General features: G+C 44.5%; 1 protein-coding gene across 1 annotated transcript; it reads left to right on the top strand.

Annotated features, from left to right (window-relative positions):
- The first annotated feature begins 62663 nt into the window (after window positions 1-62663).
- LOC146823266 (C-C chemokine receptor type 8-like) lies at window positions 62664-137995 on the top strand. Its single transcript, XM_085606639.1, has 3 exons — window positions 62664-62792; window positions 129371-131249; window positions 136925-137995. The coding sequence occupies exons 1-2, from the start codon at window positions 62739-62741 to the stop codon at window positions 130451-130453; spliced, it is 1137 nt and encodes a 378-aa protein (XP_085462765.1). The 5' UTR covers window positions 62664-62738; the 3' UTR covers window positions 130454-131249; window positions 136925-137995.
- Window positions 137996-144179: the final 6184 nt, after the last annotated feature.

Here is a 144179-nt window from a genome sequence, read left to right as displayed (position 1 = left end):
ATCCATCACTGGATGGACCTTAACCATCTCAAACTCAACCCTGGCAAGACGGAATTGGTCTTGCCCGGGAAGAGTGAGTCCCTATGGGGCCACCACTTTTGGCCTTCTGAACTTGGAGCCCCTCCTAACCCCTCATCTGCTGTAAAGAGCTTGGGGGTGACCATTGACTCCGCCTTGTCTCTTAAAGGACAGGTTGGGGCAGTGGTCTCCTCCTGCTTCTTTCAACTGCGTAAAATTCGCAAGATTTCTCACCTACTACCTCATTCAGCACTTACCCAAGTCGTAATCGCTTTGGTTCTTTCACGCCTCGACTTCTCCAATTCTATTTACTTTGGTCTTCCCCTGTTCCTACTTCACCGTCTCCAACTGGTTCAGAATCAGGCTGCAAGATTAATTCTTAAAAAACCTAACTGGCACTCCGCGAAATCCTCCCTATTCGATCTTCATTGGCTCCCTATAGCCCAACGCACATCATTCAAGATTGGTTGTGTGATATTCAAAGCACTACACTGCAGGAGTCCTAAATTTATTAACGACATGATTTTCAAACACACACCGCGTCGCAATCTGCGCTCTGCCCACCTTCACCTCCTTACACTCCCCCGCTTTAAGCTCCAGCGACAAGGTGGACGCAGGTTCTCCTACCTCGCCCCTAAACTCTGGAACACCATACCTCTATCAATCAGGAGCTGTGACAATCTTTTGAGCTTCAGGAAAGCTCTTAAAACCTGGTTGTTCACTCAAGCATATGCTTATGCCCTCTCGCTGTCAACACTTCGCAAGCTTAGCGCCATGAAACCCCCCGGTGACCGTGCGCTCTACAAGTTTCTTATAACATAACATAACATAACATTAGATCAGACCTAGTCAGAACAACGTTAGATAGACAATGGGGACTGGGTAGGAAGCTGGAGGATTTTAAGAAGCTAGGAGCTGAGGCTCAACTCAAATTCCCTGCCTCTTTAAGGATCATATTCAAGAACAAAATGTATTACGTGAGATCCGTACAGGAGGCAGAGGAACTGCTTGCTAATATGCAGATGAGCAAGGACCAGTGAACTGGTCGGCGATATTTTTTGGGTTATCTTTGTACAATCTGTTCTAGCTTTTCTTCCAGTTTCCCCCGGCTCCCTTAATAGCTTTTCTTCAAAATATAAATATTCTCTTACGCAGCAAAATGAAGGGGAGTAGATAATGTTAACAAAAATATATATATATTTATATATATAAAAACAAAATAAATAAACAACAAACGCGAGTATAGGATTAGGTCTTTCTTTCCCTCTCTTTTCCCTTTTTTTTATCCCACACCTACTTGATTGAAATTAGGGTGGGTTAGGTTTAGTCAGGTTCTTTACTTTTCTCTCAGCATCTTCTTTTCTTTGTTTGCTTGGGGTGGGCACCTCCGGGATGCAACTATCTGGACTCCATTTGTCCGGATGATTGGGGGTAGGGTTCTCCATGGGTGGGGGGGAGGGGTGTTGGGTTACAGGGGTAGGGGGAAGGGGCAGCAGGGGAAACATTTAAAAAAATTCCTCATTCCCATGTTTTTTGACCTGTTCAACTTTACAGCTAACGAAAAGGGCGTTGGAAGTGGGTGGATCCGCTTGCGGGTGCTGATGTCTGCGCCTCAAGTCTTGACCCCGGTGGACAAGCGAAATCTAGAACCACCATGAGCTCTTTTCAGATTCTTTCCTGGAACGTCAATGGCCTGCGCACTAGACCAAGAAGAGATAAGATTGTACAATATCTACAGGACTCTTCAGCGCAGGTCATTGTCCTCCAGGAAACTCACTTACTAGAAGTAGAGATGACTTCTCTGTTAAAATGTCAAAGGTGGGTAGGCTCTTTTGTATGTACAAGTCAGTCAGCAAACATTAGTGGGGTTTCAATCATATTTAGCTAGGGCTCATATTTTATCCCAGATAAAAGACCCAAATTGCAGGTGGGTCATTGCTAAAGTTGTAATAATGGAGACCTCGTTAACTTTAATCGGATATTACGGTCCCAACCACGATGACCCCTCTAGTCTGAAATCTATTTTTTCACATTTACTTGACTTCCCGGAACCAATGGTCATGGCTGGTGACTTTAACATCGTTTTGAACCCTGCACTGGATAAATTCCCAACTAACAGAACTGTAGTATCTTCTAAATCTCGGGAGTACTTCCTTGGGGCAATGAGGCAGTTTACTTTATCAGACATCTGGAGAGACAGATCTGGACAGCAGTTAGGGGTGTCATATCGAAACTATAAATATCGGCACCAGTCAAGAATTGACTTTATTCTGGTCAGTTACTCATTGAGGAGCCAGGTTAAGCATATCTTATACCTGGCACCCCACCTCTCAGATCATTCTGGGATTCTCCTGGTTCTGAAATGCCCAGTTTCTAGTTCAATCAGGACTTGGTCCTTCAACCGAGCTATACTTTTGGACGAGGAGGAAGTCTCCTTTCTTTCACAAGAAGTGGGGTGGTTCTTGGAGGTGAACTCTGGCACAGCTCCAATAGCCTCCGTTTGGGATTCTCTAAAAGCTTTTTTGAGAGGCCAAATCACTAGTAGGTCTTGTTATAGGAATAAAAAGTATAAAGAAGAGATCATGGATATTGAAAACAGGCTGAAAGACGCAGAAGTAGACCTTTCAAGCCTAATATCCCCTGAAGTTCAGCAAGAAAAACAAGACAAGGTTAACAGATTAAAAGCCCAGCTCGAAAATATTTTGAACTTCAGGCTTACTCGAAGATGGGAAGCCAGTAAGATCTCCCACTTCGAGTACGGAGATGGAGCGGGCAAACTCCTTGCATGGAAGAGCAAATCTGACCGAGCGAGGAGCTATAATAAGGAAATTAAAAACAATAATGGCACTCTTGCTACTGATGAAGAAATCCGTGATGCCTTCCAGACCTTTTTCCAATCCATTTATCGGCAGGATGGTAGCGTAGAAAGCTACAGTGCACAGAGGTGGCTTGGAGGTATCTCTCTTCCGTCCCTCAAACTAGAACAGCAGCAACACATAGATAGGGCCTTTTCCTATGCCGAGGTAAAGGACGCCATCGCTGGCGGAAAGAATGGAAAGGCTGCAGGTCCGGATGGGCTTCCTGCCGAGATCTACAGAGCAATAAGCGACCAGGTCGTCCCTATTTTGACCAACCTTTTTAACCAGATATTGCAAGAAGGACTAAATCCGCCAGATTCATGGAACAATGCCACTATAGTTTTGATCCTGAAACCAGGAAAAGCGGCATCTAATTGTGGGTCTTATAGACCCATTTCTCTCCTGAACACCGACTATAACATTTTCACCTCAATATTGGCAGCAAGATTGGGTATAGTGGCGGGAGACATTCTGCATCCAGACCAGAAGGGCTTCGTTAAGGGCCGTCAGCTTTCGCATCTTACTTACAACCTAATTGGAGCGATTGATTTGGCCTCTTCATATTCTATCCCCTTGGCAGCTATGACCTTGGATGCCACCAAGGCCTTCGGCAAGGTGAATTGGATATACCTGTCGGAAGTCTTGAAAAAATGTAATCTGGGCGAGAAGTTTCGCTGTACAATAGTCTATCTACTGGAGACCAACGTCTAGACTTCTTGTAAATGGCAATATTACTGGCTCTTTTAACATATCCAGGGGGACTAGACAGGGCTTCCCACTCTCCTCTCTGCTTTTTGATTTATATATTAAGCCATTTGTTCAACGGCTCAGAGAGAACCCTAAAATCCAGTCTTTCAAGTACGGAGAGTGGGAGAGGAAGGTAGCCCTCTATGGCAACGATATTTTCATTTTTACAGCTAATCTAGACACAGCATTTCCAGCAGTTATTAGTCAGGCTCAGGAGTTTGGATTAGTTTCAGGCTACGAAATCAACGCCGCAAAGACGGAAGTTATGGTCTGGAATCAGGAGGTAAATCAATATCAGCACCAGATAAGCCCCAGAATGAGATATCTGGGGGTAAATATCCTGCAAGATATAACTAAGATAACTGAAACTAATTTGACCATGGTGACCAAAGAATGTGTGAAGTTAATGAAATCTTGGGCTTCGCTCCCTCTTTCTGTTATTGGCAGAGTCAACTTGGTCAAAATGTCAATACTCCCGAAAATCACCTTTTTAGGTCTCGCCTGGCGTAAGACTGTGCAGACATGCGAGATTTAATGTTTTGGTTAGATTTCTCTAGTGGGCTTTAAGCCCCGCCTCTCCTTTCCATAGGCTGGCGTCACCGTTTATGCTAAACGGTGGCCAGCCATTGGAAAGGAGCATCACGTGACGTACACTTTTCGCTTTTAGAGCCGTCCCAGTTGGACTGGCTGCCCCGACTTACTGCTGGCGTAAAAGGTTTTCTTATCTTTATGGGGCCAAACACATGGCCCCATAAAGATAAGAAACCAGTCATGCGAGTCAGTCCAACTGGGACGGCTCGCGAGCCAGTCCAACTGAGACGGCTCTAAAAGAGGAAAGAGAAAAACAACGTAATTGCGAGCACTTGTTTACCTGCTTGCCACTGCGTTCTATCGAGACCCCGGGATGGGGCTGCAGAGGTTCATGTCCCCCAGCTCCTAACTTCTTGGCGCAGCCCCCTCTCCCGCGGCCGCTTGGACACAAACAAAATGGCGGCTGTTGTTCCTCTCTCGGCTCCGCTTCGGGGAAGCAGCTTCGGCAGCAGCGCACAGGTTAGCAGCTTAGTTAACTCGGGACTTAGTTCGAGTTTTCTTCCTGTGCGTCTTGTTCTTACAGCTCACTGCCCTTGGATTCAGCATTTTGCTCTGTGATCTCTGGTTTCTTAGCAAGTCAGCCCCACCTCACCGCTAGAAAATGCCAGGAATGCTTCTCTTTCCACAGCTCTTCGCACTGCTTGCTTTCAGTAAATGAACCAGCTTGTTTCTTTACTGTCTGCAAATGCAAATTTTCCTGCCACTGGATCAACACTTTTAAAATGCACCTCCAAGTCATGTTTTCCACCTCAACAGCTGAACATCACACGTTTGTTGTTCTCAAAAGCTGTCCATGTTCTGCTAAAATGTAAGGGACGCTCGTATTAAATCCTTAATGATAATTTTGCCCTAGACCCTTCGAAATTGTGTCTTGGTGCTCAAAAGAGTTACGTAGGAACTGTTACGTTATTTTCAGTGGGTTGGATTCGTGTTCCACTCAAAGTTTTCATACCCATTTTGCAGGAGCCACTTGTCTGCCTTTGCATTCAAGAGCTATGAATTGTGATCCCTGCTGCCACACGCCGTGTGATCTTGGCCAAATCAAGCTATTTCCACGTACTTACGTTCCCATGTCAACATAAACAGCATACAAAGAAAACCTAAGCTTTTTTTATATATAATTTAGCGGCCACGCTTGCGTTGTTTGTTTTCACCCGACGTGTTCTCTAACATATATGTTCTTTCCTTCTTCCCGAATGCTTCCTCCGCCTTTATTTATTTATTTAATCTTCATACCCATTTTGCGACAGGAGCCACTTGTCTGCCTTTGCATTCAGGAGCTATGGATTGTGATCCCTGCTGCCACACGCCGTGTGATCTTGGCCAAATCAAGCTATTTCCACATGCTTCCGTTCCCATGTCAACATGAACAGCGTACAAAAATACACACAAAACCCCCAAGCTTTTTTTATATAAATAAATAACTGGACATTATTCCCCTATGCCCAGCCGATTTTATTGCTGTATATATATATATTTTATTTTTTACAATTTCTGGAGTTATATCACCACATGGGTGGTAGTAGGAGCTTGAATATATTAGTTGAGGAACGATAATCCTGTCACAGCCAATGCTTTATCTGTTTCCATGTTGTCGTTTTTTAATCGCACTGGAAGAAACATGACGGTGTACAATGGGGTAAGCGCATCCCTTGCTTCCTGTCACCAGGATATCCTGAGTAATAGCGTGAAAACGATACAGTGAAAATCCCTGCTCCTCGGAGTGCTCTGAGCCTCCCGGCGAGGAGCAGCTGCAAGAAGAGCTGGTCCCTTCGCTTCCAGCCTCAGGCCTTCCTGGAAGACGGTCAATAAACGCGTCGACCTACTTATAGTGCAGCTCGAAACCCCACTGAGAAGCCAAACATCGGAGCAGGGGCACCGTGTAAGCAGGCTCGTGCCCGTGGTATTGTTTATAAATCATGGAAGCTTGAAAAGCCCATGGAGACTCGGAGAGTCCAAACTCAGGAGCAGGGACACCTCTTGTAAGCAGTCTTATGTTCAAGGTTTGGAATCTGTCAGCAGCACTGATCCTATACTGCCTGGCTAGTTGCGCATAAAAGCTTTATGTGCCCATAATAGGGTGCCCACATTTTGAGCAAAGGCAGCAAAAAGGAGAAATTGCATTATCCAATTCAATATCTTTATTTCGATCTTAGAATGTCATAAAAGAAAACACAGTGAAATATAAAATAGATCATAATACAATACAATCTAACTATATAAACAGTAAAGGAAATGCATCTTTAGCTAAAATAATTATCCAGAACAGTGGAAACCTCTTCATTGCCTATATGGTACATCATCAAGGAGTCTCAATTAACAGTGAAGAAAAGTCTTGTACAGTGGACAAAATCTCATCTTTCCACGTAAATTCATCGAATATTCCACATAGCAGCTAAATATTTGCTAACAGCAAAAACAGTTAATGGGGATAGGTCAGGTTTTAATAATCGATATGCAGACAAATAATGCCTAAACCCCCAGTTTCTGCAAATGGGAATAATCCACTTTTTCCTAGGTTTCGAATAAAAAGGGCAAAAAAACATAACATGGATGTCGTTCTCCAACTCCACAGTACAGGCTGGACAATTTTTAGAAGTAGGTGGGTGCCATCTACTAGTAAGAGCTCTTATTGGTAAAGAATTCCTAAGGCCAATGGGGTTGATGTCATCCAAACCAGACTCCATTTTAAAATAATCTTTGATTGCTAAAAATGAACTGGACATTGTCCCCATTTTATCACTCAAAAGGGAAGCAGACAAGTTGCAATCATGGTACAATCTGATCAAATCTTTTCTAGAAATTTTTCTACAGCCCTCCTCCGGGTTTGTCCACATAGCCGAACAACCCAGCCTCTCAAATTCATCCTTGATATATTTTAGCCATGGAATTTTCCGTACAACAGAATATTGAAAAAGTTCCATAAATTCCTGTCTATAGGTGGAGAGTTCAGGAGTTACCCAAAAGTCGCCTCCAAAAAGTTAAGGGCTTTAAACCTAATTCCTCCTTAACAGATCTTAAACCCAAGTCAAGCCTAAGAGGAAGAAGGGGTGAACTAATAGGTAGGGCAGCCAAGTTCCTAAGAAACTTATTTTCCGTGGCAATGACTTCGGGGGCACAGTTGTGTCCCCGGAGTTCACCGCCATATATTATTGCCCCACGAGTCTGCATTTTGTAAATTTCGAGCGGCGCACCTACGGGTTTTGACATGGATTTATTCCATAGTTTAATAATAGCCCCCGCCTTTTGGGTTAATTTTAAGTTCGATTTGGTCTGGTGATTGGCCCAGGTCATATTTTCATTTAGGGTCAATCCCAAATACTTAAATGTGTGTACTCTCTCCAGGGCAACACCATGTATAACGGGATTTGGGCGAGTTGTCTTTGGAGGATTAAAGATCATAAATTTCGTTTTGGCCCTGTTTATTTCTAGCCCCCGGTCATAACAAAAAGAGACAAAGCCATCCAGTACTCGCTGGACGCCCATTGGCGTCTTAGCGAGTAACAGGGTGTCATCAGCAAATATAATAGCTGATATCCCAGTGCCACCCAATCTTGGAGCATCTCTATTGGGGACCGCATTCAAGTGGGAGATGAGGCCGTTTACATAGAGGCAGAACAGGGTTGGAGCCAGGACACAACCCTGCCTGACCCCCCTGTCCACGGAAAAACTAGATGTCAAATTGCCTTCACTCCCACATCTGACCCTTGCGAAATTTTGAGCGTGGAGACGTATTATGATATGCAAAAGGGGGGCAGGCATTCCTAACTCCCGTAGCACAGTCCAAAGTTTTCTGCGCGGGACCAGGTCGAAGGCCGCGCGCAGGTCTACAAAGACAGTGTATAGGGAGCCGCCCTCAACCTTGACTGTCTTCCAGAAGAGCATGCTCAGTCTAAAAATCTGGTCAGTGGTTGATACGCTCTTTCTGAACCCTGCCTGGTACTGACTCAAAATCTCAAATTCCTCCATCCAATCCAAGAGGCGGTTAAGAATCAGCCTCGCAAAACGTTTCTGTGCAACGTCTATTAGGCTGATTGGTCTGTAGTTGGCTGGGAGCAGAGGAGACCCCTTTTTAAAGATAGGGACTACCTCTGCTCCCAGCCAAGTAGCAGGGACCGCCATTCCCCCGGCAATTGCATTAAATATTGCTAAGAGATAAGGTGCCCAGACTCTAGGCTCGTGTTTGTAAAGATCGCCGGGGACCCTGTCCAGCCCTGGTGCTTTACCTGCAGGAAGCATGGATATAACTGCTTGGACCTCGCCCAGAGCAAAACTAACAGCTGCTAAGCCGGGAGAATCACTCAATAAAGGTTCATTCAATGGGACGTCCGAAGAGGGATAATCCCCCTTATACAGGGTACTAAAGTGATCTTCCCATACTTCTGCAGCGATATTTGGATTTACTGCTGGATCAGATTCACCTGAGCCAGTTGTCACGATTTTCCAGAAACTCCGCGCATCCCTACCCGCTAAGGCAGATGTTAACTTTGCCCAGTTTTCATTGCCCCACTCAAGCTTGGCATGGTGGATTAGCTGTCGATATGTTCATCTCCTGTGTTGGATAACATCCCTGTTTGCATTAGCTTTTAGTGCCTCCAACAATTCGCTCTTCGCCAATCTACATGCCCTGTTATACCATGGCTGCTTTCTGCGTGCCCTGTTCCCACGATGGGCCGGGGGATTTAGGATATCTATGAGGCTGGCGAATAATGCTTTATTAAGATCACTCAGCTTTTCGTGGAAATCTGGGAGAGATTGCTGATCAACAAGAGTTGCCACTTCAACCAGGACTGAGACTTGAGATAATTCCTCTGGGTTTCTAACCAATTTGTCCCATCTCACCCTACGTCTATTGTTGGACAAAATGGCCCTATTAGAAGCAACAGGTTGGGATGGCAATGGGTGTTCGCCGTTGCACAAGCCTGGCAAGGAGAAATCCAGTATCAAGGGGTTATGATCACTCTCTCCCCTGGGTAACACCTTGAAGTCCAGTACCCTATTCCACTCCTTGCACTGAGCAAAGATATAGTCTAATCGAGCCTCTCTCCCTGGCTTATTAAAAGTAGGCCTAGGCGGGTTGTCAGATATTGTTCTACCATTACACGCCCTGATCGAATGGGTCATTGTCAAGGATGTAATTTGAAGTGCCAAGGGAGCCCAGGACCTTACCATAGGACCAGGCACATGTGGGATTTTCCATAAGTCGTCCTCCTCCTGGTTTACAGCATCCATCAAGCCCTCAAGAGGTTCAAAATGTGAATTAAAATCTCCTCCGACCACAAACATAGTACCCTCAGGAATTTTAGTTAAAATAGTGGAAAGCACAGCAATAGTCCCTGATTCTGCAGAAAGACTCACGGGTCTAGAGTAGACATTGATCACAGCTAGTCTAGAACCAAACCTCCAATCCAGTAGGACACATTGGACATCATCAGATCCTGTATCAAGGACACTGGCACTGCAACCCAAATGTGTAGCAACCCAGATTGTTAGAGCCCCTGACGGTCGGCCCCTTCCTCCCCACCTTGCCGGGACTGCGAATGAAGCAAACCCCAAACGAAGTTGCTCTTCCCTTGCCCAGGTTTCCTGGAAGCAACATATGTCATGTAGGTCTATAAATGAGCCCCATACAGGACAAATAAGCTTATTAGAAAGACCAACTACATTCCAGGAAAGAATTTTGAGTAGAGCTGGGACATTGGGAGTAGCATTTGATTTAATGCAGAGATCCTCATGACTTAGGTTCGCCAATCTTATAGAGTTGCCAGTCTCAGGGGTCATAGGGAGGGACTGTAGCTGTGGGGGATACAGAGACCCATCAGCATCCCCACAGTTAGCATCCTCCCAAAACAGTCAATCGACCTCCTCGAGGCAGCTAAACCTATTGGTACAGGAGTAGTCGCTTAAAGTGGGCACATCGAAACAGGTACGTCTATACCTTCTGCCTTGAGGGCTAGAGCCCACCTTGGTCCATTCTTCGTCTATCCCTAAGTGGGTATGAGTATTTCGGTGGGGATAGAAAAAAGACAATGGGAGGGGTTGAATAGAAGTACCTCCCGTATTACCCACCCAATTACAGATATAAGAGACAATCTGTGGATTTCTGAAGTTCACCAAAATGCAATCACCCTTAATTTTCTTTGTAGTGTTTCCCAGCCAGGTGACCCTCCTGACCATCAAAACATCACCTCTCATATTTGGGGGCAAAGGCCTATTTATGTTCAGCCAGCTAATCACTTTGTTTTTTAGAGAGTCACCACTTTCTATGACAGAGTTTGTAAGCTCTGGCACACCGCCCAAAATTATTACATAGGGTGCTGCCTCGGGGGGAAGGTTCACTACATTTTTCCAGCTTAGACTGACCGCCTTTGGGGTGGTACGGCCGTCAGTCACATTGGAGGACTTCCCTAGTTTGGTCAAATTTAGTTTGGTCGACAAATTAGGATTCCTTACAGGGAAGGGTAATTGGTCCTGGGGGCACGGGGAAGTAACCGTAGTGGAAGGTGGCATATCAGACAAAGGCAATGAAATTCGCGCTGGGGTAGGTTGGGTTGCTAGTGTAGATATTGTCATACCAGCCGAAGTAACAGAAGTAGGCAGCTAGGGATCAGCCATGTTCTTTGAAGCCACACTTCTGATCATACCATTAGTTGTTACACAATTCACAATTACCCCTGTAGCCGATTCTAGTTCTGTCAATCTAGCATCGATGGTATCAAATCTCGCCATCAGGGGGGTGAAGAATCCTTTCATAACATTTATAAGAGCATTTAGTACACAATCCTCACCCCCTACAGGCCCCGTTCCCAGAGTTGAAGAAGAAGGGGGCTTTGTTTGCAGCGGGGTTTGTACAAGAGTAGATCTTTCATTAGAACCTACGATCGGCCGAGCCTCCCCGGCAAGTGATGCGCTTAATAAGCCAGCAGAAGGGTGATCTAATTTAGCTTTTTCCCCCCCCCCTTAATCTTCCTCTCTCCTTTCCTTTTGGGTACAGCACCCTCCCGAGGCCCTCGTAGACGAGACAACATAGGATCAGTCACGGAGTCGGGAGCCTCTTCCGTTGCAGGGGCCAATACACTCTCAAGAATAGGCTGTAGTGAATCTCTGCGCGAGGATGTGCTAGACCTAAGATCTTGCAGGACAGATTCGATGGTATGGTCAATACTGTCCATGAGAGCAGTGTGTGAGTCATTCAATTTATCAGGGGATCTAGCAGATGCAAGTAAGCCCAGTGAGGATCTTCTAGTGCTTACAATCCTGTCTGATAGGCGTCTTTCTAGCATATTTAATTCATTGTTAACGACGGAATTGGCCCTAATAAGAAAGCTATCCAAAGTACCCGCAAACAGAGGATGTCCTGGCATAGTTTTGCTTCGGGTGTCCCTTGATGTCATTGACATCATCCCCGAGCGGGATGCTGGGCCTGTCCAACAGGGGGGGCCCGGTCCGGTCTTGTCTGTGCTTGGACGGGCTTAAACGGGCCCGCCCTTTGCCCGGGCTTCGCCCCACTCGCGCGAGAGTGGGCGTGTCTTAAGTAGGCAGGAGGAGGGGTCAGGAAGAGTGTCCCAGGTGCAGCCAATGATGGTTGCGCAAAGCGCACTGGACCTCGCAGTCCCAACGAGGATTTTCCGATTTAAAATAACACTCCTTTCTGTAAGTTTGCCGGTCTGCTCCACGGAGGGAATCCCAGAGTGTCTGTAGATTAAAAAGATAACACCAAGCCTACGAGCGGCTCCCGCGAAGCGGGGGCCGCGAGGCGTTTTGTAGTTTCGAAGGAGGGGTCGGGAAGAGTATCCCAGGTGCAGCCAATGATGGTTGCGCAAAGCGCACTGGACCTCGCAGTCCCAACGAGGATTTTCCGATTTAAAATAACACTCCTTTCTGTAAGTTTGCCGGTCTGCTCCACGGAGGGAATCCCAGAGTGTCTGTAGATTAAAAAGATAACACCAAGCCTACGAGCTTTATCATAAATGAATAATAAAATGAGAAGTAGCAGTAATCCAAATCCTGCCGCTTTCAGCAAATTCTGTCTCTAAACGGATTTAAAATATTTGCCTTGTGTATATTAAAGAATGTTCATGTGTACAATTTACAATGTTCAAACATTTTCTACTCGCTTTGTCAGTGTTTAGTAATCATCGCTTATGTAGCCATCATCAGTGTGCTGTATCATGAGAACTATACCATAAGGTCGAAATGAACACAGGTATATTGTTTTTCTAATGCTTACCAGTGACTTCGTTAGTTACTAGTCTTACTTTAGAGAGATTATGCTGGCACTCAATGCACTCATCAGCAACAGAGATAGATATGCACACACCTGCATACGTACCCCCCCAAACACACACAAGGGAGTAGCCTGAAAATCATTCATTCTGCCATCCATACATCCATCCATTATGCATTTCATCCTTCCATCTATCCACACTTCCCCCATCCTTCCACGCTGTCATCCATCCACTCTACCATCCATCTATCTATCCATACATCCATCCACTCAGCCATCTGCGCCAATCCATTCCTTCTGCTACCCATTCACTCATCCTTTCACCCACTCATTCATTAATCCCTTTACTCTGGCATCCTTTCACATGTCCATCCACCTATCCATCCACCTATCCATCCATTCAATCATTCATCCACTCTGCCATCATCCATGCATCCACCCACCCAACCCCATCCATCCAATCATCCTTTCACCCACCAATCCATCTACACACTCATTCAACCACTGATTCATTGAACCGCCTACTCATTCATCCATCCTTCCTTACTTTCACCCTTCCCACCATTCAATATTCCTTTCATCATTCCCTTTTCTATTTACCCATCTTTTGTTCTGCCGTGCCCCTGCTTGCTCTTCTTTTGAGGCTGCATTCCTTTCTTGTGTTAATTATAAGCTGTGGTCTGCCGAGTCCTCTTTTATTATACAGTTAATTAAAACCATAACATGCAAGCATCATATTGGTACTTAATAAAATTAAGGATTAACAGTTGAATACACATTAGAAAATCTAACAATACGATATAAATGTCAATTCAAAAACCGCATTTCAGGTTGATGACAATATATCACAATTAGCCGTTTAGTCCAAAATGGAAGTGTGTAGTGCAGAAGGCAATAACAAAAATGTCCCAATGCTGGTTACAGATACCGATAGCTAACTTGGTGAATGCAATAATTGGGAAAAAGTCAAATGTGTGCACTGTCAGGTCAGCAGAGGTGCTCTTTGAAAATGTGAGGATTTCACCTGTGGGGTTCAGAAAAGGTTTATTTCACATAGTTCACTTCCAGCATAATTTCGTTGGTGTTAGGTGAAAAGGTCATGTTGGCAGTCAGGACGGAGAGAGAGATAACAAATAATAAGCACGTGAGTTAATTGTTTGATGGAAATCTGATGTTGTCCTTGTGTAACGCAACTGGTGCTCATGTAATGCGCTCTGATACCTTAGTGTTAAGTTCGCGCTATATAAATCCCCAAGGATAAATAAAAAACATTGCCATTTTGAATGTCAATAGCTCCAACAAGTAAAAGACCTATTGCAAAGTACAAAACATTGCCATTTACAATGCCAATAGCTCCAACTCCAACAAATGCGAGACCTATTGCATTTCCAATGCTTGTTTTTAATAGCATTCCTCTCCATTTTGAGAAATCACAAATTGATAAAATTCAGAGGGACATCAATTTGTTTATTTGGGGATACAGACTCTCCAGGATAGCTTGGAAAAAGTTAAGACGCAGGAGAGAGAAGGGAGGTCTTGCCTTGCTAGATATCCAGCTTTACGCCTGGGCCTTCCAACTCTCTCATGCATGTATGCTTCTGAAAATGCCGACTAATACTGGAGCAGGAGGGATGTTTTTAGCTATGCTTCAAGGGGCACATTTATCGGTGGATGGTTTAATGTTCAAATTTGGAGATCCGAAGTTTAAAAAAAAATCAGGCTTACGGTTTTGCAGGGCCTAGGTAAAACATGGGCAGAATTGAGGAGGTCAGTCTCTCTTGGATATTTTTCTAGCTTGGCTCCCCTATGGGATTCCCCCAGTGGCCCAGAATGTTTGAGGGACAGTTTGGCAACCCCTTTGAGAGAAGCCGGTCTGGCAGTTTGGGAGGACCTGATCCCAGATGGCACCATAGTTACATGGGAACAACTTAGGGAAAGGGTTGGGGTGGGTCTCTCCAAATCTAAATATCTCCAGCTGGTTAGTTGGGTCCAGTCACACTCACAAACTATTCATGGAAGCTTATTAAGTGGAGGTAACTATCTGGAACATCAGCTAATGACTAGACTGCAAGGGAAGAAGGAAGTCTCCTTTTGGTATTAGGCTATATTGGAGGAAGTAGATGGTGACTTTAAACTTGCCAAGGAACTGTGGGGAAGTTCTTTACCTGCTGAAGACTGTGACACATTGTGGCAGCGTTCGTTTACAATCTTATATGAAATAGTAAAACTGGCTTGGTTAAAAAGGAACCATCTGTTCACCATTTACAGGTCTTATTTTACTCCATTGAAAATTTCAAGAATCAATAAAGAATTGCCTATATGTTGTAAGAAATGAGGATTGGCTTTGACCTCCGATATCCATATGTTTAAAGAGTGTCCAGCTCTGGCCCTTTTCTGGGATAGTACTGAAAAATTATTGTCGGATAAATTGGGAAGCCTTGTTACTATTGACTTACCTTTGATCATTTTTGGCCTGAAGGATAACGTCAGCGGGCTTGCAAGATCATTACTTTTCTATGCCATTTTCCTAGCTAGGAGACACATTTGTATAAAATGGACAGACCCTACCCCGCCTTCCTTTTTAGACTGGCAGTCTTCTGTCTTGGCGGTTTCCAGGTTAGATCTAATGAGATCTGGCAGCAAAAAGAAAAAAACATTTTGGAACATATTGAAATCAAGATGGGACCTGGAGTTTTCAGTATAAGGGGCTCCCCCCCCCTTTTTTTTTTTTTTTTTTTGGGTCCTATGATTATGCTGCCTTAATATTCTATGGGCCATGTCTAATACTTTCAGTCTGGGACTGGAAGATCTAAGACGAAGGTCATCTAGCTCCTGGAGCTTGTTAATAGAGTTATCTCAGTTGGTGTCCTCACTAGCACACAAGCAAGTCTATGTACCGGTAGGCGGGTCTTTCCATTTCTAGATGCTTACGCCTCTCAGCTCGCTGAGTGTGGGTACGGACAACTTGAGTGTGCATTTGAAGTGAGCTTTGTAGCGAATGAGGAAAAAAAAAAATAATAATAATAATAATTCCTAAAACTGGCTGGTGCAATGTCTTGCACCAGATACAAGCCGCGACACCATGCTTTCAGAAATTGTCATCAATCAAACAGTTTACTCCAATTTGTCCTTTAAATTCTGTTTATTCCAATGTTTTAACATGGTTACCAAGTTTTACGCAGATGCTGCGTGCTTCCATGCTTTAGCTACTGCAAAAATGCCAATCCAGGCCTTAGTTTGCAGCCCGTCACAAAGCGCGTTATACCTGAGTACACCCTATGCATTTCGGGCTAAGCAAGCTCTTCCTCAGCGGTCTGTAATGTAAAGGAAGCCCATCCGGACTGCAGTGACAGCAGGCACACAGATGTGCGGTGCTCACACTGCTCACTTCTCACTAGTGGAGAAGTTACGGCATGACGTCATGCCAGGCGAGCCTTGTAGGGGAAGGGAAATCCTTTAAAGAGAGACATTTTCTCTCTGGATTTCCCTTCTATGTTTGAAACTCATGTGCAGCAACATTGTCGTGGTGTCACCAGGGCTTTAAGTGGAAGCTTTTAAAATATTCTGTACAAGCCATAGTTGCTGCTTAACTAACAACCATTGACAAAGCCAATAGTCCTAAATTGTTGTAGGTACGATGTTACTTGTATCATATATCTGTATGCAATGAAATAAATAGCAAAATACAAGTCGGGCGGCACACTCTGCTAAGCACAGATTTGTAGCTGGTGTTTTAAGCCATGCCCATAATTACGTTGGCCACGCCCCTTTGAGAGCCCCCCCTAGTTTTTTCATCCCACTTAAAACCCTGTCCATCAATAACCACAATCATCATCGCAACACAAAGAAAACTCAAACCTACGGAACATAAGGCCTATACCCACAAAAACCAATAACTGTCTGCTAGTGCCTGTGATCCCTCTGCATCATTGCTCTTCCTAACTTTTTGTTTAAAAAAATACCTTGTGCTTAAAAAATGAAAACAAGCCCCATATTTTACATTCCTTTCATATACCAATATTTGAACTAAAATTACCCATGCTTAGTTCACCCTCCGTGAAAAAAAAAAAGTGCTCGATCACCCACCAAACAATAAGCTCACCGTGCTCCGGTTTTTGTAATTCTGTTTTCACCATCGCTTACAACGTGACCTTGTTAGAAGAATGCCCTATGTGAACTGACTAAAATAAACCTAATACGAGACCCCAGGTGCAACCCATTATTTCACAGCGTGCCGTAAAATTCAAACTAACCACATGATCATCAAGAAAACGAAAAAAGGCCTGAAAAAAGCTTTCATCAAGCATTAACACATAGATTACACTGATTGCATTTTCTCCTGTATAAACAGAAAAGCATAACTGGTGTAACTGAACACAAATCAACAACTATTAAAACCAACACCGCAGGACTTAATTTGTCAAATATTAAGTGCCAGGGCTCTGACAAGGAGGTCACTGCAGCTTGCACCACCCATCGCCCCTGTCATCGCTGCCAAAATAATTACTAACCATCTCTCTCGCGTGTAAATGCAATTGTTCAGATTATTCTAGGTCCCCAAAGCAAGAGGAATGGCTGGGGAGGCAGGTATTAGTAATTTTTTTATGTATATTGTTTTCCTAAACAACTGTTAATCTGCTCATCTCTAAATTACATGAGCAGCACCACCTTGTGGCAGACTGCCCTACGTGTGGTGCTGACAATTAGGTCCCGGTGCCGAGCACCAGAAACCACTTAAGTGCCGGTGCCAAGCACCGGAAGCTCCGGCTCAAATTAAGCACTACAACACCGGCATGTGTATGCCCAAACAAAAAAATAATCAATATGTGATGAATGTTACTTCTGTGGATTATCGTTATGAACGTGGCTCCTTTCAATCCACATAATGTCACTGTGTTACCCAGTTGCCTCTGCATGTTCTTCTATTCTTATTGATACTTCTCTTGAGGGTGAAAATTATCGGGGTGGACAGTGCTTGCATATGCTATCATAACAGTGGTTGATGAAATGGTGTGCATTTCATCAACCACTGTTATGATAGCAAAGGCTTTAAAATGTCATTTTTCCCTAACACACAACATTTATATATGTGTAAATGAACCGTACTATTTTTTCAAAATAAATCAGCACTTAGAAAAGCACAAATGAAGCAAATGTTTTGTAATTCTGAAGAGTGATGGAAACAAACATTTTATTAGGATCAAAACAAATCAATAAACATCTTGAAGCACAAATTAAATATTCAGTGAAACCCAATTTCCACAAATTATGGTTTGTGCACGATGTACATTTATCAGTAAAACTGCTTGTGCAAATTTAGTGGTCTGTAACTGACAGCGCACTACCACACCATGCTTTAATAATATTTGTGTGCTTTTCTTGCCTTCTTTGCTTTGTTTTACACGTGAGAAAGTGTCACTCTAAGTGTCACACATTTGGTAGTAGAAGTCCCTCATAAGTACCTTGAAACTGTGGAAACATCACATACAAGCAATCTGTAAACATGGCATCTATGTGAAGCTTTCTCTGAAAATGAAGAAAGCACTCGCCTAGATCAGGTAAGGAAAGTTGTGTTTATCTCAGATTATTGCAGGTACTTCACCCAGTTCCATTGAAGGCCATTTGCAGTTTTACCACTTAGCTGGTCTTGAAATTAGCAGCAGTAGTTTATGTAATACAACATCCCAAAAAGGGGAAACAAGCACAGAGCCATACTGTCCTCTGTTCTGCAGCTTATTTCCAAAATGTTCCTGCCGCAACAAACACATTTCTCTCTTAAAAACTCTGCTGCTTCACGGAGTAAGGCCCATTCTATCTAAATCCTTGCATGGCCTTTCATGGCTTGATAATTCTTGAATAATGCAATGAAGCAGAAATCACTGCCTTGCATTACTCTGCCCCAGGTAGGCATTCAATGTGTGGGGCAAGGGGATTTCCATGCATCCACCCATGGACTTTGGAGCATTTCCAGATTTATCATTAGTTGTAGAACTGTGAATGTGTGAAAATGCTACCCCTTTCCTTCAGGTGAGGTGTAACAAGGAGATATATCTTTATTTCTCCACGTTTTGTCCGCTTTCTAAGCGTGCTGCATTCTGCAGCACACATATAATGAGGAAAATGCTTCTCAGGATTATTTTTGTGCAGGAAGGTGTCCCTTCCTGTACACACACAATCCTGCCTACAAAGCAGGCATCCTTCACCATTATGCAAGTGCTAGGCAGTCAAAAGTGCGCCAGCTATAGTAAAGGACAAGAATGGGCCGTATAATGTTCAATATGGCACATTACTGCCCTTTCCCTTTCACGCAGCGCAGAAAGGTGGCTTGTTGTGTTGCGCTGTGTGAAAGATTGATAAATCTGCCAGATAGTCTGGAGTATCCCAACCTTGGTATAGGTTCTGTACACTGCACAAGGGGAGTTGGCAAATACAAAAGAAAAGGTCTCATTTAAAGATCTTTCCTCCCTATTCTGTAATTAAGGCTTTTTTGCTAACTCACTTAACATGTGTTTAGCACTGGCAGAGAGTATCTCACCAATGCGCAGTCAGAGTTATTCCCTTATTTTTCACCTAATCCCATCCAAGAGTATGTTGTCCGTATTTCTGTATGTGTTATTATTGTGGTGTATTATAGTGTATGCATTATACATATAAGCGAAGCAGAGTGATGGAGGCCTGTGGATTCCAGTTTGGTAGTCCTGTTCCTGTGCACAGGATCGGGGTGATGTTGTTTTCCCAGACAGTGGAGTGTATCAGGAGGGAGGAGACCAAGACAGTGAAGTGAGGACAAAGCAGACAAGGTTCTTGCAGAAATTGGATTAGGTCCTTCCTGTAGCAGTGCCACTTGGTCGATGGAGGGGGCAAAGGAGGCTGCAGTCTGTTGTTCAAAGTGAGAGGGTCTTTTAGGTAAAACCATTCTTTTGTCTCTTTCCTGATTACGGTCTTCTGTCTGAGCATAGCCAGAAGCAACTAGTTCACACCTTTATTCTTGTGTTGTGGGTGCTCCAGGCTGGAGACTACCCTGCTATGAGCCACATCACTCACAGAAAGGTTGTGTCTGCAGAATTTCATAGAGAGGTACATGAAAAAAGAAGCCACTCCAAACGAGTTCTGCTGTCTGCGGAATTCAGAAGAAAGCACTGATTTTCTGTCGAGTAAAGTGCCACCATTTGGCCTCTGACTTGAGACCAGTAACTCAACTAAGACTGGCTCACAAACAACTCAGCAATTGCAGTCGAATTGAGAGCAGGCTGTATCACATATGAATTGGTAAACCAGAGGCAAACGTGTCTGTGTGTCTGCAGTACACTGCTGAACCCCCAATGTCAATGGGTGACCACAGGAGAGTTGCCACATGTACAATACAGAAAGACAGTAAAGGTTATGTGAAAGGCAATTGTGAGGAAAAAATAAAATGAAAATTGATAAAAGACAAACTGTGTTCGACTTCCAGGAATACATTCCATCAGCAAGTGAGAATGAACCACTACCTTGGGTCTCACAATGACTTCAGAGTTGCTCTTGAGATGTTGCCAGAGTAAATGTAGACAGACACCAGTGGCGTAACACTCGTCTCCACGCTCCGAGTGCCCCCCTCTGGCACCGTGCACAGGCGTCGGATCCCTTGCCTGAAAGCGCCTGACAGGGTAGGGGGGGCACAAGGTACTTTGCAGGGGGAGGGGGCCCTCAAGTTTTGTTCCGGAACTGACAGACATGTGGGGTTGTGCTCAGCTCACTGATAGCTGGGCTCCCTCCCTGAGATCAAAACAACTTGTAAAAACAAAATCCTAACGTACCAAGAGTTTGTGGTCAATCTGGGTGGTTTTTCGAGACCTCTACTTATAATAACATTTCTCACAAACATTTGGGTGTGCTGGTGGTAGACACAACCTTCACATGAAACAATACAGGTTTAAATGCAATTTGTCTTAAGATTGGGATTTGTTGGTTTACTGCAAACCACAAATGTGAAGTTCCGGAGCCCACGAGAGGAGGGCCTTGAAAGATGTGATTTTAAAGCCGAAGCAAACACCCTTTAAACGTGTGCTGTGGATTGGCCATAGGGGACCACGCAAAGCATTCACCGCTCCAATGATATGCATCAAGTGCAGTGACGGGCACTCATTAGTGAAGGGTCATCATGCTGAGAGCTAAGCCCAGTGGCAGGCACTGTCACAAATCACAATGCCTTTAGGGTAACATTCTAAATCTCTCAATCATATCTTGTTAACAGATTTTATAACTGGCCATGACTGAGAGCTCTGGAATTAAAGACCGAAGTCAATGTGACTTTCTCACAGTGCCTGTCAGTGGGCCAAACAGCTAAAATAAAATGATAAACGTATTTTTCCACCAGTGGCAGCTGGTGACATTTTAAAGTGGTGGGGCATAAATGCCTGTCTTGGATGCCATGAGGCGAGTGGACCTAATTCTTACAGTTCTGGCGGCCAAACAATGACCATAGCAACAGGAACAGGAACTCACTGAACTACCTTAACGGAAACAATAAGGGTCAAATATAAACATTTCTGAAAGTAACAAGCTGTCAATATTTGTACCTCGCGGACGAAAAGCAAATGACAAGACTTGATGTCATAGATCAACTAACAAGGGGAGCAAAAGAAAACAGATTCAAACGTTCAAGATGTTTTATGTAACAAAAAAGAGATCCTCAGGTAGAGACCTTAACTCCAGACGTCTGAAAGAGAGTTGAATATCATTGGGCAGCAGCCGCAGCACTAGCTCTTGGAAAAGCACAGAAACCTTCACTTTGACTTTTTTTTTTTAAAGAGTTTAATGAATGTATTGCAGAAATAAAAATAAATCGAAATTTCTGCAGTGTTTTGCCAAGTCCCGTTTACGAGGTAGTGTTGCACATTAATTATTTAACTAAATGCATTCAGCTCCCTCCTCATTCTTTTCTCTCCCACATCACGTCTTACTTCTATATTTTGCTGGTAAAAAAATAAATCAAACTCTTCGTTTTAAGCAGCTTAGCTAACAAATTAAGATTTTATCATCTTTACATAGTGATGCAGTTCATTTTACACAAGCTCACCCTGGCCTTTTTGCTACATAAAGCGCAGCCTCTTATACCGGAGATATCATCTTAATGATTCCATTTATAGAGTTATTCAGTTTACAAATTCAACAACTAAATGAGCTTAACCACCCCACGGGAAATCATACATACATATGGGAAACCTTTACGGCCATGCTTTCAAATTCCTACTCATCTGTAGTTCGACACTTCCTGCTCAACGATCCAACAGTCGCAGGGAAGGCCACGAGCGCACAAAGGTCCACCTTGAGAAGCCTTAAAAAAGCTATAAACAAATCACTAAGGACATTGAGGTTACGCCCGGGGGACAAGGACCTACACCAACAGCTCCGTAAGAGCAAGGCCGAACTTAGGAAACTTAAATGGGACATAAGAAAATCACAAGTAAACGAACTCTGGGCCAAACTCCATCATGATTCCAAAGGAAATAACAGTGTCCGATTTTGGGCAACAATAAATAAATTCCTACAACCGGCACATGACGGTTTAACAACACACATAACAGAAAACAACTGAACGTCCTTTTCAGAACGTCACTTCAATCAACAGGTATCTGGATTAAACATCAGCAAGGATGACCCACCTGCACCCCAATTTCAAACTGTGATGACTGGTGAGGTCGAGGCAATTGAATTTGTGCCGTCATGATCAGGGAACAAATATGCAAAGGGAGGAAAGAAGGAGCACCTGGGCCAAATGGGATTCCACCAGCTCTTTTTAAACTAGATCCAGAATACTGGTAAGAAACCCTAGCTCCTATCTTCAGCTCTGTTAGGCAGACTGGGTGTTTGCCCGCATCATGGAAGGGCTCCATCATTTCACCAATTTATAAAGCGGGCGACAAAACCCTACCAAAAACTACCGTTTAATTGCATTATTGGACGTAGAGGCAAAATACTTTGCGGGGAACCTACTTACTGAGCTACAAGAATGGGCAACAGAGCAAAATATAATTCCCCCTAGTCAAACAGGGTTCTGTAGAGAGACTGGAACAACAACCAACCTTTTAGCAATGTCATTACTCATCGATAAAGCAATTTTAACCAAACAAACTCTCCATTTTTGCTTTGTGGATTTTAAGGCGGCGTTCGACAATGTCAACCGAGCTAACCTCTGGAGGAAATTGGCTCTCTGGGGGGTGCCTCCATCCCTCCTGAATCTCCTAATAGAATTACACTCCAACGGGGGCGTGGTTTGGACGCCGAGAGAGATGGCGGCTCGGTGATTCTCTCTGCCCGTGCGAACATCGATTAAGGATAGAGGAACGGGTCTTGCCGCTCCAACACCACTACACGGCGTGGAGTCGTTGACCGGAATGTGAGGGGAGCATTCGAGGAGCAATCTGGAGGTTTTTTGATGCGGGGAAGCGGTTCTCCTGGCACTTCGAATGCTCCGCCCGATGGCTGCGGGGAGTGAGGCAGGCGAGGAGACCGCGTGACTGCCGGTGTGTTGGCGGTCGGATTGAAAGTCACCCGACGGAGTCTGAGGGAATCGGTGTTGACTGCTGGGAGATGCGGTGACAAGCCGGTACTTGGAGGGGATCGCGAATGAGCAGGTGTGGCTAGACAGCTTAGAACAGAGAGGAGTCATTGGCGCCTATCGCGCACACAAGATGGCGGCACACGCTCCCTAGACGGGGAACCTCCACTGTAATACAACGGCGCCTGAGGGATGAGCTGTGCTGAATGGGGACTCTGCTTCACTGGCGCGGTGGCTGATACCTGGGTCATGCTCTGGAAGGTATGGATGCCAGAAATAGAGCCGCGTCTTACTCTAATCAGTGCGGCTGACGCTACGCTTCACTCGTAATGGTGGCAATGTCGGTGTGAAGGCGAGAATGTGAAAAAGTCTGTTCTTACCCATGTATATCCAAGTTAGACTCGGCCGGGTCTGATATAACATTTGCAGCAGGGTCTGCCTTCCTGGATTGGTGATTTCGGAGCCTCTGTTTGGGGAAGTGGAGCTGCGAGTGAGTCCGGCTCTATGCTACGAGGTCTTAGACTTGCCAACCTGACACCCTGTGATATCACCTGAATCACCCTGCGCTTTAATACACGGTTATATCATGTGACTGCGCAGTCCAGCCTTGCACACATATGCTGTCTTCCACAATGTTGACGCACGCCTCTGACCTTATATGAAAGTGCGTGCTCCCTCACGGCGATCCACCAACCGCACAGGTAGCGGTCGGGAAAGGGCCAGGTAATGCGATTATACTACCACGTGTGGCGGATTTATTGGATCATTGTGCATCTAACTAAATTGGCTAATAGAAGACAACGGAGGGGCCGGCGATCGTAAGACACTCTATAAGAGACGGTTGGAACACAAGGAGGCAGTTGAGACCGGCCACGGAATCTGCGCGACTAGCAACCATGGCTGATAGTAAGGACTCAGTGAAAAGCATGAAGAGGCTCAAATCTGACCAGTCGAATCCAAGTTCACCCAGCAAGGGAGGGAAAAGCAATCTGGACCCGATGGAGCTGATACTTAATAAACTAGATGAAGTAAGGGAGCTGGCAAAAGCGACCAAAGAAGAGGTAGGGGCGATTAGGCAAGATAACCGCGAAACCAATGCAAAATTGATAGAAGCAGAATCGAGGATTAGCAGACTCGAGGACATGGAAGTCAAATCGTGTAATGCCATCAAGCGCCTATGCATAACCACGGATCAAACAACACGGAAACTGGCGGAGTTGGAGGACAGGAACAGACGGGGAAATCTACGTATTTTTGGTCTTCCGGAAGGATCGGAGGATCAGCATGGGAGCTGTGTGGCCTTTTTGGAGTCTTGGTTCACCCAGGCTACTAACATGTCCTTTCATCACCCACTGGAGTTTGATAGGGCCCATAGAGTGCCGGGCAGAATAAATAAGAATCAAAAAGGTCCTAGAGCTATTGTGTGTAAGCCACTACGCTACCAGCATGTAGAGCAAATTCTTGGCTTCATGCGGAAAAACAACCATATTCTGTGGAAATCGGTCAAAATCTACATCTCACAGGACTACAGTAAAGAGACGGTGGAAGTCAGGAAGGCGTTCTTGGCACTCCGACCGCTGCTAAAGAAAAGGGGCTTCCAATATGGGTTCGTGGGCCCAGCAAAATATCGGGTGATGATCCACGGATCTCCGCACCTTTTTTCAGATCCCCTGAAACTGAAACGTATGCTTGATGGGCCGGAAGACTTAGACATGGAAACAAGTAACTCCGAGGGTGCAGTTGCTCAGGCCTCGGCCTCAGGTTACAAGTGAACGATCCCTGTACACATATGCCATCCAAATTTCTATATGTGCTTCATTTACTCACTGTGGAGGGTTATTGATAGCACGACTCTCTGCTTCAAGGCACTTTCCAATGAGTGATCTGTTGGTTGAATGCAGTTGTTTCTGATACCTGGATACGTAGTATGTTTTCATTAATACCTATCAATAAGATGTGTGTCAGGTCCCTAGGCTCTGACTACTAATGGTCATGCTTCAAATATGGTGTTAAGAAGAGCACGTTGGTGGCTTAATGTTAGTTTGGTTACTGGCCCTAGACCAGCAGAAGAGGTCCCTGAAGGTTGATCTCTTGATGTAGGTTGTTTGATATTACAGTGGTTAGGAGCATACCTTATATCGACTGTGTTAGTTCCTCTGTTCCATGTTTTTTATTCTGCAATGGTCAAGCACGGGGAGGATGCGACGCAATCTCTTTCCAGTCACCATGCCTACTACGTACAGTTGGGGTGGGGAGGGTGGGGGGTTGAGGGTTTTTTGGTAAGGGGTGTGTGTTCAATGTTCTTTGCTTTTGTTTCTGCTTGCATAGTCTTCATCTCCTTAATGCTTGGGGGTGAGGGTGGTGTTGGGCTCTACTACTGCTCTAACTGTGCTTACCATGTGAAATATATAATTACCGATATGATGGCGCAACCTTTTGATGTCAAATAGCTCAATTAGTTCTCCGTTGGGAGTATGTAATATGGACAGATTGAAGATATTATCTCTTAACGTTAAAGGCCTGAACCAGCCTGTCAAGAGACAAAAGATTTTAGATTATGTAAAGAGAATGAGGGGTGACATTGTTTTACTTCAGGAGACGAAGCTTGAGGCTAAGCAGTTTTATCACCTGAGGAATAAATTTTATAATGAGGTTGTGGGCGCTGAGGCTGTGAACAAAAAGAATGGTGTTCTGATACTTGTTGCGAGGAAATCTAAGGTAGAGATCTTGTCCTCCGAAGCGAGTGTAGACGGAAGGTGGGTCACGGCCAAACTGAGTAGAGATAATACAGAGTTTTATGTTACTAACATATATGCTCCTAACACTAGTGAACTGAATTTTTGGAACGATCTGAATAAGCACCTTGAAACTATCCCGGATAATGCGGTACACGTCTTAGCTGGGGATTTCAATCTTCCAATGGATGCAACTTTAGATAGAGACTCACGCTGTCCCTTCAAATCAAATAAATCACATAAAGCTTTTCTCAATTTGTGTCAACGCTTCCACTTGGTGGATACATGGAGGCTCCAAAATCCCACTGGGAGAGATTATACTTTTTACTCCTCTCCACATGACTCGTATTCCCGAATTGATTATATCCTCATAACACAGAACGGCGTCCCTAGAATAGAGTCTACTACCATAGAACCCCGTGTAATGTCTGATCACTCTTGCATCTCCTTATCAATTGCTAATGTTAAACCCTCCTCTCGTCAGACGTCTTGGCGTCTGAATGATGAAATCCTAAATAGTGATAAGCACCGGTCCACAATACATGATGCGATCTCTTCTTACCTGCAGATTAATAAAGAGGGGGACACGTCCGATCTCATTAGGTGGGATGCCTTGAAAAGTACCATAAGGGGAGTGTGTATCAAAATCAGGTCAGCAATGAATAAAAATTATAATGCGAAGTTGGAGGCCTTGGAGACCGAAATTATGAACCTAGAGATTAGACACTTAAAGGATAGGGATGATATGTCTCTTTCTGCGTTGGGGAATAAGAAATATGAATATAATAAAATAGTTAGCGAGAGAGCGGGAGTCTGGCTTGATAAGTGTAGGAGGTTTAAGCTCTGTGAGTCTAATAAGGCAGGCAAGTGCCTAGCCTCGTACTTGAAGTTTAAGGTTCAGAAGAATTCTATTAGTGTCATTAAAGATGCATCAGGATCCTCGTATTCAGACCCAGACAAAATAACAGAGGTGTTCAGAGTATTCTATGAAGACCTTTATGCAAAGAATCGGGCGGGTGAGGAAACCAGGATTGAGGAGTACTTAGACGAGTGCGATCTTCCACAGCTTTCTGCTGAGGACCAGGTCAGTCTCAATGGTCCAATTAATGCTCTAGAGATAGAGACTGCAATTAAAAATTTAAAGATCGGGAAAGCAACAGGCCCAGATGGCTTTACGGCAAAATTTTATAAAACCTTTCCCTCCCTTTTAGTCGAACCCCTCCTACATCTATTTCAAGACATAAATAAATCTGGCGAGGTCAGAGGTACACTGGCAGAAGCAATAATTGCAGTACTTCCTAAGGATGGGAAAGATCCGTCGCTACCGAAAAATTATAGGCCAATTTCACTGATTAACATAGACTGCAAGCTTTTGGCTATGATACTTTTCGCTCGCCTCCAGAGGGTCCTTCCCCAGTTGATCCACCCATCTCAAGCAGGCTTCCTTAAAAACCGGCTGTCCAGTGACAATACAAGGATTTTGGCGCATGTCTTAGAAAAAGCGAAACTCCTAGGTACGCCCACGGCAGCAATAACACTAGATGCTGAAAAAGCATTTGATAAGGTTGATTGGTCCTACCTTAAAGCAGTCCTATGTAAATTCAACTTAGGGGAATCATTCACAAGACTGGTAATGTCCCTATATTGCTGTCCTTCGGCAAGAGTGAGGGCGGGTGGATCTTTCTCCTCCCCCTTTTGTTTAAAGCAAGGCACGCGGCAGGGATGTCCCCTGTCTCCTTCACTGTTCTTGTTGGCAATTGAGCCGTTCTTATATCATATAAGGAATGACCCCAAGATAGCTGGTATACCTTTTGGAGACTGCACTGTTAAATTAACGGCATATGCAGACGATGTACTTATTATGTCAGAAAGAGCGGATGAGGCCATACCTGCACTCATGACTGATATTGAGGAATTTTCCAGAGTCTCTGGGTATAAACTCAATAAAGACAAAACGGAGGTCAAACTCCTGAACAATGTTGGGGATAAAGGGATCATTGGGGACTCCGGTCTTACATGGCAGCCTCGGTGCTTTAAATATCTGGGGCTAGACTTTGATAAAGATTTGATCTCTACGCTGAGAGTAAATGAAGAATTGACCCTTAAAAAGATATCTACATTGCTGGAGGGTTGGTCTCCAAAGTTCCTCTCCTGGTGGGGTAGAGCGGAGACGCTCAAAATGATGTCAACTCCGTTGGTCAACTATCTGGCCAGCATGCTCCCTATGACGTTCTCGAATAATTTTATTACCAAGGTGGATCAGCTGTTTGGTAGTTTTCTGTGGCAGGGCAAGAAAGCCAGAGTCTCACTGAAGAAGCTGCAATTAGCAAAAGATAAAGGCGGCCTGGGTCTCCCCTCGTTCAGGAACTATCAGACAGCGTATCTTTGCAAACAGGGTGCTCAGTGGTTGATAAAATCCCCAGCTTATACACCACTATGGGTTAATATTGAGGAGTCGCTAGTAGATCACGCGCCTCTGGAAGCCCTTCTCACTATGGACCTGTCACATCTACCACACTCCAAATATATCATGCTAAATACTAGACGGGCTTTGCTCAGACTCGACCAAACACATAAAACAAAGTTGACATTCACTAGGTCATCGTTTATGTCCTTGTGGAGAAATTCCCATCTCAAATATAATAGTAGTGGACTATTCTGGGAGTCTTGGTCCAAGAAGGGCATTAACTTGGTGAAGGACCTGTATGCTGATAAGACTCTACTGCCGTTCTCGATCTTGCAACAGAGGTATGATCTTACCCCGATGGATTTTTATGATTTCTTGAAAATCAAAGCGATGCTAACCGCTCGTAATTTCTCTCCATATACACCATGGTTAATAATTCATCTCCCACGTCTTATGTACGCGGGCCACTTTGTTTCGAGGGTGTATAAACTATTATTGCCTTTACCCACGACAAAACACAAAATGGTGGAATCAAAATGGGAGGCTGAGCCAAATCTAACAGGCATAACTTTTGACTGGGATGTGATCCATAAGTTGGCCCTTACACACAAAGTCTCACCCATCCTATTCCAAACGAAATACATGCTACTCAACAGGGCATTCTGGACGCCGGACAAGCTTTTCAAATGTAAATTAAGGGAATCTCCTACGTGTTGGAACTGTCAATCAGGCTCTGGTGATCTTGCACACATGCTATTTAACTGTCCTTCGTTAGGGGATTACTGGGGGAAAATATTTGACTGCATTTATCACGTGTTCAAGATAAGGCCTGTACAGGACTTTGTATATGTCATTTTAGGGGCGCTGGACCCACAAATATCAACTGTTCAAGATCGTCAGCTTTTGGACTTAATGCTAACAATGGCATGTAAAGTGGTACTTTGCAAATGGAAAAATGCGAGTGAGGTGAGCTTCAAAATCTGGCAGGAGTGGTTATCTTTCCTGAGAGGTTCTAATAATCCGGCTCTACAAGCTTCTACTTGGAGCCCTTCCAATAGAAAGCTTTGGAAATCATTGGACGCATCCTCCTTTCATTATGAGCCACCTTGAGATATTATATTGCGGATTCGTCCCTTTGATCGGGGTTGTTGAGAGTACAGCCGTGATTACCCTCTTGAGCCCAGAGGCGCCGCACCCACACATTGAGCATTGTATATATATATATGTACCTGTATATTGATGATGTAAGCAGGAGTTGATTTACTTTATATTATTTGTTATTATTTTTTTTTTTTTGTTATTTGTAATTGTTTGACATTGACTGACTCGAACCTTTTTGTACGGGAGGGTTACTGTATTGTCATTGTTATTTCAATAAAAACGATTTGAAATAAAAAAAAAAGAATTACACTCCAACACGTGGATACAGGTCAAGCTCGGCAACGGCTCCCACCTGTCGAGGCGCATACAAACAACTAAAGGCCTCAAGTAGGGGTGCGCTCTCGCACCCTTTCTTTTTAACCTTTACATAGCAGACTTGACAACAGCCCTCACTGCCTGCAATGCGCACGCCCCTCGAATAGGAGGAAAAACCACTTCCAGCATGTCTTATGCGGACGATGTTGTTCTAACTAGCCACACCCAAGTAGGTCTACAACGGCTACTCAACACAGTGCATGGGTACGCTAATGAGAACTATCTAGAAGTTAATATTGACAAAACTAAAACTTTGACAATTAATGAAAAAAAACTGTCCCATGTTTGGTCGCTTGGAAAAAACGCAATTGCGAACTGCAATGTGTATAAGTACCTAGGTGTCATGATTAATAAGGGGGGCCAATTCGCGAACCAGCTTAAGGCCATCAAGAGGAAAGGAATGGCAATTGCGACAACACTAATGCAACTTAAAATAAAATTGACAGGACCAACATTTGCCCCACTTCTCCATGTTGCGCAAGCAAAAATTCCATCATCAGTTACATATGGCAGCAAGGTACTGAGAGGCAGGGACGCTTCATTGCTGGATTCCACCTTGACAAAAGCATACAGAGTAATGCTAAACCTCCCGCCATACACCACGCCAGCCCAGATTCGGCTCGAGTTTGGTCTAACAAAGCAACTCCTCACAAGGCGAGGCTTGTACATCAAGTGCTGGCAAAAAATTAAGAACTTTGCAGGGAATACATTGAACTACCAGCTCTGGCAGGAATCGTGCAGCACATCCGCCTCGCCGGCTAAAGCATACTTGGAGGAGTCACTGGCCGTCACTGGACTAGCCGACCTATGGGAAATCCCAACAATGCACTTGCACTTTAAGGACATCGTAAATAAGGTTATTAAGAAACTTTCTCTCACAGAAGATAAAGTCACCTTTGCACACAAGAGCCATGATGGATGACTCTGTGCAGCTACAAATCATTTGGGTCACAGGCATACTTTAAACTGGGGTACTCTAGGAAGTCTAAAGAAGCCTTTCTAAAACACAGGTTAGGAATCCTGCCAGCCATGCCTCATCTTCCACCATGGCTGGGAAAGAACTATGGGAACTTATGCCGGCTATGCAGAGTTGGAAATGAGGACATTGAACATATAATATGCTCCTGCATCAAGCTAAATGAGGAAAGGGTAGGCCTCCTAAAAACTAATTTTAATGAACAAGGCATACGTACCCAGAGACGAGCAGTACTCGCATGCAAGGGATCCACAACTAAATGGGAAGCTTGTCAAGTTCCTGCTTCAAGTAGTATCTAAGCAAAGGACCAGCGGCACTGTAACCAGCGTATAGACTCCAGAGGCTGCGAGCAAAATAAACCATAGACACTCTGCACTTGTACTCATGCATGTCTTGATAAATAAACAATTTAACAGAGCGGAAAGCCAATTAATCAAAATGTTTTATCAGAATGTATTTTTGTAATGGTTTTAATTAATCAAAAACAATACAAAATTGTACTTACAGTTTACAAATTCCACTTGTGAGGGTGCGTGCTCTTTTCATTATTGTGTTTCCTTTAATTTCCTACGAATGATGACTTGCGAGAGAGTGGGACAAGAAGATTGGAGGACTGCTAAAGTTACCCCAGCACATGTTGCCCGATTACTCGAGTCGCCTGATTGAAATAAAACATTCAGGAGTAAGTAAGACACAGCATCAAGGCACGCTAAAATAGGGTTTTTCTCACTGCATGAAAATGTCCATCCCTCTTGGCCAATTGCCTGTGCTCTCTGAAGCTGAAGAAGATGCAAGCGTGGGACAGCTATAAACTCGATTTTCTTTCAAACAAGAGCTGAACGTGTACTGTGCTAAGAACGTAACATTAGTAAAAGTATCAGCAATGTAAGCAAATAATGCTTAATTATGAGGTAGAAAACGGGGGCAATTGTGAATTTCGAGACTCTATCGGGCAGGCGAGTAAAGATTCCTTGGTTCGCACCGAGGACCTTACATGTGTCCGATGATGTGAATGTTGCCTTAAACTGAATTTATAATTTGTGTGGCAGGTCCTTTTATGATATTAAAACACTTGTTTGTCACAAGATGCCATGTTGAAAAACAAGTGCAGCAGCTACACACGACTGGCATCTTTCGTTGTGCACCACTTTCTGAGGGTACGAGATCCAGGGAGCAGGTCATCTGGGCGAAGGGCTCCGTTGTCTGTGATGTACGTATGAACCCTTCCTCGTCAAAATGTCTTATGTCCTTAGCAGCGCCCGCGTGTCCTGAGACGAACACATTTAGTATTAGCATACAGCTCGGTGACATCCTTAGAACATGTGGGGAGAGAAGGAGGTAAATGGAATTACCGAGGGACCCTGTCTGTTTCCAGGACACCGGAAGGCCGGTTCAACTGCTCACTGTTTTCCCGTCGGCGCTGATGATGTCCTTGTCAATGCCCGCCAGGAAGCGGGGTCCCCTCTGCAGAGGGCCCTAGCTGACCCTCCATTATCAGAGCCGGGACCAGCTGGTTCAAGTACCAGGGACACGTCTGGGGTTTATTACTAGCAGAACTCAGCTGCAGACACAAATGTTATTAAGATGAAATGAGAGCTTTGTTTCTCAGTTCAACAGACATTGTGTTTCCAATAAAAATTATGTAAAAAACAAGCTGTTGGGAAAAGATATGTATTTCTGGTTGATTCGTACACTCCCCGTGCCAGGAACCATTGCCCTGTTTTTCAATTACGGCTGGAAGATGCTTTGGTGCGCGGCAGCAAACAGGCCTGTTGGGGGTTGGTGTGACAACGGGCGGTTATGAATAACGGAAACGTACACTAGGACTGCAAGTACGGACCTGAAGTCTCGAGCGACCCCGGTCCCTTTATTTAAAGCCTTCTGGCCACGCCTGGTCAGAAGGTGATACATTGTGTGCATCAGGTTCCGGGTTGGGGTCTACATGGTGTAGAGCGGTCGACGACTAGACCGCTACAAGGCCCTCCCTCACGCCTCCCCCTTGACGCTCGGTTTATCTTGGTATGTAGGGGGTGGGGGTTGCAGTATGGCGTAAGAGGGGGTCAGGTGAGGCCTCGAGGCTGCACACACACCAGTCCATGAAGAACAGCCTCGCCAGAGCCCTCACATCTCATAACACTCAAGCGCCTTAATAGAAGTGCTTTAATCAGCGCCAAAATGGCCACACGCTTTGCACTTGAACTGCAGGAGCAGTGAGGGGTCGAGGCCGGCATGAGGGGGGTGTTCTCGCGGCTCCCGGGGGTGATGGGGGAGCGGGCGGGACTGTAATTAAAATAAAATAACTTACCTTCCCCCGGGTCTTGCGCGCCCGCCTCACCTCCTGCTGCTCCTGGGCTGGCCGGTCCCGGTCAGGAAGCAGGCATCCTTCCTTCCCTCCCCAAGCCAATCACAACGCTGCAATGGCAGCATTGTGATTGGTTTGGACGGCGCCCAGACAGGCACCTGAAGGTATGCCATTTTCTCTATGTAGGCTGCATGCAGCAGCCTACATAGACAAAAAAAGGGAGAGTGCGCAAACTGCGCATGACTGGTTTGGTCGGTCCCAGAGGGCTGACCAAACAGTCTGGGCCCTCAACAGTGGGCAAGCCACTCCGCTCCTGTCCTTGAGCACGACCGCCCACCCAACCGCCCCCAACCAGGCACTTCTGCTTTCTCGCTGTGCCAGAAACATAAAATGATAGTTTTGCCATTTTATGTTTCTGCTTCTCGCACTGCCAGAAAGCAGGGGGCGACGCTCCCACGCCCCAATGGAGGAGCCGCCACTGTATTCCACACTTCCTTGTCTTGATTACAGTCAGTGTGAATCCTCCTAGAGCCTCAGCCAACTCTCCTCTCCAAATCCTGATTCTGCTGTCATACTGCTGATGAGCAGCATGAGAGCAGCACCAGATTGGCTGCAGCAGGCTGCCTCAACGCTCCATCAGACACTGTGGGCCTGTGCCTGCTCTCCACCCAGCTGTCTAAGACGGCTAGGTGGAGAGGTTTATAGCTCGCATGTCAGGTTGGTCATTGTAAGACAGCCAGCCAAAGTGACGTGCTCACTTTAAACTGGAGTGAGCACCACTACTCCCCTGCTGCCAGTTCATTTTATTTTCACTTTTGCGGCACTGGCAGCAGGGGAGGGACACTCCTCTGCCTTTATTGGGAGGTGGGGGGCTGGGCCACTGCGGATGGAGTGGCAAGGCACACTATGCGCCCTTGACCAGACATGTTTACCAGCTATGAAAGGCACTGTCCCTTTGCAGATTGACTCCACAACCAGCTTTGCCTGGCAGTCTCCAACTTCCAAGCACTTCATGAAAATCCAAACCTTTCGGGGGAAATCCAAACACGCCCACTACAGTAGGCTGACCAGATTCTCAAAACAAAAAACGGGGACAGGTCATAGACATAGAAGTAGGACTACGGTTTGCAGTAACCATCGACATAAAAGTAGGACTATTTGACAGCTGTCATAGACATAGAAAAAGGACTACAATGACAGCTCCCTCCACAGACCGAGATGAAGCATTACAGACAACAGATCCGCGGTCTTGTATTGCAACCCTCTCCTTTACACAGCAGCATTAGTACTTTTTATTACATTTACACTTTTAAGGACTATAGCATATATTTGCCAAAAATCAATAAGACATCACAGACTAGCAAACGCCAGATTTACTAGCTTTATCAATGCTCGTTTCTATAGCTGCGCGTCAGCACCACGTAAAGTACAACTCACTAATGTTGCTTAGTTGCTCATGACAGAAAAGCATGGGAGGTAAACTGCGAATTCTAAATTGCCAAAGGACAGCCATGGACCAATGTAAAAAAAAACACTTCTCTCCAGGTATTACTGCCCTACGGTCTTAAGGGTCGCAAAGGCTGGCCGACCACACCGTCCTCCCATTTGCGTGGTCACTGCTGGGATGTCATGTTACCTTACTGGGGTATGTATAGTGCACTCTAGTCAAAAGGTCAAGTCATAGCTTTGATATGGAGAACACAGAGCATGCATCAATTGGTTAGGAATAAAACATGTAATGAGCAATGCATTAATCCGTGCACGGTATGCATAATGGCTACTGAAAAGTTTGTATGGCTATGAATACAAGCTACAGGACGAAGAAATATTGTTTTATCCAAAGTAGAAACTTTGGCTGGCACGATGACTTAGGTGGTGCTGCGTGTAAAATGTCTCTCTTCAAAGGATTTCCCTTCTTGCTACAGCGCTCACCTCAGTGACAACACATGCCGTAAACAGTGCAAAGAGAGCATGTGCGCGCATGCTCAACCGGAACAATGAAAAACAGGGACATTTTTGTGTTTAACGGGGACACTGTTTGAATACAGGGACATTTGAGTCACTTGGAGAAAAGTGTCGGGACACGGGGACACTTCTCCAAAAACGGGGACCGTCCTGGGAAAACGGGGACGTCTGGTCACCCTACACTACAGACACGCGCCTTTTAAAGAGGTGGAATTTGTCCAAGAGTCAGTCTCCTCGGGCCTGGGCCCCCCTGGGCTGAACACTGCGGAGGCTAACGGGATGACACGTCAGCAGAGTTCTGGTGCCACAGCAGCTCGAACCGCACCGCCCAACCTAATCCCGGCCTTCCTTCATCCTGAAAACCGGCCACTGTCCTGAAGCCGAAGCAGAGGTCACAGCCACGCTGCAACATCCCGTGCACTCCAGTCTACGCATAGCGCTTTGGGGTGCACATCTCATTCAGTGCATAAAGCACTTTACACACCCATCAAACTTTTTTTTTAATCGTGTCATTAGCCTTGTTTTTAACAAGGCTAATGACACGATTAAAAAAAAAAGTCGAGTTGTATGGGCTGACTATCACAGTGTTTCAGCTTGGAAATAACCAAGGCAACCTACCTCTGCTTGATCGAAATAAATGCTTGTTTTACAGCTATACTTTCACGTGGAAGGCACTGCATTCCTTTTTAAATCGTGTGCGCTTTTGCTGTAAATGCCACCGGTACCTTTCAAACTGCCTGCATGTATTTCTCCCTGACAGGAAACGTAACCCCGGAGTAATTAGTGTGCACGCCCCGCACTCTACTTTGGAGTCTGCGACAGAAATCAGGGGCTGCAGCAGCACGAAGACGTCGCAGGTGAAGCTGGAGATCATTTGTCGGCGTATCAGAGGTGGACCTGGTAGCATGGACAGGACTTTCTGCCTCTCTACCCTGTCGATTCATTTACGTTTTCCCTATAAATAAATGAAGTCGCTGGGCAGAAACTTGACAATGTGTTTTTTAAGTAACCTAAATCCTGCAGAATGCCTTTTCGTGTACGAGTCACTTATCTAATGGTGCCAAAGTGCCACGCTCCTCCATTTCGTTGATACACTGCTTGAGCAGCCAATGGCGTGCTTTTCTTTCATAAGTTGCAATGCCTGCCATAATATTCAATGTATGTGTATGTCTTCTGTAATGTGTGTCTATATTTATAACCTTGGTTGTCATACACTAAGGCCCCAGAGTAGTCTGCTTTGGCTGCCACGCTAGGTGTCTTATTGTGCGTGCGTGTGTGTGCGTGTGTGTTTACAAACCGCATTAGAAGCAATACCCTTAAAATGCTCTTCCATATACAGTTTTTGCAGCCATACACCAATAGTTAGCACTTTAAAAAAAGTTTGTTCTCAAAAATTACAATATGCCTGATCATCTATAAACAGCTAAGTCTGTTTTCCTATAAACTGAATCTGCCTTTCTATTAACAATACTTTTCCTGTATCAACTGTACTTTGACTTTTTATAAGCTGCATGGCCTGAAGTTTTCTAAAATATGCATTTCTATAAACTGCTTTCGTCAGTTTTGCAAGAAGTTTGCTTGGTGGACCTGCTTTGAACAGCCGTGCGGTGTTTGATTTTCTATTAACTGTTTTGGTCGCCAATGCACACATCCTACGTGCACAATCCTACGTGTCTTGTCTATAAAGCTCTTTGCAGCCGCGCACTAACCGCTCTCCTATAAACCCCTCAATACACAGCAGTTACAGGTGTGTCTTAAATTAATTTTAAACAAAATGCATTTAACAAAATGAGAAGCACATTGTGTGAGGAGCCAGAGGGACTTGAACCTCAATGTAACAGGGAGGAAGACATTTGACAAAAGTTGGACACCTGAAGACAGACAGCGAACAAGCAAATCAACAATGACCCTTATGACACGTGTCCTGTGTCTGTGACGCATCTGAGAGATCAGCAACATCACAGTTGGATGTGAAGAGAAATTCTTCAATTAGTGGAGGAAGTTATAACCCCTACATAGCCGTGTTCTCCAGTAGCAGAAAGGCCTCCAGTTGACGTACTTGGTCCACAGGGGTAATATCACAGAGGTAAGTCAGCAGGAGGTGTCTCCACTAATGCTCAAAACACAAATAGAGTATGTGTGCTGGAGGTTGAAGAAGCCTTGGTGCAAGACTGGTATCATGCAGTCTGGAATGTGGAACCCAAAGCCATATAGTTAATTGGCCACCCCACAAAATACCACTACCCGGTGCTTTTCTGCAGATACTGAATATCATTCATTGTTCCCCTAGAAGCTCCCACCCCAGGTGACAGAAAATGTAGAACCATTTACATTCACCCTCGAAGAACACATCGCCAAGAAAACCAAAACACCACAGTACCAGTGTTCCCTTCTGAAAAATTGCAAGCCTTTTTGATCCAGACACTGAAAACAGCAGCACAAGCACCGGTCCTCTACCACATGGATGGAGTTCAGATGATAGGCCTCCCAGACATTACTGCCTCCACCTTCCTCTTCCACTTACCCCACCAATCCTCAATCATCTATAGAACTAGCTGCCTCACACATAAGGCTACATGAAACAATACGCCCCTATCCATATCTGCCAAGAAAATAACCAGCTCAGGGGAACATTGACACACTAGGAGCAAGGGCACACCTGACTGCAGAAGACAAGCTCCATCAGCACCCAGGATCTGGAACAACATCCTGCTGTAATCAGACCTGCTCTCACACAACTGAAATTTGTTAAAAATTTAAGACAGATGTCGTCAAGGAAAATGTGTCCAGCCACAATATGAACTTACTTATTACCTGTCTTATTGTAAAGAACCTGGTTTGTACCCCTCAACCTATGATGGTTATTCATTGCTCTGTTGTTCCCCAGCTATGATTGACTGGTACAAGTTTGTTACATGCAATGAGTCATAGTATGTGTAGTGAAAAAATAGTATTAATGGTTGCTAATTCATTTAATAATTGAAATTTAAGGCACACAAAGATGTATTAATTTAACAGGCATAAAGTAATAACCAAATTCAAAGCCAATTAAGCTGATTTAGATATAGTATTTTGATAAAAGTTGTCAAATTATAGAACCGTATGAGACATGAGCAGAAGTACTTACAGTCATCAAGAGGAACCCAAACAAGAAACCCACAGGGCACTTGCTTACTGTGGTAATCAGCAGCACTCAGTGCACAGCCAAGAGAATAACATGTGCTTCCTGCAGTAAAGCGAACCATTTTGCCCAACTATGCCAGTCGACAGGGACATCAGAGAAAACACCATCCAAACCAAAAAGGCAGGCCAAGACCAGCTCAAAAGATTTTGAAGATTCAAGGTCCCCACTTAAAGCCTATGCATGGCAGTGGTTAGCCCGGGGCCCTGCTCTTGACACTAACAGCTGTCAGTGGCCTCTGTAGTTGCTGTCTTTATGGGCAGAGGTGTCCTTGGGTTGAAGACAGAACCTTGACTCAACGAGCAGAATGGGCAAAATCACCTTGTTGACCATAATTGACTGTCTGCCTACTGGGATGTATCTGTGAGCAAATTAAAGTTAGCATCTTTACAGGTGTGGTTCACAGGTGAGGAGAAGGGCTTCCCGTGAGTCAGTCCAGTGGCTCAAGAGGAGGGAGTGGGATTTGTTCTCCTGTGGCAAAATGGAATATCAAATTCATATTCACTTCTATCATTTCATAGAAAACGAAAAATAAATGAGGAACAAAAAGAGAAAAAAAGAAGAAATAAAAAAGAAAATGAAGAAAGTTGAAAGAAAAATGAAGAAAGGAAAAAAGAGGAGGAAAGAGAAAAAAAGGAAAGATGTGAGAAAAGCTATGAAAAACAATATGGAAATATAAGAAAGATATAGAAGGAGGAGGAAGACATGAGTGAAAATAATACAATCACAGTGATCAAATCTAATAGTATACAAGCATTATGAACCAGAAGGCTTTCTTCTCTGCATGGTCTTGTACTGATGCAAACAGTATATAAGTTTAAAGAGTATGTAGAAGTGTTTGATTTTAATGTATTTGTTTTACATTATTTACAGCACCTGGGGAAGAGGGTGTGTCCCTTGAAACACGAGTTGGCTTGCTGTACAATAGGATTTAAGGTGAATACAGAAATATTAGAAGAAATACAAATATTGTTAACTGATATTAAACAATTTAAGCAAAAGAATGAAACAGGATAATAATTGATTGTATATCCTGTTCTTATGGATTGGAATTAGCACTAAACCAGTGACGCTGGTTTGGAGGGAAAGGCGCTGGGATATAGCTCCTTAGCCCCATGATTTTTTGTTTTCCCACAATAGAACATGTTGTAGCATGCTGGGGGTTCTCTCGCAGGTCATGGGGGACATTTAAGAACATTTGCTCTCCAGGACTACCATGGTCTATGTATCGGTGACTGGACATAAAAATACCATTGAACACAGTGTTGCAGGGACTGCCTTAAAAGGGTGGCCCCTCAGACACCTTTCTTGCCAGCGTTATGTCTGCCTTCCAATGCCTCTAAGTGATCCTTATGGCACTTGAGAACTTATGGTCCTCACTACTACTGATTGTTTTACCTTCATTTGCTCCCTTTATAAATAGTATTTAATTTTCGTTTGATTTTCTTTTTACCTCTTTCACTGTTTGCATTTCCTTGTGCATTCATTCTCCTTTTTCCTGCACTTACTAATCTTACTTATTACATTTCCGGGGCTGCATCAGCTGCCTTGGTACTGGATTGCTCTGGGTTCTCTTCTAACTCACACCCTAGAGTAACATATTCAGAGCACTTTAAGTCTCTCTTTTTAACTTATGTCCCTTGGTCATACTTTTAAAAAAATGTGTCTTTCTTACATCCTGTTTTAATGCCCAGTTTTCACCGTCGCACCTTGGCATTTTCTTCTGTCTGTGATTTCCTGTGAAGATTTCCCAAGATCCACGCCTTTAGTATTTCGTCCCTCACCGTTGTTTGTTCTATGTGGTTTTGTCTCCCCCTATATAACGTGACTGGATTATGAAAGCTAGGAGGTCAATTGTTAGGCGAGCAAGATTTGCTCCTACGGTAAACACCCAAAATATCGATTCCAAAATATCGACTGCCCAGAATATCGAAGTTAAAATATAGAGTGGACAGAATATCGACTCATCAAAATATAGATAGGTCAGAATATCAAAATTGGGGTACAAAATATCGATTACCAAAATATAGACCTTAAAAATATCGAATACCATAATATCGACTTTTAAAATATAGATTACCATAATATCGAGAAAAAAAAATTTGTGTTATGTATGGTAGTATATGTGTTAAAATGATGTATTATTGTTGTAATGTATGTTTAATTTATTTAAACAAATGAATGTTATGTAATTTAATTATTGCGTAATTTAATTCCGTAGCGGGTTGTGGGTTTATAGGGGAATAGTGTGGGAAGTAATTTAAATATGGTTAATTAAATGTTAATTATATTTATATGTTTTGATAATTAATTAATTGATAATTAATTATTCATTGGTAATTTATTTTTATTAATTGGTAATTAATTTATATTAATTGATTAATTGATAATTATGTTAAATGTATTTGTTATTAATAGGAGCGGGTTGTGGGTTTGTAGGGGAATTGGGTGGGAAGTAAATTAATTGTAATAAAGTAAATAATTAATTTTTTATTTATGTGTATTGATAATTAATTGATAATTAATTAATAATTGGTAATACATTTGTATTAATGGGTAAATAATTTGTATGAATTGCTAAATAATTTTCATTATTTGCAAAAATATTTTTATTAATTGATTAATTGATAATAATGTGAATTGTATTTTTTATTATCGGGAGTGGGTTGTGGGTTTGTAGGGGAATTGGGTGGGAAGTAAATTAATTGTAATAAAGTAAATATTAATTTTTTTATTTATGTGTATTGATAATTGATAATTAATTTGTAATTGGTAATTCAGTCAGTCAATTATCTTTATTCGATTATTAAAAATCATAAAAGATCGAGCAAAAATACATAACAGCGTTTCATCAGATCACTAAATTTGCATACAATTATCACAAAAAGAAACATTAAATTTATACAATAAAACATACATAAATATTTTAAAAGGAATAAGAAGAAGGGTATGTTAAAAAAAAAAAAAAAAAAGAGGAAATTCATTTTTCAGAGATAAAGTGCCTGTGCCTTATTTGAAACTTATTTAAACGTGCTCCTGCCACTAGAAAACTAGCGACGGAGAAAGCTACTTTTATATTAGGAAGAAGTTGCAAAAACAACAGGGCTGGTTTTACCTGAATAAAGCCCTGAGTACGTAAAATAGGGAGCAAGTATCTTTTTCTAATCTCAGTATAATGACCGCAAAACATAATAAAATGCATCGTATCCTGAATTGAAAAACAATCGCAATCGCATGGTTCAGCGTCATCAGGTCTAGCCCAGGTTCCAAAATTACCCAATATAAAATGAATTAAGTCAAAACGAAATCTCGTTAAGAGAAAACGATGGTAAGGGTTTGTTACCCAAAGAAGGTATGGTTCCATTCCAGGAACAGAGGTAAGCAAATAATGTTTCCTTACCGTGGTTTTTTTTAGCTCTTGTGCTTCCCTTTCCAGGGCATATAGATTTATCAGAGTATTTTTAACTAATTTTAAATCTTCCTGAGTTATTTCATCTGGAGATGAGAAGAGCTCCGGACGGCCTGCTAAGCACAGCTGAGTTCTCACGTATCTTACCCATGGGATTTTAAGTGCTCTGTCCAGGGCTAAACAATCTTTTAAAATGATGTGATTTAATGTGAGCTCCTGGTTAAGCAAGGTTTTTAGCCAACCAATCACTGGGGCTAATTATTAGTAATTGGTAATACATTTTTATCAATTGATAATTAATATTTTTAAATGGTAATTAATTGTTATTAATTGGTAATTATTTTTAATTAACTTTTTATCAGTATTGATAATTAATGTCATCTTATATTTAATTTAAATCATTACTTTCCCTACTTTTGCACTCTCTGGAGTGGGAATAGTAATTTTTACCTCTACGCTATCCAACGCTTTCCCTACTGTTGCACTGTTTGGAGTTGGAATAGTAATTTTTACCCCTACGCTATCCAACGTTTTCCCTACTGTTGCACTCACTGGAGTGGGAATAGTAATTTTTACCCCTACGCTATCCAACGCTTTCCCTACTGTTGCACTCTCTGGAGTGGGAATAGTAATTTTTACCCCTACGCTATCCAACCCTTTCCCTGCTGTTGCACTCTCTGCAGTGGGAATAGTAATTGTTACCCTCCCGCTATCCAACACTTTCCCTACTGTTGCACTCTCTGGAGTGGGAATAGTAATTGTTACCCTCCCACTATCCAACGCTTTCCCTACTGTTGCACTCACTGGAGTGGGAATAGTAATTTTTACCCCTGCGCTATCCAACGCTTTCCCTAGTGTTGCACTCTCTGGAGTGGGAATAGTAATTGTTACCCTCCCGCTATCCAACGGTTTCCCTACTGTTGCACTCTCTGGAGTGGGAATAGTAATGTTTACCTCTACGCTATCCAACGCTTTCCCTACTGTTGCACTGTTTGGAGTGGGAATAGTAATTTTTACCCCTACGCTATCCAACACTTTCCCTACTGTTGCACTCACTGGAGTGGGAATAGTAATTTTTACGCTCTCAGTATCCAACAAAATCGCGATTTTTTATAATTACTAATATTATGTTTACATTTTAAGCTATTTTATATTATATTATGTATGTTTAATTTAATTGTTTTTATTATTTAATTAATTTTACATTATTTTTAATACATTTAAAAAATTCGATATTTTGGCTAACTATATTTTAACAGTCTATATTTTGGAATCGATATTTTAGTACTTACCTGTTTGTAGATAGGGAGTCGATATTCTGTCCCTCGATATTTTAGTGTCGATTTTTTGTATAGTCGATATTTTGTCCCTCGATATTTAGTCACTGAACCGCTCCTACTTAACCTTCATTACCCTTCCGCTAAAAAAACTTTAAAACCTCCTCCCTTTTCTCGGACAGTCTCTCTGCATCTGATCCTACATGGCTTTTCGCTTTACTGTACCCCACACAATTCGTGAATGGACTCATTTTTGGACATTCATTTTTGTTATAATACTAACTGCGTGTCTTTGAATAACGTCATCAGTTTGCCAGTTTGGTGCAGTTATCCTTTTTTATTTTAAGTTGAAATTAAGATTTTATTTATAAATATAAAACATCACAATATATTAAAATACAAGATAAAATCAAGTTAGATAAAATGATAAGGCAATAAATAATAAAAGAACAAAAAGGGCGAAAAGAAAAGGATGAGAATACATAACAATTGCATATATTTAATTTAACATAAACACATTTACTATTTTATATAAAAAAGCGTAGAGGTAGAAGTCAAATTTAAATTGCATGGTACTGGTATGAAATACAACAGTAAACATATTCTTGGGGGTTTAAGTACCTCTTCAAGTCAGGGGTTATGAAAGTATAATGTATTTGCAGATAAATCTAGGAAGCGCGCGAGAAAATCTCTTTTAATAGCAAGGGAAAGGAGGTGAACATATGCTCTATCTAATTTATGGTTCTAACAAAATCCATACCACCAAGCCCAGTAAGAAATAGTAGTAGCACCCTTCCATGCTGTGTTAATCTGTTGGAAAGCAACTGCATGAAGCAAATCTAATATATAAAAAATACTAGAGTGAGGGGCCAAGTCTTCAGAGGCGCTACCCAGAAAAATATTGATGAATGTAAAAGGGATTTGTGTATGAAAAATACCATTGATTTGTCACCAGACTTGTTTCCAAAATGCATGAGTATGGGAAGAATCAAATAACCTGTGCTTTAAATTTGCTGGAATTAAAAGTCCAACAAGGGGGAGAAAAGGTAGGATTTGTTTTGTGCAATGAAGCAGGATTAAACAGGAGTCTATTGTTAATAAAAAAGAATGTTTGGGTGGTATTAGCTCCTCTAGAAAATTTCCTTATTTTAGTCCAAATCCTGTTCCAAACATAAGTAAGGAAGGAAATTTGGAGATCCTCTTTCCAAGAAAGTTCCACCTCAGTTTTATTTCGAATAGCTGGAAAGGAGGTTAAATGTTTGTACAATTGAGACATGGAGGGGGAAGAGACAAAACCACAAGAGTATTAGGTGGTGAAGAGGAAGAAGTAGGAGTATGAGCAAAGTGGTTATAGGTTGATTGGACCAACTAAATTAAAGATGCATACTTAGATGCATAAGAGACAGTTTAAGAAAAACGTGCTTGAACAACTATAAAAGATATAGACGTATTACCTTGAAAAAGTTGATGAATCCAACGAATCCCTTTAACAAGCCAGTCCTTCCCAAAAATAATTTTATTATTAATTTAAAGATACTTGTTGTACTTGTATTGAGGATTGCAAAAATTGATCCTTATCAGAAAGATGAGCTATAAAAATAGGTGAAGCGTTTTACACGTGTTATCAAAAATAGGAAGGGAAAGTAACAAAGGTCTATGTGTAAAGGATAAACATTTTTGAAATGAGAATAGTTGGAGAAAATATTTATCAATAGTGGTCCAAAACGGTAAGGATGATTCTTCATCTTTTTGTAGTAACAAAGAGGATTGTTTAAGAGAAAATGGTGTGTGATAAGTTTGAAAGTCTGGAAAATTAACTCCCCCCAAATGTTTAGGGAGTTTGAGTTTATGAAGAGGCATGCAAGGTTTTTTGTTATTACATAAGAATCTGGATAAAATGGAGTAAAGTATCTTAAAATGAGAGTTGGAAATGTTTATATGAATATTAAAGATATAAAAAACTATTGTAGGAAGTAGCGTCATTTTTATCGTATCACTCGGCCCCACCAGAATCGAAACAGGGGATTCCATCTGGAGGTAGAAGACCTCAATGTTGTCTGTAATTCTTTTACATTTAATAGTATGGAGTCTTTGATAGAATGTTTAAACCAGAAACCCAGATATTTGATTTTATCTGAGTTCCAATGGAAGCCAGAAGAAATATCTGCAGGAAAACATAATTTATTCAACGGAAGTATTTCACATTTATCAACATTTAATTTGTAACCAGACACAGAGGCAAATAGAGTTACTTCAGATAGAAAAGCTGGTATGGACGTTGGGTCGTGAGAGAAAGAACAAAAAGTCATCAGCATAAATAGAGAGTTTTAATTGACTAACACCATATTGAAAACCTGCGATCTGAGAGTTCAAACAAATTTTAATCAAGAAGGGTTCAAGAGAAAGAATAAATAAAAGGGGAGATAGATGACAACCTTGTCTAACGGATGCCGAAATAAGACCATTAGCTAAGATGGAAGAGGCGGGGGAAGAGTGTGAGAAGTTGGCCTGATATATGCTGTCCACTAGTTATAGTGGGCACCTTGTATCAGTCCAAACAACCCCTTATTGGTTATAGGTTAAAGACAACCTTTATTGAAAGCTATTCTAGTGGTAGCTATGGAGAGCAGCCTTCAGGCTAAGTCTTGAAGGAATGTAAAGCAGCTTGTTTTACCAGTCTATAATCTCTTGAGTCACTAAATTAAAGATATCTAAACCAGGTATATATATATAAAATATATGTATTTATTACTAAACACACCCTCCTAGTCTCTTTATGAGACTAGAGGTAAAAACACATAAGTTACACTTCAATAATCACAGTAAAATAGCACAAATACACGTCAGGCCCTAGGGGCGAGCCAAATAATATACTAAAATAGTGGTAACAACGACTTAACTAGACACAAGGCCTAGAGCCTGTAGAATCACTGGGACCCCAAGGAACCACCCAAGGTAGTGACATAGGGGACCCACGGGGGCTGTATGCAGTGTGTGAACACAGCTGCGTGCTCCCGTTAGCTTCTATGTGGAAAGTCGCGGTGAGATTTTTTAAGATTAGGGACACTTAGAAATGAGTCAGGACCAAACCCTTTTGGACTTAGGAAGTTCTAGGGCTAGCACCCACAGGAGCACTGGAGTACTCGTTTTACCTCACCCAGGGAAGCCGGGTGCATAGGTGTCTTTTGGTGTTGGGTCGCGTCATCGATTTCAATGGGAGCTGGGGAAGAAGTGTTGCTGCCGTGAAGATGCGAAGTGTCCGAAGAGATCCAAGCCTGGATCGAAGATGAGAAGAACCTGAAAGCAGAGGGGACAGAGTCTGGGTCACTAGCCAGTGAACAGGAAGGCGATGGACAGATGCCCACTGATGTCGGGTGATTTCAGGTGAAAGAGGTGAAGCTTGACTCTTCAGCCACGAGGTCCAGTAGGAGTCGAGGACAACCAGGAGGTGGATTCAGCTGTCACAGAAAGGATGTCGAGTGCTGCAGCGTCGATGCCCGGATTGGACACAACAAGCCTTGGCAACAGCAACCCACGTAGAAACGAGAAAGATGCTTCGGTACAGACCAGCAAGGTCTGAGGGACTCACCACTTGGTTGGCAGTCAGGGCACCTCTGGAGCAACCAGGGAAGCCCAAGGAAATACAAAGTTACCCCCTCAGGGACCCACCATTCGATAGACCAGGGATCGCGAAGGGACCTCGAGACGAAACACAAAATGGCAGCCCATGGGTTACCCGGAATGACCAGGCCAACACTCTTCAGTGGATTCAGTGCTTGAGGTAGGGGCTACAAGTTAGCCCAAGCACGACTTCAAGAGACGTCGAGAAGTCAATGCGCTTGCAGAAATGCACTGTGATCAGGAGTTTCAGTTCCATGCTACTCACAAGGGCTGCGGGTCTCAGCTTTACTGGGCACTCGGGTCGGCCTCTGAGATGTCTGGAAATCCTCTTCCTGGGCTGCAAATACTTTGGAGTCCGGCAGGAGCTTCAATAATACAGACTGGCAAATTGTTTCTTTGGGGCCTGCCAAGCAGGGGAGTCACTCCTTGACCGTAAGGAAGATTTCTTCAGTCCTCTGGTCTTGAGCAGAGCGTCGAAGTTCCAGGATTTGGCTTCAGAGTTTCATCCAGGGTAATCTAAAGTCCTAAGGACTGGGGTCCCATACTTATACTAAGGTAGGGGGTTGGACATGCTCTGGGGACCCACCTATGGGAGGGTTTGGAAAGAGGGGTGGATACACCCATTTCCTTTGTCCAGATTTGCGCCAGAGCAGGGGCTGGCAGCCCCTGAACCGGTTTGAGCTGGACTATGCACAGGGACACCAAATGTGCCCCCAGTGCAGGACTTCAAAGCTCTCAGAGAGTGCACCCACCCAGCCCCAATACACATAAGCCTGTCTGGGAGGTGGTTGCACCTCCCTGTGACAGGAAACCTATTGTCCAGGCCTCCCCTGCCACAGTTTCGGTCAGCAGCAGGAGGCCAGACCCGTGCCTGTGGCTGCAGCATCCATTTTGTGATGCCAGGGCTCTATTAAGTTTCTACCGGGTATACCAGTGGTGTCATGTCTCTCTCTCCCTCTAGAAGGGTGGGATCATACTCCCACACCATTTACTGGTGTGGGGGTATGATGCCAAGGCGTTTGACACCAAACACGACATGTTTCCGTGCAGCCAGTCCAAAGAGATTCTGAAGGCTGCAGAGGGGCTCAGCTTATGCCTGGGAACCCCCTCACATATAACCAAGCACCCTGCCTTCAGGATTGATAAGGTCTGCCATAGGGGTGACTGATAGGTTTGTATGTGCATTATATGGTGAGATAGAGTGAACCTATATCTCAGTAAGGGGTGCATGCACCACCTTACCCAGGCTGCAGTAGCAGACCTGTGGTGTCATTTTGGGTGGTTTTCAAGGGCTGGCACAATACATGCTTCAGCCCCTGGTAGGCCTCTGGGGTACCTATGCTCTGGGTACATAGTATACCATATAATAGGGACTTATAAGGGCACCTCAGATCCAATCTGAACTGTACCTAAAGTACATGGAATCATTTTAGAAAGGAAGCAGGTAGGCTGGGGCCCTGAATAGCAGGGTTCCAGCCAGACTAAAGTCGAAAAACAGTGAGACACCAGCAAAAAGTTGGGGTAAACATGTGAAGCAGATCCTACTCTCCTACAAAGAGTATAATAGAGAGACCTAATTTATACAGGTATTACCAAAACCAAACCAGGATAAGGTAGCAAAGATAAAAGGCCATACCATAACCAAACCAGGATAAGGTAGCAAAGATAAAAGGCCACCCAACCCGATTGAAAGCCTTCTCAGCATCCAAAGAGATGACTGCTAAAGATTCCTTATAGGATTTGTGCTAGAAGTTGAATCTGACACTATGGGCCGCCCGGATTTTTCGCTTTTGGAGCAGTTAATTGTTGAGCTTTTACTGTGGAGGAGCCTCATAAGTTGGGAATCACCCACAGTGAACTCACAATGAAAGAGACTGCATGAGGATTTTACTGGTGTCCCCCTGGCTTGACCCGGCTGCTGCGCAGCCGCAGGAGGAAGGGGCACCGGGCTAGTTACATGCAGACACATGTGTACATGCATGTGCACACACGTGTGGGCTGTGCAGGGGAGATTCCTGGCGTGCGCAGCCCCAGAGCAGATACAAGGTGAATGGTGTGGCAGGACTTATGCAGAATTGGGTGGTGACATGGAATAGGCTTTATACACTGGGAAGAAACATGCCAGGGAAAGCCAGTGTGTTTTTTTTTTTTTTTTAAATAACAAATTTGATTTGGTCATTTTCCGATACATTGGGCATCGACCCCTCAATGGCACAATGAAGCAGTTGAACAATGTGTGCATCGATAACCATTTCTATGAAGAGAAACAAACCTTGCAGAACATGCAGGTAAAATAATAATCTAAACACTATGCAGACAGTGGACCAGTGTCTAAATAGAATACATGATTCAGCAGATTCACAGCATGCAACCCAGTGAAATAATAAAGCAGTCCATCGATATAACCCTGGGGGACACATGGTAAATAGCAGAGAGAGCAACTCAGGGGTCATCCTCAGGGACGGGGGGCAAGTCAATTCCACGGTAAGCTGCCCATCGCGCCCATACTTTGCGATGTTTCTGTGGCAAGCCCCTAGCCTCAAATACAGCCATCTCGGCACCCATAAGCCAGTGTGTTTTACTGTGTTTTTCACTTCATTATTCCCCTATGGGGATGTGGAGCCCATGGGCTAGATTAACTTTCCTAAGGCCTACAGATTCCAGACACTCACTAAAGTCCACTGTAACGGGTGTGAGCAGAAGTATTCTACAGAGTCCAAAGTCATATTTGTACTGCTTTTGGGTCATCCAGAAATGTCATATTTCTCTGAGTCAGCCATAACCAGGCCCTGGCTGGGGGCTGACCTCAGTAGACTGGATTAATGACCTTTCTTCCAAGAGCGAAGACCTCCTCTCCACGAAGAGAAGATGGGTGAGGCTACAGGCTCATCCATCAGCAGCTGTCACTGGGTGCCAGGTACGAGGCTGCACAAGGGAGAACACAGCTCTAGGGGGAAGGGACTTTCAGAGACCATGTGGCAGGAGACCCTGGATGACACCATCTTGAACCAACCCAGAGGCCTGGGCAGGAAGGAGGGAGCAGGGGCAGAGAAGAGACGTGTCTCTGTGTGATAGGGCAAACAGAGACTTCCTGCCAGCCCCCTCTCCAACCTCTTAAAATAACTTGCATAGGAAGATAAGCCCTCTCTGGGGTGTGGTCTGCTGAGGCAGAGGGTGCTGGAGCTTGGCGCAATGGGCAGTTGGAAGGAAGAACCCCCTGACTGTTCCAGGATCCTAAACAGCACCAGGAGAAGAGACCAGGACCAGTGCTCAGAAGTAGGGGCCTCTGCGCAGGGAGAAGAGAGGCCCAGGAGGAGAGCCAGGTGAAAGGCTGGCACAGGGAGCCAGTGAAGACAGCTCCCTGCTGAATCCCCCTTCCGTGTGACCAGGAGAGCGAAGGAAAGTGCTTCCAGTGGCTGGGGTGCGCCACCAGGAGCAAGATGATGGCAAGATCACCAAGATCAATTATTGAGTGTTATTTCTGCGCACCTGCAAATGGTGATTACTAGACCCCACCACCTTCCTTGAGTAAGCCTCAAACTGCTCTGCAACGCTACCCTCTGACAGTCAGGCGCTACAATTGGGTGTTTGGTTCCCAGTGAAGGACAAATGTAGTCATGTTATTCGTGCAGGCCTCACAGATGCTGCCACGTTTTCCAACAATTTGGATTTGCTAACTACATTAAAGAATGATCTAGTGTTGTCCGAAATATGTCTGCCTTTAATTAACCTATATTGTTACAGTCCAATCAATTGAGGTAGGAAAGATTCTAAACGAAGTGCCAAAAGTTTAGCAAAAATGTTGTCATCTAAATTAATTAAAGAAATGGGTTTGTAATTCTTACACAATGTATGATCTTTACCATCTTTGGGGAGAAGGCAAATCAAGGCATCTTGAAAAGAGCCACTGTATTTTTGGGAAGAAATAAAAAAGTGAAAGAGTTGATGTAATTTAGGAATACATTTTTTTGAGAAATTAGATTAAAATTAGATTGTAAAACTATCAGGTCCTGGGACCTTGCCATGTTTAATAATACGAATGGCAGTAAGAATATCGAGGTCTCGAATATCATCATCTAGCACTGAAAAATCTAAATTAGGAGACAAAGGTGGAGTGATATAGGATAAATATTGATGAATATCTTCTTGAATTACGGCGCATTCCAGAGTATAAAGAGATTTAAAAAACTGGGTACATTCGGAAAATATATAATAATTTTTATAAACCGTACAACTCTGACAGTATTACAGCATTTGAGAGGTCTTATTTGGCCCTGGGAGGCCGGACTCGTCTTTGTGTACTTCCTACACTGCGCCCTTTTGTACTTTTCTGGAGCGCAATTTGTTGTAGCAACTCCTCCTTATCGTAAGGATACTCGCCTTTAATTAGACTTATGAACGGAGGTTGGACTCGGCTTTCTGAACGTTCTACACTGTGCCCAGTGTACTTAAGTGGAGCGCAATTTCTGTGTAGCAATATTTCATTATCATTAGGCTACTCACTTAATTGAGCCCTGATGAAGTTCTCCGTGTGAACGAAACATGTTGGCTGAGTGGAAATGCTCCCATTCCATGAGAAATAATCAATTGAAAATAAAGACTATCTTGAAACCTAATACCAATTCTCTGGACTCCATTACCAGGCGCACGCCCAACCCTTGCTTAATTTAGAATAGAATCAATCTTGGTACTTTTTTTTCACTCTGAGATAATTAGCTAAATGTTTCCGCGCCTTATTTTGACCTCCATATTATTTAGCAGAAGTTTTGAGTGGAAACGAATTGCCATTTTCTGTGGATAATTGATTGAATTTAAATTTTGATTTGATATGTTTATCGAGACAAGTCTTAGAGTTTGTGTGGTAGTAAGACTGCTCTAATTGCTTAATTCGCGCAGGAAGTAACTTTAAATTATGAAGGAAAGTTTTTTTCTATGAGATACAAAGGAGATGATAAAATCCGCAGAGGCAGCCTTAAAAGTATTCCACATAATCTGTGGGGTCATGGACGGGTTCTCATTTTCAAGAAAAAACAGTAGTAATAAAAGCTTCGGATTTTTTAGTAAAATTGGATTTTAGAAGGAGGGAGTTATTGAATCTCCATCTTCTAGTACCTTGAGTAGGTGGGAAAAGATCCAGATCTAAAGTAACAGGAGCATGATCGGAAATTAGTATGTAACCAATATCTGAATGAGTAATATGTTGTGCAAGTGCTTTAGAGAGAAACAGATAGTCTAATCAAGATTGGGAAGAATGTACAGGGGAAAAGAAAGTATATTCTAAGACTGCAAGGTTACATAATCTACAAGCATCCACTAGTGATCATTGTTGAATAGTAGAAGTAAACTGAGAATGCATCTGGGAGGAAATAAATTTAGATTTTGAATTACAGTCAGTAATGGGGTCATAAGCCATATTACAATCACCACCAACTAATAAGTATTCATCTTGCAAGGACATCAATTTATATATTATTACGGGCCTAAAAAAAATGTCTGGGGCAGTAGGTGCATAAAGATTAAAAAGAGTCATAGGAATCTTGTTAACCAACAAAGAAACGGAGACCCATCTACACAGTTCATCAGCATCTTGCGTAAGAACCTGCAAATCAAGACGTTTATGACATAAAATGGCTACTCCATTATGTTTTCCTGTACCTGGAGAGGCACAAATATGACCAACTCATTGTCTTTTAAGTTTAGAAATGTCTTTGTTTAAAACATGAATTTCTTGTAATAAAGCTATATCACAATTCAAATTAGATAAATGAGCTAGTACCCTTTAGCATTTTATTGGAGAGCCTAAACCCTTAACATTCCAAGAAATAACTTATAAAGCCATTTATATCAATTAAAATAATATAAACAGTGGATGGTATACATCACAACAGTTGAGAATTAATAAAATTGTATAAGGAATAATAATTAACAAAGAACTTTCAGAACTATACCAGCAAAACTGATTAGCATAGAAAAATAAATAAGTAGTTATGAAAGAGGAAGAAATAGGAAATGAATACAAAGTTAAGTATGGAAAAGAAAAGGAATAGCAAGGGTGAAAAAGAGAAAAATATTTAGTGGAGAAAGAAAAGTATCACAAATAAGAGAGGAAAGGGAAGATACAAAAGGAGAAATATGTACAAGAAGGAAAAACACAAACTTAAGTTTCAGGAACAAACTAACCAACTACGGATAATATGAACGAGATGAGGGTGGTGAAGCCACATAAGGCAGATGATACAACTAACCAGGCAACCCATAGCAGATTGGGGAGGGAGGATACCATCCAACCTAGACCGGGAATCACAAAGATCATGCAAGAGAAAAACATGAAGGATAAATAACAAATAACGGCACCAAAAAACTAAAACATGCATTGACAACAAACCACTAGGAAACAGAGCATGTTAATCAACACAATTAAGTTAAACACTAGGGAACCATTGTAATGAAGCAGGATCTTCATAATTCGTGACTTTAAAAAGACATGGATGAAAGAGACCAGATCTGGAGCTGAGGCTTTGAAGTGCTGGTCTCATGTCCAAAAATGTCTTTCTTCTATCCGCTGTTTCTTTAACATAGTCTTGAGAAAAGAGTGTATCCTGGTCAAGAGATTTGTCCCTTCATTTTGGCTGCTTGCAGAACTTCCAATAAGTCAGTAAATTCCAAAAAATAGATAATGACACCTCTGGGTTTGGTTAAAGTTGTTGCCAAGTTTGGACAATGGCCCAGACGATGTGCTCTTTGAATGTTCAAAACAGGAGAGTTAGGAATACCAAGAATTTGTGGAAGGAATGATTTAAAAAATTAAATAGGATCAAAGCCCTCCAAACCTTCTGCCAAACCATATATGCGCAAATTGTTGTGCCATCTACGATTTTTAAGATTTTCCACTTGCTTTTTAAGTTGTGTAATTTGCAATTTCATAGAGTTTACCTGATTCACCACATCCTGAACAGAGTCCACACGTTGCTCAATATGCATAACCTTATGTTCCATATTAGACCACTTGTCATCTATGGCTTGAAGACGCTTGTTAGTTTCCTCCATATAAGGCCAAAGAGCACACATTTCTTCAAGAAGCAACTCCATGGCACCTGGCGAAGGAGATGTAAGGGGTGAGGGAGAGACCTTTTTGAGACATTTAGTAAGGAAAGCATAGAGGAAGTGGCCAATTTAGGAGTAAGTTTATTGGTGGAAAGCGGAATATTGGATGACGTTGCCGTCGCATCTATAGGGTGAGATATTGTGTTGCATTCAGTGTCCTCCATATCTGTTTGAAGGATAGCAAAAAAATTATGATCTGCCAGTTATGAGGACGCTGAAGAAGTACTGGAAACACGACGTGTAGATTTCATTCTACCCATAAAATTTCAGACAAGGACTTCATGCTGATGAAAGCACTGCAACAATAAAAAGTAATATAAGCAGAGATACTGTATACGAAGCAGGAGCCAGCAAAAAAATATTTAAGAAGATGTGGAAATTTCAAGAAAAACGATAAAGTCCATCAACATATTTCAAAATTGTGAGGCAGAAGTACAATCTAAGGACGACAAAAAGATGAGGATGTGATAAGAGAACAACACAAAAAATTACAGGCATTTAAAAATAATATGCCTCTCTTTACAAGGGAAAATCTTGAATGAAATAGAAAATTGCTGCTCAGCAAGGAAAGCAGACCCAGCAAAAATTGGGTTACATATCAGGAGCAGCACATTGAAACAAAATGGCGGGCGCGCGTCCTGTGAGGGAAACGTGCCAGCTGGAACAGAGTAGAAAAGACACTCACTGGAGCCGGGAAACAAGAAAAACTTCATCCGAAATCCTTCACACCTTGATGGACTCATTTTCCGTGTGGCCCGAGACTGTGAGGATGCCGACATAACGGTCGATCGACCGCGGAGCTCCCTCAGCAAGCGGTCATCTTATTCGGCGTCAAGCCACTCCCTCCTCATTCATCCTTTCTTATCTCAGTTTATTGCTCCCACATCTTCCATAATAAAGGTTGTACACATTGTTGATACTTCCACAGGCATGTATCTCTTTTTTGCTCTTCAACACGTCTCCCCTCACCTTCTTTCGTTCTCTGGTGGTTTTATCTTTCCCATTCACGGTTCGCTTGAAGCTGATCTATTATTCCTATCTATTCCTGCTTGTTGCTTGTACACTTTTTGCTCGCTAATGTGTTGCACTTGTGATAAAATGTATTCTTGGTATCTCATTGTCACTGTTGTGAACAAGTTACTCTCAAATTCATTAGATATTTTTAGTTTGTGACATCAAGTCAAATTTTGGTATTTCACACAAGTCTCTTATATGGCATCCAGGCTCCTGATGAAGTGCCAATAGCCTAAATACATGAAAATAAATGCCTGAACAAACATTCGTTGATCAAATGCCTCATACTAAGGGCCTCGTTTGTGGCATTTTGGCGTAGGGCAGCACAGCAAGGCAACTTGCTGTGCTGCCCTACGCCAAAGTGAAAGGGCAGGCATGCACCGTATTTAAGCAATATAGTGCATTCCTGTCCTTTCTGCCTGCGCTAGCACAGATTTGGCAGTCAAGCACCAATGTGGGCCCCCTTTGCACCATCGTGTAATGGTGCCTTCATTGCCAACAGGAGTTTCACAAGGAGATGATGGATGGAGTTTCAGCGCTCCGTCCATCATTTCCTTGTGTTTGCTTTGTTTGCCCTAAGTTGGCAGGATATGCCCAGATGTGGGTCCCTTGCTCACTTTGCCACTGGATTAAAGCTAGTCTGGCTGATGAAGGGTGTTACCCTGAAGCCGGTCCCAGGATGCTTGTTTCCATTCAAGGGAAGGCATGACTTGGCATTTCATGCTGGACTGTTCCCATGAGGCACAGGGGCAAGACTGATTTGCATATAGCTGGGTTTGTAATGGGGTGGCGATGTGAGCTAAAGAATGAAGATGGATTCAACCCAGATCTGTGACTGCGGGTGAGTGTCTGAAAAGTTTCAGCGCTCCGTCCATCATCTCTTTGTGTTTGCAATGTCTGATACATGACATTTGGATCGTAGCAAAGCATTAGACACTGCACACAAGGGCAAGAAAAGGGCTCAGCCTCCTTGTCCATATCCCCTTCCCTGATTGGTTGAGATAGACATCGGACGCCATTGTAGCCTGTGCCTGTCTTTGACTATCCCTCTGTCTTGAGCTCATAATTGCACTCCCAAATGCTCCCCACCTGCCGGAACTTGGATGCAAGTTGTTCGACAGTCCCCTGACTCATCAGCCAAAGAGCTGAGTATTTGTATATGGTTCATGGGTTTGGGGCCTGCATTGATTCCCGGCTATTTTCTATCGGGTATTGTGCAAATGGGGCTGGTGTCCTAGGACTAAAGCCCCACAGCATGGCATTTGGCCTCAGTGGAGCTGTTCATACAGCTAATGCGGCCAGAGTCCCGCCTATAATTTCCAAGCTGCTTCTGCACACTCTTCTCAGGCTTTTTGTCTGTTCTGGTCTGCCATCTTGGGGGTGTTTCAGTTTGGAATTCAAGTTGCGATCTAGTAGCTCAACTGCACCCACAGATAAAAACACGAGCGCAGGGCGTGCCAGTTTACCATTGCTTTTATTTAGAAGCCATCTATTTTTAAAACTGCATTTTATTGACTTCTGCCAGTAGACTTTCAGATTCTTTATATTTTATTTTACAATCATTATTTTAATGGTGTATTTCCTGAGTATCTTCCCATTTTATGGCAGTTCTTATAAAGGTTGCTGCTTTTCTCTGAATCTGCACTTTTATTTGTATATTTTAGTGCTGTATCCTTCTGCTCAGTCTTTCTGAGGGTAAATAGTCATATTATCCCAAGCCCTTCTACACGCGACTCTCAGGGTTTTTTGCCTGTTACGAGCTGCCATCTTAGGGGTGGACTCAGTTGGGAATTAACGTTGCTGGACGGTATTCATAGATAAAAAAAAGTGAATGCACTATTGGGGTGCCAAAGGCAAGCCCATCTGCTCCTATCCGCACCCAGATGATGCCAAATAGCAGAACCCCTGGCTATTTGAGATCAGTTAGTCTATAGTATTATTTCATATTCTCGCAAACAGATATTTTTTTTGAAACCGAGCAGCAATCATAAAGATTTTTGCTGCAGTGGCTTTCTCGGGCTATGTCAGGTCCATTTTCATGCATTAATTGCAGGTGGTCCTGTCTCTCCATCGCCTGAACCTTGGCTGATATTAGCAAATATAACTGGTCTTCATGCTTCCAGCTTCTTGTGCACACAGCTCCAGGACTCCCGACCCTCAATTAGATCAGAATTGAAAAATTAAGCAAATAAATGCCATTTACTTCAATGCCAGATCTTTACAAAACATAGCAGAGAGGTCTGGGATATCATTCATAACATAAAGCCAGATCTGTGTTTCATTACTGAAATCTGGTTGAACAATTCCACCAATCTGGAATTACCAATTAATGTGCCAGAAGGATATAACATAATTTAAAGTTGTGCAATTTTTTGTTATCGGTGACTTCAGTTTCAATTTGCCTGATAAATCAGACTCTGCTAACATTAAACTTCGGAACGACTTGGCGATTCTAAACTTGACACAAAAAAAGTCTGGTCCCGCGCATAGTGCTGGACAAACTTTAGACTTATTCTGTTTTCTAAAGTGTCCAATTACCCCTACAACATCCACTGCTAAGCTCAGATCTTGGAAGAATCTTAATAATAGCAACTTTGTGGAGAACTTTTGATTATCAGATCTGAGAGACACCTAATTTACTAGTATGGAATCTATCCAATTTCCAATCGGTCTGACCAAGGCCATAGAGGCGTGTGCTCCTCTGATAATTGGAAATTCCTCCTGATGCCTGGCTTCTGCCAAATGGTCCTCCCCCCATCTGAAAGTTTGCAAAAGAGAGTGCAAACAATTAGAGAGATCCTGACGTCTCACAAAAACAAAGGATGCAAGAGGCATCTTTAAAGGTGCGCTTAACTTTATCATAAACAGCTTAGGAAGGATCATCTTCAATATTTTGCTAAGTGACATGAAGGAAGTAGTAGTTCACCCAAGGAACTTTTTATAATTGTGAATAAGCTCCCCCCTGCTGCAGTCAACCAGTCAATCCTGACACTCCTGTTTCTCAAAAACAAACTGGTAGCATTATTTAATGACAAAATTACTAAAATCTACTCTGGATTCGCTCCCCAATCAAGCGCTTTACAGACGCTTGCTATGGGGAAGCATCACACCCTGCTTCCACAGCAAGCTGGGTTGTCCTGGACCCCATGTTAACTTCAATCTTAGAGGATGAAATGGCAGAGATCACATCTGGATTACCGCTAGACCCATGTCCGCATTTCATTTTCTAGTGCTTTCAATCTCCTGTAGCTCCTCACTACTGCTGATTACAGACTGGAAACACAATTTGGTGTTGCCATTGCTGCAGAAAGCTGGTTCAGATATGAGTAAGTATTTCCCTATTTTCCTTCTCACGTACCCTGCTAAGTTTCCCAAGAAGTCAATAAACACCCAGCTGACTCGATATCTGGAAAGGAACAACCTGCTGGATATTTCTAATTCGGGGTTCAGATAAACAACAGTATGAAAACAACTTTGCTGGCTGAGACGGATAACATCAGGCTCATGGTGGACTAGGGCAGGCCTGCCACCGTCACCCTCCTACATCTGCCTGCAGCTTTGATACTGTCTCCCATCATCTGCTTTTGGATTGTACCCTACCACTCCTAAGTGATATTGATCGTTCCTTGTCGGACACTTGCAGTCTATTCATCTCCCTCTATTTGGATCCAATCCAGTAGGAGTCAACTTTGGCGTCCCCCAGGGCTCTTTCCTGAGCTCAACACTCTCTAATGCCCAGAAGAGACCTTTGGCAGACATCGTCAGGCAAAGGGGCTCGATGTTAAGTCTTACAATTATTGCTAATTGTCTCAATAGCTGAAGACAGCAAAAAGATATAAGGCAATCAGGTATCTTGCCTAACAGCTGTGGCTTATTGAATTCAAGGCAACTGTTTGAAGCTTAATGGAGACAAGATGCAGTCAATCCTGTTTGGTAAGGTGAATCCTATCCGGAACAGCATTTGGTGGACGAGTACTCCCGGGATCTGCCCCAGTTCTCCAGTAATCAGCCAAGAACTTAGGCTTTCTGATTGATGACTCTCTTTCTGTGAAAGACCAGGTCAGTGCTGTCTCTGGGAGCTGCTTCCGCATTTTTCGATTACTGCGCAGGATTTTCAATTGGATCCTGATTCATCATCGTAAGACTATTACCCAGGCACTTATCACCAGTTAGCTTGGATACAGTATGCTTTACATGTCGATATGGCTATCTCTCCACACGTTTGCAAAGCATCCAGAACATGGCTGCTTGGAGGGTCTGCAAAGCCTCTGTGGATGCCAGCCTGAAACCCCTTCACTGGCTGCCTTGAGCCAGAGAGACTATTTTCAAATCTCTTTGCCATCTGTACCAGGCGGTTTACAAAACAGGCCCCCTTGCACTTAGGAACAAGTTCTTTCGATACAAAACCTCAAGAGCTCTGCTTATCCGGCCATAAGTGTAGTGAGGCATACTCTTAGAGCTAGAATGGTTGGCCGTTCATTAACTTAGGTGGCAGTCACACATTGGAATGCCCTTCCCACATTCTGGAAATCATTTAAAACATGCCTATTTCTTGTTTGGAGGGTTTTTAGGACTCACTTCTTTTCCTTTGGGGTCCTTTAGTTTCCTTTTTAGTCATAACTTAGTCTGGCACTAGGAATCCCTTTAGAGTTAGTGTGTGCTTTAGAAATCCTAGAAACATAAACATAATCTGGCAAATGTACCCCATGAATCCTGCTGCAGTTGTCACTTCACCCGCCCGATGTTTGAGCCAGATAGAAAAGAATAAAATAATACAATTATCAGAAAAGACATGAGCGAGAGAAAGCAGTGATAAAGGGAACAGAGCAAGGATGGGACTGAAAAGTAGAGAAGAAGTGAAGAACTGACAAGAGTAAGCAATAGTATAAAAAATCGAAAAAGGGTGAAATATATTATAATCAGCTAGTTAGAGGAAAAAGAAACGAGATACAGAATTGAGAAAAAACATGAATGGGAAAGGAAGAATGAAAATGGAGATCTCACAGAAAACAACACAAGAGTAAAGAAATTCAAGAAATGTAAGGAATATAAATGTGTCAATATACCAGCTGTAGTGATCCACGTGTAGCCTTCTGGTTTCTAATCCCAGTCAAAAAATGATTAGGTAAGTGCACCTACCGAAGAGATATTTTTGGGTTTCGTTCAGGCTTCTAGTGTTTATGTCATTGAGAACACCGAGGGGGTTAACATACACATTGCAGAAATGTGTTAGGAATGTAGACACAGATTCTAGTCACAGATATTAGAGAGTTAATCCATCCTATGCAGAGATTTCTGTGTGTAACTCTTTGGTCACAGGTTCTGAATCTTGTGAGTTAGAACATCCCATCAGGACACTTGCAGTGTTCAAAGTTATTTGATCCCAAATGTCTTCCTCCATTTTGAAAATGTTGACATGTCAACAATCAGTGCTTTAGAAATGAAATACAATGCTTTTAGAAATAGTTTACATTTGAAGCTATGCTAAATATTTCATATATGGTTACTTTTATTTGAAAGGCCAACACAGTACTGAATGACTCTTTGTTGTCCTGCCCGTGACTTTCCTAACACTGCCTGAGCCCACTTATGCCGCTCCTTTCTATCCTCTTCACCCACGTTTCATACCCAAGATCAAAATACTGATTTCACAGTTCGACCACTGCTAAGGGGTCAAATGAAACATCCAAACCAATTTTAGCATTAGGGAGCGTGACTGACTTCTTGCTTAATCTAGAATGGATGTAAAGCATCAATGCAGTTCAAAGTTAAAATCCCATAAACATCTAGCAAACTAGAGGACACTCTACCAGCCTATGCCCTGAAGAGTAGACCTTGTTACGTTTACATCGCTATGAAGATAACCTGGTCAATTTACTGATTGCAACCTAACACATATGTGTCTTGGTATGTGCACTAACAAAGAAAGAGCTAGATTTATTAACATTTTGCGGCACGGTTGTACCACTTTTGTGGCGCATTCATCACGCAAAATGCTAATAGATATTTACAAAGCCATGCAAGGGGCGATTTGTACTACCTTGAATGGCTTTCTAAAAAGAAAATGTAATGCAGCTGGTGCTGCATTGTGTTAGATTTCATTCTTGGAGGCCTTCCCATGTATCCACCCATGGATTTCATGCAATCCTAGATTTACAAAGGTTTGTATACCTGGGATTGCATGAAATCGATACACCTCCCAGAGGATGGCATGACAAGGAAAAAAACATGTTTTGCTCCTTGTTATTTCCTCTTTCAATGTGTGTTGCAATCTGCAACACATTTTGGGGCCGATTCCGATTCGGGTCGGAAGGGCACCGAACACGATCCAGCCGGAAAAACTACGAGCCGTACGCGTGTTTTCCGGCCGACTCGTATAGCTGTACGAACGAGCAAGTACGATGCGAGCTACATGAAATTCACCGACCGAGTCGTTTCCGGGTCCGAACCGCTCCGTACGTCTCGGTCGTAAGCTAACCGTGGCGTGCAATGGATGCGATTCACGACTGAGCCAGTACGATGCACGCGTTGGACAGCCTGTGCGAGCCGGAGTGTCCGGTTTGCAAATCATCCGGGTGGTTGCCTTTGGGGGTTCGTGTCGGACCCCCTGTCACCCGCAGCCCTACGACTCGGACACAGGGGGAGACCCATGGGTCTCCCCAACACAGGCATGTACGGTGAGGATGGCACCGACGCGTTCCCACTGTAGGGGACGCACTTGTCCGCAACGTACCCATTCAGTCAATGGGAGCCCATGTACATGTCGTACGACCGGCTCCCATTGACTTCTATGGGAGTCCGACCGGACCGAGTCCGGCAGCATACGGCCGCATCGTACTTGCTCGGTCGGACTGCAGGACTCCGGCTCGGTTGGAAAACACTCCGGATCCGGCTCGGATGAGTGCTTTCCGACCTGGATCGGAATTGGCCCCATAGAAAGAGCAAAAGTCCTCAAGAGATTGCTTTCGTGCAGGAAGGTATGCCTTCCTGCACTGTAACAATTTTCCTTGTAATGCAGGCGCCCTTGCATCATGGTGCAAGGGCGCCTGCATTGGTGCTAGGCTGTCTGAAGTGCTCCAGATATGGTGCATTTCTGCTCTCTCCCTTTCACGCAATGCATCACAGCAAGTTGCCTTGCTACACTGTATTGTGTGAAAGGTTGGAAAATATGCCCATAGTCTCTATACTCTTCTTCTCACCTGTCTCCGGCACTTGGATGCTTATGGGTTTTTGTGCTTTATTCATCACATGAAGATCGTTTTAAAGCTTGGTGTTAGCCCACCTCTAGCAAAACAGTCTCTGTTGTCTACACTGAAAGCTCCAGTTTCACTCCAGCAAGGCACGTTACTCTGCTGAACGATCCTGATCTCCCTGCTGTCATTCATGGTTGTCTTGAATGTTTACAGATGCCACTTCTAATATTGAGCACATGGAGAATTGGATTTATCTATCATTCCTGGTCCAGCTCATTCAGACAATACCTCCTGGCCTGTTATTTTCAGTACTCGACAAAGATTTGATGTATTTTTTGAGTTAAAAACTCGTTAGGATTGTAGGACTACTACCACAATTCTTCTGGTGTCTCTCTCTGATTCATTTCGCATTGCAGTTTGAAACTTCGACAACTTTCTAATGTGGACTGTTTTTTAATTGAATGTGGATTGTGACACTCGTAAAATGAGTGTCTTTAATAACATCATACCATCCCTTTCAGTCACGTGCACATAGTATTGTATATAGCACCAGCACTCAATGTATTCACCTTATCACTTTTCACTGCACCATCACCAGATAGGAGCACCTTTGTACAATAGTTGATATTACTTTATTTTGAGATGATAACTTGCCGCAATAAAAAAAATGCATTAAGTGTATAAATAATCCCTACTTGTAAGAAGGGTTCTTTAAGAAACTATTTCTGTGTAAGTGAAGGGCTACACTTCCCCTGTGAGGACCATTTGTGCCTTCAATTAATCAATCAATCAATACATTTGTAAAGCGCGCTACTCACCCGCGAGGGTCTCAAGGCGCTGGGGGACGGAGGGGGTGCTGCTACTGCTCGAAGAGCCAGGTCTTGAGTAGCCAGGTCCTTTAATTTGCACTGTAAGTGGCACATGATGCTTTCACGCTTGTGGCGTGACCACATCTTTTTTCATCTCAGGGAGCGACGCTCCCCTTATATATTTTCACACCTTTATTATTGTACATCCTCAAGTCTGAAGCAATGTGAAGAAGGAGCTTGAAGGGGGTCTGTGTATTTCAAACCTAGTCTTTCTCTGTGGCAGAAAAAATGCGGACTGAGGAAAGCATCGCTGAGCCAGATGTTTCTTCTGGTTTGAAACATGTAAGTATGTGTGGAAAGTATTTGTAACATGTTTCTGAGACTGCTGCTAACTTATTATTTAATGAACAATTGTTTCTTCAGAACAGCGCCTGCCAACACAGTCAAGAGGTTCTGTCTATGTGTGGCTTGTGGCTTGTGGCAGCTGCATCCTGATGTCTTGTAGCAATTCTTTAAATATACATAGATTGGGCTTGGCTTCACCCAGAGAAGTAATATGCTTTCATCTAATTATTTTAGCTATTTCGTGTATCCTTCAGCCTTCCAGCAACTGCTTCCATTTAAATGCATGAAAGGCTGTTTCACATCCAAAAGGTACACTCATCCACACAGTTTGCCAAATACAATTTTTAGTTCCTAGATGCAGTCTATACATAAAGCAACATTTTAGTTTATTTTTTTTCCCCATCACTGACAAAGTTAAAAGCGCAGTCTTTAAAGAACAGCATTTTTGCATACAACACATGCAAACCACATGGCACATTAGAGTCAGAAAGACCTATTGGCTTTGTTGGTGCGTGTTTTATTGGTGGCATGTGACATCGGAGTTTTTACAGCGAGAAATTGAATTTAAAAAACGTTCGCATACTCGCATCTTCTGCTTGTCAGTCACATTATGAAGGCTTGGGCGTTACCGGTGGCGCGCCGCATCATGGAGGCGCAGTCAGCCTGCACCCTTGCGTGGTTGTCAGGCGTAGGCGCGCGCCATTCCAGGGCAATCTCATCACATTTGCATGTGCCTTTATCCGCGGCTCAAACCTTTAAATACAGCCAGGGGCTTGTAAGTAAGTCCCAGTGTGCGCCGGGAAGGGTTACTGTGTGAGGCTTGCATATTTTCTACTGTAAGGCAAGTGTCGATTGTTGTATATTAACAGTACAAGTGCACGGTACATTCTTCGAAATATAATACCATTTTGACGCGCCTAACAGAATGTGAAGAGGCTCGAGGAATAATCTGCAAAGATATTTGCCCAAAAAGTGTCCAAAATAATTTTTAAGTGAATGGGGAATGAACATGGAAGAGTTTGCATGTGGTGACGCTCAAACAGTATAGTGCTTGTTTTCCACCGCTGCGTTATTGTTTAACAAATGAACCCACGTTTATTCTCGACGCTTACATGACAAACAAAAGATTGCTCAAGTTATACCAGAAACCTTATACACTATCGATTAGGTTGGACTTTAGGATCAAAGATATTTGATGCTGGACCAAATGCATGTTCTCACTGGATACCTGGCCGCCTCTGTGCATCCTTGTCCATGCCACAGAAATCCGCAGCTGGTAATGAACCCTTTTCATTCGGGGTTGGACGTCTTGCTTAGCTTCGTCCTACCTGCCTCTTTTCTCCCTAAAACGGCACAGCTTCTCTTGTTAGTTTCTCCACTCTCCGTGTCAAGAGTGCACATGTCTTGTTTATGTTTTTGTGTAAGAAACATTTTCACCTTAATGCTTTCTTAATATGGAGGCCCTTCTTACGTTTTGTCGAATTTCTTCTCTCAGGTTTGTAAATTGTTTGGGATTATTTGGTTCTATGTATTTTTTTACTAGAGTTATCGATTGTTTAGTTTACAAGTGGTTTACGTATGTTTTGTAAAAGTAAAATAAGTTAGGTGAAGATCTTTCCAGTGTGTTGAATGCATGGATGAGTAGGCTGAAGGACCTTTCAGTTTCAGGTCTGGACTTAGAGACAGGCTACTGTTTTTTCCCCCCAAAATATATTCTAAGGCCCATGTTTTTTTTTTTTAACGCAGCGGAACGCACAAGCCGTGCTGCGCTGCGTGAAAGGGAAATGGCTGGGATGCACCATATTTAACATTAGAAGGAGCATTCCAGTCATTTCCTAGCGCCGGCGCAGTTTTGGCTGCCAGCACTAACGCAGGCCCCCTTGCACCATGGCACAAGGGTGCCTATTTTCTAGACATTTTCCTCCTTCTACGTGTGCTGCAGAATGCAGCACACGTAGGAAGGAGAAAAACACAAAGAGAAATAAAGATATTTCTCCCCGTTATGTCTCACCTTGAGAGGTGTAGCATTTTGATGTATTCCCAAGTCTACCACTTATGGTAAATCTAGGAATGCTCAACACTAATAGATACAAAGGGGTTCCAGGGGAACTAGTTTAAGGACTATACCACCTTCAATCCCCAAAAGACACAGAACTACACTAACGGAAGGTTTAAAGTCCAATAATAAAGGACAAAAGGCCGCGTGATGCTGCAAAAAACTGTGTAGAATTTCTTCAAATAGTTAGTACATCACTGAGCTAGAAGATTAAGAGTCCATCAGCCCACCCTGGTTGGCGGAGCTTCGTCATTTGAGACTCTTAGGGATCAATGTCTAGGCCCACTGATTCGAGCCAGCCGGCCCCAGTTTGTGTGCCCTAGTCAAAGATACCAGGATTGACAAATCTCCTGCCACAGTGTGCAGTATAACTTTTGAAGACTCGAAAGAAATGCAGTGCTCTAACGTGAAAGGTGTTTAAAAATGATTGCGTGGTCAAAAAATATGTGTATTCAAAATTGACCAGGTGTCATATCTAAAACCAAAATAGTCATCACAACTCTGACTATTCCCTGTCTTGGTCTCGTGGGGTCAACATGTTTCAGCCATCAGGGTCAACTGACCCGGCTTTCTTCAGGACCTAATTACGATGATATTAAAACCTACTGCAGGATTTATTCAGTGAAAAAAAGTGTAAAAGAAAACTGTGTGAAAACAGTGTAACAGACAGTGTGAAGAAACAAAGATTCTCATAGAGGATTTATGATATTCATCATAAAAAATAATTGTGTGGCTAGAGCCACCCTACCAGACTAGCAAGGTTTTTGCTTAGATACTTTTACTTAATCTTCTTTCCTGAAAGGAATAATGAGAATTAGCCTGTTAAAAATATTCCATACACAGGACAATGACAGCATTCGCGACCTACGTCCTACAGTGCCTATTTATGCACTATACTCATTATAAATAACCCAAAGCGTGGTTTGCAGATCAATAAAGTTTTTGACAAAAGAACTTGAATTGCACTCACCCAGCTTTCTGTGGGAGGAAGGCCTCACCTCACCCGGCTGACTGCTCGGTGAAGGAGGCACCGCTCTGTTGAAATGTAAGGATAAAAAAGAACAAGTTGCACAAGGATACTTGTACCCTAGAAGTCCCTACCGAACATTCAACATCTAAAACCTATATGCTCTTGACTTTAGAAAACATCCCCATCATACGTTGCAGACCAGATGTACCAGGCCAATTGATAACTAAGTTTGAGCTCCACAACGGATAATATTACATATCCCTGGTTACTCCGGATGGGGGGCTTTAGATCACGAGTGGTATATATCTGGATTCAAATATGGGTGCCCCGCCTCAATGGACTCCACCGATACCCTTTCAAGATCCTACAAACACTGTCAACATGGGTCGATATCCTGGTCGCAATATGGAAATTTTAATGATACTTCTTATCGTAAAGACATTCTATAGGTAGAAGCAGACCCTATTAAACTGAATCAGCACTTATATCATGACTTGCTGGCTGACCGGCATTACTCTTACTCTCACCTTCCGACCAACACGGACTCATTTGTTTGAGACGAGCTTCTACTCATGAGGCTGGTAGTCGAAAGCATTGATTGAGCAAGTGACAAAATTAAATTGTTAACACGAGGGTCCCTTTCGAATGGCCCCCTTTAGTGTCTCTTGACCTTTTTCACACCTATTATGTAAATAAAGGCGGCAGCCTCCTACCCCTTTACTTGAGCTGGCCTGAGTGGAATAAACATGTTTGCCCCCTGTTCTTCATGGATCGTCTTTTCTGACCATTTCTAATATGTGAATAAGACGTTAGCTAATTGTCATTCCACCGGGCATGACCTTCCTTTTTTACGATGGCCAAGGCATGGCAAGTCTGAGGAATGGTTGCACAGCGTGGGCACATTGGTGTTGATTGTGAGGAATGTTGTGCCATTGGCACATGTTTTCATGTTTAGTCTCGTCTTGGGCTTGGTGCGGACGCATAGGTGTGCACCAATAGGGCAGATTGTTTGGTGTGCCCTGTGCCCTTAGAGGTACGCTATCGGCGCGTTAACACTGTGGTCTGCGCATGTGCGTAGAAAGTGATATTGTCTTCCACGTCCTTGCGAGGTCTGAAATGGGGATGTGACCGCGCATGCGCTCAGTGATTTACGTTTCTACTTTCGCGCATGCGTGGCTAATCGGGCAATTGGGTAGATAGTTTGGTGTACCCTGGGCCCTTTGAGGAATGCTATTGGCGCGTTGACACTGTGGACTGCGCATGTGCGCAGCAAGTGATGTTGTCTTCCGCGTCCTTGCGAGGTCTGAAATGGAGTTGACTGCGCACACGCTTAGGGATTAACGTTTCTACTTTTGTACATGCGTGTCTAAGAATAGGCGCCCGGAACGTAGTCACACACACCTGCTGTAAGAACGTCCCACCCTTAATCCGACCAATTAGAGCGGGTATTTTAGGATCTCCTTCCTGCCTGCCGTCACCTCCCAGACTGCTCGCAGTCAAGCTCGAGGAATCGACGGACAGGTAAGGAAGGGGACATCGAGGCTCTTCGCTAATACTAATACTAGTTTTTTAGGTCAACCTTTTGATTAACAGTTGGATATTAGGAGAACTAATTTGAAGATCTTTGAGCGAATTTTTGAAGCAATGGGATTCTGGTTGTGCGCGGAAGCGGGTTGGCTTAATTTGGCAGAGACATCTCATGTAGTGTTTGAAATGGGTTGTCTTCTTTTAGTAACATCAGAAATTGCATATGGAGATGGGATAAGTTATCAATTGGCCTGGTACATCTGGTCTGCAACGTATGATGGGGATGTTTTCTAAAGTCAAGAGCATATAGGTTTTAGATGTTGAATGTTCTGTAGTGACTTCTAGGGTACAAGTATCCTTGTGCAACTTGTTCTTTTTTATCCTTACATTTCAACAGAGCGGTGCCTCCTTCACCGAGCAGTCAGCCGGGTGAGGTGAGGCCTTCCTCCCACAGAAAGCTGGGTGAGTGCAATTCAAGTTCTTTTGTCAAAAACTTTATTGATCTGTAAACCACGCTGTGGGTTATTTATAATGAGTATAGTGCATAAATAGGCACTGTAGGACGTAGGTCGCGAATGCTGTCATTGTCCTGTGTATGGAATATTTTTAACAGGCTGATTCTCATTATTCCTTTCAGGAAAGAAGATTAAGTAAAAGTATCTAAGCAAAAACCTTGCTAGTCTGGTAGGGTGGCTCTAGCCACACAATTATTTTTTATGATGAATATCATAAATCCTCTATGAGAATCTTTGTTTCTTCACACTGTCTGTTACACTGTTTTCACACAGTTTTCTTTTACACTTTTTTTCACTGAATAAATCCTGCAGTTGCTTTTAATATCATCGTAATTAGGTCCTGAAGAAAGCCGGGTCAGTTGACCCTGATGGCTGAAACATGTTGACCCCACGAGACCAAGACAGGGAATAGTCAGAGTTGTGATGACTATTTTGGTTTTAGATATGACACCTGGTCAATTTTGAATAAACATATTTTTTGACCACGTAATCATTTTTAAACACCTTTCACGTTAGAGCACTGCATTTCTTTCGAGTCTTCAAAAGTTATACTGCACTCTGTGGCAGGAGATTTGTCAATCCTGGTATCTTTGACTAGGGCACACAAACTGGGGCCGGCTGGCTCGAATCAGTGGGCCTAGACATTGATCCCTAAGAGTCTCAAATGACGAAGCTCCGCCAACCAGGGTGGGCTGATGGACTCTTAATCTTCTAGCTCAGTGATGTACTAACTATTTGAAGAAATTCTACACAGTTTTTTGCAGCATCACGCGGCCTTTTGTCCTTTATTATTGGACTTTAAACCTTCCGTTAGTGTAGTTCTAAATCTAGGAATGCACCAAAATCCATGGGTGGATGTGTGCGCACTCCCAAACTCCACCCATGGAACGCCTCCCTGTGGCAAAGTAACGCAAGGCAGCAATTTATCCAGCCAAGCAGGACCATACAAGGTGGCCTTGCGTGGCTTGATAAATCTGGCCCTAAATATACAAACATGGAGGGGGTTTTGGTAAGCTGGCTCAATTTATTGGTCTGTTTATCATTCACATTTTACTTCCACACACAACTTCAGACAACATGGAGCAATGGGCCTGTAAACTTTACTTCTTAGCTCCTTCCACTGAGTGACTGTGCACATTGTTCGCTTCCACCTAAAAATAGTTCCTTTCCCTTCAGTATCAAAGGTGGGTCAAACTGTGCTTTTTCATTTTATGCATTTTTTATAATAACTTTAAATACTGTCTATTTATGTTGCCTGTACTTGGGTTCCCAGTTAGATGGCGATTTATTTTCAGTCTCTTTTTTAAAGTTGCTGTATTAAAGTATTTAATTGATACTGTAACATTGTAGCTGTCTGCAAGTGTAGGGCTTGGTTTGGTGGTGATTTACTTTTGTCTCCTTGACAAATTATATTAAAATGCATGGCAAATCTGTAAGACTTGGTATTTGATGTACATCACTAGTAAAGCGGTCGCTTGAGTGAATATTATTTAATTTAGAAATGTTTACTACAAGCATATGGGAGCCACTCTTAGGTGGCTGCATTATTGTTTTACATTTTATTTTGTGACATGCTGCCATTAAAAAAATAATAATCTTAGCACTAGTGACTGTCAGAGATATTGCCGATGCTTGTTAAAGTTGTAGTTATAAAGTGAGACTTTAGCTGTCCACAATTTGAGTGCTTGGTTGGGTAGGGAATAATTCCCCTCACCTTGACAAATATTAGTACAATACATGGTACAGTTAAAGACTTGTTATTTAAAATACACCATTAGTAAAAGAGCCACATCAGTGAATGTTTAAAATGTGAATGCTTCTATTGCAAGCATATGGCAGCCACATTTAGTTGGTTGTAGGTTTGATTTTTTCTTATTTTTCTGGCATACTCTCTGAATAAATAAAATAGCACAACACCTTGTCAAGGCCATACCTATTGGCTTTGTCAATGCTTGTTTCTTTTGAGTTTAGTGGTCTGCTGTAAATTATTTGATTTCTCAATTGGCATGACAACCCAAGAATGTAGCTATTGTAGGAGAGTAGGATCTGCTTCACATGTTTACCCCCACTTTTTGCTGGTGTTTCACTGTTTTTCGACTTTAGTCTGGCTGGGACCCTGCTATTCAGGGCCCCCAGCCAAGCTGCTTCCTCTCTAAATTGATTGCATGTACTTTAGGTACACCACAGATTGGATCCTGAGGTACCCTTGTGAGTCCCTAGTATATGGTACACTATGTACCCAGAGCATAGGTACCCCAGAGGCCTACCAGGGACTGAAGCATGTATTGTGCCACCCCTGAAAAGCCACCCAAAATGACACCACAGGTCTGCTACTGCTGCCTGGGGAAGAAGGTGCATGCACCCCTTACCGAGATATAGGTTCACTATACCTCACCTATCACTGCACATACAAACCTATCAGTCACTCCTATGGCAGGCCTTAACAATCCTGAAGGCAGAGTGCTTGGTGATATGTGGGAGGGTGCCCAGGCATGAGCTGAGCCCCTCTGCAGCTTTCGGAATCTCTTCTCCGGGGTTGTCAGTGGTGCAGCCTGACCATATACTCTTAAGTGCATTATAACCTAACGGTAAATGCTAACTTTGGACTGGCTGCACGGAAACATGTCGTGTTTGGTGTCAAACACCTTGGAATCATACCCCCACACCAGTAATTGGTGTGGGAGTATGATCCCAACCTGCTAGAGGGAGAGACATGGCAGCCCTGGCATCACAAAATGGATGCTGCAGCCACAGACACTGGTCTGGCTTCCTGCTTCTGACTGAAACTCCAGCAGAGGAGGCCTGGACAATAGGTTTCCTGTCACAGGGAGGTGTAACCACCTCCCAGACAGGCTTATGTGTATTGGGGCTGGGTGGGAGCACTCTCTGAGTGCTTTGAAGTCCTGCACTGGGGGCACATTTGGTGTCCCTGTGCATAGTCCAGCTCAAACCGGTTCAGGGGCTTCCAGCCCCTGCTCTGGCGCGAAGCTGGTCAAAGGAAATGGGTGTAGCCACCCCTTTTTCCAAACCCTCCCATAGGTGGGTCCCCAGAGCTAGTCCAACCCCTTCCTTAGGTATAAGTAAGGAACCTCTGTAACCAGAACTTCGACGCTCTCCTCAAGACTAGAGGACTGAAGAAATCTCCCTTGGGGTCAAGGAATGACTCCCCTGCTTGGCAGGAACCAACAAAGCAATTTGCCGGTCTGCTTTTCCAAAGTTCCCGCCGGACTCCAAAGTATTTGCAGCCCAGGAAGAGGATTTCCAGACATCTCAGAGGCCAACCCGAGTCCCCAGCAGAGCTCAGACCCGCAGCCCTCGTGAGTAGCATGGAACCGGAACTCCTGGTCACCATGCACTTTTGCAAGTGCATTGACTTCTCGACGTCTCCTGAAATTGTGCTTGGGCTGACTTGTAGCCCCCTCCTCAAGAAAATAATCCACTGAAGATTGTTGGCCTAGTCACCCCGAGTGACCCGTGGGCCGCCATTTTGTGTTTCATCTTGAGGTCCCTTTGCGATCCCTGGTCTGTCAACTGTTGGGTCCCTGAGGGGATAACTTTGAATTTCCTTGTGCTTCCCTGGTTGCTCCAGACGTGCCCTGACTCCCTACCAAGTGATGAGTCCCACAGACCTTGCTGGTCTGCACCGAAGCATCTTTCTCGTTCCTGTGTGGGTTGCTTGTTGTGTCCAATCTGGGCACCGACACTCCAGCACGCGACATCCTTCATGGGACAGTTGGAATCCAGCTCCTGGTTGTCCTCGACACCTCCTGGTCCTCGTCAAGATTCACCTTCTTCACCTGAAATCACCTGACATCTGTGGGCATCTGCCTATCGTCTTCCTGGTCACTGGCTAGTGACCCAGACTCTGTCCCCTCTGCTTTTAGGTTCTTCTCACCTTCGATCCAGGCTTGGACACTTCGCATCTTCCCGGCAGCAGCACTTCTTCGCCAGCTTCCATTGAAATCAACGACGCGACCTGACACCATTTGACACCTATGCACCCGGCTTCCCTTGGTGAGGTAACACGAGTAATCCGGTGCTCCCATGGGTGTTGACCCTCGAACTTCCTAAGTCCCAAAGGGTTTGGTCCTGACTCAACTCTAAGTGTCCCTAATCTTTAAATTCTAACCGCGGCTTTCCCCATAGAATCTAACGGGAGCCCGCGGCTGTGTTCTCACACTGCAGACGGCCCCTGTGGGTCCCCTGTGTCACTACCTTGGGTGGTTCCTTGGGGTCCCAGCGATTCTACAGGCTCTAGGTCTTGTGTCTAGTTAAGTCGTGGTTCTTATACCACTATTTTAGTATATGGGTTGGCTCGCCCCTAGGGCCTGACGTGTATTTCTGCTTATTATTGTCCTATTTGAAGTGTATCTTATGTGTTTTGACCTGTAGCCTCATAAAGAGTCTAGGAGGGTGTGTTTAGAAATAAATACATATATTTTATGTATATACCTGATGTGGTTGTCTTTCATTTTAACACTCAATAGATTATAGACTGGTAAAACAAGCTGCTTTACATTCCTTCAAGACTTAGCCTGAAGTCTGCTCTCCATAGCTACCACTAGGATAGCTTTCAATAAAGGTTGTCTTTAACCTATAACCAATAAGGGGTTGTTTGAACTGGTACAGGGTGCCCACTATAACTAGTGGACAGCATATACCAGGCAAAACTTCTCACATTGGAGTGCAGCGTGTGGGATTCCAGCTTGCTGTTGTTTTACCAGATAATCTCAATTGAGTGACTGACTGAAAACCACTAAAGGTACCCTAAGTACATATAATACAAGCTTTAGAATAACAGTAAGTTCTACTGAACTTAGAGTTGTGTGTTAAGGGCTTAGCATACCCTTTCTACAACTCAAGAGAGTTTAGTAGGCCACACTAGAGTAGGTAGTGCAATACACCACACCCCACTAATAATGTCTTCAAGGCCAGGAACCAGTGGGTCCCTGCCAGAAGCCAATGGGCTTCTAGTTTCCAAGTATAATAATCTCCCATTCATGGAACTGAGAGCATTATGTACAGCTAGGAAACTGAGGACAGGCAAAAGTCCAACCACCCAGCATCTCATAGAGGTAGTCAGGCTGGATGATCTCTGCCTACCCCTTCAGATCATATAGCTCTGCTGAGTGGGTGGGACAGCACATGAGGAAGGGCCTAGGGGTGAAACTCCCCATGACCTGACCTCTGATGTTGGCCAGGCAGATGACAATGATCTGGATCTGGAAAATCCAATTCCCCTAGAAGGTGATGGAGAGGGCCACAATGGGCCCCTCTTTGTTCCGCCTGGAAGAGTTGGTAGTGGGCCTAGCAGGTCAAGATCTCCCTCAGTGGAGTCTAACCATTCTGGCTCATCCATAGGGACCTCTGTTTCCTCTCATAGGAGGGAAACCTCTCAGGAGAGGAGGGAGAGACTGCTTAAGTATGAGGAAGCTCAGCTGGAAATCAGAAAGAGGCAGGTAGCCCTAGATAAGGAGGCCCTAGAGCTCTACAGAGCTAGGAAAAGTTGGGACTAGAGTCCCATGGTGGCAGCAACATCCCTAGAGATAGGGAGAGGACTTATGACCATAGAAACCTGAATAAGATTGTCCCTCCCTACCAGAGTGGGGATGACATCCACAAATGGATAACTGCACTGGGAAGGGCCTGTACAGTTTAAAGGGTCCCCCAGGAGCAGTGGGCAGCAATCGTATGGCTCTCCTTTGCAGACAAAGGTAGAGATAAGCTCCTCACAGTTAGAGAGGAGGAGGCAGATGATTACAACAGTCTGAAGAGTGCCTTGATTGATGGGTTTGGCCTAACCACTGAGCAATACAGGTTAAAGTTCAGGGATACCCAAAAGGCACTGAATCAAGACTGGGTAGACTTTGTAGATTGTGCCACTAAGGCTCTGGAAGGTTGGTTACTTGGCAGCAAAGTGCATGACTTTCAAGGATTGTACAATTTGATTATGAGGAAGCAGATCCTTAATAATTGTCAGAATCAGCTGTTGCACCAGTTCCTGGTGGACTCAGATCTGACCTCTCCCCAAGAAATGGGAAAGAAGGCAAACAAGTGGGTCAGACCAGGGTGAGTCAGAAGGTACAGAACCAAGGTGGTGAACCCAAGAAGCAAGATCCTGAAAACTCTGACAAGGGTGGGGAGAACGTTAAAGACCAGAAGTGTTCACAAGGCCGCCAAAAATCATCTTCAGGTGGGGATTCACAGTCTAACAAGGGGAAAGGTCAAAAGAAACCATGGTGCAAAATCTGTAAGCAGAAAACTCACTGGACCAGTGACTGCACCAAGTCCAAAGAATCTACTCCAGCCACCATTGCCCCTAAGGCAACTGTTCCCCCTAGTACAGCTACAATTGGTGGTGGTAATGTTCAGAATAAGGGTGTAGTAGGGTTGACCCTGGGTTCTGAGATGGACTCTGGCCTAGTCAGAGTTCCAACTAAGGCTGTTCTAGTCTGTGATGGCGGCATGGATATGTCCTCCTTTGTGAGTCCCAGTACTCTGGGCAAATACCTACAACAGCCTTTAATAAATGGAAAAGAGGCTTTGGCATTCAGGGACACAGGAGCAAGTGTCACAATGGTGACAAAAGATCTTGTGGATCCTGGGCAGAATATACTTGGTGAAATGTACCAAGTGACCAACGCTAGCAACGTCAGAACAGACCATTCTCTGGCAGTTGTTAACATCTCCTGGGGAGGGGTAACTGGCCTTAAGAAGGTTGCGGTATGTGCAGACCTACCAGTACAGTGCTTGCTTGGCAATGATCTAGAAACTTCAGCTTGAGCTGAAGTGGAGCTCAGGACACATGCAGAAATGTTAGGGATCCCTGCTCATTTCTTTGCTGTGACTAGGTCACAGGCTAAAATGTCTAACACTGGACAGGCCCAGGAATCTGGAATAATGGACCAGGTGCCTCCCAAGAGGAGGAGCAGTAGGGTTAATGCAGCGCCTTCCCACCTGACTCAGAATGCAGATCAGTCTCCCCAGGGAGATGATCTTCAGCCTGAAGAAGGACCTGTCCCAGAGGAGCTTGAACCTGACCAGGTTGAGTTCTTGGGGACAGGGGGCCCTTCCAGGTCTGATCTAAGCTAGGAGCAGAAAACCTGCCCATCTCTTTAACCCCTCAGAAAGCAAGCTGCTGATGAGGCTGCTGGGAATGCTAGTGGCACCATTAAAAGTTATTGGGATGATGGACTCCTTTACTCAGAGATTAGAGACCCCAAGCCCGGTGCATCCAGGAGGTTGGTTATACCTCTGAAGTTTAGGGGCTTCCTATTGACATTAGCCCATGATATTCTCCTAGCAGGACAGCTGGGCCAGAACAAGACTTGGGACAGAATTGTCCCTCACTTTCACTGGCCCCACATGTCTGAAGACACTAAGGAGCTTTGCCGCTACTGTGTGACCTGCTAAGCCAGTGGCAAGGCAGGTGGAACCACAAAGGTTCCCTTTGAGAGTGTTGGGATTGACATTGTTGGTCCCATGGATCCTCAGACAGCATCTGGACACAGGTTTATACTGGTGGTGGTGGACCATGCCACCAGGTACCCAGAAGCCATTCCCCCAAGGACCACTACAGCACCTGCGGTGGCAAAAGCTCTCTTGGGTGTATTCTCAAGAGTAGGCTTTCCTATGGAGGTAGTATCTGACAGGGATGCACACTTCATGTCTATTTACTTGACTGCTATGTGGAAGGAGTGTGGAGTGAACTACAAGTTCACCACACCCTATCACCCACAATGTAATGGTTTAGTTGAAAGAATCAACAAAACCTTAAAGGGCATGATTAAAGGTCTCCCAGAGAAGCTTAGGCGCAGATGGGACATCCTTTTGCCCTACCTTTTGTTTGCCTACAGGGAGGTGCCACAAAAGGAGGTTGGTTACAGCCCTTTTGAACTTTTGTTTGACCATCCTGTTAGGGGTCCTTTGTGTCTGGTGAAGGAGGGATGGGAGTTACTTCTCAAACCCCCTAAACAGGACATAGTGGACTGTGTACTTGGTCTCCGCTCCAGGATGGCTGAGTATATGAAAAAGGCAACCAAAAACCTTGAGGCTAGCCAGGAATTACAAAAGGCCTGGCATGACCAAAAGACTGTACTGACTGTTTATCAGCCAGGACAGAAAGTGTGGGTGTTGGAGCCTGTGGCCCCAGCAGCCCTCCAGGACAAATGGAGTGGCCCCCATACAATTGTTGAACAGAAAAGGGAAGTCACCTACTTGGTAGACCTAGGAACCCCTAGGAGTCCCCACAGGGTACTTCATGTCAACAAACTTAAACCATATGTTGACAGGGCAGACGTGGGCTTGCTCATGGCTACTGATGAAGGACAGGAGGAAGAGAGTGACCCACTCCCTGACCTGCTTTCTCAGAACCCTGATGATGGGTCAGTTGATGGTGTAGCCTTGGCAGGCAGCCTCACGGCCCAGCTGCAAACAGACTGCAGAAAACTTCTCAGCCAGTTCAGACATATGTTTTCTCTGACTCCAAGTCAGACTACCTGGTGCACTCATGAAGCGGACACTGGGGACAGTCTGCATGTGAAGAATAAGATCTACAGGCAACCTGTCCATGTCAGGAACTGTATAAGGACAGAAGTCCAAAAGATGTTGGATTTGGGAGTTATTGAACCCTCAGATAGCCCTTGGGCTAGTCCAGTAGTCCTGGTACCTAAACCGCACACCAAAGATGGCAAGAGAGAGATGAGGTTTTGTGTGGATTACAGGGGTCTCAATGCAGTCACTAGGACTGATGCCCATCCCATCCCCAGGGCAGATGAGCTGGTAGATACTTTGGTCTCAGCCAAGTTTCTAAGCACATTTGACCTGACAGCTGGCTACTGGCAGATCAGACTAGCTGATGATGCAAAGCCAACGACAGAATGTTCTACCCCTAGTGGGCACTATCAGTTTGTGGTAATGCCCTTTGGTTTGAAGAATGCACCTGCCACTTTCCAAAGGTTGGTGAATCAAGTCCTTACAGGCCTGGAAGACTATAGTGCAGCATATCTGAATGATATTGCCTTCTTTAGCTCTACCTGGGAGGATCACCTGGTCCACCTGAGGAATGTTTTGGAGGCCCTGCAAAAAGCAGGCCTAACTATCAAGGCTACTAAGTGCCAGATAGGGCAGAGTCAGGTTGTGTACCTGGGCCACTTTGTAGGTGGAGGCCAGGTTCAACCATTGCAGAGCAAAATCCTGACCATAATGGACTGGGTTGCTCCCACTACCCAGACTCAGGTGAGAGCCTTCTTAGGCCTGACTGGGTACTATAAAAGATTTGTCAAGGGGTATGGATCAATAGTGACACGTCTGAATGACTGAACCTCTAAGAAAATGCACAAAAAGGTTCAGTGGACAGTTAGCTGTCAAAAGGCATTTGATAACCTGAAGCAGGCCATGTGCACTGCTCTCATTCTGCAAAGTCCTGACTACTCCAAAAAGTTCATTGTCCAAACGGATGGGCTCTACTGTCACAGTTGAATGATGAAGGTCAGGATCAACCAGTAGCTTTCATAAGCAGAAGGTTGACCCCCAGAGAGAAACGTTGGTCAGCCATTGAGAGGGAGGCCTTTGCTGTGGTTTGGGCTCTGAAGAAGTTGAGGCCATATTTGTTTGGTACTCACTTCATTGTTCAGACAGACCATAAGCCCCTCGTATGGCTAAAACAAATGAAGGGTGAAAACCCCAAACTTCTCAGGTGGTCCATTTCCCTACAGGGGATGGACTATACAGTGGAACATAGACCTGGGAGTAACCATGCCAATGCAGATGGACTCTCCAGATATTTCCACTTAGAACATGAAGACTCAACTGGTCAAGGTTAGTTTAATGTCCCTGCATTTGGGGGGTTGTGTAGGAGAGTGGGATCTGCTTCACATGTTTACCGCCACTTTTTGCTGGTGTTTCACTGTTTTTCGACTTTAGTCTGGCTAGGACCCTGCTATTCAGGGCCCCAGCCTAGCTGCTTCCTCTCTAAATTGATTGCATGTACTTTAGGTACACCACAGTTGGATCCTGAGGTACCCTTGTGAGTCCCTAGTATATGGTACACTATGTACCCAGGGCATAGGTACCCCAGAGGCCTACCAGGGGCTGAAGCATGTATTGTGCCACCCAAAATGACACCACGGGTCTCCTACTGGTGCCTGGGTAAGGTGGTGCATGCACCCCTTACGGAGGTATAGGTTCACAATACCTGACCTATCACTGCACATACAAACCTATCAGTCACTCCTATGGCAGGCCTTAACAATCCTGAAGGCAGAGTGCTTGGTTATATGTGAGAGGGTACCCAGGCATGAACTGAGCCCCTCTGCAGCTTTCGGAATCTCTTCTCCGGAGTTGTCAGTGGTGCAGCCTGACCATATACTCTTAAGTGCATTATAACCCAACGGTAAATGCTAACTTTGGAATGGCTGCACGGACACATGTCGTGTTTGGTGTCAAACACCTTCGAATCATACCCCCACACCAGTAACTGGTGTGGGAGTATGATCCCACCCTTCTAGAGGGAGAGACATAGCAGCACTGGTATACCAGGTAGAAACTTAACAGAGCCCTGGCATCACAAAATGGATGCTGCAGCCACAGACACGGGTCTGGCCTCCTGCTGCTGACCAAAACTCTATATATTAAAGGGGGTAACCCAGTTAATCCAACCGCATCTGGGTAAACAGATATACAAAAAATCGTAATGCGTTGGAATGAATCAATACTTGTTTACAACAAGAAGGACACCATAAATTATTCCTTCAAGACAAAGTACTTACTCTTTGAATTAATCATAAATCAATATCATTGTCAGAACACAGCTATAGACAAAAAATCTTTTTATGTATCAATATGCACACAGAGTGTCAATAGATCATATATTCAATTATACATACAAATATGACAAACAAAAAAGACAAATCAGGCAAATCAAAATAAACAAAATACAAATGAACAAGGAAAATATCCTGTATTCCTTATTCCCCTATTAGTAACTATGGATGCTTACTCCTTTTTAATATGAGTATTCCATTATTTAAGATAGCCCCACTCAATAGTACTCAGAGGAAAATACACTTGTATGCCTCTAAACAATTTTTTAGTACTTTGTATACCAATTATACAAATTATTTTATTTTATAGAGGGCTTCTTGAGTTCAAATAGTCGACGCGTTTCAGCCCGGCTTGCTTTTGGGCCTCATCAGGACTAGGGTATATAAGGATATCTCTCCCTAAGGACACCTGCAATACAAATATCTAATTTTACTTACAATATATAACATATTTACAGTTATTTACATATATATACACTTCATATGTACAAAATAACTAATCGCACAGAAACACAGTTGTCCACCTGTGTATTTAGCAGAAACTCCCCTCTTGGAGTGGCAGTCCACAATGAAATAAATGAATGCACCGAAGCATCTTTCTCGTTTCTGGGTGGGTTGCTGTTGCCAAGGCTTGTTGTGTCCAATCCAGGGACCAACACTGCAGCACTCGACGTCCTTTGTGGGACAGTCCGAATCCAGCTCCTGGTCATCCTCGACGCCTCCTGGTCCTCGTGACTGAAGAGTCAAGCTTCACCTTTCTTCAGCTGAAATCACCCGACATCGGTGGGCATCTGCCTATCGCCTTCCTGGTCACTGGCTAGTGACCCAGACTCTGTCTCCTCTGCTTTCAGGTTCTTTTCATCTTCAATCCAGGCTTGGATTTCTTCAGACACTTCGCATCTTCCCGGCAGCAGCACTTCTTCGCCAGCTCCCATTGAAATCGACAACGCGACCCGACACCATTTGACACCTATGCACCCGGCTTCCTTGGGTGAGGTAACACGAGTACTCCAGTGCTCCCGTGGGTGTTGACCCTAGAATTTCCTAAGTCCCAAAGGGTTTGGTCCTGACTCAACTCTAAGTGTCCCTAATCTTTAAAAACTCTAACCGCGACTTTCCCCATAGAAGCTAACAGGAGCTCTCGGCTGTGTTCTCACACTGCACACGGCCCCTCCCATAGGTGGGTCCCCAGAGCTAGTCCAACCCCTTCCTTAGGTATAAGTAAGGAACCTCTGTAACCAGAACTTCGACGCTCTCCTCAAGACTAGAGGACTGAAGAAATCTCCCTTGGGGTCAAGGAGTGACTCCCCTGCTTGGCAGGCACCAACAAAGCAATTTGCCGGTCTGCATTTCCAAAGTTCCCGCCGGACTCCAAAGTATTTGCAGCCCAGGAAGAGGATTTCCAGACATCTCAGAGGCCAACCCGAGTCCCCAGCAGAGCTGAGACCCGCAGCCCTCGTGAGTAGCATGGAACCGGAACTCCTGGTCACCATGCACTTTTGCAAGTGCATTGACTTCTCGACGTCTCCTGAAATTGTGCTTGGGCTGACTTGTAGCCCCCTCCTCAAGAACAGAATCCACTGAAGATTGTTGGCCTAGTCACCCCGAGTGACCCGTGGGCCGCCATTTTGTGTTTCATCTTGAGGTCCCTTTGCGATCCCTGGTCTGTCAACTGGTGGGTCCCTGAGGGGTTAACTTTGAATTTCTTTGTGCTTCCCTGGATGCTCCAGACATGCCCTGACTCCCTACCAAGTGGTGAGTCCCACAGACCTTGCTGGTCTGCACCAAAGCATCTTTCTCGTTTCTGTGTGGGTTGCTGTTGCCAAGGCTTGTTGTGTCCAATCTGGGCACCGACACTGCAGTACTCGACATCCTTCATGGGACAGCTGAAATCCAGCTCCTGGTTGTCCTCGACACCGCCTGGTCCTCGTGGCTGAAGAGTCAAGATTCACGTTCTTCACCTGAAATCACCTGACATCTGTGGGCATCTGCCTATCGTCTTCCTGGTCACTGGCTAGTGACCCAGACTCTGTCCCCTCTGCTTTCAGATTCTTCTCACCTTCGATCCAGGCTTGGACACTTCATATCTTCCCGGCAGCAACACTTCTTCGCCAGCTCCCATTGAAATAAACGACGCGACCTGACACCATTTGACACCTATGCACCCGGCTTCCCTTGGTGAGGTAACACAAGTAATCCGGTGCTCCCATGGGTGTTAACCCTTGAACTTCCTAAGTCCCAAAGGGTTTGGTCCTGACTCAACTCTAAGTGTCCCTAATCTTTAAAAATCTAACCGCGGCTTTCCCCATAGAATCTAACGGGAGCCCGCGGCTGTGTTCTCACACTGCAGACGGCCCCTGTGGGTCCCCTGGGTCACTACCTTGGGTGGTTTCTTGGGGTCCCAGTGATTCTACAGGCTCTAGGCCTTGTGTCTAGTTAAGTTGTGGTTCTTATACCACTATTTTAGTATATGGTTTGGCTCGCCCCTAGGGCCTGATGTGTATTTGTACTCATTATTGTCCTATTTGAAGTGTAACTTATGTGTTTTGACCTCTAGCCTCATAAAGAGTCTAGGAGGGTGTGTTTAGAAATAAATACATATATTTTATATATATACCTGGTGTGGTTGTCTTTCATTTAGACACTCAAGAGATTATAGACTGGTAAAACAAGCTGCTTTACATTCCTTCAAGACTTAGCCTGAAGTCTGCTCTCCATAGCTACCACTAGGATAGCTTTCAATAAAGGTTGTCTTTAACCTATAACCAATAAGGGGTTGTTTGGACTGGTACAGGGTGCCCACTATAACTATTGGACAGCATATACCAGGCCAACTTCTCACAGCTATGATGCATTATTGTGGATGTGACTGTGTGGTATTTATGTGCTGGTTTTATCAGAGTGGTTACAAGATGTATGTTGGAGAGGTGAAGGATGGTGGTACTGAGTTGGCAGCATTTTACCGGCTACCTTGACTCTCTGAGTTACACTAGATATAAGTGTAACTGGAACAATAGAGTGTAGTGTTAATGTTAGGTGGAAATTTGAATATGAAATGAAAGCCATTTATGAGATAATGGATTTTTGTTATAGATAAGGACTATTTAAAATGTACTGATTGGATGGTGTGTATTTGAATCATGTGGCACGTGCATTCTAGTAATGAACTATTTCTCAGTTTCGAGGAGCCTCAGTGAATATGTGTTGGGCAAGTTTCCGATTTTTACTTGGTTATGGGTAGTGTTTTAAAGTCCCTCTAGTAGACAAGTGTTTAATTATATGATTTAGTGTTCTTAAATTGTAGGCAAGAAAATGATGGATTTCAGGCTGGGGTATCACTGCAAGGTGCAATTGGAGCAAGGTGGTATTGATTTCAGTTATAAATCGACAAGTTCCTGGGAAAACACATGCGACTGACTGAAATAGATGTTTTCTGAACCTAGAATATTTGACTACTGGCAAAAGCCATCTGTACTACACTCATCTCTTTAAGATTTTCCTAATAGCAGATTTTGATATTTAGGTAAGCACCTGATGATGAACTGTTTCTGATGATACAACATTGGTGTAGGTCTCACATATTTCATAGCTGTAGCATCAATGGATACGTCTCAGTTTAGTCCTTAAACTGCCTTTACATTAGTAGGATTAAGACTATCACTAAGGGTATGGGCAAAAAAATTGACCTATAAAGGGGAAGGGGTCTTAAGTTCTTTGGCATGGGATGTGTTCACGATAGTAGAAAAAGGTGTTCACATACTTGATAATTATAAATAGTAGGTTAAAGCAGTGATATAGGGGTTTCATGTGTAGCGTTGGATAAAAGAATAAGATGAGACCTTTAATGAGCTGAAATTAAGTAATTCGAGTGCTGAGTAACCAGAGCTCCTAATATAGGGAATTAAATATTTCCTTGCCTTTGTTCTTGGCTTCATATCAATCATTAGGTTGTGTCCTGCTCCTCTTTTTTCATGTTGTTCTACCTCTTTTTGCATCTTTTGACATGTGTTGGCTTCCGTTGATTTATGATCAGACATTTCGATGAGTTGCTACTTGATTTTATGTGCTATGCTGCTCTTATTGCCGGATGTGCTCCTTAAGTCATTCTCATATCCATTCAGGTTAATTATTTGCACTTATTTTGCAGTAATTGTCTGGCTCCTCTTTCACATAAACTTTGCAGATGGTAATGAGGAGTAGCCCTAGATCAATAACCACAATTCTCCTGTTAATTGCCCAAGGAGCCCCACCATCTATTCGGTGCCTTTCTTGCATCAGCTGTCCAAATTTTTCTTGATTTTACCCATGTTACAAAGGGTGCACTCCCCATGTTAATGATTTATTTACTTACCGGTAATCTTCATTACCCTGATACGTAGTCCTCCTCTTCTCAATCCTAACAGTATGAGGTGATCCTGCCTATGTCAGGAAGTTTTTTAAATTATTACTTGTGGAAGGCTTAAGATAGTATATTTTCTATGTTTATTACCCCCTCTATACATACTCCTCCCACCCTCCACTCGACCTGCAATTTTCCTAAAACTCTAATGGAAGTGGACAGGATGTCGGTCCTGTTCCACTCCTGATCGCATGAGTGTGCGGGGAAGCAAGGCAGGACTATAGGAGTCCGAGCAGGACAGAAGAGCGCTTCGTGTTCTAGTCGACTTGTGCGGGTCGTCCGTCATGCCCATCCATTCACTTACCTGATTTCCTTTCAGGTTGGACGGGTGCTCTCTGCATTCCCTCGTCGAGCTCCACTCCTAGTTTCTTTATTACTCGTCCAGTGTCGCAGGATCCTTCACTCTGCTCTGGGCAGGATTCCCAGTGTTCCACGTTGGGCTCAGCTTCCTGATTCCCTGTTGCTCATCCAGTGCCGCGGGGACCTTCACACTGCTCGGGTGAGGCTTTTCGGCATTCCCTTGCTGGGATCCACATTCTGCATAACAGCTTCTCATTTGACGCAACAGGTGCTTTCACAATGACTCCTGAAAGATAAAAATAGAAACAGACAAACAATTCACAAAGAATCCACACACTTAATGCTGTATCATTTAAATTGACTTGAAATATATTATTTGATGAACTTACCTGATGTATGCCTCCATGTTGTATGGATATTCTGCTTCCTTGCTACACTGCTTGATGGTTGTAAGAAAAGTATAAATATAAATTAGTCTTCTGAGTATTTAGGGGCTGATTTTTTCATTGTATCTTAGCCCTGCACATGTTTGGGTATATTTATTTTTATTTTTACTTAACCATATCCATTTTTGAAAGAATATATTTTTTGTTTTTTTCCTGGTTTTAAAATGGATATGAATAAGTTGGGCTTTAATTGGGTTTCACGTGATTTCAACTCTTAGATTTTTCTTGCCATATACATCCATAATTATACTGAACTGTTGAACTAAGTAGAATATACCTAATGATTTAATCTTCCTAATAGATGATACAACCGATTCTGCTCTCTAATATCTTATATACTTAAGTGGAAGAGGGACCTTACACAGGTGGTTATATCTAGGAGAATCACACTAACTGTTTGAAGCATTATCATCAAAATACATGCACATGGTATTACTAATCACTTTATCTTCACTACATGAACCACATAAAGACCACTCAATGAGAATATCCATACCTTAAGTGCATTGGTGGCGTGTCTCCCTTTTTCTTTCTTTGTGTTGTTTCCCCTCGTCCCCGATTTCCACTGTGTTGGCTTTGACGCTGTTAGGCTTGCACTATTGGGTGTGGGAAGTTGGGACCTTGCTCTGGATCTTGCATCTTGCCCCTGCGGAAATGACAGGTGAGAATTACAGAATGCAAAGCCCACGTTTACTTTCCACATGGGAGAGATGGAAGAATGCCAGATCACATTAGTGGACGTGGCTCCCATGATAGGGAATCTGCAGAAAGAAATTCTTAGGGTAGACACCTTACATGAGTGTTCCCTTCCTGCTGCCTCCACTGACACTAATACAGGGGCCTGTGGTAATCTGTTCTCTTCTGTTCCCTCCTTTTCAAGTGATGGTCATCCAGTGTTTCACATAACCACTCCTTACACTGTACCCATATTTTTTGGGAGACCCTCCAATTTGGTTACTTTTATAAATCAGTGCCAATTGCATTCATGTGTAAGGCCTTCTGCTTATTCACTGAACAAGCTAAAGTAATGTTTGTATTGTCCTTTCTAGGAGTAATGGCTGCCATTTGATCTATCCCATTAGTGCAGCAAAATTACCCCTTATTATGCAACTATGCAGAAGTCAAAGAAGAATTACGTAGATTGTTCAACATGCATTCATTTATGCAATCCATAGGCATCAAACTCTTAAACTTAAAAGAAGCTTCTTAACATTTGATGACTTACATCTCCAACTTTAATAGGTTAATGGTCAGATGCCAAATGAGTGCTATTTTTTTATAAAGGGCTCAAAAATGAACTAAAGACATATTGGCACAAGTAGTGGATCCCCCAGTTTCGTGTAATGTTCTGATTGACCTACTAGTCAAATCAGATCATCAGTTACATGAGAGGAGATGAGAGAAAGGGCTTCTTGAACCCAAATTTGAAATGTATAAAGACAAGAAGGCAGAATCTGAAAAATGTACAGAAGAACCTGAGCTTATACAAATAGTGATGAAGAGAGACAGCATCTCAGGGATAAGAAGTTGTGCATATATTGTGGTAAACAAGGACACTTCTTATGTGACTGCCCTAAAAGGCGTAACGATTCTGCAAACTGAAGAGCCCGAAGTCCTTGGGTAGATCAGGATTAATAGTCTCCCAACTCCTGGCTCGGAATCATGTTTTGTCCTATCTCCATCATTTCCTGGTAAGAGCGCAATTGTTATGGGGAGATCATTCCATAGACGTGCAGATAATGATTGACACTGGTTCACTAGGAACATTTTATTGGCATACAAATAATTCAACTCCCTGTGGTACCTAAAACGGTGGTAGAGAAAGTAAAAACTATTGACGAGAGTAACATAAAATTCAGTCCTGCTACTCATGCTACCTCCGAACTGGAACTCATTATACTTGATCAACATAGAGAAACAGTTCAGTTTGATCAATCTCATTTACTCACAATAATTCCAAGCGATTTTAGGCATTCCTTGGGAAAAACAACATAATCCGAACATTGATTGGAGAAACCGTACTTTGTCTTTATCTTCCGAGTTTTGCAAGATCCGTTGCAATAAGGAACCAGTAACACAAAAAGGTATAGCTGTCCTTGTGAAGTCCAATGTACCTGATTTGCCTACCTGTTATCAAGATTTGTCTGAGGTGTTTGAAAAGGAAAAAGCTTCTGTATTACCGCCACACCAACCTTATGACTGTGTCTTGATCTGGTCACTGGAGCACAAATTGCGCGTTGTTGAATTTATGCCCTAACTGAATAAAATATATCTATAATGGGAGAAAATATCTGGATGAGATGCTCAGGATAGGGTTTTCTATCCTTCACGTTCCACTGCTTCTTCTCCTCTCTTCTTTATTCTAAAACAGGAGGAAGGTCTCAGGTGCTGCATTGATTACTGTCCTCTAAATGACATAACCATACAGGTACCCTCGTCCACTTATGGAATCGTTTCTTGATCAGGCCAAGATCTTTACCAAATTGGATTTAGAGGGAGTATATCATTTAATGAGGGCTGTGTTGGAACGCTTGAGAGAGAATCACCTATATGTGAAGTTGGATAAGTGTGAGTTTTTTGGGTTTTGTTCTATCTTCTGAGGGGATAATAATGGATCCACAAAAGATAATGCCCATCATGCGTTGGCCTTCCCTTATTACTATAAAAGGAGTACAGAGCTTCCTGGGCTTTGCCAACTTTTATAGGCACTTTATTGATAATTTTGCAGCCCTGGCATTTCCCATTACTAATAATGATTCACAAATATCAAATGCAAAGCCCAAGTTGCAGCTCGACAAATCTGAATCGAAGCACAACCCATCTCTGCCAGGAACTAGAGACTGCCTTAGTAGAATGACATTGAATCTAAAGGGGTACAACCATTCTTGCAATTCATAAGCCTGGGAAAAAACCAATCTGCTAATGGTCTGGAAAGTAGCTTTATTACCTTTGGTGGCTGCCCCATAATACACAAAAAGAGAAAACGACAAACTAAATTCTTTTTTCCGATCCAGATATATCGTCAACACTCTCGTCACATCAAGAGATGGCGGAATGTATGAATCTGATTCAGAAAACACAAGAAAAACAATTCGCTGAGACAAGTGAAAGTGAGGTTGTATTTTAGGGCCAAACTTAGGGTCAAGTTTCAGAATGACATGATCAGGAAAAAATCTCAAACAAGGAAAAGAGATTACTAGCAATCCCAGCTCCCCTGTCCTTTTGGCCAAAGTAATCACAACCAAAAAAGCATTCTTAGCCGAAAGAAAGGCCAAATCAGATTGCTCCATCGGTTCAAAGGCAAACTGCTGTAATCCCTTAAGGACAATTAGACAAATCCCAAGATGGAACTAGATTCTTAACCACTGGACATTTCAAACGAAAACTCTGCACTAACCTGACCACTACTAGAAGAGAAACTTTAGAATACTCTTCCCTCACCTTAAGAGCTTTAATTGCCACCCACTGAGCCACTAAAGTCACAGGAGAAAGACCTTTCAGGAAGCCTTCCCTCCGGAATCTACAGAAGCTGCAATGAATCCTTCGGAAACACACCATTTATAGAAAGAATACCAATTTTCGTATAGGATTGCAAAGTAGAAGGTCCTCTAGAAGATTGGAAGTCTAAAGCCACTGCACCTGACCAGCCCATCCCCTGCAAATCTAATCATTTAAGAACCAATCCATCAACTTTATGCACATGATCTGCGACACTGAAATTTGAGAGGATTGAAGAGGAAGCGGATGAATTGAAAGCTGTAGAAACTATGCTTATTAGAATGGAGAGCCAAGGCCTCCAAGGCCAAAAAGGTACAATCAGAATCATTGTGCTTCTCTCCTCCTTATTCTTCCAAAGCACCTTAGGGAGTAGGGGAACTGGAGGGAAGGTATACAGGATACCCCGGAGCCAAGGAACAGAAAGAGCATCTATTTCCCAGGCCTGAGGACATGGGAGCTCTGAGCAGAACATTGGCAGAATTGCTTTGAGGGGAAATGCAAGCATGTCTATTCATGGATCCCCAAGGAGCCTACGTATCCGACTGAACTCCAGACCTGACAGATGGTAAGACACTGTGGAAGGAAGTTCTTGGCTCAGTTGTTCTGTCTAAAAATGTGATTGACCCTGTATGTACACAGCTCGCATGTCCAGAAAATGGGACTCTGACCATGTAAAAATTAACTCTGCCACTTGATTCTGATCTCAACACTGCCCTGGCAATTTAGATAACACCTTGTGATGAAATTGTCCATCCTCACCAGGAAATCTTTCCCTTCCAGATGAGAAGCAAATGCAAGTGGAGCCTTCCAAGCTGCTGAAAGCTCCCTCCAATTGAAAGAATAGAAACTATCCTCCCATGACCATGGACCACTTGCCTCCATCTCCTCCAGAGCCACACTCCAGCTCCAAAGACTGGCAACTGTAGTCACAATGAGTGGAACTGGGTACTGAAGGGGAACTCAAACAGACAGGTTATTTTCCAACAACCACCAACCCAATTTCAGTGTGATCTCCGGAGTCACTGGCATTAGGAACTCGTAATCTCCTGACCCTGGTGACAACAAAGACAGTACATGAGACACCACTGATTTTAGATTAAATCAGGCCCAAGAAACAATTGCTGTAGTGGCTGCTAACAAACGCCAGACCCTAAACCAAGTTTGTGCTGTTGCGGACTGCAGAGTCAGCAGGAGAGAGATGCTCTGGGGAATGGATGCTATCCTCGTTGTGGACAGAAACACACTTTACTAGTAAGTCCCTAGTAAAGTGCACTAGGTGTGCCCAGGGCCTGTAAACTAAATGCTACTAATTGTCATTTATCACTAATGGGCCCGCAGCACTGATTGGGCCACCCACATGAATAGCCCTGCAAACTTGTATCTTAACTGCCACTGCAGTATCTGTGTGTTCAGTTTTAAACTGCCATTTTGACCTGGCAAGGGCACCCACTTCCCAGGCCCGAACCTTCCCTTTTACTACATGTAAGTCACACCTAAAGTAGGCCCAAGGTAGCCCCATGGGCAGGGTGCAGTGTATTTAAAAGGTAGGACATGTGCTGTTGTGTTTTACATGTCCTAATAGTGAAACACTGGTACGTTTGTTTTTCACTATTGCAAAGACTATCTCTCCTACAGGGTCCTACAGGGTAACATGAGAATTGCCTTGAAATATTTTTTAAGTGTAATCCCCCATTGGGAGCAGATAGATATTTGGAGTTTGGAGTCTCTGAACTTGGTCAAGTTGATTTTTAAATTGTGTGTTTGAAAATGCCACTTTTAGAAAGTGGGCAGTTTCTTGCTTAACCACTCTGTGCTTCTGCCTGTCTGTAGAATCAATTTCTGGACTGGCTGACAGTTGGGCTCTTGTGCATTCACTCTAGACCATCACACAAAGGCAGCTGAGGTGTGTCTTGCATATACCGATGGTTCATCACCAGGCTGATGGGCCTTCCTGGCTAGAAAGGTGGGAGGAGTTGTCACTGACACTTGAATAGGGCTGTGTCTGTCCTCGCACAAAGCTGTCTCCATCCCCCTGTAGCGTGACTGTTGCCAGGTCTGGGGTAGGCAGGGCCTTGTGCGCTACAAAGAGTTTCCTGTGAAGATTGCCTACTTCAAAGGCAGAAAGGGATATAAGCATTGGACCTCTGACACCCCAAAAACAGAACACTTTCGGATTAAAGGACATTTTGCCAGGAAGAAGGGCTGGATGCTGCAGAAGGGACTGACACTCTGTCTGTTGTTTTGTTGTGCTGGTTTGCTGCTTGCTGCTTCTGTCCTGGGAGTGAAAGGACTGTACTTTGCTTTCTACATCCTGCTTCCAAGGTTCTTCAAGAGCATGTGCATGCTTGCCTCCTGTTAAGCAGTCTCAGGGCCATCAAAGCCTTTACCTACCAGTGCCTTGGCTCATCTGCTGAGATCCCTGACTTGCCAATTGGTGCCAAATCCAGTTCCTGGCCCTTGGAAGTAGAATCTGGTGAACTAAGAAGAAAATCTACGCATTGGCTCTCAGCAGCTGTTTTGCTGATGCAGCACCACCGCGCGGCTGACAAATCGATGCATCACCACTGTGCAGCTGAAGAAGTGACATGGTGCCTGCTGTGCGGCTGAAAACCAGGCACATGTCACTGACGTCCGTGGCACCTGCTCCAACTCTGATACAGGCCACTGCTTTGCAGCTGAAGAATCAATGCATCACCTGCTTTGCAGCTGTGAGATCGACGCAGTGCCTGCTTCGCTGCATCGACACAGTGAGTTTGGATTTTCGACGCATCGTACCATGGCTCTGTCTCTTCATCGATGTTGCCCAGCAGTAAAGCATCGAGGATGCGTGTCCAGAGATCAACACATCATATCCCCTTCCAGTAAGGAACCAACTCATCACCTCTCCTGACAGTAAGGAACCATGGCATCACCTCCCCTGCGTAGCAGTAAGGAACCGATGCATTACCTCCCCTGACAGTAGGGAACCGACACATCACCTCCCCTGGGTGTAAGGAACAGACCCATTTCTTTGCTTTTCTTCCGCCTCACCTCCCCTGCGCCTGTTTTGTCTTCGTAGTTTGACGTATCCGAGGTACTCTGTGCTAAAAGAAACATATCCATAGACTTCTATGGTTTGAACTTATCTAATCTTTGAAAAGTGATATCTTGACTTCTGTATGTGTCCAAGTGCTTTACACATTGCCTCTGAGATTATCCTGACTGCTCGTGCCAGGCTACCAAGGGGTTGAGCAGGGGTTATCTTAGCTGTGTAACTCCCTTACCCTGACTAGAGTGAAGGTCCCTATGTAGACTGGGTGCAAACCACTGCCAACTAGAGACCCCCTTTCTAACACTCAGTAATTCTTTCTTTAAAAAAAAAAGATTTTTAAAACAAACATATATTGAGGACAGCGCCTAACAGTACTTGCCCTCAATAACATCTCTGTGAAGCTTACATCAATCAACTTTTGCCAGGCTGACGAGCTCACAGTCCTGAAGGTCTTGGCCCCTTGCCTAAGCTCCACCTCCTGAAGGTATGGGTGCAAAGTTAGCCCCTGGTCACTTCCAGTTGTACCACTCCTGCACCAGAGGCTTTACGTCAGTCAGGTACTGGAGCCACGCCACTTCAGCTTTTCACAACTAATTACAGGGTAAGCTGGGTTCAGAAAGCCTCTCTGACCCCACCTCACCCTGTGACAAATTGTGAAAGGAAGGGTGGTGTTAAACACTGCAGGTGTCAGGCTGGGCGTTGGGTCTGTGCAGTTATCAATTTTGATAACACACTGTGCAACTTCCTGTTCTCAGCTTCCTGCACTGCACTTAAAGCATTGCATTAGTCTAGGATGGTAAACGCTTTAGAGCAGAGCCCAATACAGATCTCAGCGAGGCATCTGAGCTCCCTGTCCTGTGTTCCTGCAATGGAAGTTGATTGAACAAGAGCCCACATATAAAAAAATAGAAGTGCAGTTATTTATTTTACAAGAGAAGTGAGCTTGCAGACCATATTGGCGTGTTCTTGGTCCAAGATCAATATGCAAGCCCGGGGTCAGCCTTTATTTTATAGTTTAAAGGACTTAAGGCATAGGATAAAACACGTCACAGAATAAATGCACAATGATGTCCCCCTTTAGAATGATTTTGAAATAAAGGCTGCGTATAATATTTGTTTTTATTCTGTTCTTCTTTCAAGAGGGATGACCACTAAAACATGTCACAAAAGCACACACAGCTCCATGCGTCTTCTCTCTGTTTATTAAAACGAATGAAGTTAAACTGTGCCATCATTACCAAACCAGTTCTAACCAGTCAAGCAATGGCATGCCTTGCGACAAGGCCTAACCTCTCTCTTTACAAAGAGTGCAGCCTGCACATACATGTATTGCATTATCCCACTCTGATCATGTTTTCACATGGCTCTTTACTTCCTTGGGCATGACTAACATTTTTATCTGAATAGAGAGCAGTATTTGGTTTAGAAGACTAAAGCCCATATTTAAGAAGCTGTCAGCCTGCAACTGGACTTTAATTAGAAAAGGTTTGTCTTGGGAGAGAACTTTTAGCCTAGCGCAGCATTTGTAGAAAATAGAAAAAAATGTGCTACATTGTGGTGCATGTGGTGGTAAGTGGTGCACATTGGCACTCAAGGGAGAAAAACGAGAAAGGAGGATGAGAAAGATAGGAAAACATGGAAAGAAGGAGAAAGCAGTGACGAAAACGAACCAGCAATAGTGAGATAGGCGTTTCACTGGGGAGAGAGTTCCCCAACCCAAGTCCTCTTGTCTAATATCCGCACACTTAGGGAAGCAAGACTTGCTTGGAAAACCAGGAATTTTCTCAAATATTTTATGAGTTTCCATTATACATTCCTGTGATAAATACTGTTATTTGGTTTTAAGTACTTTTATTGAGCAAATTATACTAGAATGCACCATACGTTTTTTTTTCTCGGTGGAGAACACTCCTCAGGACAGACGTGCCCGCTCGCTAATGGAAAATGTATTGTTTTGTTTTAAATTCCACCACTTTCAAAGTTTACTAGTGGCCACTGATTGGCTGTTCCTGTGAGAAGAGATGGCCATGAGTTTCTGTGGTGTCAATCATTGAACATTTCATAAGACTGTTGATGTAATGGAGAGAGTCGTGTCCTGCGTCTGCCCTGCAACCCAAGGAGTACACCAGGACACAGGAAGGGATCATCGCTTCCTTTATTTACCTTCTTCGTTGACGTGCTCGCAGGCACGTCTTGCTCCTTCCCCTATCTCCTCATTCTGCCTCATCCCCCTTCCCTGACCGGACTTGGTGTCCGGTGGCTGGCCCCTTCCTTCACCTTTGTGCAGGCTCATAGTGCCCTCTGCAGCTCGCTCCGACATCCCCCTTTTGTGGAAATGAAAAGAAAGAAAAGAAAAAGAGAGAGAGGAAAAACAAGAAAGTAAGAAAGAAAGAAAGAAAGAAAGAAAGAAAGAAAGAAAGAAAGAAAGAAAGAAAGAAAAAGGCAGGACACGAGACATGAAGAAACACTGTCATTGCTGACGTACTCTCATCGTCCTTGTTTGCTTTGTCCCTAGTGGTGGTGACTTGCTGCCTCCATCGCTGTAGTTCCTCAATAAGTCTCGGTGGCTTTCTGCTCACTCTCTTTGAACAGGAAATTTCTGTTCCCTCTTTCAGTATCTCTTCAACCCGGTCTCGTCTCTCACTGCTGTGTGGTATCCCTTCTATGCCGTCCACAGCTTTCTTTCTGATTGATGTTGCATTGCTCTTTAGCACTGCCTCTCCATCTTCCGCATCTGATGTACTGAGTCCCTGGAAGTTTGAGCTGTTTTTGGTGATACAGTAGGGGCCTGCTACAGCTGTTATCGTGGGCCCCTTGAAGTTTGTTATTGATAGAGGATCGCTTGAGAAGGGGCTGTACAATTTCCTTCAGCTTAGATGCTGTGGCATGTCGCCATGCGACTGCGTATTGTTTCATTTTCCCCTTTGCCTCTTGATCTCGTTCAGCGATACTTCTGTGTGCAGGTGGCACTTTCGCCTCCAGCTGGGGCAATCTCGTCCTGCTTGCTCTCCCCAATACCAGTTCTGCTGGATATCATCCCGTGGAACTGTGTGGGGTGTTTCGGTAGTCTTGCAATATTTGGCACAGTGCTTGGCCCACTGAGATCTGCGCTAGTTTGGAATGTTGGACAGCCTTCTTGATGTTTCCCATTTATTTTTTAACTGTACCATTAGCTTTTGTCCACAGAGGCATTATTTTCTTGTGATGTATTCCCAGGTACACCATGAATCTGCAAATGGTGGCCCATTGTCTGTCTTCAATGTTTGTGGAGAGCCCCACGCAAATACGTCATCTAGTATCAGCAAAGTCACTGTGGCTGATGTTGATGACACGTGTCGTACTATGGGGAACCTGGAGTATTCAGCAATGACTACTAGCAAGTAGTTTCCAGTGGCCCATAGAAGTCAGCTGCCAATGTCGCCCACATCGCCCTGGGAGGTCGGACACATGTAGTTGTTCTGGTTTTGACAGCCTTGCCATTATTTGTCATAGATTACAGTTCATTATTGTGTCTTTCAACAGTTGACCCGGGAACCATAATTTTTCCTTTAGCATCTTTTTGGTTGCCACTATGCCCGTGTGGTACTCATGTGCCAGATTCACCGTCTGCCATCGTAGTGTTTTTGATATTATTATTCTTGTTCCTCGAAGTAGAACACCTCTTTTGGTTTCCGACAGCTTCCCTTGTATTTGTTTGAACACTAACATTGCCTCCCTTCTTACTCCTTCGCCCATTGGGCTGCTGTTGTTTACATGTCTCCACTCTGTTGTCGTGCTGTTGTTTTGGCTGCTTGTAATGTGGCATCACCTGTTGTCTCTTGCTCCAGTTCCTCAATTGTTATTGGAGCAGGGGTGTTTTGTCTTAATACGAAGTTTAGGTACTTCTCTGCCATGGACGCGATCTCTGGTGCCCATGGTAGGGGATGCTGTGACTTGTAGTTAGCTGGGTTGTGCTCCTTTCCTGGTGTGCTCCTTTCCTGGTTTATGCACTATCTTGAAGTCAAAGTCCATGAGGCGTATCCCCCACCTCTCAATGCATGGCAGAATTGTTGCGTTGGGGTTTCCGTTTATTGTTACCAGTGCCTGGTGGTCAGTCACAGTGATGAATGGTTTCCCATATATGAACATGTGGTAGTGCTCACATGCTCGCACTACTGCTAAACTTTCCTTCTCTGGTTGCGAGTATGCCCTTTCTATGTCGGATAGGCTCTTGCTTGCATATGCGATAATATGCCTGGGTGAGTCTCTTTCTGGCGTGTGTTGTGCCAGATTGGCTCCTACCCCCACCAGTCTGGTGTCAACAGAGTGCTCGGTGCATAGCAAAGGGTTTCAGTAGGCAAGGCCATCCACTGCTGTGACTGAATGTCAGATGGCTTCAAACACTCTGTCAAATTCAGTGATCCAGAGAAATTGCTGGGCCTGCTTTGTTAGTTCCTGAAGTGGGGTGCTCACTGTGGCAAAGTCCTTGATTTAGCGAGTGCAGTAGCTCGCCAGCCCAAGAAATTACCTCACATTTGCTTCATCCTCTGGTGGTCTTGCTTTTTTCAGCATTTCCACATTGCTAGGATCTGGTCTCATTCCTTTCTTTGAAAATATGTGTCCAAGGAATACTAGTTCTCCCTTCCCCAGCTCACATTTATCCTAGTTTAGGGTCAGGCCGGTGTGTTCCAGCTGGCTGCAGACTTCTCGGAGGGCCTAGTCGTGCTCCTCATCTGAGCGTCCAAATACCAGGATATAATTGCTGTAATTTAGGCTGCTTTTCACAGCCTTCTCACCTGTCTCACTATCTCTTGGAAGATTTTCGCTGCAGATGATATTCCGAAACTGAATCACTTGTAGCGCGAAAGACCCATGTGAGTGAAGAATGTTGTAATTTATTGTGATTGCAGCTCATGCTCCAGTTGATGGTATCCTTTGCAGAGGTCTAGCTTTAAGAATCTACATGCTCCAGTGAGACAGCTGATCATGTCATTTAAATAAGCCCTGGGTGTCTTTCCCTCTCAATTGGTGTGTTTGTGATGCGCATGGTGATTCAGATGCAAATATTTGATGCTTTCTTTTTAGGTACTGCTACTATCACAGATACCCATGGAGTAGGTCCATCTGCCGGCTCTATGATGTCTTGCACCAGTAAGCTATTTATCTCTTCTTCTACTTGTGGTTGGAGGTGTACAGGCACTCTTATGGGATGCTGACTCACTGGATTGACTGCTTCATTGATGTGCAGTGTTATTTGCGTGTCTTTCAGTTTCCCTAATGCTTGTAGTATTGCCGGGTCTTCTCTCAGAATGTTGTGTTGCTCTGACATGTGCTATGTCATGGTTAGGAGACCAATCACTTGTGCGGTGACGTTGGTTAGTAGACACGGTGCTGGGATGTCTCTGCGTAGGACATGCACTTCTTTTATCAACCTTTATTTGTATGTTAGTGTCTCTACGAACTTCCCCATGTTTACCACTGGTTTCCTTGAGCCCCATGTGAAGACATATTCCAACAACAAGAGAGAGAGGGTTTTTTAAGACACTCTTAATCCCCCTAGAATAAATTTATATAAACAACAAAAGAGCACATCTAGAAAACAGAAGAAAAAGAGCCTGCAGCAGAAAATCACTTAAAATTGTAAAAAGAACCCTCAAACTAGGTTGGTGAGTGAGCGTTCTTTTTACAAATTTAAGTGATTTTCTGCTGCAGTCTCTATTTCTTCGTATTTCTAGATGCGCTCTTTTGTTCCCCATGTGAAGACATCAAGAGTGGATAGTGATATTGGCAGCTTGTGTCTCGTCTTTTCATATTCTGACACGCACATGATGTTGCACATGGCACCACTGTCTAGTACGAAGCTTGTGGTGTGGTTGCCTACCTCAATAACCACCGTCGCTGTTTTCTTTATCTGTTGTTTGTCTATTAGTTGGATGTGCTCAGGGATGCAACCCTGTGTTGGTGTGTCTGACATTAGATACAGTCGTTCTGTGACCTCATGTGCATTTGCTCCATCCGAGTCAGATCACGGACTGTGGTTTTGTGTGTCCATGTGCCGTGCGTATCAGTCTGTCGTTGTTTGTTATTTTGCTGGTCTTCCTCACTACGTTTTGAATTGCCTGCTCATGCAGGCACTCGCAAAGTGATGTTCCCTGTGGCATTTCCAGCACATGTGACCCATGGCAGGACAAGCACCAACATGTGGGAATTCAAGCCCACAACAATAGCATGTCTGTCTTGTTTCTGCTTCCAGGCTGGCAGTGTTTTGTCACGTCTTCTGGCATTCCCAGCCACGCGATTAGCTTGTTCCACTGTATGCACTCTCATTTTCCATTTGTCTGCCATGTGCTGTTGCTCTGGCCTCTGCATGGGCCAGTGGCAGTATTTTCTCCTGTGTATGAAATTATTTTAGTATTTGGGTGCGAAAGTCGACGGACTAATAGCCTTCGATGATGCGCAGTAGTACTGCAGTATGTGACCAGTTTGCGTAGTCTTGTCGTGAAGTCGTCAAGAGACTGCTGTGGCAATTGACATGTTGTGTTGAATATATATCTCTTGAAGTCTACATTTCTCTGAGGGCCAAATTTGTTAGTGAGACACTTTATCACGCCTTTATATGTTGATATTTGTTCTGTAGGGAATGTTACAATTAGGTCTTCACCCTCATCGCCCACGAGGTTTAAAAACAGGTCTATGTTTGTTGGTTTGTGTTTTCTTTGCATGTGGCACGCATGTAGCGTTCAAATCATCTGATCCATCTCTCCCAGCAAATGCCTTTCGTCGAGAGTCCGAGAGGTAAAAGTTAGTGGTCTGCGGAAGATTGAATTTACGGTGGTGCTTTCATTTCCCTCCTCCGTCATGGTGGTGGTTGCGCAGGTCTGCCTCTCCGTATAATTCTTGCCTTTATTCATTTGGTCACTTTTTTTCTTTTATCTATCTCTTTTGTTTTTCTTTTTTTTGCCCTTTTTTGTGCTTCTCACTCTATTGCCTGACTTCAAGTTGGCGGCTGAGGTCTCGCAAGAGTGAGACTCACTGATTCTTATGTTGCCTAACTCCAAGATGTCCACCTGTGCTTCTGCCCATGCTGTTGGCTGGCCCACCTGACTCTAAGATGGTCACCGAGGTCTCACGAGATTTCAGTTTGACATGTTCACGGGAGGCTCAGGGCTTTCTGTTTACTCGGCCGGCAGCTGCGGTCACAACAGTGTGCACCAATTGTTGGTGGGCGATTGCGGGGTCTTCTTACCGCCTTCTTCACGTGGTGCGACCGCGGTGGGCTCCCGACATATCCTTTCTCTTCCTCTTTTCTGGCCGGAGGACCAGGGTGGGCGCCTGGCTCTGTAATTCTTCCTGCAACCGAGGTGGGCTCCCGACATGGTGTGTTTTTTTAAGTGAGCGGAACATGGTGGGCTCCTGGCACTGTTTCTTTCTTCTGTCACGGGGAACACGGGCACACGCGTCTGGTGGCGATTTGCTAATCCCACCTTCGTGACGCCAGATGTCATGTCCTGCGTCTGCCCTGGACCTCAATGAGTACAACAGGAAATAGATAGGGATCAAGTGCTTCCTTTAATTATTTTCTTTGTTGCCGTGCTTGCAGGCACATCCTGCTCCTTCCTCTTTCTCAATCAATCAATGAATCAATCATACCACTTGTATAGCGCGCTACTCACCCGGAAGGGTCTCAAGGCGCTTGGGGTAAGGGGTCCGCTACTGCTCGAACAGCCAGGTCTTGAGTTGTCTCCTGAAGGCGAGGTGGTCCTGGGTCAGCCAAAGGTGGATGGGGAGGGAGTTCCATGTCTTGGCCGCCAGGTAGGAGAAGGATCTGCCTCCGGCGGTGGCTCTTCGGATGCGTGGTATGGCGGCGAGGGCGAGGCTAGTAGACCGTAGCTGGCGGGTGGGCGTGTAGAAGGTCAGGCGGTCGTTGAGGTACTTGGGGCCCAGGTCGTGGAGAGACTTGTGTGCGTGGGTGAGGAGCCTGAACGTGATCCTCTTGTTGACGGGGAGCCAGTGCAGGTCCCTCAGGTGGCCGGAGATGTGGCTGCGTCGGGGGATGTCCAGGATGAGTCGGGCAGAGGCGTTCTGGATGCTTTGGAGTCTTTGCTGTAGCTTGGCTGTGGTTCCGGCGTAGAGGGTGTTTCCGTAGTCCAGTCGGCTGGTTACGAGGGCCTGGGTGACCGTCTTCCTGGTTTCGGTCGGGATCCATCGGAAGATCTTGCGAAGCATGCGAAGGGTGTGAAAGCATGATGAAGAGACGGCGTTGACTTGTCTGGTCATCAAGAGGGAGAAGTCCAGGATGAAGCCCAGGTTGCGTGCGTGGTCTGTTGGCTTGGGGGCGGTGCCAAGGGCTGGGGGAGACCAGGAGTCGTCCCAGGCGGAGGGTGATGGTCCCAGGATGAGGACTTCCGTCTTGTCTGAGTTCAGTTTCAGGCGGCTGTTCTTCATCCACTCGGCGACGTCTTTCATCCCTTCGTGTAGGCTGGTTCTGGCGGTGTCGGGGTCTCTGGTGAGGGAGAGGATCAGCTGGGTGTCGTCGGCGTAGGAGATGATGTTGAGGTTGTGTTGGCGTGCGATGGCAGCAAGAGGTCTCATGTAGACGTTGAAGAGGGTGGGGCTGAGTGATGATCCTTGCGGGACGCCGCAGATGACTTCGGTGGCCTCGGATCGAAACGGGGGGAGGCGGACTCTCTGTGTTCTTCCGGCGAGGAACGAGATGATCCACTCCAGTGCCTTCTCTTGGATGCCGGTGTTGCTGAGGCGTTGGACTAGGGTGCGGTGGCAGACAGTATCGAACGCTGCGGAGAGGTCCAGGAGGATGAGTGCCGCTGTTTCCCCGTTGTCAAGCAGGGCTCGGATGTCGTCGGTGGCTGCGATGAGGGCGGTCTCGGTGCTGTTGTTGGCTCTGAAACCGGACTGCGAGGGGTCGAGGGATCCGTTCGTCTCGAGGAAGGCGGCAAGCTGTCTGTTGGCGATCTTCTCAATGACTTTGGCAGGAAAAGGGAGGAGCGAGATGGGTCGGAAGTTCTTGAGGTCGGTGGGGTCCGCTGTTGGTTTCTTCAGTAGGGCGCTGAGCTCAGCATGCTTCCAGCTCTCCGGGAAGGTGGCAGTGTTGAAGGAGGTGTTGATGACGTCCCGGAGTTGGGGTGCGATGGTGGAGTCAGCCTTGTTGAAGACGTGGTGGGGGCAGGGGTCGGTTGGAGATCCGGAGTGGATGGTGTTCATCGTGCGGGCTGTGTCTTCGGTGGTCACCGTGGTCCAGGTGCGGAGGGTGGCAGTGGGGTGCGTTGGTTCGACGGTTGGGTGCGTGGATGGTGTGCCGAAACTGTTGTGGATGTCGGAAATCTTGCGGTGGAAGAACAAGGCGAGGGAGTCGCAGAGATCTTGTGAAGGGGTGATGTCGTTGTTGCCGGTGCTGGGGTTGGAGAACTCCTTGACGATGCTGAAGAGTTCCTTGCTGTCGTGGGTGTTGTTGTCCAGTCGCTCCTTCAGTGATTTCTTATTGGTGGTGCGGATGAGCTGGTGGTGCTTGCGGGTGGCGTGTTTGAGGGCGGTCATGTTGTCAGTGGTCTGGTCGAGGAGCCAGGCTTTCTCAAGGGTGCGGCAGGTCTTCTTGGAGTCCTTGAGTTCGTCGGTGAACCAGGGGGCCTTCTTGCTTCTGGGTCTGCTGGGAGGGTTCTTCAGTGGTGCGAGGTCGTCGGCGCAGGTGGTCAGCCACTGTGTGAAGTTGCGGGCTGCTTCGTTGGGGTCCGTTGTGCTGGCAGGTGGGTTCTGGCTGAGGGAGGGGGTGAGCTGGTCGGCGGTGATCTTGCTCCAGCTCCTGTGAGGAACCTGTTGCGGGTGGTGGTGGGTTGTGTTTTTTCTGAAGCTGAAGTGGACGCAGCTGTGGTCGGTCCAGTGGAGTCCGGTGGAGTGGCTGAAGGTGATGTGCTTGCTGGATGAGAAGACGGGATCAAGCGTGTGGCCGGCGTAGTGGGTGGGGGTGTTGACCAGTTGCTTGAGTCCGAGGTTGGCGAGGTTGTCCAGCAGGGCGACGGTGTTGCAGTCCTTGTTCTCCAGGTGGAAGTTGAGGTCCCCTAGGAGGATGTAGTCGGCGGAGGGGAGGGCGTGTGGGCTGATGAAGTCCATGATGTCTTCGCTGAATTGTGTGCGTGGTCCCGGGGGTCTGTAGATGAGGGTGCCTCTGAGGGTCGTCTTTGGGTCGGTGTGAATCTGGAAGTTGAGGTGCTCGGCGGCGGCGAAGGTGTCGTTGGAGTCAGTCGTGATGCGGATGGTGTTCTTGTGGACAATGGCGATGCCTCCTCCGGTCTGGTTGACGCGGTCCCTCCTGATGATCTTGTACCCGTCCGGGATGGCGATGGCGATGTCGGGGGCTGAGGAGGCGTTCATCCATGTTTCCGTGAGGAAGGCGATGTCTGGTGATGTTGTGTCGAGGAGGTTCCAGAGTTCCACGGCGTGTCTGTGGACGGAGCGGGTGTTGAGCAGGATGCACTTGAGGTCGCTGCTGGAGCTTGGCTTGGCGGGCGCGGTGCAGGTTCGGAGGCAGGTGAACTTGCAGGTGCTGCAGGTGAAGAGTCCGTGAACGCGTTTCGGGGCGGCCCGGCAGCAGGTGGGGTTCCGGCCGGCATTGAGTGCGTTGAGGGCAGCGGCGTCGTAGGTCTGTCGGGTCGTCTTGCATCGGTGGGGGCCAGGGGTCCTGGCACTGGGCGCGGTCCAGGCACGGACGGGCGCAGACGGGCTTGCCTTTGGTGCGCCTTCGGCGCACAATCGGCGCGCCCGCTGCTCGTGACCGCTGCGCGTCCGTGCGGTCGCCATTTAAGGCTAAGTGGGAGGGAGGAGCAGCTGGGAGGCGGGAGCGGGGAGGACACAGAACAAAAGGGGGCGAGGCTGCGTGAACGGCGGCGGGAAGCGGGGAGCGGGGTGGGCAAGGCACAGGGGGAAAACAACCACGTACTGCCCCGTCCCCCTTCCCTGACCGGAAGTGGTGTCTGGTGGTGGGCCCCCCTTCACCTCTGTGCAGGGTCCTAGTGCCCTCTGCACTTCACTTCGACAGAGAGAAGATCATCACTGAGGCCTGGCTGTCATATTTAGCTTGAACCATCGCTTTGCAATTATTATAGATGTTCACAGTGACAATGGAATGGTTAGTTTTTTCCAAAGCAAAAACCATTTGGCATTTTTCAGCCTTCCTATAGTCAAAGACGGGTTACTCTGAGAGATTCTTCCAATCAATATGATTCAATAAACTGCTCAAATCATCAGTAGATGCAAATTCCTTATAGCAGTAAAAGATATTTGCTAAATTTTAGGCTATTCATTAGTAATTTTAAAGGTGGCAGAATGAAAATGACGTGTTTTTCAGGGGCCTCTGTAAGTAACACAAGGATGTGCGCCACCTTTTTGCTAAATACCAAGTTTCTTTTAGACAAGGACAAATAATGTAGACATGTTCGATGAACGTTAATGAGAAATGTTAAAAGAATAATTGCCATTGTTGAGAAGGCATAGTAAACATCTTGATATCTTGGCTGTTCCTTATATTTTCAATACCCCAGGATTTTACGAATATTGAAAATCAGCAGCATTAATTGTGTCGCTCAACTACTGAAAATAAAGCTCAATGTGAGTTGTTCTTTGGAAAATAAAATCCATAAAACAAAAAATATGCATAAAGAAATGATTTTCAATCAACAAAACCATATATGATCAACAGAATTTATAAGCAGAATTCCAAGCAATAAATCCTATCCAGGCTAAATTAAACCACAGCATCTGTGAAGGAGAATAAGGAGGGACAAGGTATATTTCGTTTTTTTAATAGGGACTTATCCATGTCTTTATTAAAATTATGATTTTCTACACAAAACAGGGAGAAGTCTACATTTCACTTTAAGTCATAGAGATTAAGCTTCTTCAAGTTAAACAGATGACAAGAACATACACAGTAGTGCTCTCGATAGGTCTAAAATGAATATTTTAAAAGTGCCTTGAGGGTGTCTTGTAAGCTGCCATACAACATAAAGGCTTTAAAAGCTTTTGCAATGTTGGTGGTGTGTGCTCTGAACTCACCTAAATCTTCATCAGAAATTTGAAGGACTGAGTGCCTTCACAGGCCTGGGTTGATCCTTGAACCAATCAAAATGGAGTTCTGAATGAGATCAACAACATAGAGGAGGCTCTAAGAAATCTCTTCTCATAACTCTGAAAGCATTGGACAACACACATTGTTGGGTTATTCGGAAAAGCTGGGGTATTAAATGACAGATGAAAGAGCTTAAGTATGCTTGCTGATGTGAAGGATCTAGCCATAATCTCTAAAGTGGACAAAATAAAGGTTTTGTTATATCACCATATAGAGTAGGGCATAAGAGGACAAGAAGACACGATACGTGGAGAAAGTTGGAAGTGGGAAAATGGATAATAGGGAAACACATCACCAGAACTACAACTTATAGAGTCATACATGGATCCCATTCAGAGATGGGATATTTCCCATAGGTGCACTTCCATGTTACTAGTGGCAGACAGCATGTAGGCACTTACAAGAAATGGGGCTAGTTGTCTGGCAACATCTGTTGTTTTTACTCTCTTGACACTCACAATTATTTGCTCCCTCATCTTTATTGTTTTCTCCCTATTTATTTTTCTCGGTTTCTATGTGTTTCTTTAACACAATCCAATGGTCCAGCACCCAAAATGCAACAAGTATTAAACATTTGTTATGACATAAGTAATTGTCGACAGATTATCTTCCATAAAAAAACATGGACTTTCAGCAGAGTTGTTTTTTTTTCTTTGTTTTGATCCTTTATTCAGAAATTTTCTTTCAACATGTTAAAACAGACCATAGCCAACGCGTTTCATCCTCGCGGACTTCTTCAGGGCTATAAACAATACATATATATTCATAAAATTAATATACATTATTTACAAAAGATTTTCTTTTTATAATACACTTTATACAATATAGGCAATCATTACAACTTGTTTTATAAAAATAAGCAAACCATGTTGTTTCAAGTTTCTTAATTCTTTCTATTAAAACAATAAATCAACAATTCTTTTAACATGAGAAAATAAGGCAAAAGGCCTCAAATTTCATTCCTTCCTTTTACCCATTTCTAGTTCATCTTATATAGGATCATAATCACTCTGCTGAATTCAAAGTTAAAAAAAAGGAACAATTTTATACTATATTCCTAGGACATATCATTTATTTACATTTCCGTATATGCTTTACATGAATATTTGTAGTCATACTGGAGCATCACAAAACCTTTAACTAATAATATGATAGTATCAATTCCATATCGCTTACCATTAATTAGTGACTTTGTTTTTCTGTGGTCTGTGCTCTACCGTTAAGATTGCAGTATTCTTTTCTTTGCGATCTATTTTTTGTGTACTCTTACGATATCTATCAAAGAAATCATATTATTTTTTGTAGTGCGAAACACATATAGGGTTTGAGAGACATATTAGCCAAGATTAATGTTAAAAAACGGGGATTTACGCTTTTTTTTGCATTGAAAATTGGGGTAAGATTCACTTATCCCTACCTGATGGAGTGATATGGCGATTAGATGATTCAGTTTCTTTTGTTTTCCCAGTTCGTTAGGTTAATCAATATCAGCCATCCCTCAATCAGTAGGTATCTATCTATTGAAATAAACAACATTTAGTGTGTGCCTACCCCTGTCCATGGACATCACAGACTAGTATACATATGTCTCTTTTTTGTATTAAAACACATAATGGTTAGAGAGGTTTTTTCTTATCTCATACACGCAACCTGTATATCATTTCCTCAAATAGATTGATTATTTATCTAAAACGAGATAAATTTGGGTTTCAGTCCCATGTCTTTATATGAGTATAACTTAGGCATACTCATAATGGGGCTACCAGCTTAAAATAAGGCTATAAGGTTATACAGTGTATCTTCTTCATATTAATAGGTTCAATCTAGTACCTGCAAAATCCGGTGCAAATACAACCCTCATTATTAAATAGGCATTTGTCCTCAATTTTATATCATACATATATTGGGGCTGCTAGATTAGGCAGTCTACCTGCTGTCCTATTAGCCCCCCACTAATCTCAAACAATTTCATTATATGAATCCATAGACTTACTTGTCCGTTTCTGTTTGCCGGCATAATCGCGTGGCGTCAGTGTAGCGAATTGCAGTTTGATCGTCAAGTTATAATACCCCGCTAAATTGGGATTCGAAACACCTGTGCAAATTACGACGCCTCACCCATTGTTTATTCCTAACCTTGGTCGCCATCTTTGAATAGTTATTTAATCATACGGTCTTAAAGTTTTTACTCGAATTTATGTATATAATCGTTTTAATTGTTCGTATTACGAACTCTGACATTGTATTTCGATTACGCATATTAACAGCGCCTTTTTAATTTTCCATGGTAAGACATGTAATCATAATCGTATTGAGACGCCTCACCCATTGTTTATTGTCGCCATCTTTGAATGGTTTGTTAGTCATAAGTTGCATAACCTTTACATCTATTGATTACAAAAAGGGTCTTAACGTTTTTCCTCAAATTTATTTATATAATCATTTTAGTTGTTCGTATTACCAACCCAGACGTTGTATTTCAATTACGAAAACGTACCGCCATCTTGAAATGGGGGAGATTTTAATATATTTTAGTATGTGTAAGAACTTCTCCTTTTACAGTTGCACATGCATATACGCTATATATTCTTATTCACATGATTATGCATATTATCAACGTTATTTAGTTTACCCAGTCATGTAGTATATTATAATATGCTTTATAAAAAGCGTACCGCCATTTTGGAACGGGAAGGTTTTGATATATGTAATATCTTCTCGTTTCGTAAACGCACATGTATAAGTGCTATATATTGTTATTACGCATATTATCAGCGCTTTTTGTTTTACCATGATAAGTTATATATTATTTCCTAATTAGTTAATTTGCAAAACTTTGATATGGGGAACCTCCATTTGATAATTCCACATCGACATTTTATAGTTGAAGATTTATGTTTATATGGAAAGCTCACCGCCATTTTGGATTGGGGAGTTTTTAGTATATATAAAATCTCCTCATTTTATTAATGCACATGCATAAGTGCTACACATTTATCTTTTTTTATATTATTGAGTTCTCCAGCTTTTTCTAATAATGGGTGAGTTTTGTTAGTTTGATTTCTAATCTTTTCAGGGTAGACACCGCTATTTTTGATTAAGAGGGTTTAATTTATTTCGGATTTTAGCATTTACTCAAAAAGCACATATATTAGTACAATATGTGTAATATGCTCCCTTTATGACTAATATTTAATTCTCCCTTTCTCATTTTATCTAATCGTGTAATATGCACTTATATCTCTTTAAGGGAGATTCAGTATTTGTGATCAATCTTTTATCATTACATTTTCATTTCTGCCATCTTTGATTAGTAATCTTTTTAAATCGTTTGTGTAAATATCATAAATGGTTTTATTATATACAGTAGTCTAATGTGGAAATATGGATTTTTCTGGTCAGTTATGTCCCCTATCTTGGACCCCAACGGTTCTATGTGCATGTTACAAGTACATGTATGTTCCCTCCAGTTCCAGTTATGAAGACGCAAATACATGTGCGTCCACCGTTAACATGTCCTCTGTTGATCCGCCATGAATGGGCCGGATATTCCATTCCTAAGTACGAAAGGCCACCGCCTTTATATGGTTCACTTATGCCATTTTACAGTCCAGGCAAGTAGGCCCTGATTCTGTCATCAAACTCTTCTTGCCTTCTGCCTCTGAAAGCTCCAGTCTGAGCCTGCATCTGTGACCATGAACTTTGTCTCATTCTCTGCGCGGCTCACGAAGCCTGACATCAGCCTGCTGCCTGCCAAAAACTGTATTTCACCTTCGAAGTTATCTGCTCCGATCCCTGCCCAATGCATTCCTGTCTAGTAGTTTAAGTAAACATTCTGCCAGCTACCGAGCAAAGGCCCGGCTTCTCTGTCTTCATGCAAGTAATTCATAGCCCTGTTACTATGGAAGATTCCGCCCTCGCATCTAGTGTAGACACTTAGGCGCTTGTACACGCACTAACAGTCAGTATAGTCAGTATAGAATAAGATTCTACTCGAAGAAACCTCTCTTTTGGATAACTTAGTTCTTTAAACATAGGATGTTAGATATGATTTGGGATTAGGTTGACTTGACCCTCCAGACTTCTGTCGCCACATGTAGAGCTAAATGTCAAGTCCCCCTCACCCCCTAGTTGCACGTCAATCACACGTCATACTGCTGCGCGCGCATCTATGCCAAGTATAATCTTATAGATCCACCTATATATGACATCATAACCAATTATGTTCCTTTTTACTCCTCATTACACCCATTTTCGGTTACGCATGTGAATCGTCACCTTCCTTATCAATTGTTACGCCTCCCGCATCTATTTCATTGTAATGTATGTTCTATAAAAGTCATTTCTTGTCAATAATGTATGTACTTCACTTCCTGAACCTTCGTGGTGATGGAACCTGGAGCAACCGATTATAATCGACCACTGGAATAAAGCCCATTCCGAACCTCTAATACCACGGATTCTGCCTCTTATTTACTGAGCTATTTTATTATGTTTCTGTATCAAATTAAGTCCCGGTAATTTAATTATTTACCACATGAATGGCGCCCGAACAGGGACACTTTTTCATCTCACGCGCCGGCGGTGCGTTGCAGGCCCGGTCTCCTGCCACAGCTGGACGGACAATAACGCGTACCAGCAGGATTTCCTGTATCTCCCTCCGGTCAAGCGGGGGCGACTGAGGCTGCGATCAACACCCAGACGAGGCGGTGAGAAGTGCGAAGTATCCCGACCAGAGCCTAGCTAAGAGAGCAAGATCCGAGGTATATAGAGGCCCACCAGTTTCCGAAGTCCCAAGTCGAGTCCAGTGTCCGAAGTGTTCGAGTCGAGTCCAGTCCGGTTCAAGTTCAGTCGAGTTTCTGAGGCCTTCCGTTTCCGAGCTACCCGGTGAGTACCATTGCTGGGGAGGCGTTCTGGCGTGCACATAAGTTGTGCCGGTCCAGACGGGTTTGGGTACACAAATCCGGTCTGCACTGTTTTAGCAGTGTATCTGTACTGTTTAGCAGTATATCTAGTATATCAAGTATATAAATTCAGAATAATTCAGTTCAAGTCGAGTATCATGTTTAATGATTAAGTGTTCCTTAGATCATCATCATTATTGTTGCTCAGTTAAATGTTAAATGTTAAATGTTTTAATAACGTCCTGCATATTGTGGTATGAATGACTATTCATTATTGTGTTTATTGTATTAAGTTTGTTCAAAATCCAGTATCAGATCAGTTCTCATTAAGTTTGTTCAAAATCAAGTATTAGATCAGTTTTCAATATGCCACTCTTTTCGAAACTAAGACAGATCACAACTAGAAAAGGGGTACTCGAAGAAGCTGTTCCCATTCCTCCTAGGGACACTCCAGGGTACTTCATGTATCATAAACATGGCCTAGACGCCATATTATTTCTTGATCTATGGGTAGACTATACTAAGGAATTACCAGAAAGTCAGAGGTGGCCCGCAGCGGGGACCTGGGATGCAGAGTGCATCGTGAAAGTAGAGGAAGAATTATGGAAAAAGAAAGCCAGACAATCACAGAAAGACGCCATTGAATTATGGCGTAAAGAATCGTATAGACGTACAGAAAAAGCACGTAGACAGGAAGAGAAGAGTAAAGAGAATTCCAATGAAGTCCGAGAAAATCTATTAATTAAAGAAGGTGCACGAGTGAAATCAGAACAAGTAGACAGACAAAGAAATGCCCTTATGAATGGTATGTATCCCCTTCTGGCTGAAGGATTACCTAAAGCTACTCCAGGGATACCAAAAGACTTGCCAACCCCATTATTTCCAATAAAGGTACATCCTAAGGGGCATCCTAGAACCGCAGAAGATGTTTTTCTTTCCTCATATTTAGATGACACAGCTCCCGAGTATGCTAATCCCGCCCCACATAGACCGCCTGCCAGGGAGGTTCAACGCCAAGATCCAGTACCCGTATCGTTACAGCAACAAGTTCTGACACAAGTTCCGGCAAGCACATCTGTTTCTGCATCTGTTCCTACAGCTACTTCTATAGCTGTATCCACGCCTATAGTTGCTGTATCACGTTCAACGAATCCTTTCACACCCGATACCCCAGATGGGGCTACCGGAGGTGCTACCAATATTTTTTCTACGCCACCTAGAATAAATAAACTTACTTTTCAAGAGTCAGCACATTCACGTACCCCCAAACTCATAAATGCCCGTACGCTTAAGGAACTTCTTATAGATTGTAGATATGACCCTGTGCCCGGAAGAGAGGACGAAATGACCCTAGCATCATTACGTATCAGACGAGCCGCAGTGTATTTAGGGAAATTACCAGGAATGACTGCACATCTAGATAATATATATCATTTTGTCCAAACTGGGCGAGATTCTGAATGTATTAACAGAGCTATGGAATACCAGAAAGTGGAAATACAGGGGGAACTGTTGCGTTTCCTCATAAATTGTGTGATCAGAAATCAAGACCGACCGGGGGTAGACCCGGAAGCAATGCAGATTCTTACCAGATGGAGCCAGAATATATCAGAAGGGAGACATGATAAGCAAAACTGTATAATAGCCATGTGCCGAAAGATCCGTAAAGAAATAGAACGCCTACACGAAGAAAGATTAACGGTAGACCAGTTCGGACAAAGCGAGGAAGAAGCATCAGGACTGCCCACAGGACAGTCAGAAACTATAGCCTATGTAGGTAAAAGAAGATCTTGTAATAGTACTAGATGTCTTACTGATCCGATACGTCCGATGTGTCTAGAAAATAACAGGAAATTTCAAACACCAATAATAAATATAAGGTCTAACGAGCATTCATTCCAAGCAGCAGATAAATTACTCCGAGAACGAAGGGGTTATCATTTTCTCGATTCTATGGATGAACAAGAATTAGCCAGGTCAGCTGTCCATTGGGTTGACAGTCCCGGGAAGTATAGTGATGACACAGTAGCACACACATTTTTGAATCTCACCCCAGATGAACAGCGTTTAGCTGGGATTTATATGATTCAACAACTTCTTATACTATATAAAAGCCAACATTCAGATCCTGGTCCCTTACCTGATATATTGACCGAATTACTCACGAATAGATGGAGAGGTTCAGGTACTAAGCTAATTAAGGAAATACTAGAATCAAGAAAGCAGTACATTCTTTTTATATGCCCAGAACATGTCTCACTGCCCATCAAGGAAAGAACCATGTATTACATGGACAGACAGAATCCCTTACGAGAAGTGCACCCAATAAAGGGCGAGGACAATCAGTTTAAACGTGTATATGTATATACGCCCATATCGAAAATAGAATTGTTGGAAATGAAGAAAGTGGTACCAGTCATGACAAAGACCCAGCGGGTTTCCACCGAGAAATTAAAGACATGTTACTCATGGGAGAGTATACCTATCCCGACATTATGACAATATTAAAGGTATTGATGCCTGCTGGCATTTATGAAAAACTCAAGGAAAAAGAGTGGGAGGTAGGAGACCAAAAGATAGATTGGACAGCACTAGAAACAGAAGAAAAGGCCCGAGGTCCAGGTTCAGGGCTTGGGGACAAAACTAAAGCACTACCAGGTCTACTAGTACAGGTACTGCCACGTTTATTAACCACGAAAAAGGAAGACTGGGGTGCAATTTCAGCCTGTAAACAGAAGCAAGATGAAGACACTAGTGATTTCTATGCACGATTTGAAAAATGTTTTGGTATAAATAGTGGTATAAAAGCAAGTAGCGAATCATACCCACATCTGTTTGTGACAAAATTAGTTGAAAATTCCTTGCCCCAAGTGAAAAATAGAGTATTAAAATTCGAGAGTACCTGGCAAGGTAACACTCCATCACAAATGTTACAAATGTTACAGTATCATCACAATAGAATTAGAGAGGAACAAGATCATGAACAAAGACGCATGAAAGACACGAAAATGAAAATGCTAGTCTCACAGACAGTTCCAGCTGAAGGACATAAAAAGGGTACGACACATTCTGGCGATTTAGCGGGACCTGTAAAAGGGACATGCAACTATTGTAAACAACTAGGTCATCATGTACACGATTGCCCAGTCCTGAAGCGTAATATCGCCACGGGTATTACAAAGGAAAGACCACGACCACTTAGACAGGATCAGAATGAACAAGGAGCTTTGCAGCATGCACAGTCCATGTCAGCTCCACCACAGACTATACAGTTTGTGCCAGCTGCACCAGCACTGCCTGTTGCTGCCACGCAAACCACGACACGACAACTGTACCAGACCGCACAGTATGACTATCCTGATTATCAACGAGATGCATGAACCAGCCTAGAGAGGGAAGTTGACTTACCCCTTATCGAGATCCCTGTAGATCAAGAAGGACCTTATGTACATAGTGAATTATTAGGCCAAGACAGGAAATTTTTACTCGATACAGGGGCAAGTCGAACAACTATAAAACGTAGTGAAGTTCCAGGGGCACCCCTCTCAGGCTCACAGAATATTTCCCTTGGTTTTTCAGGAAAACCTATTGTTAATGAAGTGTCACAGCCTCTTCCACTTACGATAGGACCTTTGACCCGAACTACAGATTTATTGCTTACTAAATCATGTCCAGAAAACCTGTTAGGAATAAAAACACTGAAAGCTCTAGGAGCTATAATATGTTGTTCTCCGGAAGGAGTAAGATTGTTTTTACGTGATTTTAAAGGTCATTATGTGTCTAGAGACATGGATCCCCGATTGCAGACTTTACCTACACATCTATGGGCACAAGGCCCTACTGATGTTGGTTGCATGAATATTACACCATATCGAGTTACACTAAAGGCAGGAGTGGTACTACCACGAATGCGACAATACAAGTTACCACCAGATGCTGTAGTGGCTTTACTACAAATCTTTGACGAGCTCATTGCCCAAGGAGTGGTTGTAGAAACGGACTCCAATGTATGTAACTCACCGATAATTCCGATTCTCAAACGAACAGATCCGAAGGCCCCGCCAGTATATCGATTAATTATTGATCTGCGCGAATTAAACAAGTGTATTGTGCCACAATTCCCTGTGGTCCCCGATATCTCATCATTACTGACAGCTATTGATTCCGAAGCCACATTCTTTACTGTAATTGATCTCAAAAATGCCTTTTTCAGCGTCCCAATAGATCCGAAAAGCCAATATTTGTTCGGATTTAGTTTAAATGGACGTAGCTTTAAATTCTCACGCGCACCTCAAGGATTTACAGAAAGCCCCAGCATCTATAGCCAAGCACTGAAACGAGAACTCGACAGTATCCACATGCCAGTTAACACTGCCTTGCTTCAATATGTCGATGATCTGCTGATCACCGCCCGAAGCGAACCCGAATGTGAAAAAGCATCACTGACAGTTTTACAATTTCTAGCCGAAAAAGGGCACAAGGTGTCCCCTTCTAAGCTGCAATTCTGTGTCCAGCGAGTTATTTACCTTGGTCACTCGCTGTCCAAGGAGGGAAGGCAGCTTACACCCGACCGCATTCAGTTAATAGCTAACATGCCAATACCCAAGACGCAAAAGGAGGTGCGGGCTTTCATAGGCCTCACTTCATATTGTAGGCAGTGGATCCCTCAGTATGCATTTCTGGCAAAACCACTCATTCAGTTGACAACACAGGAGGCAGCCACATCGACTGTTCTCCCTTGGACTCAGGAACATACACAAGCTTTTGAAAGCTTAAAGAAAGCTTTATGTCAAGCACCTGTTTTAGCAACACCATGTTACAGTAAACAGTTTACACTCTTTATTACAGAACGCGAAGGTACTGCCTTGTCAGTACTCACACAGGAACAAGCAGGAGCACACAAACCATGTGCTTATTTTTCTAGTACATTAGATCCCGTAGCTCAGGCTCTGCCTGCGTGCCTGAAATCAGTGGCAGCGACAGCTTTAGCAATCAGACAAAGCGATGCCATAGTGTTAGGACATCCATTGACAGTACAAGTACCACACGCAGTGGAGGTTCTTGTGAATCGAACGCAAACACAACATTTGACTATAGCAAGACTTACAGGGTACGGACTAACACTGTTTCAGCCACATATAGAAATCAGACGTTGTAACACATTGAATCCTGCCACACTTTTACCTGTAAATGGAACAGACCCACTAGCCCATGACTGTATTGAAGTTATTACAATCACGACGAAACCCAGACAAGATTTAACCGATGTCCCAATGTCAGACCCAGACCTGACGTTGTATGTAGATGGTTCATGTATGAGAAAAGGTACAGGAGAACTAGTGGCCGCTTACGCAGTCACCACAGACACTGAAATTATTGAAACCAAGTGTATAAATACCTTGTCCGCTCAAGCAGCAGAGCTCGTCGCTCTGACACAAGCCTGTATTCAAGCCGCAAATAAAAAAGTCAACATATACACTGATTCACGTTATGCATTCGGAGTCGTACATGACTTCGGCGTGCTGTGGCGAGAGAGAGGTTATTTAACTTCTCACGGTGCCCACATTCAGCACGGACCCCTCATTCATGCCTTATTAGATGCAATACATTTACCCACTGCAATATCGATTATGAAATGTAAAGCTCATACGAAAATTACTGATATCATTTCTCAAGGCAATGATCTAGCTGACAGAACAGCTAAACAGACAGCTCAAACTCAAAAATCCGACATGACAAAGACAATAGTTCCGACGCTCACACATTGTATGACGGTTAAAGATCCTACTCTTGACGTAATTGATATACAGACACATGCTACACCAGAAGAAATAAAGAAATGGACGGAATTAGGAGGGATCCAAACGGATCAAGGATGGTTGATGAAGGAAAAGTCTGTGTGGTTCCTTCCTGATTCAATGGTCCAAGTCATTATTAACACTATCCATAGTCCAGCGCATCTAGGAGAGAAAGCTATGCTAGACAGCATTCAACATATTTGGTTCAACAAGCATTTACGAGCAGCAGCGAAACAAAAAGTTCGTACCTGCATGATCTGTTGCCAGTTCAACCCAGGAAAAAGCGTTCCCGTAGAACAGGGTGGATTTCATCCTCCTGATCACCCTTTTGAAGTCCTCCAGATGGATTATATCCAGATGGAACGATGTAGAGGATTCAAATATGTTCTCGTAGTTGTGTGTGCTCTTTCCCGTTGGACGGAGGCATACCCGGTTTCAGATTACACTGCCCCGACTACTGCCAAACAGTTGGTTCGAGAATTCTTCCCACGATACGGCTTACCACGTGTTGTTCACTCAGATAACGGCCAGCCGTTCTCATCCGAATTAATGAAACACGTTTCACTTTTGTTAGGCTATCAGTGGAAATTCCACTGTGTCCGACACCCCGAAGCAGCAGGTCTCGTAGAAAGACATAATCAGACTCTGAAAATAAGATTATCCAAAATATGCAGAGAGAAAGGTGTCGACTGGGTAGTAGCATTACCAGTTGCACTCTTTTACACAAGAATGGTAGCACACTCTCGAACAGGGCTATCCCCGTATGAAGTGATCTTCGGCAGACCACCAAATATGTGGGGGACGCCTATACCACGCAAAATAACTGATATTGACTGTAATATGCTGACAGATTACTTGGCTTCCTTGATGTCTGCACTACAATCTTGTCGTTCACAGGTAGCTGCAGCTTTTCCTGACAACACTGAGGTGAAACCCCATGACGTGGTTCCGGGGGACCTGGTCCTCGTGAGGAACTTTGACCGCAAAACTCAGCTGGAACCTAGGTGGAGGTCACCTCAGCTGGTGTTGCTCACCACAAGAACAGCCGTGAAAATCGAAGGCAGAAAGGGATGGATTCATTCAAGTCATATCAAGAAATTTCATGGACTAAAATCAGATGTGAATACCTCACCTTGTGTGTCTTCGCCCATTGACTCAAAACTTCCTTTTGTGGAAAAAAGTGACTCTGAACACTATAAACTAAAGCTTAGGCCCAATCAGTCGAGCAATTTGATTGTTTAAGTCCTCTCCAAGGTGAAGCGGTTGAATTGTCTCTGACATGTATCCCTTGGACCTGAATAGAGAATACACCCGAAAAATGTTGAAACGACAGGCGTACTGTAAATCACTGCGTAGTCATTGCATAGTGACGTTATTAATTTTGTTTTTCTCAAGTCTTTTAACCCCTTCGATGCTGCGCAGATTCCGCCGCTGTGCTGGCGGAATCTTGCGCGGGCGTGGTCATGACGGAATGGTTCCGTCATGAGCACAGCTCAACCGTGGGTCATGACGGAACCATTCCGTCATGAGCACCGAAGGGGTTAATAATCACTGCAAGTATATTGTTGCACATATATTATCCTATTTCTAGACATGTTTACAATGTTACTGATGAACATTCTTTTAGTGAATTACCTCCGCTTGAATTGTCATACAGATTTGCGCTGCGCAATAACACTTTTATTAGTATGTTACATCATTCCCATCAGGTTAGCAATGCTACAAATTGTTGGATATGTGGCCGACTCCCTCCCTATCAGAATTATAAAGGAATTCTACCTCTTTTTCCATACCCGTTCACACACAACGGCTCCTGTGGAGCATGGTTTAGTTTAATTAATTCCCAAGATTCGAACTCTGCAGTTTATCAAGACAATAGGGTATGGGGAAATCTGAACTTAGTTTTACTTAAGGTCTGCCACCCCAACAAGGAGGGACTTCCCAAAAGAACAGGAACTGATCTAGAAAATGAAGTATATGGATTAGGTAATTTTACGCTTAATCTTATGATCCTAAATGTCGAATCCGAAGCTACTCCAATTTTGCCCGCTATGTCAATATTTCCAGTAAAAGGTGAATTATGTGTAAGAAAGAATGGTTCCATACATATGGGCCATAGTAGATGCACCACTGTAGTAGAATTTAGTGATCAAGGCAAGTCTACATTTAGAGCTTCCCGCCATTCCTATTTCATATGTGGTCAGACGGCATATGTACGTTTGCCTCTAGATTGGGATGGTACCTGCTACATTGGATTCCTTTTGCCACCTGTTTTCCTAGCTCCTCCTGATTATCACAGAAATATTAATTTAGTATATAATAGAGAAAGGAGAGATCTCCCAATAGTCGATTACACTGAAACGGCATGGGAAAAATACACAGATTTCAATAAAGGTCTCTTTCCCTATATAGGTACTGTTACTAATAGTAAGCTGATACGTAGATTAACTAGAACCCTTGAAGCAGTAGTGAACGAAACTATTTCCGCCTTAGGCAATTTAACAGAAGAGCAGTCTGCTATGCGGATTGTTGTGCTTCAAAATCGTCTTGTCCTTGACGTCATCCTGGCCGATAGGGGCGGAGCTTGTAGGGTCATCGGATCAAGCTGTTGCATATTCATACCAGAAAATTCGCCATCTGTATATAAGGCCATAACCCGCCTTCATAAGATTGTAAGCCAGATACACCAGAATCCAGGCACCTGGACTTGGTCCGGTTGGTTTTGGAGCGTGTTATCAGCCTGGGGATGGAGAGTCCTATCCTTCCTAGGTATTGGCTTTCTCATATTATTCAGTTGCTGCTTATGCCTGCAATGTGGACCAGCGATTTGTGGTCTGTGTGCCACATCGTGCATTCCACATCAAGATTTTCATTCAAGATCCCGGAAGAAGAAAGAAGAACAAATGATGCTATATGAACAGATCAATGGATTAATGAAGATTGATATCTCTTGACGGGCAAGTAGGGGACAAGGAGGGAATGTGGAAATATGGATTTTTCTGGTCAGTTATGTCCCCTATCTTGGACCCCAACGGTTCTATGTGCATGTTACAAGTACATGTATGTTCCCTCCAGTTCCAGTTATGAAGACGCAAATACATGTGCGTCCACCGTTAACATGTCCTCTGTTGATCCGCCATGAATGGGCCGGATATTCCATTCCTAAGTACGAAAGGCCACCGCCTTTATATGGTTCACTTATGCCATTTTACAGTCCAGGCAAGTAGGCCCTGATTCTGTCATCAAACTCTTCTTGCCTTCTGCCTCTGAAAGCTCCAGTCTGAGCCTGCATCTGTGACCATGAACTTTGTCTCATTCTCTGCGCGGCTCACGAAGCCTGACATCAGCCTGCTGCCTGCCAAAAACTGTATTTCACCTTCGAAGTTATCTGCTCCGATCCCTGCCCAATGCATTCCTGTCTAGTAGTTTAAGTAAACATTCTGCCAGCTACCGAGCAAAGGCCCGGCTTCTCTGTCTTCATGCAAGTAATTCATAGCCCTGTTACTATGGAAGATTCCGCCCTCGCATCTAGTGTAGACACTTAGGCGCTTGTACACGCACTAACAGTCAGTATAGTCAGTATAGAATAAGATTCTACTCGAAGAAACCTCTCTTTTGGATAACTTAGTTCTTTAAACATAGGATGTTAGATATGATTTGGGATTAGGTTGACTTGACCCTCCAGACTTCTGTCGCCACATGTAGAGCTAAATGTCAAGTCCCCCTCACCCCCTAGTTGCACGTCAATCACACGTCATACTGCTGCGCGCGCATCTATGCCAAGTATAATCTTATAGATCCACCTATATATGACATCATAACCAATTATGTTCCTTTTTACTCCTCATTACACCCATTTTCGGTTACGCATGTGAATCGTCACCTTCCTTATCAATTGTTACGCCTCCCGCATCTATTTCATTGTAATGTATGTTCTATAAAAGTCATTTCTTGTCAATAATGTATGTACTTCACTTCCTGAACCTTCGTGGTGATGGAACCTGGAGCAACCGATTATATTCGACCACTGGAATAAAGCCCATTCCGAACCTCTAATACTACGGATTCTGCCTCTTATTTACTGAGCTATTTTATTATGTTTCTGTATCAAATTAAGTCCCGGTAATTTAATTATTTACCACACTAATTGTCACAGTTCCTTATGGTATTATATTAGCACGACATCATACAGTAAGTCTATGCACTTATCGATGTTATGATGTTAGTAACATCCAATCTGCATATTGTACAAGGCGTTCAGGAAGGGCGTTCCGGATATTACCTAAATGATGCTTTTATTTACATTACACGCCACATGGAGAGTGACCGTATTTGTTTTATTCCAATCCTCTCCCAGGAGTAGCGCTATACCCCAGGTAGTTCTTAGCAATCTGTTTAGGGGAAATCATTGAGGTTCTAGGGGGCCAGTTTTTATTCATAACATACCCCTTATTTATTTATCAGTCATCACATAAATTCAAAGGATGGAACTGTCCATCTGTGGTCATTCTAGAGCATACAGATTCACAAAAAATGATAAAGTTCATCATTTGTGTTTAGACCCAAAGCTACTGATCTTAAGCGGCAAATCCAACCAGCCTCCGCTTTTCTTAGGATCATTTCTCTATTCCCACCTCTCTCTGGTATTTGTATATGTTCCAATGCATGAAACCATATATCTGTTTTCAATGGGTGACATTTGTGGATGTGTATGGCTACTGGATAGCGTTCATCTTTGTTTTTTATAGCCCTTATATGTTCTTGGATCCTAATTTTCAAACTTCTGATACTACTGCCTATATATATTTTGTTACAGGCACATCCAAGGACATAAATTGTGTAAGTTGAATTTTATGGAAGATAATCTGTCGACAATTACTTATGTCATAACAAATGTTTAATACTTGTTGCATTTTGGGTGCTGGACCATTGGATTGTGTTATGGTTATTTGAAGCGTGGAGCTTCAGGAGATTTAGAGGTTTTGGATCTCCGGTCACTAGCACCATACCTTTATATAATTCTACTAGGGATAGGTGCGGTTGTGCTTTGCCCCAAATCCTCTCTTTTTGCTTAAATCTATGTGTTTCTTTGATCTGTGACATACTTGTGTCCAGCATTGTGACTTTTAGATGTCAGTTATATTTCCTCTACCAGGTTCCCTCTCTACCGGTGCTGCAGTGACATTCCATCCTTGTTTGATACCCGAGCAGTGCTCCTGGTATGCTCAGGGACTAGTTACAACTTATCTCATGCTTGTACCAGGTAGGTCCAAGTAGGTACCCTCAGTGTATGTTTTCTGTTTCCCTCTGGCATGGTCCCTTCAGTGATGTGTGTATTGCGAACCATATATGGATACCTTGTCAGCTCTCACTTGTGATCCAAGGCCTTATGCTGTGTGTAAGTCTGTATATTGCATGAGCCATGCAGGAGACAAACTCTCCTTTCTCCTAACCCAATTTCCTATTAAGACTGGATCCTTTTTAAAGACATCTATTACCTTAATAGAGGGATACAAGAAGCACTAAGGCGTAGAAGGATAAATTGGCCTTGATCTCCCCTCAACAGAGCTCAGAGGTCATGCCAAGTTGCTAGATCAAAAGTAATGGAGTCTGAGGCCAATCCTCTGTAGGCTTTGGCACATGCTATAACCAAGATACCGGAAGACCTTGAAGCCACTCAACAAGAGCATTCCTTTTGATTTGAAAGATTAAATCAGGTGATTAATTCCTCCAATTATCTTTTGAATGTTAAGAACTACTATAAATATTCCCTAGTTGTAGGTAAGTGGGTGGATACTGTCTGGAATTCCGGTAACTAATAGGGTCAGGACCCAAGTCTGTGATTGGCACTTTCCCCTCAAGTGGCTACACCCAAGAACCACTGATGTAAACAGCTTAGTATAGGTATAGAGGGAGAATGTAGTGCTCAAAGAAATTTTCAATTAACGTTTCCTGTAGTGACATAATCCAAAACACATTCTACGGTTTTTGTGTTTATTTATTTTGGGGCACTTCATTCTCCCTCTATACCTCTACTATAAATATTCCCTAAACAATACCCACTATGCCTTGAATGCTGGAGTAAATAATTCCATGTCGGGTCTTCCTCTCATGTCACTTTCAACCACGCTGATTCTGGCTCCTCTGGATCACATTATTTTTAACCCTTAACAAAACAGTGTGATCAGATTTTCCAGAGAAGCCGCAACAGTTTTTCTCCTACCAAGCCAAGTTTGCATTATGCTATCATATCTAAGCAAGGGTGCCTCATCTTGGGCTACTCGCTTAATATTAAATCACAGTACTTGAATTTTTTATTATATTATCTTTGTGCAAAGATTTACAACAATCTTCGGGAAGAAGCAGACGTGATCCAAAGCCCATAATGCAGAACTTACCCTTCGGCAAGTTGGTCTTGTACCTTGTCTTCGGTGAGTTGGTCTCGTACTACAGTTGCTTATAGCATTTGGTTTCAGAAGTATTTTGGATGGATAAATGTGCTGCATTTTAATAAGGCCTTTTGGAAGACCTGTAGGAAGCGCTTTTTTTCGCTCATTAATCGGCCAACCACTCCACAGCAATAACTGATCTCACCTTACAAATAGAGATCCACCAAAACCCATCAGCAACAAGAATGGAGGTGGGATCCACAGAAGCTCAAACAGATTAATCTGTAAAGGAAGCTGTGAAAAATCCATTGAATCTTCAGCATGGAAGAAAAGAGTCAATGAAGAAAAGTAGGTGTGTGCTATATTACAGCAAAACTAGTCACTTTTTCAGATACTACCCCAGTTTGGTGGGAAACTCCATGGCTTGACTCCTTGGACGAGTTCCTGTTTCACACCGAGATTCACTCTTAACAGAAACAAATTTAGTAAGGAACTATTCTGGCTCTCATTTATGGTAGCGCTTCTTCATGTTTTATGCATATGAAGGGACTGGTTCACATATTATGTTTTGTAGTACATTTAGTAGTGCTGCAATAGTACTACTCACATATTGCAAAATGCAATTTAAAACCTATATGCGGCGGACTCCACCTCCACAGAACTCCTAACTTTTCTGTGCAGAGATCTCCATCATGACTGCAGAAATCTCTACTCACACACACATATTTTTCTGTAGTTGATGAGAGAGGCATAGGGGGAAGTGGATCAAAATCGGGGACTACCTAAAAATACATGGGTGGGGTTTAGGGAGGAGTGAGGAGGAGGGTTGTAGGGAGACTAAGGAGATGTTTACGGAGTGACATACGCCTACCACAAAAAAGTAAGGCTATTTCTATTCACAAACGGTACTTTTAACACTAGTACAGCCACAACTGTCCCTAACATCATAAATGTACTCCAGCAAAGTAATGCAGTAAGTCCAGCACCACACATGGCCAACCACTGATAAAGCAACAACCTCCCACAGAAAATAGTAGAGGTGGGATCTTATAATAGCACCCCTTAGGAAATAATGTTAAAATAAAATACTTTTGGGGATTTAAAAAAATATATATATACCTTGAATTTAATTATAATAAAGTATATATAAATAAAGACAAAATATTTTTTATAGAATATTTTAATGTAAAAATAAACGTAACTTAAAAAAAAGTAAATTAATGACTAATTTGTATTAACTATTAATACATAATAAATAAATATAAGCATTTTACTTTAGGTTGAAAAATGTAATTTATTTCACTATATATTAAAACTAATTAAATATGCAGATTAAAATTAGGCTAAAAGTGCTGAAGACTTCTTATTTTCTTCACATTTAAAATGAGTATATAATATTATTTCACATCAATATTTAACATAAAAATATAGGTGATATTTTTTATTAAAGGTCAATATTTTTTAAAAACGTTTTCACATACTTTACATTATGGAGATTTCTGCCTCAGTGGTGGAGAACTTTGTCTATGTCTAAAAAGTTAATGCTTGCAACTTTACACTCAAAGTTTGTCTCCACCCCATTTCAAGGGGTATAGATATGTTCATCTACACATACAGTAAATTTACACTAGGAAATGGTGAATAGCCCAAAATAATGTCACAAGGTGTAAAAGTAAAGTTGCATGTGTAGATTTATCAATGTCTAAATTAGCCTTTGGTGTTTATTGAGAGCATCACAGATGGTCATCTCTGTCGCACGAAGAGCAGGTTGGGCTGCACGGACAGTCGTCACTGTAGCACGAAGATCTTACTGGATGGACGGTGCTGGAGCTTTGCATTGGCATTTACCGTGGGCTGTTAACTCTGTAGTACAAATTGCAGATCTCATATTGCGGGTCGTTGTCAGGCCTTTTTGAAGACATATGCTCAGTAAGCAACCTCCAACTATGAGTTGCCCTAGACACCCTAGTTTTAACAGTCTTGGTTTGCCTGAGATAAGGGTGACTGCTTCTGTAGCCATGATGCAACAGACACTTGAAAACACCTAAATGGTGCCTTTCAGAAGGACAGATGATAACCAGAAGGTGGATCCTACAAGGCAAAAAGTAACAGGAGACACAGGAACAAAAAATTCAGAAATGCTCACCACTGAAGGGAGCAGAAGGGAGCAGAAGCAAAGCACACAACCACAGGAACAAAGAGGTGTTATCACTCAAAGAGAAAAAGGAAAAATGGCCTTTTGGAACAGGAAGTGCCCTACTGGAAGGTACAAACACAATGATGGATTGGGACGGTATACTAAAGGCAGGTGGAGCCACCATCTTTGAATGGGCACTTCAATAACCCAGGACTCCTCACTAGAGGATTCTGGGAAGAAGAAGAACTAGGGAGAATATGGAGATGCTGACCGTAGTCTCTGAACCAGCCTCACGTCCCACCCCTTAGGAGAGGAATTGGGTCACAGGAGATGATACCTGTAGGCCCACGCTGCGAAGTACGCTTACAGGAAAGGAGACGCAGTGGCCCACTGGCCTCTCCCTCATCCCTCATTGCTCAAAGTGTAGGCATCCCACCCTCTCAGAACTAGGGATTACTACCTGATGGGACGCCAGCACAACAGTCCCTGGCGGTCGCTGTGGCCTGAAGAGTTGAGTTCAGTGGAGCTTTGCTCTAGCAGTCAGTGTTGGCAGCAAGATCTTGCCATGAATGGACCCATTGGTGGTCACAAAGAGCCCACAACCTCAGGCTTTCTTCCTTTCTTCAGGGACGAGCTCCACCAATGCCACACCAAGGTTCCAGCACCTGAGAGACACCTCTTAGCGATCAGGAACTCACTCCAGCAGAGGTCAACAGGGCTCAGCTGTTCTAGTTGCAGGTCCACACAACATGTCACTTGGGCAGGTACATGGAGGCCTCTGGAGCTTGTTATGTCCTTGTAGCTCAAAACAGGAGGTTAATCAGCTGACCCCTAGAGTCACTTCAGCCTTGGATGAAGGGTGGAGTTCCAGTCTTCCTTCTCAGCAATCAGGGCAAGCCCCCAAAAGCAATGCAGCAGGACATACTCATTTTGTAGTTCCGTCTAGGAGTGTACTGAGGAGTGGGTCTGAGGGTCCCCTTTTTATTCCTAGTTCCCACTTTGAAGTGGTAGAAGCTTCTGGAGTTCCCCCTACACAGGTGTCTTGAATTGTCAGCCTCCTTGCCCTAGTCTCATGCTGTCTGAGGCCAAATAGACTTGCGTGAAGTCCTTGGTGTATGTGCTGACCAGCACCATTGAATTACAAGTGTGGCAGGTGTCAGCTCCGCCCCCTTCTCCTGCCAGCAATGGCCCATCCTGCCAAAACCCAGATTCTCTATTATGTGGCTATTTAGGAGGAATACACAAAGGCCAACTGTCAACTGCACCTAGTCATGTGAGCCAGCAACAGGCTACAGTCACTAAATGGTTAAGGCAAGAAAATGTCAACTTTCTAAAAGTGACATTTTCAGAATTGTGACTTTACAATTAAATAGGGTTACAATTCCTCAGAAACCAAACATGGCTTTCCTACCTGCTCCCAATCAAATGTTATCACGTATTAAATGTAATAAGGCAACCCAATGTTATCCTGTGACTTTGCAGTACTGAAAAACTAAATTAGGAGTTTTTCACTATCAGGACATGTAAATCTTGAAAGTACCTGTCCAACATTTTAAATGCAATGCACCATAGCCTGTGGGCTATTTAGGGCCTTACCTCGGATGCCCTCTATGTATTAAAAAGGAATGTTTGGGCCTGGCAAAAGTTTATTTTGCCAGGTCTAAATGGCAGTTCAGAACTGCATACACAGGCTGCAATGGCAGGCCTGAGACATGTTTAAAACGACTACTTAAGCAAGTGGCACAAAAAGTGCTGCAGGCCCGCTAGTAGCATTTAATTTACAGGCCCTGGGTACATGTAGTACCACTTTACTAGGGATTTGAAAGCTATATTAAATGTGCCGATTGGGTTTAAGCCATTTTTACATGTTTAATGGAAAAAGCACAAGTGCTTTAGCACTGGTTAGCAGTGGTAAGGTGCACAGAGTCCTAAGGCCACCAAAAAAGTATTCAGAAAAACAGGAGTAGTTAGACAAAATGTTTGGGGAAAGACCACCCTAAGACTGACAGGTCTAATTGCTTCCTAGTATATGCTGCTGATGGTGCAGTTTCGTCAAAGACAGATACATGGACCTGTTCTGAGACTGCACACTGATGTAGATACAGTCCCAGCTTTCACCAAGTTTAACTTTCATACCTATTGTTTCCTTGTCAAAATAAAGTTTGGAACTTATGGTGCTAATACTTGGCAACATCACCTGTGCAAAGTTTTGTACTTCATTTAATGGAAACACGTTTGTTAGAAATGGGATTCCTGGTTGGCTGAGGTATGCACCCAGGCCAGGTAGGAATCACCACTCTATTTAGGGTAAGCTAGATACAGGCTAAAAGATAACCTGTGCAGTCAGGCTTATCTAAAGATGTAATGTGGAAAGTATTTGTGCAACACACGCACACAAAGTAACAAAATGAATACCTTGGATGGAGAAAAGTGTTAACGTCGATACTTCGTCGAGGCAAGTAGTCGAGGAGGCGTTGCATCATCTTTCGATCTGTGGATGGAGGTGTGTATCAGCGCCAATCTGCGTCATTGATTGAAGCTTTGGGGCCAAACCCCTTCACGATGCAGGTGCTGCGTCGATGTCGAGCCACGCTGTCCTTCGGTGTAGAGTCGCACCAGCTGTAGAATCGCTGTTGTTGAGCTCCTGTGGAGTTGAAGGCGATGCGTCCAGTCCAATCAGCGATAAGTCACTGCTGCATCGATGTCGTTGTGGAATGAGCCACTTCTGAGGCCCAAAACTTGGAGAAGGCACCTCAAGCAAAGGTAGAACTCACAGAAGACAGAGTCCAGTAGCACCAGCAGCGTTGTAAGAAGTCTGTTGTGTCCCCGAGACTTCAGAAAACAGGAGGCAAACCAGCAAGCCCTTGGAGATAACTTGGAGGGAAGGTAGAGTCCAGCTCTCCTTCAGCAGAGTTAGTAGGCAGCAGGCAACAAGCAGAAAAGCAGTAATTCCAGAAAAGCAGTCAAGTTTAGTCCTTTAGACAGCACAGCTGTGCTTCTGACAGACGTTCAGTTAAAGATACAGAAGTGTCTGATTTCAGGGTGTCAGAGACCCAGTACTTATACCCAAAAGTGCCTTAGGGGGGGACTTCAAAAGCAACTCTCTGAAGTGTACAAGGATCCCTTTCAACCCAGTCCTATCTACCAGGATACCTGTGGGGAGTAAATCAGTGTTTGGACAGGACACTACCTATTGAAGTCTAAGTACGCCCCTCACATTCTTCCCTGCCCAGGAAGAAACATCAGAATGCAAATAAATGAAGATGAGTGCTCAGGATGCAGATGAGCCTCACCTTCTTGTGTTTGTGGCTGTGTAGAGGGAATGCACAAAGTGTAGCTCTCACCCAACCCAGACTTGTCTTGGAAACAGGCTGTCAGGCACAAAAAGCAGTAAGTACAGAGACATGTCCACTTGCTAAAAGTGGCATTTCTAGAACAGTAATGTTAAATCCAAATTCACCACTACGGAGGATTTATAATTATCATTCCAAACATATGAAACATGAAAAGCTACTTCTCTCTGATCAGGAATTACAGCTTAAAAGTGTATTAAGGAATTCTCAATGCTAGCCTATGAGAAGGGTGTACCTCACAGTAGTGAAAAATGAAGTAGGCTGTTTGTCACTACCAGGAAATTCAAAACATAGAAGTACATATCCAACTTTTTACTTATATGGTATCCTGCCCTAAGGCGTACATAGGGCCTACTTCAGAGGTGACTTATTTGTAATAAAAGGGGAGTTTAAGGCTTGGCAAGTGATTTTAAATGCTGTGTCGAAGTGGCAGTAAACTGCACACACAGGCACTGCAGTGGCAGGCCTGAGACAGGTTTGAAAGGCTACTTCTTTGGGTGTCACAATCAGTGCTGCAGCCCACTAGATGCATTTGAAGTACAGGCCCTTTGTATATGGTATACCACCTTACAAGGGAATTACTAGTACAACAAATATGCCAATCAGCTATACACCAATGTCATAATGTTTAGCGTTAAAGCACATGCACTTTAGCACTGGTTAGCGGTGGTAAAGTGCTCAGAATCCTGAGGCCAACAAAATGAATTAGCAAAACGAGAGAAAAAAACCAAAACGGCTTTGAAAAGACCACACTAAGGACGACAGCTGTTACAATGTGGAGCTGTGCTTGTTCTTTTCCTTGTTATACGGTTCTCACTAGAAAAGGTTTGACTGCGTATCAGGATGAAAGAAATTCAGAATGCAGGACTGAGTCCTCCTACACCATCAGAGACTGTTGGCCCCATTACTAGCTAGCTCTCAATGCCTCACCTTAACCCCTAACCTTCCTGGGGTGGCAGGTGATTTTTGCAACCTGGAATATGACACTCTTACCCTCAAGGGAATCGTGGACACAGATCTTACCCCTTATTTTGTTTACGTATGCGTGCCCACAGTAAACACAAGAAGGATACAAATAAACATTTCAATACATTTATTGAAACAATCATAATCTTTCATACAAAAAAAGAGCTACAATTATTAGGCAGATAAAACAAAGCAATGCAACCAGCATCATGAACATGGTGAAAAGAATAAACAGACCAACCATGGCAGTCTCATTACTATATATTTCTACCTATCACTACCCCTACTCTGAGAGCATAATCGGTGTACCCTATGCCTGATCGCTGGACCAGGTTCTCGACCTGGAATAGGACTGGCAATCCCTCTCTGCAGGATGGTAGATCAGCAACAGCAGAGCTGCATGTCGAACACAGGATTCGTTCTATGACATTCATGACCGGAGTGCTCTTCTCTGACCTTTAAAGGCAGTATACTGTTTTATATGGTAAAAGCCACTGTGTTAGACGTACAGCTCTGATTCAATGATATGTATAGATGATAGAAGCTGTCTCCGAATGGACAATGCAAACACTAGGATACCTTGTTCTGTGTTCCTAGCCTTGACTGAGAAAGGCTTTCTAAAAACAAGCAACATGTACAGCTTCTCCTCAGAATAATATTGTGCAAGTGATGTAGCGCCTAAAGGTTTTGAAATTTGTAGGGGTGCATCATATTCACTGTTAGTTGGCACCCGCATATAATCAATGTATACTTAGATGTGTCGTGCGAAATGTATTAAGAAATGTATCAGCTATATCGCAAAATAGAAGTGTTAGAGATGTGAAAACATATTGTGAATGTATTCAGTAAAATGCATGACGATTAGTTTTCGTTAAATGCAATGTATTAGGTTAAACGTGTGACATGATTAGAATTACTCATGTAGGTCGCTTATTCATGTATATGAAAGTAAAAGCACTAATGCTTAGAATGTGATTTAATAGCGTGTTTAACCGAGTAGAGGCCCGAATGCACATATATCGTTGAGAAGGAAGGCCTGTTATTTTCTTATGTTAGCTGAATGCGGTAGGCCGCAAATGATTTATTCTGGTAGAGGTTTTGGGCTGCAGTAAATTGTAAAGTTAAAAGATGCGAAGTATTTCTCCATCCCATGATCTCACCGCAGGTGCAAGGACAGTTGGTTCGTTAGTAGAAAAGGTCTTTGTCTAAGAGTTGAATTATGGGGGAAGCCAGACATGGGAGTACTTTGGAATGTGCCAATCGCAACTCCTAGTGCGGACGGTGTCTGGGACCCAAGGCCAAGCTGATGGACGATGGAGGATGGACAGCTCTGGATGGAAAATTAATGGAAGAAGACCTGATCGAGGAGGTGTGCCGGAGGGCGTGTTCTATGATTTGGGGTTTTGTATTAGGGACAGCGCCCCATGGGTTGAGCAGAGAAGAGGTGGGCGAGGAGCTAGAAGGAGCACTTTAGATCGAGCTCTCTCTAAGTGAAGACTTCTTAGGAAGTTTCACTTCTGACACCTTTTCACGATTTCTTGGGTCTTAAGGGAATGCTAAGCAGGGATGTCATCTAGCATAGAGTAGGGACAGAGATGCTTTTGATGAATGATTCCTAATATTGACATTGGCTTGGTAGTTATCTACCTCATGCTTTTAGAAGTTGTACTTTTGTTTATATTTAGTCGAATGCGGATTCTTTGTAGAGTAGCATTTGTGTTAGTGCCTATTTACCTGTTGTGCCTTGTACTAAGGTGCCTATATCTGCAGATGTTTTTGTTGATAATAAAATCCCGAGAGCAATAGAGATTGAGTTTCGAGTCCTTAATTATGTCAAATTGCGGAAAGTATTCTCTGATAATTGTGTTTGCTCCCTCCACGCTATTGGGCAAGTAAAAAGGTTCAATCGACCAGAGTGGGTTCTTGGAGATAAATGGAAAACAAGAAATTGGGCCCCAGCACAAGCAAAACGTGTAAAAATAACATTGCTAAATAATGTCTGCTAAAATGTGTAAAATGTAAACCTAAAATGAAGAACCAAAGTGAGCCCAGAAGGCCTCATGACACCCTCAAGACGGAAAATGTAATATTACAGTGCACATTGAACAGCATACAAAAGTATGCTGTAGTATGTCAATGTACTGACATACATTTAATATGCCTTATGTTATTATTAGATGTCAGGTTAGGAATGTTAGTGGTGTCATCTGTGATGTCACCGTATTCTATGTGAGAAGATTTGGAAGTAAACTTGTTCAGTTTCTGTTGATGCCTGCTGCTGCATGGATGGGATCTCTTTGGAATACACCTAAGATGAAACAGCCTTCCTGTGTCCTAAGGTCATTTAACAGGAATGCTTCATATACCCTCTTTTGCAACTGTCAGGTAGGAACACCATCCGTGCATTTCTTTAAAAAACAAAGACCTACCCACATGCTCAGTAAAGATCAGTGCTTCGAATTCCTAGTGCTGGCTTTCAAATAAACACAAAATCCCACCGACACAGCTCTACAATGTAAAATTCTCTTCATTCCTGTTGTGAACTGTAAATGCAAATGAGCCAGTGCATCCTGCAGGAGATGGAGCTTTCTTTACGAGTTTACTGCTTCTTCATACAGCAGCACCGTTTTTTGTCACCAAAGTCCTTACAGCTAACAGAATGCATATTAACTTTCTACCAAGCTTCTCACCTATTAGAAACAACATGCTCATATCAGACAGTGAAACACAGGTATTAACCCAGTCCTTTCTTGGTATCTCAAGAAAAGAACAGGACAGAGGGGCAGTTTGCTTGCAGTAACTAAGACCTGTACAACCCATTATATATATCTCATGTTCTAAGTTTCCCTTAGTCTGATAAGCAACAAGAAGGTAGGTGTGCTAAAAGCCCACCCCTAACCTTTTATATGCACAATCAAATTTTAATGGGGGTCCAAACATATCTCCATCAGTGCACATCTTTTACATAGGTGGGACTGCTGGAATGAGGGATTTGGGTATTGAGAAAATAGATAAGCAGGAAGTTGACAGAAATAATGAAAGGCGGCTTGAAAGAGCAGATTCAATGAGAGGGTACGAAGAAGGAATTTAAGAGCAGGAACAAACGCATGGAAAAGTGACATTGGAATGAACATGGGGCAGGAAGAAAACAAAAACAGATTTCTTAATGAGCACTGGAAAAACACTATCCCCGTGATTATGTATAGAACATAAACAATGGTTATTCTAACTGTTCATGAAGTATGTGAGTGTTTTTCATAGAACAGCTGTTTAGAGCACATCTGTTTTGCTTTGCATTTCATATATGGACATCTTAAAAAATGAATGTTGCATTTGTTTGTGCAGGCACTCACAGGGATCGACTATTCAGTCCAACCAACAGATTCCCAATACTGGACAGATTACTCCTACGTTTTTGGAACAGCATGCAACAAAGAAAGTGTCAGGACATTCGGAGCAGTGTTCCTTCCTCCACTCTACATCCTTATATTTGTCTTCGGCCTAATGGGCAACGCTGTGGTTGTCTGGGTCCTGCTCATCTGCAAGAAGGTGAAAAGCATGGCCGACGTGTGCCTCCTGAACCTCGCCATCTCCGACCTGCTCTTCGTTGTTTTTCTGCCCTTTCATGCTCACTATGCTGTAGACCAGTGGATGTTTGGAAATGTGATGTGCAAGCTCATGTTTGGGGTGTATTACATCGGCTTCTTCAGCAGCATCTTCTTCATAACCCTGGTCAGCCTGGACCGGTACTTGGCTGTGGTGCATGCAGTGTTTGCACTGAGGGTGCGAACAGCCACGTGGGGCATTATCGTCAGCACCATTGTCTGGGCAGCCAGCGTCTCAGCTTCCCTGCCAATGCTCGTCTTCTACCAGGTGGAGCGGGAGGACGGTTCTCTGGTCTGCGCCACTATTTATCCAGAGGAATACGAAAAAGAATGGAAGCTCGCCATTAATTTCGAGATCAACATCTTGGGGTGGCTGATTCCTCTCATCGTTTTAATTTACTGCAACTCGCACATACTCAGACACCTCCAAGGCAGCAGAAACAAACAAAAGGTGAAGGCCTGCCGGCTGATCCTCCTTGTTGTGGTGGTTTTTTTCCTCTTCTGGACTCCGTACAATGTAGTTGTATTTTTACTCAGCCTACAGGACCTCCAGGTCTTAGACAATTGCAGCGTCATGAAAGGGCTGGACCAAGCGTTGCAGGTGACGGTGAGCACATCGCTCATCCACTGCTGCCTTAACCCAGTGATTTATGCCTTCGTCGGGGAGAAGTTCAAGAAGTATCTCGCCCACGTGGGCCGCAAATACTTGGCTAATGTGCGCGTTTGTAGGAAATGTCTTGCTTTTTCATTTTTTTCCCGGGACAGGCTGTCATCAGAAAGATCAACATCCTTGTACTCTACAACTCCTGACACCATGATTTAAAGGAAACTGATCTGAAACCAAAGAAAATGTATTGCACCCACTCACCACTTGTAATTTGTTAAAAATAAAAGACAATTTAAGAAATAGCCATAGATAAGGCAGATGAAAACCAGAAATTCATAGATGGAAACTAGACATTCATTTACTAAAAAAAGTGATTGTATTATGATTTATGCAATTCGTGTATGGTACGCATTTATTTTACATAAATAAGCACTATCAGCCTGATGTGCAAAGCTGTGTTTTTTAAATATACAAATGATGTGGTTATGTCGCAGTTTCTATTGAAAATGCATTTCGTAAAAAATACTTATACTTTTGTTGCAGTTTGAAGGATCAGTGTAAAATTCAGCGGACAGCTCGGATGACGTATCTTGATATGTCAAGTTTCTAGTAGATCTTTCAGCTGCGTAGGTAACCGCCTTCTGCAGCAGGGGTTGGCTGGACATACTAAGCGGGGTTTAGACCCATGAGCATTTAAAGCTAGGCCTGGCTAGGGCCAGCATAAAGCCTCGCCGCTGGCCAGGCCCAGCACAGCACCCCAAGCTGGCCATAGTGACTGGCTGAAGGCATGGCCTTGTGCTCGCACGACCATGGGTTTACCGCGTGGAGGGCGGGGCATTGTGGAATACATGAGCTTGAGGGCTGGGTGCAGTAAATCATCAGAAACTCTCACAAATTCAATGACAAAACTTTGTTAAAGATTAGTTATGGTTAAAACGGCTCAGCTCTTCGCTCATTCACATTTGTTTGTAAAAAAAAAAACCTCAGAAATCAGTGAAATAACACAGTTAAAGTAATTGTTAGAAAAACCCCACTCCCACACCGGAAGGGTGGTGGTAATGGGGTCTTCCCAGACGTACACTGTGGTAGCTTGGCTCGAGTGGTCAGGAATCAGGCTCCGTGCTAAGCATACGACATACCCAAACAATAACCATGCGTGCATCCGTTCCAAAAACGACTCTACACCGTAAAAATTATGAAAATATCTTTCTTTATCTACTTTTTCTCTTAGTTGCTGATTGGATAAATAAATAACAATCACAATATACAAACTTTTTAGATAGTGCAGATCAAATAAATACTGGCTTAATGATTCAATAAATAGGGGTGATCATAAATAATGAGGGCATAAATATAAGTGCAATACATACAGGCAATTAAATATTCTGAGGCAATAATTACTGTAAACCAATAAATATTGTGCATCAATAAATACTGTGGACCAATAAATACAGTGAAGCAATAAATAGGTTAAATACAATAAATACAGTGCCCCTAATAAATACTTAAAAGCTGACAGTGACACTCATAGAATCAGATCACTTTTGAATTCCTAAGGGCTGATTTGGCCCAGGCACAGCTTGTGGGGATGTGGAAGGCTTGGGGGTGTCTACTCCCTGGCTTGGACAAGGCTGAGGCCTAAACTGAGGTAGATCAAGGGGGGAATACCAGAGACCTGGCTCTCTCCCTCCACACAACCTCTCTAGTTTAGTCCCAGCTCACCCCTGGCACAGTCAGGTTGGTTCCAGCACCTCCCTAGCCCCTTAGAGCAGTCTCTCAGGTCTCCACAGGGCCTTAGGCGCCCTCTACTCCACTTACTGCCCTTTTTCTGATGCTCCGACGCCGCTGGAGTCGTGTCGACGCCGTGAGGCGGTTCCGGTTCGATGTCGGCGGCCTCGGCACAATGTCAGTTCTTGACGACGCCGGTAGGCGGCTCCGGTTCGATGTCGGCGGCCTCGGCTCGATCTCGACCTCCGATTCGATGGCGTCGGGCAGTCTTTACTCGATGTCGACTTCGGGCGGCTCCGGTCCGATGGCGACCTCAACTTCGATGACGTCGGCCGGCCTTGACTCGATGTCGACTTCCGGCGGCTCCGGAGTGCGATCCTCACTCCCGACCTCCGGTGCTCCTCTCCTTAGGTTTCCGGCGACTCCGGAGTGCGACCTCCACTCCCGACCTCCGGCACGATTCTCTCAGGTTCCGGCGACTCCGGAGTGCGATCCTCACTCCCGACCTCCGGTACACTTCACCTTGGTCTCCGACGACTCCGGAGGGCGGACTTCACTCCTCCGATGACGCCGCTCACTCGACCTCGGGTGACTTCCTCCTCGACCTCTGGTACTCCTCACGACCTCTGACGGCGCCCTCTCTCGACCTCTGGCGGCTCCGGGTACGACGTCTGCTTTTCCAGTCAGCGCCGCTTCTCCGCCCCGGGCTCCAGGTCTCAGGCTACTCGACGTCGGACTCCAGGGAAACCAGTTTCCAGGTCAGGATCTTGCTGTTCTCTGTTTCTAAGGCCTGTTCCTGCTGTCCAGGTCCTTAGGATGGTTTTTCTTGCTTCTTCCCACACAGGGCTCCAGGCTGGGCTCAGTCAGTAGGGACTAGTATCAAGGGTGGGTTTATGGACCCCACTCCAGGCACAAGTTTCCACCCCTGCTGCTTCACTCCTTCCTCCTTCAGGTTTCTGCTGCTCACTCTTCACCAGTCAGGTGCCAACTGCCAGCTCCAACTGCCAACTCTCTGTCTTAGCTTCCCAACATTCTAAACCGCCTCCAACTGTCACAGGGTTCTGGAATGTTCTGGAAGGTGCTGGTAGGTTCCAGTGGATGCTGGTGATGTCACAGGTGGCCACCATTTTGTGCTCCAGGCCCTCAGACAGAAGTTTCAGGGGTAGCTAAAATGGCTCCCTGAATCTGCAGCAATATTACAAAAACGAAAACAAATGAGGGAAAAAAGGGCCAAGTCCTACACAACCCCCTTCCAGCCAAAAGCCAGGGTAGACCGATCAATGCCTTGATGGTCTTCCCTGCTTGGGGCGAGAAAAGGTGGACGCAGGCCCGCAACGGCAGGAGCTCCCGCAAGTTCTCCTCCGCTCTGGAACCCAATGGTTCCCTAACAAACCTCCCTGGGCCAACAAAACCACCCCACTGGGGCTCCCTAGCTAGTTGTGGCCAGGACCGGCCCCTGGGCCGTCCAGATGTCTCTGGCCCGGGTGATCTCGCGGAGTGGGGGGCAGTAGCCCCAGGCCTGTAGTGCCCGTTGACCACTCCGGTCCTCCTCCTTGCAGTCCTAGACTGCCTCTGGTCCTTCCTCCTGGGGTTCACACCCTTAGGCTGACCAGCCTTCAGGGGCGAGGCTCTCCTCCCCCTAACTCTCCTTCTGGGGTTCCTCACCCTACCCTGCGAGGCACCCTCAGACCAACACTTCCTCCTCAGTCTAGGGCCTTGACCCCTCAACTGATCCTTCAACCTAGGGTCTAAACCCTTAGGCTGAGTCGGTGCCCGAGGCGAGACCTTCCTCCCTCTGCACCCCCTTCCAGATTTCAGCACCCTCCGAACGGGAAAAGTACCCCTGGAAGTCAATTTCGGGGGGACCCGGTTAACAGAGGCCCCACCCGCCAGGTCAGGCAACCCCTGAGCCTGGCATCCCAGCCCAGGACCTAAACCCTGAAACTGGGCCAACCCCAGAACCTCAGGCGCGCTGGTTACAGTCGCCCTGGGTCCTCCTGACACTAGGGGCTCCCCTGCACTGGAGGGCACATCGGGACAGCCTAGGCTCCCAACCTGGGGCTCCCTTGCGGAACTCTCCAGGCCCTGAGACTTCGGTTGGGGCACCTCGGGACACCTCCCCGTCTCACGCCTTCCTACAGATAGGTCGTGAGGCCCTACAACCCTCTCTCCCTGGGACCTAGCTGGGCTATCTGCCACTTCTCTCACCTCGCTGGGTTGGGAGATCCCTGCACTACCCCCTTCAGGTTCCCACCCCAATGCCTCCTCAGACACCCTGGTGATGTCATCCTGGGGTAAATAAACTTCTAGCTCCTGTGGAGCTTCCGGTATGCTGCCACCAGTGTCCTCGCTGGACACACTCATCTGGAGGGCACGCAGCTCCAACTCCTTCATCCGAAGCTCGTGCGCCATCCTTCTCTCCTCCATCTCTTTCTCCAGCCTTGCTAAGTCCCATGTGAGCTGTCTTTTCTCCCTCCGGTCTGTTAACTCCACTTTAGACAAGCCACCGCTAGAGGCACTGCTGCCCTTCCTGGAGAGTGTCCTGGGCCCCGCTGACAGGTTCCCCACCTCAGGTTGGTACAAACCAGCTCCCTCACTGTCGGGCTCTCTATCCCTGTCCTCCTCCTCAGCCTTGCTTTCTCGGCGTGCCTCCCCCCAAGCCCTTAAGCTGGTTTGGAGTGCACCCTTCTTTGCTCCTGGGGGACAATACACCCCCTCCCGCTGGCAAAACTCCCTGAGTTGGGCCACAGTGTACGTTTCTAAATTTTCTAGTACAAACTCCATCTTGCCCACTCAGGTCAGAGGACAGTTATTTGCAGTAACAATGCAGGGGGGTACCTTTAATAATACCTCCTCCCACCACCAGAGTAAATTTGGAAAAAAAAAAAACCCACAATTAGGAAGGCCGCTTTGAGAAAACTCCCGGTGTAGGCCTATGGACTACCCACAGTTACTGTTGAGTATACGTATGCACAGCTCTATCCCACCGCTGCCACCAATTATGTTGGAAATACTCTGCTCCCACACCGGTAAGGGTTGGTGGTAACGGGGTACTTCCAGGACATACAGTGTGGTAGCTTGGCTCGAGTGGTCAGGAATCAGGCTCCGTGCTAAGCATACGACATACCCAAACAATAACCATGCGTGCATCCGTTCCAAAAACGACTCTACACCGTAAAAATTATGAAAATATCTTTCTTTATCTACTTTTTCTCTTAGTTGCTGATTGGATAAATAAATAACAATCACAATATACAAACTTTTTAGATAGTGCAGATCAAATAAATACTGGCTTAATGATTCAATAAATAGGGGTGATCATAAATAATGAGGGCATAAATATAAGTGCAATACATACAGGCAATTAAATATTCTGAGGCAATAATTACTGTAAACCAATAAATATTGTGCATCAATAAATACTGTGGACCAATAAATACAGTGAAGCAATAAATAGGTTAAATACAATAAATACAGTGCCCCTAATAAATACTTAAAAGCTGACAGTGACACTCATAGAATCAGATCACTTTTGAATTCCTAAGGGCTGATTTGGCCCAGGCACAGCTTGTGGGGATGTGGAAGGCTTGGGGGTGTCTACTCCCTGGCTTGGACAAGGCTGAGGCCTAAACTGAGGTAGATCAAGGGGGGAATACCAGAGACCTGGCTCTCTCCCTCCACACAACCTCTCTAGTTTAGTCCCAGCTCACCCCTGGCACAGTCAGGTTGGTTCCAGCACCTCCCTAGCCCCTTAGAGCAGTCTCTCAGGTCTCCACAGGGCCTTAGGCGCCCTCTACTCCACTTACTGCCCTTTTTCTGATGCTCCGACGCCGCTGGAGTCGTGTCGACGCCGTGAGGCGGTTCCGGTTCGATGTCGGCGGCCTCGGCACAATGTCAGTTCTTGACGACGCCGGTAGGCGGCTCCGGTTCGATGTCGGCGGCCTCGGCTCGATCTCGACCTCCGATTCGATGGCGTCGGGCAGTCTTTACTCGATGTCGACTTCGGGCGGCTCCGGTCCGATGGCGACCTCAACTTCGATGACGTCGGCCGGCCTTGACTCGATGTCGACTTCCGGCGGCTCCGGAGTGCGATCCTCACTCCCGACCTCCGGTGCTCCTCTCCTTAGGTTTCCGGCGACTCCGGAGTGCGACCTCCACTCCCGACCTCCGGCACGATTCTCTCAGGTTCCGGCGACTCCGGAGTGCGATCCTCACTCCCGACCTCCGGTACACTTCACCTTGGTCTCCGACGACTCCGGAGGGCGGACTTCACTCCTCCGATGACGCCGCTCACTCGACCTCGGGTGACTTCCTCCTCGACCTCTGGTACTCCTCACGACCTCTGACGGCGCCCTCTCTCGACCTCTGGCGGCTCCGGGTACGACGTCTGCTTTTCCAGTCAGCGCCGCTTCTCCACCCCGGGCTCCAGGTCTCAGGCTACTCGACGTCGGACTCCAGGGAAACCAGTTTCCAGGTCAGGATCTTGCTGTTCTCTGTTTCTAAGGCCTGTTCCTGCTGTCCAGGTCCTTAGGATGGTTTTTCTTGCTTCTTCCCACACAGGGCTCCAGGCTGGGCTCAGTCAGTAGGGACTAGTATCAAGGGTGGGTTTATGGACCCCACTCCAGGCACAAGTTTCCACCCCTGCTGCTTCACTCCTTCCTCCTTCAGGTTTCTGCTGCTCACTCTTCACCAGTCAGGTGCCAACTGCCAGCTCCAACTGCCAACTCTCTGTCTTAGCTTCCCAACATTCTAAACCGCCTCCAACTGTCACAGGGTTCTGGAATGTTCTGGAAGGTGCTGGTAGGTTCCAGGGGATGCTGGTGATGTCACAGGTGGCCACCATTTTGTGCTCCAGGCCCTCAGACAGAAGTTTCAGGGGTAGCTAAAATGGCTCCCTGAATCTGCAGCAATATTACAAAAACGAAAACAAATGAGGGAAAAAAGGGCCAAGTCCTACAGTAATGTTATAGTTCCATTGCAACAACTAAGGGGACAATTTTGTGCTGCCGTTGTGTCACTTTTCGTGACACCGGTGGCGGAAATAATGCGTCACGTTGCGCCATATTTACAAAGTGGCACTAGGCAGATGCGTCACTTTTTAAACCCCTGCGCCACATTATACCTGCGTCAGGTATAATGTATGTAGGATGGGTGTTCCCCCACAAGAAAGCCTCGTAGAAGTGGTGCAGTCAGATTTCACTGCACCACTTACAGGATGCCACTGAGTCGAAACCGTACGCCTGCCTCAAAGCAGGCATAAGGGTGACGCAGTGCAATGGGTTTAAGCCTCCCCCATACATTGCTGGAGTTGCGTTATGCTTACGACACAACTCCAGCAATGTGTGAGTTTTACGCCAACAGATACGTCAGGATTCCTGATGTATCTGTCAATCCTTGGGACATGGAGTGTCGTAGAGTGAATACGGCGCATCCATGGTGTTGCCAGGAGGGTGAAGTGAAAAGTGTTGCATCGCTTTTTTGCCGCAGCGAAGCAACACTTTTCGTAAATGAGGTCCTTAAAGTCTATAAAATTAACCAGTTATGGTAGGCTATGAAAAGTGGATCATGGGGGTGCAGGCTATGCTTTGGATAGCTTACTATGAGGCACATTTTAGGGATTTGTTGGTTGTGCCCTAGAACTCAGTCACTTCAACCTTGTTTTTTTTCAGTGAATTTCAGAGGTTTCCACAGAGAGGACGGGTAAGTGTAGATCATCATAGTGCATTGCAATTGTGGAATTCTGTAGACATCATAAACCACAAAGCCTACACCAAGTGGTTTGTAAGTGTCACAAGAAACTCACAATGACAACATGGAAATATATAACACGTTACTGGCCATGCAAGGGGTTTGAAATAAACAAGCTTCGCTTTTATTTTTTTAACCCTTTATCTAGAGACGTAAGATTTTTTTTGAAGCAGCAGCCAGCAAGGTACATTTATCAATGGTCTCTGATTGCCATTAGAATGCTCATGTTTTGCGTAGTTCCTTGGACAGATTATTGAAGTAAAAGTTTACTTAAACCACAAAGACTTAGCCAAATCTGATAGAAGGGTTTGTTCAACAATTATTTTGATTTCTCGGGATGAATATTATCAATTATCAGACAATTAAATTTAATTCAGATTTCAGGTTCATTTTAGTTTATTTTTTGCCTTGCTGTATGGATTTTTGAAGTAACGTAATTACAATGGAGAATTTTAGAAAGGTGTTGTGATGATAGCATGAAATATTTTGTGGTAACTGCATGGCCTATTAATTGTATTTGCCTATATTCTTCATGGGACGCCAAGAAAGAGCTATCATTTGATCTATTTAAATACATGAATGTACAAATTATTCACCATGTTCAGCTGGTGTAACATGGTGTTTTTTTTTTTTTTTATTCTTTTTATTATTAACATTGCTCAAGATCATATACATGACATAACAGTGGTCAAAAGGCTCATGAACCATCAATAGGACATTACAGAGGTGAGGATCGGGGGAGTTCCCCAAGGGTCCCGCTACAACTAGCCCCCCCCGCCTCCCGAGGTTCGGTATTTGCACCATGGGCCCCACACCCTCCTCCATTTCTTCACGCACCCTCTGGACTTGTAGACAGTTTCCTCCGCTTTCTGACACCAGTCCAGGTCCCTGAGCCACTGGTCCCATCGCGGCGGCTCAGCCGCCCCACAGGCGCTCGCAATATTCCGTTTTGCCACCCCCGCCACTGTAGCCAGCCAAATCTCCTGATACCTGGACCAGTCTGTTTCTCCCTTGATCAGTAGGAGCAGCCACCGGGGCTCCAACGGGATCGGTGCACCCACCACCCTCGCCATCGTGGTCGTCACCCTGGTCCAGAATGGCACTATGCATGGGCATTCCCACAGGATGTGAAAGAACGTGCCTTCCTCCCGACAACCCCTCCCGCACAGGGGGGACAGTCCCCTGCCCCAGGAAAATAGGTTGGTACGCGGATAGTAAACCCTATGCAGGATTTTAAGTTGGATAAGGCGAAACCGCATCCGGATGGCAATCTCGCAGGGGTCCTCCAGGGCCTCCTGCCAGTCCTCCTCCTCCAGACCGCCAATATCTCCCTCCCACTTCGCCCGCAAGGATACCGGGGGTCAGGCATGTTGTTAATGAGCTTACGGTAGATGGTGGCCGTTAGCTTCCCCGGAATGGGGTCAAGCAAAAGCCTGTCCTCTAAGGGAGAATACTCAGGGAGTGAGGATCCCAGGCGTAGGTAGGGACGCAGGGCATGCGTGAGACGTAGATAGTGGAAGTGTTGGGTGCCGTGCATATGGTACTCTTTCTGAAGGTAGTCGAAGGATCTAGAGGCGCCCCCCTTCCATACATCTCCCAGGTAGTCAATCCCAATCAATCGCCATCCCTTGAAACCGGACAAACTGGCGACCTCTGGTAGTTGATCCCCAAACCAGAGCGGCGTCCGACCAGTGAGGGTGCCCGCCCACCCAAGAAACTGATTGGCCTCCCGCCAACACTGTATGACCACCCTTGTGTGGGATGGGAGGTCCCTACACCTTCTCCTTGAATACAACAACTGCTCACAGTTTCCCCCTGGCATAACATGTCTGTCAACCCTATATGCAGGCTCCGACCCTGTTGCGTACACCCACTCATTAACCACCTGAAGTTGGGAGGCCCAGTAGTAAAGACGGACGTCTGGGAGGGCCAGCCCCCCGTCATAGACCCCTCTTGTGAGCTTACGCAACGCTATTCTCGGGTTTCCACCGTCCCAAAGCAGGGTCCGCACCAATTGCTCAATACGCCGGAACACTCCCCCAGGGATCGGATATGGCGAGTTCTGCAGGATGTAGAGGAGGCGCGGTAGAGCCATCATCTTAAAGAGCCCCGCGCGCCCCATCAGGGACAGAGGCAAGGATCGCCAATGGGAGACATCCGCTGCTAGGCGCGCCAGAAGTGGTTCCAAGTTTCTTTGAAAGAAAACCCCTTTATCTCTGGTCACATACACCCCTAGGTACTTAAAGCCCTCTGGCACCACCTGAGCCGAGCACCCGGTCGGAATCCGCAGGGCAGGGCCCGAGAGGGGGAAGATCACCGATTTGGACCAATTGATCCTATAACCGGAATAGCTGCCAAACAAGGCAAAGAGATGGAGCGCCTGCGCCATTGAATGGTACGGCCTAGCCATATACAATACAATATCGTCAGCGTACAGGTAGATACGCTCTTCCCACCCCTCACACATTGCAAGGCCCCAAAACGCCTGATCCCTACGTATCCAGTGAGCCAACGGCTCCAATGCCAGGGCGAAAAGGAGGGGAGACAGTGGGCACCCCTGCCTGGTACCTCGACGCAATGGGAATGCACGGGACAGCGCCCCGTTCACCCTTACCCTGGCGACCGGCTGCGCGTACAGCAGGCGCACCCAGCTACAAAAGACCGGGCCAAAGCCCAGGCGCTGTAGGACCATGAATAGATACGGCCACTCAATGCTATCAAAGGCCATTGAGGCGTCCAGCGCCATCAACGCCGTCTGGGAGTCGTCCTCTCCCTCTGTCATGTACAGCACCCCGGACAGCCGTCTAAGGTTAAGTCGGGTGCTTCTATGCGGCATGAAGCCGGATTGATCCACATGCACCAGGTCGGGCAAGACCGCTAGCAAACGCGTCGCCAACGCCTTGGCCAAGACCTTGGCCTCTACATTGAGTAGCGAGATAGGTCGATATGACGAGCACTGATCAGCCGGCTTACCCGGCTTGTGGATGACCACAATCGTGGCCTCCCGTTGATCCGGTGGCAGCACCCCCCTGGCTCGTGCCTCAAGGAGCATCTTCCTCATTGGATCTAAAACTATATTCGCCTGCTGCTTGTAGATTTCCACAGGGAGCCCATTAGGCCCCTGCGCCTTCCCCGCCTGAAGGGAGTTAAGTGCCTCACCCAGCTCCACCCCCGATAGGTCGCTCTCAAGGCTGTCTGCTTGTTCCTTAGACAAAGCCGGCAAGGCAAAATCACTCAGGAACTCCGCGCAGTCCAACTCCGTTCTGGTGCACACCGGAGTATAAACCTGTGCATAATATGACGCAAAGGCCTCAGCTATTTCCGTACCGGTAGTGGGCAAAGACCCTGATTCATCCCTGACCGCCCCTACCCAGGACCGCTCCCGGTCCCTACGTTCGAGCCAAGCCAGTAGCTTCATGGATTTGTCATCCGCATCATATATCCGATGCTGTGTGGCCAAGGAGTACGCACGCGCCTCACCCTCCGCCAGGGGCCGCAGCTCCTTCTGTTTCAGAGCCAGGTCATGTCGCTGCTGTATGGTGGGAGCCCCGCCGGCCTCCCTCTCCAGGGATGCAATTTCGCCCTCAAGCTGTCGGATCTGGAGCGTTTCCTCCTTTTTCTGCCCGCCAATCAGCGCCTGGGCCTGGCTCCGCAGAACCACCTTATATGCCTCCCATAGGACCAATGACGTGTCGACCGAGCCCTGGTTTTCTTCGAAGTAGAGTTTGGACCCTTCCCTCAACTTGCCCACTATGGAATTGTCCCAAAGGCACCACGGGTCTATCCTGGGAAAAGCCAATCGGTCAAATGTCGGCCCCTGGATAGTGACCCCCACCAGCGAGTGGTCCGAGATACCCCGGGCCATGACACAAGGACTCACGAAGTTCGCCAGCTGCTCCCCCGGCACAAAGAGATGGTCTAGCCTGGAGAAAGACCCATGCCTGGCCGAATAAAAGGTATATTGCCTGAGGGAGGGGTTGTGGACACGCCACACGTCCCAAAGCCCCAGCGATGTGATAAAACCCCGCAAGCCCAACTCTATTGCCCTGCCTCTCCCCAGAGCGGTCCAGATCCGCGTCCATGACTGCATTCATGTCCCCCCCCCTAGAACCTGAGTACCCCGGGGTAGATCTGCAATGTGGGTCCCCAACTTGACGTACGACTGTGAGTGCAACCCCGGCGGGATATAACAGGAACTCAACACTATTGCACGCCCCTCCCAGCTGAACGCCACCGCCGCCAGACAGCCCGAGTCCTCCACCCAGGTGCCCGTGATTACTAGAGGAAGGGCCTTGCGAACGAGGATACCCACCCCTCTGGACCCGGACGTGAACCCCGAATGAGCCACCATCTGAGGACCGAACCGGTCTAGCGCCCTACATATGTTACCCCGCAGATGTTATGTTATGTTATGTTATTTATTTTTATATAGCGCACGGATGCCGCAGCCAAGAGGCGTCCCGGCGCTTTTGGAGACAAAGAAACATAACACCGCAGAGACAACCAGAGAAGAAAGAGACTAAGCTGTGGAAAATATGAAGGTTTTTAATGACTTCCTAAAAGGGAGCAAGTCTGGGATAGAACGAAGTGTGGCAGGCAAAGAGTTCCAGAGGGTGGCTGCCAACACCGAAAAAGAACGTCCACCTATTCTCGCTTTTTTGAAGCGCGGAACAATGGCTAAATTAGACCCTGCAGATCGGAGGGTTCTGGAAGGAACATAGTGACGGATAGTATGAGTAAGAATAGGAGGGGAGGCCAACTTAAGAATTTTAAAAGTTAAGCAGAGAGCTTTAAACTTAATTCTCTGACCTACTGGTAGCCAATGAAGATCTTGGATGGTACGACTGACAGAGACAAACTTAGGAAGGCCGACCAGCATCCTGGCCGCTGCATTTTGAACCCGCTGAAGGCGAGCTAGTTCTGCCTGATTCCCGCCCAAAAGCAGAGAGCTGGCATAGTCCAATCTAGTGAGGACCAGAGCTTGAACTATGATCTGTCTTGTATCCGCATCAAAAAATTTAAAAATGGGCCGAAGGCACTGCAGGGCACCAAAACAGATACCAGCTACGCGTTTGGTATGGGGAGTGAAAGAAAGTTTGTCGTCGAGCCACACGCCAAGATTTCTGACTTCAGCTACAGGAATGGGAACAGGACCCAACTCCGATGGCCACCAATGATCTCCCCATAGCCCAGTTTCCCTGCCAAAGATGATAACCTCGGTTTTGGTGGCATTAAGTTGAAGTCTGTTTTTCGCCATCCAGCCTGCCACTGCCTTAAGAGCTGACTGAAAGGTAGAAGCATCCATATTGGAATCACCATTAAGTGCCACCGCCAGCTGCTTGTCATCGGCGTATGACACCATGGTGAGACCAAAACTGTGGGCTACTTCCGCCAGTGGCTGAACATACAAATTAAATAGGGTAGGGCTGAGAGCCGAACCCTGCGGAACACCCTGAAGAATGGGGCGAGGGGCAGAGACATAGGGCGGTGAAGATACCTTGAAGGTTCGATCCGTAAGAAAGGAGCGAAACCATTCAAGTGCCATCTCTCCAACTCCTGCCTCCCCAAGACGCTGTAAAAGGATATGATGGGAGACCGTGTCAAAGGCGGCACTAAGATCCAGTAGGATCAGTGCCGCCGTCTGACCCTGGTCCAACAATTTCCTAATATGTTCCACCACCACCAAGAGAGCAGTCTCGGTACTGTGGCCCGCTCGGAATCCATTCTGGGATTTATCCAGTATGTTAGCTTCCTGCAGGTGAGAAGATAGAATGCGGTTCGCGTGAGCTTCGGCTAATTTGGCCATCCAAGGGAGAAGGGAGATGGGTCGGTAATGCTCTGATTTTGTGGGGTCAAGGGAAGGTTTTTTAAGGATAGGTATAACAGTAGCCTGCTTCCAAGCAATGGGGACAGTGCCGGTGCTAAAAGAGAGATCAATAAGACTGTGCATAGCCGGGTAGCAACACTCGGCAAGTTTCCGAAATTGAGTTGGTCTCATAGGGTCATCCGGTGACCCGGATTTAACTTTAATCGTCAAAGATGGGTCTCCTGAAGAAGTATCACATCCGGTGAGTGCCGTTTCAAGTGTTGTAGGACAAGCATACTCTTTATTTTGTTGCCCAACCCGTTGACGTTCCACGTCCAGACCCGTAATCTAGTTCTGTCACCCATTCCAAATCAGGTCCTGCCCCCCCATCCCCCACCTAGCGCCCACCGCCTGCCATTACATCGTATCATCAGTACTTGTGACTGAAGGACATCCTGAGCTAAACTTAAACTACTCCCCAACACCCCCCTCCCCACCCCGTCCCTTACCCCCCTCCCTGCCTCCCTGCTACGTGGGCCGCCAACCACCCACCTGAAAAACCTGCAGACTGCCTGTCGCCCCATCTACCCCGAATCAACATAACAGAGGGGACCTGAATCTGCAACCGCAGAAGAAGATATACCTATTGTTCGGATCACC

This window comes from Triturus cristatus, chromosome 5_2 (assembly GCF_964204655.1).
Source record: "Triturus cristatus chromosome 5_2, aTriCri1.1, whole genome shotgun sequence".
Taxonomy (NCBI): domain Eukaryota; kingdom Metazoa; phylum Chordata; class Amphibia; order Caudata; family Salamandridae; genus Triturus; species Triturus cristatus.
The sequence above is the reverse complement of the archived record's forward strand: the minus strand, read 5'-3'. Positions and strand labels throughout refer to the sequence as shown.

Coding starts and splice junctions, on each gene's coding strand:
- LOC146823266 (XM_085606639.1), top strand. CDS start 62,739: ATGCGGACTGAGGAAAGCATCGCTGAGCCAGATGTTTCTTCTGGTTTG. Junction 62,793..129,370: donor TTTCTTCTGGTTTGAAACAT/GTAAGTATGTGT, acceptor TTGTTTGTGCAG/GCACTCACAGGGATCGACTA.